The sequence below is a fragment of the Chionomys nivalis genome, chromosome 14 (genome assembly GCF_950005125.1).
Source record: "Chionomys nivalis chromosome 14, mChiNiv1.1, whole genome shotgun sequence".
Taxonomy (NCBI): Eukaryota; Metazoa; Chordata; class Mammalia; order Rodentia; family Cricetidae; genus Chionomys; species Chionomys nivalis.
The window spans coordinates 57,117,118-57,261,296 of NC_080099.1; the positions used below are offsets into that span (position 1 = coordinate 57,117,118).

Genomic DNA, 144,179 nt, shown 5'->3' on the forward strand with positions numbered 1-144,179 from the left:
AACACAATGACCGCACCCAAGGCTCAGGGATCATTGTGGAAGGGGGGGAGCAGAAAGATCGTAAGAGCCAGAGGAGCAGAGACTTTGCTGTGAGATTGTGTCTTCCAGAAATGTCAGAAGCTACATTCATGAAGTTCACCAACATGGTTGCCTAAACATGACCTGAACAAAGATGACACCAACAGACATTAACATGGAAAGGCCATGAGGCCTCAACCCTACACAAAGAGCTACAGGCAACTAAAGGACACAGAGTGGAGGAAATAGCCTCTCCCAGGGAAGAGCACACCAGTTCGTTATCCAATACCAAATGACCAGCCCTGAAAACACACATACAAGTAACATACAGACTGAGCAGATTATATTTAGAACACACACACACTGTTGTGGTTTGAAAGAAAATGGCCTCCATAGTGGTACTAATAGAAGGTATGGCCTTGTTGGAGGAAGTATGTCACTGGGGGATGGGCTTTGAGGTCTCCTATGCTCAAGATAAACCCAGCGACACAGTTCACTTCCTGTTGCCTGTGGATCAATATGTAGAACTCTTAGCTTCTTCTATAGCATGCCTGCCTGCATGCAGCAGCCATGTCTCACCATGATAATGGACTAAACCTTTGAAACTAGAAGCCACCCCAATTAAATGCCTTCCTTTATATGTGTTGCCATGGTCACGATTCTCTGCACAGCAACAGAAACCCTAAGACACAAGGGACAAAGGGAACCCATGGAAAGGCCTGGAAGCAGGAAAGAGAAGCGGAAATGATGTCATTTTACTATAATCCCCAAAATTTTAAATTTTCTAAAAGCACTGGCTTCTACGGCAGACACGCTCCAGGAGAATAAATTGAGGAAGTGCCTTTGCCATCTCCCCTGGATGCCCTCCTGGGAAGGAACACATCGTGGCACAGACTGGTCATCAAGACTCTCCAGGACCTGGGCCTCAGGAGAGGCAGGATGTATCATGGCAGAACCCACCTCCTCACGTTAACCTACTTGACCCTCACCTTCCTGCCCCAGCCTGAGACGTAGAGGACAGGAAGTCCCAAAGCCATTGCCTTTGCAGGGACTACCTTAGGCTATGAGAGGGAACTCCACAAACTGTCAAATGGCTGAGGTCTTGTTGAGTTTACCTGGCTAGGGGGCCATCCTGGGCACCTCTCTAGGGAAATTCTTAGGTCCTTTTTGCCTTGGCGAACTGTTTGGGCTCAAGGGTCCCATCCTCTGGAGTTGAGACAGTGGCTTCATGCATCCTGTTTGCCATTATTTCTTCTGAGATCCAAGTGAGCCTTAGTGGCCCTCGTGAGACAGGAAAGGGGACCTACCTCGTCCTGGGGTGTAGGGGAGCATGCTGCATTCTCAAAAGTACTCAAGCGTGTTAAAATAGCCATTAGTGTTAATGGTGGGCTATTTTAAGGACACCTTTCAATGTATATTTTCTTGTAAATAAGCAAAAAGGGCAATTTGACTTTCTAAATGACAGCTGTTGAACTCTCTGCTGCTGTTCTGCGGCCTTGAGTGAAAGAATTGTTGCTAAGAGAGCCACTGGGAGCCTTCAGTCAGCTCCAGGACCATTCTGAACACTCTGCAGACACTGTGGGGAATCTCCACAACGACAAGACTGTGTGCTCTGGCTCCAGCTGTGACCATCTTCCCTGCAGTCATTTCCACCCAGACCAGGAAAAGGAGCACTTCACCTGGTGGCCCAGCAAAAGGATTGTTGTGACTTGTAGGTACAAAAGAGACAATGTCACACTTGGTGAAAGCAGTCCTTCATCTGCATGAAGGTCTACTGGGATTGTCGCTAAAACCTCACCGTCTAAGCAGGCTGCTTACAGCTCTCGGAGACTCAGCTGGGAGACACTGTGGTGGTGGGGGTGGTGGGGGTGCTGCTGCTGCTGCTGTGTGTGTGTGTGTGTGTGCGCGCGCACGTGTGTGTGTGTGTGTGTGTGTGTGTGTGGAGCCGAGCGGAGCCCAGAAGCCTATGTCATGTCTACCTCCATCACTCTTCACCTTACTCTTTGAGACTTGGTCTGTCATTGGATGTGGGCTTCACCATTCTGCCTGGGTTGGCTGGCCATTGAGATCCAGGAGTCTGCCCTTCTCCTGTGCTGAGGTTATACACTTGCGCTACAGCACCTGGCTTTTATGTTAATGCTAGAGGTCTGAACTCAGCTAGCAATCTCCCTTCCCTGGACATGAAAACAGTGGTTCTCGACCTGGGGGCTGAATGAGATCATCAAAACCCACAGGTGTTTACATTGCAATTCATAACAGTAGCAAAATTATAGTTATAAAGTAGCAATGAAAATAATTTTATGGTTGGGGGGGTCACCACAACATGAGGAACTGTATTAAAAGGTCACAGCACTAAGGAAAGTTGAGAACCATGACCTTAAAGGCATCTTTTTTCTTTCTTTCTTTTTATTAAATAATTTTTCATTTATTTTACATACCAACCAGTCTCCCCTCCCTCTTCTCTTCCCGTTCTCTTCCCATACCTCCCATGGGAGTCAACAAAGCATGTCATACCACGTTGATGCAGGACCAAGTTCCTCCCTCTGCATCAAGGCTGGGCGAGGCATCCCTGCATGGGGAATAGGTTCCAAAAAGCCAGCTCAAGCACCATGGACAAGCCCCGATCCCACTGCTAGGGGCCCCACAGAAAGGCATCGTGAGTGGTGTTTTCCTGCCTGGCTTTGGCATTAGTCCAGCAGGCTGAACTGGTGACACCAGAGCCATTGCTGGTCCAGCCACGGAAGAGGTGGATCCAGGATGCCCAGCTGCACAACCTGTTAGGCTCTGCAGCTGGGCACATCCTCCTTCTCGAGGGCTGATGTGTGATCGGAACGCTAAGGAGCCACACACAAGATGCAAATGTGAGATGTGAGATCTCCGTCCCCTCTTTATCCAAGGAGCCCGTTCTAACCACCAGACGGGACCTCACGGTGGACAAAGGAAGTGGAGGAGGAGGAAAACAGGTCAGGTAATGAAACGTGAGCCCGTGATACCGGCCACTGCTAGCTCTGAAGCCAGAGGAACAGATAAGAGTATAGGCAACCTCCAGAGGCAGGAAATGCCCAGGGATGAGGTCCCGCCTGCAGAACACGGAGTGGCTAACACTGTACTCTCAGTCCGTGCCAGACTTCTGGCCCACATAACTGTGTATAGTATGTTTGTGCTGGGTTAACCTGATTCATTGGCCACAGACAAAGAAGAGATAACAAAGACATGATGTGCCAGGGTTCATGAAGGAAGCTCTGAAGAACACCTAACAGCCATTCTTGGATGGGTTCCAACCTCGGGAACATTACCACATTTACAAACATTCAATGCCAGGGAGATAGGGCTCCAGGCAAGATGGAACAGGTACACACCTGTCCGGCTAACCCTCAGACCTTCTAATAAAACAAACGGGAAGGCATCAAAAGGTGGTGAGGGACTGGGAAGGTACGGAACAATGCAGTGGTAAATCCTCTGGGCTTTTCTGTCTTGCTGCTTCTGCCTTGTGCATGTGTACCGGGTGCTTAAGAAGTCTGCAAGCCTGAGACGCCAGTGAGTATAACATCTCCAAGACAAGTTTAATGAAGGGACCGAGGGACAGGCAGCCTAGCAAGCTAGGCAACAGGGAATGTTAAAATAAACAAACACAAGACAGCTGAACACCATAGTATGGGGTGGGGGAGGTGAGAGAGAGCCACAGAGCTACCTCAATTTTGATTTGGACCCAGTAGAAATACAGTCCTCCTCAGGGTATCAGTGGAAGCTGAACAAGGAGACTTCTATGTCCACTGGCCAGAGTGAGGGACTCATGCTAGCCAGCAAGCTTACCGCGATGCTGTCTCCATGCACGCCTGTATTAGTCAGCTCTCTTGCCACTGTGACAAAGACGCCTTGGCAAAGGCAACTTAAGGTCATTTTGGTTGACAGTTCAAGGACGCACTCACTCCTTCCTGGAGAGGAAGGCCTGACAGCAAGAGCTGGAGGAGGAGGCTGGAAACGTCGCATCCACAGGGAGTGACACTGGGTGGGCTCAGCAGCACAGTGCCGAAGACAGAGGACAAGGCTAGTGAGGTAGAACAGAAAATACCCGAACAAGGCAGAAGACAGCAAAGCCAATTGAGCAGAGACTCGGAGTTTTAACTGTGACGGGAGCAACACTGTGCCCGTGGACTTGTGGGCTGAAAACCGTCCAAAGAAAATGGCTGAAATACCTTAAATCTGGCAAAAGAGAAAATCCTACAGAGTTTAAGAGCTGAGTGAATCTCACTCCAAATAATCTCAACAAACAAACAAAAAACAAAAATGAAAACAACAACAAAAAACAGAAACCAAAAAACTCCATCAAGTCACATCAAAATAAAACATTTGAAAAACACACAAAGAAAAATTTTCTTATTGGCAAAAAAAAAAAAATGACATCTTGTCTACAAAGGAAAATAATTCAGAGGATAACAAATTTCCCATCTGTAGCCAGAGGCCAGAGGAAATGCCCGACATTTTTCAAGTGTTAAAAGAAAGAACTGTCAATTCAGAATTCTGTGTCCAGTGAAGATATATATGCCTCAGGAATGCAGGGTGGGTAAAAGTTCGCTCAGGCTGAAGGGAAACTAAGGGAAGTTGTTGCTCATATAACTACCTAAAAGAATGGCTGTAAGAAGTTACTGGCACACAAAGAAGACAAAGAAGGAACCTTGACACTCCCTCTACTCCACACACCTGACTTCACACAGGGCACCTGCCTGTGGTCCCAGCTGTAGGCAGGGGTGAGTGAAGGTTGCTTGAGCCCAGGAGTTTAAAGCCAACCAAGGTGACATAGTAAAACCCCATTATAAAAGGCAAACTATGAATGGCCAAAGATCTGAATTTACAAATCAAATCCACAAAACCCTCCCAGGTTTTTTTAAGCGCAGGATTAAATCACTGTGATTTTGGTTTTGTCAATCGTTTCTGAACTATGACCAAACAACAACCAAACAACCCCCACTTTTTGTTAAAAGTTAAGATTCATGGTTATCATGACACCATGAAGAGTGAAAACGAGGTGGACAGATGGCTCAGCGGTTGAGGAGACCAGCCGCTCTTCCAGAGAGCCCAGGCACACGGTGGCTCATACTGTATGTAACTCCAGTTCCAGGGGTTGCAAGGCCTTTGTGGGGCATTCAAATGATGTGCAGAAACACACCCATACACATAAAATTGTGTGTGTTTGTAAGTGTGTGTATATGTGTTGTTTGTGTGTGTATATGTGTGTATGTATGTGTGTATATGTGTTTGTGTGTGTGTATATTTGTATGTGTGTATTTTTAAGAAGCCCATCACAGGAAGTGGCGCCCTGCAACACCACATTGAAATGAAATACCCAGAGCAGGCAACCCTACTGAGGGAGAAATAAGATTAATGGTTTCCTAGGACAGAAGAGGAAAGTGCAGATTAGGGTGTGAGAGCTAAAGGGATGGAGTTTCTTTTTTGCAGTAATGTCATAAAATTGAAAGAACAATTTATTGTATATGATTATGTGAATATAGGAAGAATGAAGTTGAAAACATTGTAAGAAAATGAAAACTCCAGGGCTGGAGAGACTGTTCAGTGGGGAAGAACGTGTGTTGCTCCTGCAGAGGACCCAAATCCAGGTACCAACACCCACACTGGGTGGCTCACAACCATCTGTAACTCCCACTTCAGGGACCTGATGTCCTCTTCTGGTCTTTGTGTACACTGACACTCACATACACATATGTGTATGTGTGGACATGCGTGCACAGGAGCATGCGCACGCGTGCGCGCACACACACACACACAAATAATCCTTTTTAAAAAGAAAGATGAACGTCCAATGTTACCACAAATGGAAGTCAAGAACTAGAAGAAAGGAAAAAGAGACAACATTAACAGCAGAGGAAACCACAAAACGAAACCACAATGTCAGGTTTAAACCTAACACCAATAATCAAATTCACTGTAAATGACCTAAACACAACAATGAAAAGACAAAGACTGGCTTGTTGAATTTCAAATTAACCTAATTACATGATAGAAGAAATTCGATTCTTTATATGCGGAAGGTTGAGAGTAAAAGGATGAGAAATGATAAACCAGGCAGACATTAACTGAACCAAAGGCAGGGCTGTATTACAGTCAGACTTCAGGAACAGCTGTGTGTGGACATGCAGACATTAACTGAACCAAAGGCAGGGCTGTATTACAATCAGACTTCAGGAAGAGCTGTGTGTGGACATGCAGACATTAACTGAACCAAAGGCAGGACTGTATTACAATCAGACTTCAGGAACAGCTGTGTGTGGACATGCAGACATTAACTGAACCAAAGGCAGGGCTGTATTACAGTCAGACTTCAGGAACAGCTGTGTGTGGACATGCAGACATTAACTGAACCAAAGGCAGGACTGTATTACAATCAGACTTCAGGAACAGCTGTGTGTGGACATGCAGACATTAACTGAACCAAAGGCAGGACTGTATTACAATCAGACTTCAGGAACAGCTGTGCGTGGCTAGGGAACTAAGTATGTTGACACATGACTGTAAACCCAGTACTTCGGAGCCTGACACAGGAGGATTTTCCCAAGTTCAAGGCCAGTTGGAACTGAACGGTGAATTCCCAACTGGCCTGGGGTACACAGTATGAGAATCTGTGTAAATACAAAGACTCCAGCGCAAAGAAAATTCCCAGAGACATACTGAAAGGGAAGGGTCACTGGAGCCCATGTGGTACACACAGCACATGTTCACAGACGGCATATGTTCACACACAGCGCATGTTCACAGAACACACATGTTCACACACAGCACATGTTCACACACGGCACATGTTCACACACGGCACATGTTCACACACAGCACATGTTCACAGAACACACATGTTCACAGGCGGCACATGTTCACAGAACAGCACATGTTCACAGAACACACATATTCACAGAACAGCACATGTTCACACACAGCACATGTTCACAGATCACACATGTTCACACACAGCACATGTTCACACACAGCGCATGTTCACACACAGCACATGTTCACACACAGCACATGTTCACACACAGCGCATGTTCACACACAGCGCATGTTCACACACAGCACACGTTCACACACAGCGCATGTTCACAGAACAGCACACGTTCACACACAGCGCATGTTCACACACAGCGCATGTTCACAGAACACATATGTTCACAGAACAGCACATGTTCACACATAGCACATGTTCACACACAGCACATGTTCACACACAGCGCATGTTCACACACTGCGCATGTTCACACACAGCACATGTTCACACACAGCGCATGTTCTCACACAGCGCACGTTCACACACAGCGCATGTTCACACACAGCGCAGTTCACACACAGCGCATGTTCACACACAGCACATGTTCACACACATGTTCACACACAGCACATGTTCACACACAGCACATGTTCACAGACAGACCTGGACATAGAAACAGATGCTCACATGTACGCCCAGAGACTTGCCATCCTTCCTGTGCAAGTCAAAGAAGAACAAGACTGAAAATGAACAAGGACTGAAGACCTCAGCATCACCTAACAGAGTCTACTGGCATCTCTCTAATACAGCACAGTGCATATTCTTTCCGAATATCCACAGAACATTAGCCAATATAGATCACACAAGCCTCAACAAATTGAAAGGAATTAAAACCATACAGATTTGCTCTGTAATCATATGGGTTCAAAATAGAAATCAATATGGGGGGGTGGGGCCGGGCGGTGGTGGCCACGCCTTTAATCCCAGCACTTGGGAGGCAGAGGCAGGTGGATCTCTGTGAGTTCGAGACCAGCCTGGTCTACAGAGCTAGTTCCAGGACAGGCTCCAAAACTACAGAGAAACCCTGTCTCGAAAAACCAAAAAAAAAAAAAAAGGGGGGGGTGGGGTGGGAAAATATCCAACTACTTGAAACTACGTGACACATTTCTAAATAATTCATGGACCAGAGGAAATATCAAGCACAAATGAAGAGCGACAGGAAGGCAATGAACGGAATGGCAATGAAAACAACACAGTAAAATAAGAGAGAAAAGCAAGGCCCAGAAGGGTATCCACAGCAACAAGAGCTTTGCAAGAATGAAGCTCCCACCCTGGGGAACCAGAGCAGATAAGCCCAACAGAAATCAAACAAATGAAATAATAACAACAATAAAAAATAGAAACCAATAGAACGAAAAGTAGAAGAAAATTTGTGAAACCCAAACAGATTCAATGAAGAGATTAATAATACTGACATATTTCTAGCAAGCTAACAAAGCCAGCAACATCAGAAGTGAAGCAGAAACCATTACATGCTCTGCAGAAATGAAAATGATTGCAAGGGGCTACTATACAACCCAAGAGACAAAACTACAGCAGCTTAGGTGAAGTGGACCGATTCTCCAGAAAGTACGACTACCAAACACATTGAGTGTGAAGTAGAAAATTTTAATTCCCCTGTAATTATGTAGGGAAACTGAATCTGCTGTTTAAAAATACTGTGGAGAAAGTTCCAGAGGGAGACCCTGTGGAGGCAGAGAGAGGCAGAGAGATAGAGAGCTCCAGGTTCAGAATTCTATTAAATGTCTGAAGAGTGCTAAATTATTTCTGTTCAATCTGAAAACAGAAAAGGAGGAAACAGTTCTTATTTTATGAAGTCGACATTAACCACAAAATCATAAAACAATAAACCACAGACCAAGATCCTGTGTGAGCCCCAGAAAAAACGTCAAGGGAAATCTAAAATAAAAACACTGATTTGAGTGACAATAAAATCAAACCGCGAGCATATCAGAGAAAACCAAGGCAGTCTGAGATACTTAACAAAATGCTGGTAATCCCAGTCCACATCCATAGAATTCTATACCAGGTTTAACAGGGTTATTCCAGGGACACAGGCTGATTCAGTACCTGAAAGTCAGGCAGTGCAGTTGCCAACTGCATTAGCTCCACACTGCTGCTGTGACAACCTGCCACAGAACAGCAGCTTGAAGAAGAGAGATAGCTCAGCAGCTAAGAGCCCTTCCTGCTATTTCGGTTCCCAGCACTCGTAACAGGTGGTTCCAGGGGACCCAATGGTCTTTTCTGCCTCTCCATATGCCCCAATGCATGCTGCACACATGCACATTAAACACACACAGATAAGTAAATAAGAAAATAAATTTTTAAAAAGACAAGTTGATTAGTGGGAAGTACACTTGAACGCATTGGCACAGGGAACTACTTCCTAAATATAACCCCAGTAGCACAGACACTGAGAGAAACAATTAATAAATGGGACCTCCTGAAACTGAAAGGCTTCTGTAAAGCAAAGGACACAGTCAGCAAGACAAAACGACAGCCTACAGAATGGGAAAAGATCTTCAGTAACCCCACATCAGACAGAGGTCTGATCTCCAAATATACAAAGAACCCAAGAAATTGGACACCAAAAGATCACATAATCCAACAACAACAACAACAACAAAAATGGAGTACAAACATAAACAGAGAACTCTCAACAGAGGGCTCTAAAATGGCTGAAAGACACTTAAGGAAATGTTCAACATCCTTAGTCATCGGAGAAATGCAAATCAAAACAACTCTGAGATTCCATCTTATACTTGCAAGAATGGCCAAGATCAAAAACACTGATGACAACTTATGTTGAAGAGGTTGTGGGGAAAAGGGATCAATTCTGCATTGCTGGTGGGAATGCAAGCTGGTACAACCCCTTTGGATGTCAGTGTGGCGATTTCTCAGAAAATTAGGAAACAACCTTCCTCAAGACCCAGTAATACCACTTTTGGGTATATATCCAAAGGATGCTCAATCGTGCCACAAGGACATGTGCTCAACTATGTTCATAGCAACTTTGTTTGTCATAGACAGAACCTGGAAACAAACTAAATGACCCTCGATTGAAGAATGGATAAGGAAAATGTGGCACATTTACACAATGGAGTACTACACAGCAGAAAAAAAAACAACAGCTTGAATTTTGCAGGAAAATGGAGGGAGCTAGAAAACATTTTGAGTGAGGTAACCCAGACACAGAAAGACAATTATCACATGTACTCACTCATAGGTGATTTTAAAACATAAAGCAAAGAAAGCCAGTCTACAAACCACAATCCCAGAGAATTTAGACAACAATGAGGACACTAAGAGAGACTTACATAGATCTAATCTACATGGGAAGTAGAAAGTAGAAAAAGACAAGATCCCCTGACTAAATCGGGAGCATGGGGACCTTGGGGGAGGAGTGAAGCAGGGAGGGGAGAGGCAGGGAGGTGAGCAGAGAAAAATGTAGAGCTCAATAAATATCAATTAAAAAAAAAAGACAGGTTGATTCTCTTCCAGTCATGGAGATCATCAATCTACAAAGCCCTGAGATGAATCAAGGGATCCACAGGGCTGTGTTCTCTCCTAGGGGTTGAAGAGCACAATCTGTCTTCTCACCTTCTGCTGGTGTTCTTTGGCTGCTTGCCTCCTCTCATCTGCAAGGCCACTTGAATCACGTCTCTCTGACAGATGTATACTGCCCCCTTCTACCACAGTGAAGGACATGATATACTGGAGCTGCCCAATCTGAGATAACTTTATCCAGCTCCACTCCACTGGTTCCAGGGACTAGAGCACAGCCATAGGGATGTCATTATTCCATCTGCCATGTCACACCCTTGGACTCTGCAACATTCACTGGCCTCTCTCATGCAAGGTCCCCGGTCCAAGATCCCCCTTAAGTCTCAGATCATCTGGCCCCAAGCCCCAGATCCAATCCACATTTTATCAGCTCGAAATCCTCAAATGTCATTGCTCAAATCAAATGTGGGTGGTGCTTCACGTCTAAAATGTTCTGGGGCAAGAGTATCTACCTATGCACTGATTATTATTTTGGGTTTCCCTTGAGCTTGAGGCTGAAACACAGGTGAAGTCATTTCACATCATCAGCACAGGACTCTAGTTAACTGAAGTCATTGGTACCCATGCCCTAGGTCAGAAGCTATAGCACACCTGGGGTCATCTGTTTCTCACATCTGCATTCAGTGAGAACTAAGTGCGGTGCATGTATGCTCTACCATGACGCAACAGTCTTAGTCTGCAAACGCCGGTTTATCTTCAAACTCTGCAGCTCCATGCTCCCATCTTGTCCCAAGCCCCCTCATTCACGGGTTCGGAAATTCACTCCCCTTGACTCACTCTACCACCGCCCATCCTAACAGGTCCTCCGCACAGCGGCCAGAACAGCAGCACCGCGGCGTCAGTTCACCACTTCCTAGTGCACGCAGATGAAAGTCAGAATTCTCCCCACTGCTGCTAAACGTAGTCTGGCTCCTGACTGATTCTCGTCGGGATCTCCCTGACTCCCTTACCATGCTGGCCCAAACAACCTTGCTGGGTTTCCAGCATGCTCACAGCATCTGAGAGCCAGGGCCTTTCCCCCAACTGCTCCCCATTTGGAATACCTCACCCACAGATTGTCCTGTGAGCTTTGACCAAATCTTCCCCTTCAGGTGGGCTGTTCCCTGCTCAGGAGCAGCCGCTCTGCTTGCTAAGTATCTTTATAGCTCAGTCTGTTGCTAACTTAAACAATTATTTATATGTATAGGGGTTTTACCTGGAGGCAATCTGTATAACACACGCATGCTGTGCCCACAGAGGCCAGAAGAGGGCTCTGGATCCTTAGAACTGGAGTTACCTTAAGTAGGTGCTGGGAACTCTTCTGGAAGAGCATCAAGTGCTCTTAACTACTGAGCCGCATCTCCAGCTCCGTTTCTTACCTGGTCTCTCTCCATCTCAAACCCCAGCAGCTCTATGGGACAAGGAGTTCAGCATTTTAGGAGACAGTATGCATTCAGTTAATAATGACAGCCACCTGCAAACAGCAGGAACAAATAGTTGGTTTGGTATTTTTGCCTCTCCTTTCTGTTTTGTTTCCTGCAGGGTGCACTTCCGGAACAGTCATGCCATAATGGAGATCACAGGCATCCTTGCTTTGTTCTTGATTCAAATAGTGAGGTCTCTAGTGGCTGGGGTTAAATATAATGCTGGCTGTGATCTCAAGGAAAATTAAGATGGAACAGTTCTGAAAAGGCATGTTAAGCACACGCTTTACTCATGACTTGTTGGGGATGTTTTATCAAATATTCACTGCATCCATAGCTACTTGACTTCAAGTCCTGTGCTGTCTCTGCAAGTCACACTGACTTCTCTCGTATGACAGTCCCAGTATCAGTTATGAAGAGACTGTCCCTTTCTGTCCCTGCAACCCCCAGAAAACACAGCACAATGCTGAGACTCAGGGCTGAGGACAGAATGGCAAACTTCACTCTCTTCTCTCTTCCCCCCGCACCCATCTTTCATGTGGAGGCCAGAGGGCCACCTAAGTTCTCGTCCTTTAGGTCCCATCCTTGATTTTTGATATGGTCTCTATCGGCTATGAGCTCAAGGGGTGTGTCTTCAGCGCCTTAGCACTGGGGTTACAAATGCATGTCACCACATTGGTATTTTTATCTTCTAAAACATGGTTTCTGGGGACCAAACTCAGGCCCTTATGTTTGCAAGGCAAACACCTTCTCTATCAAGCTGTTTTCTCAGCTCAAATGTGACAGGCTACTGTTGCCAGGGAGGCAAGAGGTCACCTCTGCATTAAAGCTGATCCCAGCATCAGAACAGGGTGGGGGTGAGGAAGGGCCCTACTGTCCACAGTCAGCCTTTCCCTTTACCCCCCTTGACATCAAGGATAGTGGAACTTGTCACCTGTTGGAGAGGAGGGCTACTGTGCAACCTAGTTGTGGCCTTACTGAGGTTTTAATACATCCTTGTTAATAAAGGTTTGAAAGTTTAATTTTTTTTAAAGTTAAGTCAATTTCAGAGGACCTTTTCTGCCAAATCACTTTGTGTTTAAACTATTTATGACTGCTGATATAAATGGAAGCAGCTAGCTAATAAACACGATTCATAGTTCAACCACGTTAAAATGTGAGCGTTGGAGAAATGGCTCAGTGGTTAACAAACACTTGCTGTTTCTTCCAGAGACCTAACTTTGGATCCCAGTGCCCACATCAGGCAGCTCAGACATCGGTAACCCCAGCTCCACGTGATTTGATGCACTAGTCTTCTGCATTCATGTTCACATGCCCATTTGCAGACACACACCTCCACACATAGTTAAAAACAAATCTTGAGAATGCTGACTCTTTAAAGACAGGGTCTCGCTGGGTAGCCCTGGAAACTGACTGATTTCGAACTCACAGGAACCCGAGTCTGCCTCTAGAGTGTTGGCATTAGTGCCTGTGCCAACAGGTCACACCTCCCACTCTTCCCATGCAGTTTTACAGCTGAAGAAATCTCGTGTCTAGCTTGCTATCCACATTGTTGCTGTCCTGTCTTATAAATCATCACCAATTCCAAAGTCTCCCATCGTGTTCCCTATGCACTCCTGGAGGCTGTTTACAATTTTAGGTCTTATATTTAGAACTTTTATGTATACGTATGTTCTAGGATAAAGGTCCTTGAAGACACTGTCTTTCCCCCTACTAGCTGAATGACGAATCTTAAAATGAGGTGGAGCTCCATACCTTGTTAATGTCGTGGCTGCATGTATGCCTATGTATCACATGCATGCCTGGTGCCTACAGTGTCCAGGAAAGGGTGTCAAGGTTCCCTGGAACTGGAGTTTCAGACATTTGTAAGATACCAGCTGAGCGTTGGGAATTAAACGTGGGTCCTCTTGAAGAGCAGCAAGTGATTTTAACAGCTGAGCCAACTCTCTAGCTTCCACCCCATTTTATTAAAAACAAAAAACAAACAAAAGTCTTAGCTATTCTTTCCCTTTCCACATAAACTGCAGAATATTCGTGTAAGAAATAGTTTAAAAAGATCTTTGACTTCTATGTGTGGAGATACCCCAATAGTTTAAAAAGATCTTTGACTTCTATGTGTGGAGATAACCCATATGCTCAGGTGCCCAGAAAGGTCAGAAGAGGGGATCAGATCCCTTGGAACTGCAGTTACTGTAGTTGTGAGCTGCCTGACACGGGTCCTTTGCTAAGCCAGTCCCTGCATCTATAGGAACTTTTTTTTTTTTGGTTTTTCGAGACAGGGTTTCTCTGTGGTTTTGGAGCCTGTCCTGGAACTAGCTCTTGTAGACCAGGCTGGTCTCGAATTCACAGTGATCCCCCTGCCTCTGCCTCCCGAGTGCTGGGATTAAAGGCGTGCGCCACCACCGCCCGGCTTATAGGAACTTTTTGAGGCCTAATTTCTTTAGATTTTACTGTTGTATCTTCCAGTTTGTGCACACTTCTCCATTTATTAACATCTTTTCACTAGCAGCGTGGATGATGTAGTGAAAACTCCTGCGTCTGTAGTTGGGCTAGCATGCAATACTCACAGAGGCCACAAGAGGACACTAGAACCAGAGTGACAGTTGTGTGCTGCCCTGTGGTCTTTTCAAAGAGAAGCAAGTGCTCTTAGATACTGACCCATCTCTCCAGCTACTTTTTAAACCTATGATACTGTATTTTTAATATTGGCTACTAAAGATGTAAAGTATCTTTAAAAATATTTTTAGAAAGTTATTTATGTTAGGGTGTTTTGTCCACATGTATGTATGTCTGTGTACCATGTGTGCATCTGGTGTTCAGGGAGGCCAGAAGGGGGCATCGAATTCCCTGGAACTGGAGTTATATACAACTGGTGGTTATAAGTCACTATGTGGGTGCTGGGAATCAAACCTGGGTCCTCTGAGAGTGTCTAGTGTTCTTAACTTCTGAGCCGTATAACCAGCCTAGAGTATCTTTTTATATATCACGTCATATCTTCTTTGAAAAGCGGGAAAGCATATTTAAATTTCTTACCCACCCCCAAAAAATGGCATTATCTCCTTACATTCTAGACTTTATTATACTTCAGACACAAGCTCCTTACCAGATACACACTACCCTATGTTTTGTCCCATTCTGTGAAATATGGTGTCCGTCGCCCCCTCCCCGTGGTGCTAGTCACTGACTCCAGGGTCTCACCTATACTAGGACTCCACCCCCAGCTACATAGACTTCCGATGGTGTCCTCAGAAGAACTTTTAAGTTTCTATAGAGTTCAGTTTATCTTTTCATAAACACAAGACCGAAAACCCCAGCACTTTTGCTGGAGATTCAGTTTTTGTTTTTTTTTTGTTTTTTGGTTTCTCGAGACAGGGTTTCTCTGTAGCTTTGGAGCTTGTCCTGGAACTCACTCTGTAGACCAGGCTGGCCTCGAACTCTGAGAGATCCATCTCTGCCTCCTGAGTGCTGGGATTAGAGGTGTATGACACCACCGCTTGGCAGGAACTTCAGTTTTATATCAAAGAAACTATTGCCTAATTGTTTTCTTTTGGGCTCAGTTGGTAGATTTGCCTTCCATGCACCAAGCTCTAAATTCAACCCCGAGTACTGCATAAGCTTGGTATGATGATGCACACCTGTAATCCCAGCACATGGAAGTGGAGGCAGGAGGATCAGACTTTTAAGGTCACCATCCTCTTCCAAAGAGCAAATTCATGAAAAGCCTTAGCTTCTTTGGGTCCTGTCTCAAAAGATTTCTATAGACAGGGTTTCACTGTAGTGCTGTAGCTTTGGAGTCTGTCCTGGAACTAGCTCTTGTAGACCAGGCTGGCCTCGAACTCACAGAGATCCACCTGTCTCTGCCTCCTAAGTGCTGGGATTAAAGGCGTGCGCCACCACCGCCCGGCTCATGGTTTTGTTGTTTTTAATGATATAAGATTACTTCTTGCTTAGTTGTCTACAAACCAGAAATCACAGAAACAGGATTCCATTAAATTATCTTGGGTACTCTTGAAAATCAACTGATTACACTATAGGTTTTCAGGACTGTCTATTCTGTTCAGTTAATCTTTTAGTACTCTGCATCTGATGATTTCACCTAACAATTTTAGGATGCACTTGTCGATTTCTAAAACATAAGAAAAAAATGCCACTTGGGATACTTTAGTAGGGTCTGCACTGAATCTGTAGGTCAATTTGGAATTTCTGTGGTTACGGTTTCTGATTTGGTCTTATAGTCTGCCAAGAGTGGCCAAAAGTCCAGTCACTAAGTCACTGCTGAGAATCCTGAACGGTGGAAAGTCAGATTCAGGTGTGTGTCAAGCAAGACACAATGAAAAAAAATGAAGATTCCTCAGCAAAGAAATTAACTACAGATCCCAGGGAGCCTAGAGGCAACAAGAGTCAGCTAGAAGGATCTGGGGACTACTGAAGAGGTCAGAGCCTGTGAGATTGTGAGATTACACCCTCATTAAGGACAGAGCACTCTGGGAATGGTAGTACATACCTTCTACCAAAACCCCTAGGAACCCTGTATGAGGTCCTGTCCCCAAACAAACAAGTTGGGCACACACCTTTAATCCCAGAACTCAGGAGGCAGAAAATCTCTGTGAGTTTGAGGTCAGCCTAGTCTACAGAGCCTGTTCCAGGACAGCCAGGGTTACACAAAGAAATCCTGTCACAAAAAAGAAGAAACAAACAAATTAAACACACACACACACACACACTAAATGAAAACCAAACAAAACACTACCACTTCAGTTGCAAAAGGAAAATCTTAATTCCTGAATTAACTGCTTGCTTTTTTGCTAAGAAAATCCATGCAGCCCTGTGGGGTCTGCTGCTATCATCTGTTCATCCTGTTCTAGTACCACACTTATTGACAAAAACCTTAGAGCAAATCAGGACGAGAAATGCAAAGCCTCCAATTCTATTTTTCCTTTTGAACATTATCTTTGTTATTCTGTATTTACTGCATTTCCACAGACACACCCACCCACCCACCCACACCGATTCCTACAGAAAGTGTTACACACTTTTACCCTATGACTCTACAGACCAACTGCAGGAAACTGACATCTTAGCGTATGAAACCCTCAAGCGAGTACAGTCTATTCAGTGTGCGGCTGCTCTCCAGTTATCTCCGCAGGCTGCTGTAGTTTACAGGTGCGAGGTAGATAACTTTCTTAGACATTCGACTTCATGTATAATTTTATTTTTATTTTATGTGCATTGGTGCTTTGCCTGCATGCATATCTGTGAGGGTGTCAGATCTTGGAGTTACAGACAGTTGTGAGCTGCCTTGTGGGTTCTGGGGAACTGAACCTGGGTCCTCCAGGAGAGCAAGTCAGTGCTCTTAACTGCTGAGTCATTTCTTCAGCCCCTGACATCTGACCTCTCTAATGGTACTGAAAGTACATAACTGAAACTCAGAACTACCTTAATGTATACACACACATAAAGCCTTGCATATCAGCCTCATACTCTGAATGAACAATTTTTAGAAATTTACTAAGCAAAATGCTCTTTAAAAAAAAAAAAAGTCAAGAGGATGGGAGACTTGCAAACGGATTTAATGTCCTAAAGGAGTAAAGCACTCTTCTTCTATACACCTGCTCTAGCCAGCACTCCAGAAACCCTGGCTTCTAGATGCCTTTCTTGTTTAAAGAATATGTCAGTCCTGGAATTCAACGCACTTTGGTGAGGGAAGCACCAAGTCGGCACAGAGAACAAGGACAGAGAAGACATGGCCTACATGACTGACAGTCGACAGCCTTGCCTAGCAGGGCAGTAAGTAAAACAGCACTTACCAAGGTACCAGTTAGAACTAAGAAACATTCAAACAGACTGTGACTGATGTGGGTGGAAAGATTTGTGAGACTCAAATTATCCCGGCCAGGTTTGGTGGTTCATGCTTTAACCCCAGTACTCGGATAGAGGCTGAGGCAGTAGGACTGCTTGTGAGTTTAAGACTGTCTGGGCTACAGGGTGTGGCCTTGTCTTACAGAAACAAAACATATCTTTATTTGTCATACTTCTAAATATGTCACTGCCAAAAATAAGTCCATCCTTATCCTTTAATTTCTTTTTCATTCCTTTTCTTCTCAGTTTGATTCAACAGAGATGAGCATCTGCCTAATCCACCAACAGCTGGGATGAAAGGGTCCATTTTACCTTCAAGTAAAATCAACGGAAGGCACAACTACTCAGGAATATTTTATATTTCAAAGTATTTAGGAATATTTTAATTAGAAAAATAAAGGCAATGAGATTATCTATCAGGTTCTAAAAGTACCCATGAATTAAGTCACTCACACCCCCACTTAAAAAGTGAGACAAAATTTAAAATCACAATGCTGTTAAACTTTTACAATAAGGAGTAAGGCCATGCTATGCTAGGGTACAAAAATCTGTAATTCTGAGCATGAAAATAATTTATTAAACATCTGACTTTTCAAACATTGGGCCCACTGGAAATAGAATTAACATAGCTCACAGAGGAGAAAAACTATTCCAGCCAACACCTGCTTCATTTCAGACTTCCTGGGGAATCTCTGCATCCTGGAGGACAGCTTTACCCCAAGCATCCGTATGTTCGATGCTGAGCAAATGAATGATGAGAAACTGGGCAAATGTCACTGGTGATGCGACTTCCAGGACCATTCTTAAGCATAAGAAATAGGACTTCCTGCAGCGAGTCTTTGATAATCAAAGCACAGAACCCCCTTAACTATCCCCTGACAAACAGGAAGCAGAGTGTATGCATATTCTGGCCAGTGGGATGCCATAGGAAAATGTCACAAGGAGATTTCTGTGAGACCAAACGTGAACTTTAATTAACATCAACTTTTAATAGGTGATTGTGTCACTAAAAACCAGAGAAAAGAAAATCAGTTAACGAAATGGAGTTAGGGAGAAATGCAGGACTGTAATACGGACTCAGCTGCACTTCCTTGGCTAACTCATTAAAAAATGCCAATTAAATATTTTCAGTCAATTTTTATTTTTTTTTAAAAAAGCAGCAAATCAACATCACAACTCAAGCTTAATCTAAATGTGCACCTGACAGGGAAGCACATCTTTGTGTGGAGTGGAAAAGGTTTTCAAAAAAGCCCCATCAGATCCATGATCTCCACATACCCAAATAAACAACCACTCTTTGTAAGTTGTGCGAAGTGACTCACAGGAATTGAGGAGTTGCTGCTGTGGAGACAAATCTGGAGTCAGTAGCAGGAGTCTGGGGGTCAAGTTAAAAAGTTGAAAATGTGGTAAGAAACTGTGTGGAGGTTGGGGGACAGGATAAGAGATAGTCTGTAAGCCAGTTGACCCAAGAGCAACTGATATCTCTAACGTTTCAATTGAGACCAGGCATGTTAAATCTCCATTTTTTTTTAAAGAAGGCAATTAAAACTTACAATTCCAACAGCCCACAAACCAAATAAAAATATTGTAAAAAGGAATCAAAACTATGTCCAGAGCTCCACCCCCATCTCATTTTCAGCACCCCAAGGAAAATAAAAGCATCCATATGACTATCACAGATGAAAACAAAATAAATGTCACTGGAATCATTTTTCCCCACTGAGGTATAAAATCTATATAGAAATCTGATACTATAACAAATTGTACTTCTCATAATTCTGTTTTAATTTCCTTTAAACCCTGTTTGATATAATTTTTATTGTTGTAAAAATGTTTTCATGATTCTGAACCTGGTTCCAGTTCTTTTCCACTTACTTTTCTATCAATATTTAATATTTCAGCTACTGGTTCTAATCAGGAGATCTCTTCAGGAGGCACATTCAGCAGACACGGCTGACGTGCACGACCGCTGTGGAAGGTGCGTCTATCCAGAGAGCACACTCTGCGCCTGTCTGGGATCGGAAGGCCACTGGCCACTGTTCTTGATGAAGACTCTTCAGTCTTGTAAACATCAGTGTGCGCAGTCTCACTATTTTGCAGTCTTGCGTCCTGGGATAGGAAGGCTGATTCACAGCAAGTGAAAAGCTAGAGGAGTCTGAGTTTTAATGGCTGATAAACCTTACATCCCACAGAAGAGGAAAACACTTCTCCTTTTTTGCTACTTAAGAATGTGGCAGAAACGTATGCTGAGGTAGCCCAGTCAATCCTTATTTTTTTTCTTTCATTTTTCTTTTTGTTGTTGTTGCTGTAAATTTGGTCTCAGAATATTTCTGGAAGGGTGACATTTCGAAGAAGCCACTGCTGGGACCGGCTTCCAGTGCAGTCTCTAATGCTGGGCACCTGGCTGTCCTCTTCCGTGGCTTTATCCAGGCACTGGTTACTGTTCACATGCTGCAGGGTTAATTTCTGAAAGCAGCAGGGGAAACACACACCTTAACTAGAAAGTGGAGGAAAAAAATAACATCCCAGTCCCCTTTGGAGAACTGTACCATACCAACCAGGCTGGCCTAGAACTCCAAGAGATCCATCCACCTGCCTCTGCCTCCTAAGTGCTGGGATTAAAGTTGTGCGCCACTGCCAGACACACACACACACACACACACACACACACACACACACACACACACTTTAGCTTCCTTAAAGCAAAAAGAAAAATCCAGGCCAGGTTAAGTGACTGCTAACATTCCCCCTAACATATTTCCAAACAACTACTTCAATTATTCTTTTATTTCTCTGTGACAAGGCTGGTTAATTCTGTGACTCTAAACTCTAAGATTTTAGAAACTTGGGTCCTTCTAAAGATTCAAAATATAAGAATGCTGGTGTGGCTGAGACACACTACAATTAATCATAAGCCTAGAAATCAACTCCAGAAATCATCCTTGTGGTGGAGAAAGGGATTGTGACATACAAGAGCACAGAAACCTAGAGAAGACTGGTTCATAGTCTAGACAACCTGGGTTTTCTCACTTGAAGATAAATATCACAATACAAGACACATTTTGAGAAGATTCTGGAAGGCAATAACAACAAGTAACTATGTGGAGCCTCACATGCAAAGGACAGCCAGAGAGGGACACAGCTGTACACCTTGGTGCTTATGTTTTAGGTCTGAGACTTTCATGCTAATTTTTAGGGTCATTTCTAAAAGGCAAGACAAATTAGAGTGAATTCATAGTCATAGTCCAGAATGAATGTGTTCCAGAACAATGAATTACTGGTGTGGGGTGCATGCTGAGTGATACCCTAGTGGGTCATATAGCTAACAATGCTAATGAACACACATTTATCGGATTCTTTACTCCTGTCTTGACTTTAATGTGAATCTTTTCTCTGCAAGACCTTACTTATAATTTTTATATTTTGTCAGGTGGTGGTGGCGCATACCTTTAATCCCAGCACTTGGGAGGCAAAGGCTGTCTGATCTCTGTGAGTTTGAGGCCAGTTTGGTCTACAGTGTTAGTTCCAGGGCAGCCTGGGCTACACAGAGAAACCCTGTCTCAAAAAACAAAACAATTTTAAATTTTACTTTATGTGTATGAGTGTTTTTTTGCCTGTGTGCATGTCCATATACCATGTGTGTGCCTGATGCCTTCGGAGGTCAGAAGAGGGAGTCAGATCCCCTAGAAATGGAGTTATAGACAGTTGAGAATCAGTATGTGGGTGTTGGGAAATTGAACCTGGGTATTCTGTTAGAGCAGCCAGTGCTCTTAACCACTGAGCCAACACTCCAGCATCTGGAACATCTCATTTTCATGATGCCTCTTTTAACACTTGTGTTAATTTAGAATATAACAGAAACTAATGACTGCATCCGTCTACCCTTACTTCTAGTTCTCCATCACTCTGTGCCGTGTCCAGTGAGAACTGGCAAATAGCTGTGTACTGTAGATGTTACCATCACACTGACCCGAGGTTCAGTATGATTTACTTAATTCTCACAGATGCACGAGAACTGAACCTCGAGGACAGCGAGTGCAGCTGCGGCTGTGATGGTGCTAGCACTTCTCATGCAGGTGCAGTGTGGCACAGTCTAGCAGCCAGTGCTCAGGCTCTACACGCATGCACCCGTTCAGTTCCAGCTGAGACAAAACCAATGCAGGATTAAGGACATGTTCAGCATTTCACAACTCCCTAGAAGGTGGCAACTGTCCTCAGGCTCAAGGTCAAGATTACTAAACGCAGAAAAAACCAAATACAACAAAAACGGTGACTGGGCAATTAGTTTTTCCAAGACAGGGTTTCTCTGTGTAGCCAGGGCTGTTCTGGAACTCACTCTGTAGACCAGGCCGGCTGCTTCTACCTCCTTCCTGAGTGCTGGGATTAAAGGCGTCAACCATTACCACCCAGTTCCTTCCCAATTTCTAAAAACACCTCTCTTCACCCCCTTTTCTGAGACAAAGCCTTGCTATAGGCAGCCCAGGCTGGCCTCAAATAACTCACAGTCTACCTCCATGTCCGCTGAGTGCTGTGATCCCAGGCATGCGCCACCACATCCAGTTTTCTAGAACCTGTAAATGCTCCATGCTGGGTACTCAAGTGCTCAGCATCCAGACTGAACTGGTATTACCAGGAGGCAAGCCCCACAGGAGACCCAACACTGGGAAGAACCTTGCTCTAGACAAGGCTCGGGCTGATAGAGATGCAGAGCTCCAAGGCTCCAGTACCGCACTTTGTCATCAGAGGACTCAGCAGACACCTAGGTAACACCGGCAAGTCTCCAGAGAGAACATAATTCAGGCACTGGGCAGGCAAGTGACACATTTTTAACTGCAACCCTTGAAGCAGAGGATAAAAGCTTTCATTACTTATTGCAAAGGCTACCTACATAATAGAAAAAATATTCATCTACTTCCTGCGTCCAATCTCTAAATGTAAATGGGTCTCGATCTCCATCGTATTTCAGAGGAGACAGCACAAGGAGTAGAAGGGAAGGAGCTTATTGTCATACTATACATTTTATAAAGTACATAATGTAAACAAGATTTAAACATGCATGAACGTGCAAATTTAATCAAATATAGTAGGGTATTGAACAAAGTATCTTGGATAAAGAACTAAGAATCCGGGGTCTGAGATCTAACTTAGACCATCTACGCACTGTGATACCAGGAACAATTAATTTTTACCCATGGAACAGTGTCCTGGATTTTAGTTCTTGGGTTCGTATGGGCTGCTCTCCCCCTCCAGAGCGCCCTCTGGAGTTCACTCAGGCTACTGGGCTAGCCAGGCAGCTTGCCTTTCCCTTTCCTTTTCACAGTTACTAATTCAGAAATACTCCCTAGTAAACACCTCAATAGTTAGTTTTATCCTGGAATCTGAGAGAAACCAGCCTAAGGCATAATTAATTTGATCTCTGGGAAACAAACTTTGCACAGTGATGTGAGGTTTAAACTTTGTAAATACTTGAAGCCCTCTCTATTCTCCTGCACCTCTATCGACACTCCCTTTGCAAATGCTCACTGAGGCAGGACTAGGCAACAGCTATTCCCAATCTTTGGGTCTTGGGCATCTCACATGCAGACACAAGGACACCAAGCACTTACTTTCCCTGCCTTCCTTATGGTTCACTATGGGACAAATCTACAAATCCCAAGAAATAAGCACAGCTTGTCAAGAGCGTTCCAGGAAAAACTTATTTTCCTGAAAAGAAGAGTAACATATCTGAGAGTAAAGCAGCCCATGGTCTTTTCTTTCAGAGCTGAGATTATAGTTAGCTTAAATATCAGAGTACGCCTAATCTACACCAGAAACCATATACGTAGAGACTTGTGTAAAAAAACATTATCTACTCAATGGAGCTACTTAAGTAGTTCAGTACTGCATAGTTAACATACTGTCATATCCCACCAAACTGAAAATAAGGAGCTTTTTCATTTTAAAAGCTGTTAGTTGTCACACTGGCTATGTTCCTGGCACCTGCTACAAGGAAATAGATACTGCACATTCTTTAAGGCAAGAGACAGTCACACTCACGATGGCAGCAGCACACATCCAGAAACAAACAGAGAATGTTTGGAATATCTAATGGCTGTAATGACTGTATCAGTTACTATGAACCACACTAGTTATAAATCTGCCCTTCCGCTGTAGCTTCTGTATCTACAGGCAACTGGGGAACTCACCACTGGGTCGTACTCCCAGAGCTGGTTGCCTTTTAGGTGGTGGCATTTGAGCATGGTAACTGGGCCATTAAGTTTGGAAACATCCAAACACAGGTCATCGGTTCTAATTTCTTTGTTGGCAGTATAAGAGAAAACCTGAAAAGTAAACATAAACTTATGCAAGTAGCTTTAACAGTAAAAAGAAATTAGTCTGCATTTCAGATACCCTCATTTCTACATTTGTAGCCACGAGACAATGAAGACATCAGGAATCAGTTTCAACAGAGGGATAATGAGCGTATAGATAAAAACCGTAACTCCAGAGGGATAATGAGCATATAGATAAAAACCGTAACTCCAAGTTTAAACTTTGCCTGAACCACTCTCAAAAGAATCTGCAACTACTTCAAGACACAGGATTCGTGTACATTGTCACAGTAACGGAGAATGAAAAACTGAGAAAGCTACACCAATTTTACACAGAGGAAAGTAAAAATCCGCATTGTTCTCTGAGTGTATTATTAAGGGCAGTCTTTTTTTTTCCTAAAAAGGACAAAATAAATTTTGTGCTCAGTAGTGTTAATTCAGTGGTTAAAGAGACCTTATAAAAATCTTCTATTAAAAAATTATTAGACGCCGGGCGGTGGTGGCGCACGCCTTTAATTCCAGCACTTGGGAGGCAGAGGCAGGCGGATCTCTGTGAGTTCGAGACCAGCCTGGTCTACAAGAGCTAGTTCCAGGACAGGCTCCAAAGCCACAGAGAAACCCTGTCTCGAAAAACCAAAGAAAAAAAAAAAACAAAAAAAACCTTGCCGGGCGGTGGTGGCGCACTCGGGAGGCAGAGGCAGGCGGATCTCTGTGAGTTCGAGACCAGCCTGGTCTACAAGAGCTAGTTCCAGGACAGGCTCCAAAACCACAGAGAAACCCTGTCTCGAAAAATCAAAAAAAAAAAAAAAAAAAATATTAGAGGAGGCAGGCAGATATCTGCGTTCAAGGCCATCCTAGTCTATACTGAAAGCTACTCAAGGTTACACACAGTGAGAGTTATCTAAAAATAATATAGTATCAATCATTAGATTGAAAGTATTTTTTACCTAATACTTTTATTATTTTTTAAATATATAAAAATGTTTCCTGAATAATGTTATAGGAGTAAAAGAACAAAGTAAACCAAAATCAAAAGCTGTTTTCAAAGTTTAGTAAGGATACTCACCTGATTGCCTCCCATACCGTGACAATTGAAAATTCCAACCTTTTCGTTCTCTTTTCTAGCCATGTTATCTAGACACTGATTTGTTTCCACATTTCGTATCTGTGGGACGTGAAGGCATCAGGAGTTAGGATATAGCTTAACTAAAGGAGAGGTACATACAGATAACACCAAAAGCCAACCCTTTATTGTTTCTTTTTGTTGTTGGTTTTTTGAGACAGGGTTTCTCTGTGTAATTGCCCTAGCTGTCCTGGAATTCACTCTGCAGACCAGGTACCTCCACCTCAGAGATCTGCCTGCCTCTTTCAGAGTGCTGGGATTAAAGGTGTGCACGCCTTTAAATGGTGGCATATGTCTTTAAACACAGCACTTGAGAGGTAAAAGCAAGAAGGTCTCTGTGAGTTGGAGGCGCCTGGTTTGCAAAGTGAATTCCAGGACAACCAGCTAGGGCTGTTACAGGAGAAACCCTGTCTTGGGGAAAGAAACAAAAAACAAAAAAACTGTGTATCACCACACCTAGCATCTTTTATTATTTCTTTAGTGGTACTTATGGGTGCAATCAACAGCTGTCTAAGTGGACTTAGGGCCCACACAATAGGAAGGGATTCATATTTGGTACGGTAAAATCCTAATCACTCACACATAACTAATGAAGTCATGGATCTTAGAGGAGAACCTATGACTGCGATTTTTCTAAACCAGTATAATTCTAGTTGCATTCTAAATATTTATCCAGGTAGCTCTCAGCCCTCATTAAAGAAGCTTCTTTTTGAAGCAGATAGAGACTATCACAGAAAGCCACAACTGGTCAAAATACTGAGAACAGACCGGAATGCTCAGCCTCAGTTGATAGAACACAACCTCTACAACAAAGGCTTAGGGAACATCATAAAGGAACAGGAAAACTATAATAGCCAAGGACCAGGGTTTCTGCTTCAAGACAGTGTCTTCTATATGACAGGGAAGTTGCACCAATGAAATCTCAACAATATGGTCACCTAAACATGGCTTGCATAGTAACACCACCAGTTGGCATGCCAATGAGGTGTTTACATAAGAGGATAGGGGAAATCTCATAAAGTCCCACCTATAGATGAAAAACTATAGGCAATTAATGGCTGTTACGAGAGGGAGAATCAGTTTTTGCCAGGGACAAGCCCGAGAGGTTATTCAATCCCAGTCAGTCAGTCCTAGACAAATGTATATGAGGGCAACACTAGACTCAAGTACGGTATATGTGTATATGTGTGCATGTATGTATGTATGTATACAACAAGAGTTAAAGAGGAAGAGGTTTCTAATTTGAAAGGGAAATTGGGGGGGTGACACAGAAGGAGCTGGGGATAGAGGGGTGGAAATGATCCAAATAAAGTACTTATTTATACATCAAGGGTTCTTTAATTTTAAATTAAAACTTTTATTTGTTCTCATTTCTCTCATTCTTTCACTGTTCCTTTAGGAATTACATTCAGTTCAAAATAATTCTATTTTCAGTAATAACTTAAAAGCAATTTTACAACTCTTCAAGGACACAAGGTGTCCCTTTTGACAATCCAATCCCCCTGATGACTCCTCAGGAAACTAAAGATACATTTTCTGGCCAAAAGAGCTTTGGAAGCTGGCTTGTGTGGAAGCAGCCATGCGATGGTACGGATTTCACTTTCCATTAAACATTAATCCACTCCAAAAAGCAGTTTAACCGTGTCATCAGAAGAGGGACACCTGAATGTCTGTAAGGCACTTAGACTGCTGCTTTACATGAAGTGGATGCCAAGGCAATGTGAGAACCAGCATAACTGCCTGAATCAATGTCTGCTCTGCCTTAACACCAGCTATCCCAGAAAGGTTAGGGTCCGAATCTGTGGTTGTTTACAATAGTCAATGGATTAACAAGTATTAGCTATTATGAGAAAACATAACGTTATTTTGGTTTCAAATCCTATAGTACAAGTTCTGGAAGGCAGACTTGGTTAAGACATCTTAATAATCATGCCCCAGAAATGAGACTTTTCACCTGGAGGTGCCTGGTCTGCAAAGACCTGGCACAAAAGGACCACAGGCTATGTTTCTGAGGCAATGGCAAAAATACCAGATGGTAAAGCCTATGCCACGTGGGAAGTCAGCAGATAAGAAGAAAGAGGTCAACTTGCCTTGGCAACCATGTTCCACGGCTTGGATATGTATCACCCTTTAATTTGTTGGAACTCAAGCCCAGCTAACAATGCTTAGGCATTGTCTAAAATTGGGTCAGTTCAAAAAAGGAAAAGAAGAGAAGAAAGGAAGAAAGAAAAAGAAACCACCTTTCACTCCCAAAAGGAGTGGCTGCTCCACGTCCTTCAGAGGCATGTTACTTAACCTAGATTTTACTCACTCAAGGAGAGAATGCGCAGGAAGGGAGGGGGTGATGGATTTACTCACTCACCAGCATCAGCTCCCTTCCGGGACCTCTGGACTCAAACACTGTCTAGGCTTCTGTTTGCCCTCTTTCCCAAGCCTCTATAACCAGCAGCCCCTGCCTTACTCTCAACCAATAATCTGTATTCACCTGAAGTCATTATTTAAGAGGACTTCTCAAGCATCCACACAAACTACCACTCACATCTGACTTGTACTTGACTCCACCTCTCCTTTCTATTCTGTCTCAAGGGATGAACTGCCTGTGCCCAATCCTTTACTCCCCTCCGTGCTGGATCCCATCTCCTAACCATTTAAACTCACGATGCCTACCCTGGGTCTTTTTATATAACATAAAATTTACCACCATAGCCAGTTTCAAAGAGTCAGTTCAGAACTGCTAAGTCCATTCACACTGCTATGAAAAAGGTCTCTAGATCCTTCCCAGTTTACAAACCTGAACCACTTCAGCCACTAAACAAACCATTTTTCCTACCTCTATCAGTCTGTGGTAACTACTGCTTTCTTTTTCCATGCACACAGCCACTATAGGTTCTTCCCAGAAGCGAAACTACATTATTTTTGTCATCATTCTATTTCACTTAAGCAAAACGTCTTTAAAGTTCATTTATGAGGAAATGCATATATGTCAGGATGTCTATCCTTTTGAAGAACTGTATGTACATACAACTTTCTGCTTATCATTCCATTCATCTGTCTGGGACATCTAAGTTGCCTCTGCCACTTAGGTTGGGTCAACAGAGCTGCCATGAGCATGCATTTCACAAGAGGGAACCATATCCCTTGGGACTGGAGTTACAGATGGTTGTAAGCCACCATGTGGGTGCTAGGAACCAAACCTAGTCTCCCTGAAAGGGCTTAAAACCATTGAACCAAATTCTGTTCAAAACTTCACATCTTTTAGCATCACTCTTGATTTTATAAATGATTAAGGTCCTCAATCCCATTCTTATTCAAATTTCCTTATAAGTGGGTATAACATGATTCCAAGGGAACCCAAGCATTCTTAATAAAGCCTCGAAGAATCCTGGCATGACCAAGGTCCCAGGCTGCACCAAACCCCCAAAAACTGACTGTGAAAAAATCAGTACACACTTTATTTTCATAAATGGAAAACAATCTCCCCTTCCCCATGTTATCCTCTAGCCATCATCTACTTCTCTGCATTATTTACAGCAAAATGCCTCGCCTTCGAAGACTGGTGCACATTAAGGCTCTACACTTCTATTCTCCATGGGCACTCTCGCATACTGAGAGTACTAACAGAATCTCCCTAATCCTCCATACTCAGGTTATGCTTTCTCCATAGCAGTCACATAGTTAAGCACCTACTTTTTGAGACAAACCTTTCACTTAAGTCTCTGAAACATCATTCTCCTGGTTCTCCTTCTACTCTACTTTTTAGTTTTTAGACAGGGGCTCATCATGCAGCTCTGGAACTCACTACATAGACTAGACTGGCCTCAAGCATGCAATCCTGCCTCCGTGCTCCCAAGTATTAGGATTAATGTCCATGATTTCCAAACTGTACCAGCTGCTTATGGCTGTGTTCTCTTCTCATTTGATCCTCTAAATGGTCTGTGTGCGTGTACAACAAACGATATAAGCACATGTGTGCATCAAGAGTGGAAAGATCACACCTACCGTGGTGACAACTTCAACTGTCCATCTTCACTCTGAAATGGAGGCTTTCTTTCTTCCTTGCTATTTCTCACTACATAAACCAGGCCAACTGACCCAGGAACTTTCAGGGATTCTCCTGTCTCTGCCTCTCACCACACTCATGCTCAGCTTTACATGGGTTCTGAGGATCTGAACTCAGTTCATGTCTGTGAGGCAAGCGCTTTACCCACTGGGCCATCTTCCCAGCTTACCCTCATGGTTTTGTCCTCATCTTTTATTACCTACCTACTTGTTTTTTCTAGACAAGTGACCTCCCTACTTTTTCTGGGACATGCCAAGTCCATACTCATCTTAGCAACCTTTGTACTCATTCTCCCATTGCTCTGAAACATTAACCTAAGCAACGTTATGGCTTAGTTATTCTTTCTTCAGGATTTTGCTCACAAATTACCTTAAGGGTGCCTTCCTCAACTACCTATGTAAAATAGAACAATTTTCATGCTCACCAGGTATCCTTGTTCTCATCTGTTCTTGCCACTGCTATCTGACACACTGTATATTTTTAATTTTTTTTCAAATAGACTATAAGATAAACAAAAACAAAATTTTGTGCCATGTTGCATTGTGGGCATTCAAATAGTTGTTGAATGAATAAAAAACAGTGAAGAAACTCCAACCTCTTACAGAGCTGGGGTTACATACCCTGAGTGTCAGGGAGGATACGGCTGTGGTCTTCCTAACAAATAAACTCACATCAGCTAATGCTTACAAAAGGAAATCTTTCACAATTCAACTTCTATTACAAATCAGGTTTCTCCCTCTATTTGGCTTTATAATTTTTTCTATAAGCTAGATTTAAAATAAAGTCCTAGATTTTCCACTACTACAGTGGAGGAATGGTGGTATAAAGGCAAGAACAGGCAGCAGAGACATATTTCTTTTTTTTTTTTTTTCTTTTTTTTGAGTGGAGAAACTGGACAGCTTTATTGATGAGGGTCAGGTATGTGGGCGGGACAAGACCCGTGCCCAGGCTTTATGTTTCTCCTCTGGCCTAGTGGGTGCAAACTTCTCCTGGAATTTCTTCCACATGCTCTTATCCATCTCCTGAAACTCTTCCAGGGTGTCTGTGGACAGGATCAGCTTGTATTCTTCCACGGACAGGCCACTGAAGCTGGTTTCTCTGGGGCGAGGGTACTTGTGTTTATAGTAGTTTGAATGCAGTCATGCTAAGCTTTCATACATCTGATCACAGGCCTCAGGTTCTGCCACCTGGGTGTTCTCTCCCTCCCGAAAGGCCTGTGCTACCCGCTGCCACAGGTAAGTGCCCAAGTCCCGGCCCCATTTGGTCTCGTCCACTGGCCATTTCTCACAGAGCTTAAGGAAATGACGGTAGCGGAGAGCGGCCATCTTGGGCCCCCCAGCATAGACATATTTCAACCCAATGGAAACTGAACTTTTTGGGAGGATGTGATGGTTTGGAAAAAAAAAAATGGCCCCCAAGGGAGTAGTACTATTAGGAGGAGTGGCCTTGTTGGAGAAGTATGTCACTGTGAGAATAAGCTATGAGGTCTCATATATGTTCAAGATCCCGCCCGGTGTCTCAGACCACTTCCTGTTGCCCATGAGTCAAAATGTAAGAACTTTTAGCTCATTCTCTAGCACCATGTCTGCCTGCATGTTGCCTTGCTTCCCGCCATGATGATAATGGACTGAACCTCTGAACTGTAAGTGAGCCACCACAATTAATGTTTTCCTTTGTAAGTGTTGCTGTGGTTATGTTGTCTCTTTACAGCAACAGAAACACTAATTAAGACAGAGGAGAAGAGGGGAAAGTGTAGTATTTACACTAACAAGTAAAAGGAGTAAGGAAGTTGTTGGAGGAAGCTGTTTGTTTGTTTCCGGCTGCCCAGACTTGAAATAATCACAAAATTACAAAAATAATTATTTGCAATACTAGTTGGCCAATAGCTTAAGCATATTTCTAGCTAGCTCTTACATCCTAAACTAACCCATCTCCATTAATCTGTGTATCACTAGGTAGGCAAGTTTCCGGTGGGCTCTGGCAGAGGTGTCTGTTTCCTGTGGTGGCTACATGGCTTCTCCCTGACTTCGCCTACTCCCTCTATATATTTATCTCTTTCAGTCTGACTTTACTCTGTTAAGCCACTGGTCAAAGTAACTTCTTTATTAACCAATGGCAATAAAAAATACTCACAGTATACAGCAGGAAGTAAAACAAGTTAAATTTTTACCAACTGAGGAAAATGCTTCAATAAAGGCTCAAGCAATCAAAGACTAGTTGGAACAATAGGTAAGGATAAGGAATACACTAATGATTGCTCTTAAGTGCATACCTCAGTGGCCAGAGAATAACTGTCCAGTTTGTGAGCCATCTGGTCTCTAGGACAACTGCTCAGCCCAAGCACCACAGTATAAAAGTATAAAAGGTGATAACGAAACACATGCAAGGAAACAGACTAGATTTACCTTGGCACCTCAAAGAACCTTCCCTTTGTCCTCTTTGAAATCTTTCTGTAAACCCAATGACTACAGGATCTCAAAAAGGTTGCCACGGGGCCTATGCCATGTAAGGTGTTCTAACTTCCAAGACTGTCTACCAGCCTCCATGGAAGGAGTTTTAGAGGGAGAGGGAAGGGAAAAGGACTGACTGTACTGTGAAGGGAGAGTTCCTGTGTCCTGGAAAAGACACAGAAAGGTAGGCAACAAAGAAGGGCAAATAACCAAAAAACATTTGATGGTAAGTCCTATAAACATAATGCTATCAAAGGAGGATCTTTTTTTTTTTTAAATATTTATTTATTATGTATACAATATTCTGTCTGTGTGTATGTCTGAAGGCCAGAAGAGGGCGCCAGACCTCTTTACAGATGGTTGTGAGCCACCATGTGGTTGCTGGGAATTGAACTCAGGACCTTTGGAAGAACAGGCAATGCTCTTAACCTCTGAGCCATCTCTCCAGCCCCAAAGGAGGATCTTGAACACAGTAATTCCCACTTACAATTGACAATAAAAACTCTTTTGCGTCACAGTCCAGTAAAAACAAATTCTTTTAATATATTTAATACACTTATTCCTAGATTATTATTATAAGAGGCTAAATTAATGATAAATTTATACTAGGCTGTTGAAAATTACTGCCTTGAACTAACAAATAGGACCTTGGGAAGTTAGAAGATTACAAGAAAAAGATACCTTACCAGGCGGTAGTGGTTCACACCTTTAATCCCAGTACTTGGGAGGCAGAGGCAGGCGGATCTCTATGAGTTCGAGGCCAGCCTGGTCTACAAGAGCTAGTTGCAGGACAGGCTCTAAAGCTACAGAGACACCCTGTCTCGAAACAAAACAAAACAAAAACAAAAACAAAAAAAAAGAAGAAACCTCAAATTTTATGGTTTAATAGGCTGTGGTGTTCGACTCTAATGAAGGAATAGTCCAAAGCTTTTGCTTTAACACTCGGGATGGGGGAGTCGGAAAAAACGGTACAGTACTTGTTAAGTTCTAATTCAGTGATGCACACACGAATCTCTAGGGTGGCCATGGAAACAAAGACATGATAACCACTTAAGAAGAAATCAAAAGACGAGAGTAAATCTGAATAAAAAGAAATGGCCCATTTGAGGAAACAGAGTTACTAAAACTACATGGAGATGGCTGGTTTTCTTCCAAGAGAAGGAATAACTCAGGCTCCAGAAGAACTTTCACTTAGAGGCTGAACTTTTAAACAAAGGATGTAAAAAGACCAGACATCCAGTCTAAGAAACCTGATTTTTTTGCGGGGTGGGAGTGGGGTGGGAAGAGGACAGGGGTGTGGGTAGACATGGTTTCTCTATTATATAGCTCAAACTTAAAGAGATCCACCTGCCTCTGCCTCCCAGTGCTCAGATTAAAGGCATGTGTCACCATGCCCAGCTCTTATCTGAATTCTTAAAGACAGAACAGAAGTTTGGCTAGGAGTCAAAACTGATAGCTAACTGGCATTCAACAAACAGGACACAAGAATGTTTTACTGTCAAAGTCATCATAACAGAAGCCAAGATCTTTCTCATACTAGAGTCCTTAGTATGGACAGGCACTGAGATAAAAAGTACAACTAATCTGCAAATTTGTCTTATCTATAAGTATCAATAAGCCAATCATTTCAAGAAAAATCATGCTGAATTCTAAGAGAAACAACTTAAGAGAATCATCAGAAACAAATATGCTTTTCAGCATTTCCCCCCACTTCCCTGTCTAAACTATGAAAACTTAAAATTCCCAAAGGAAAATAAACATCCACTTACATACAGAACTGTTTCAACCTTCCTTGTCAAGTTAGCTTCACTCTGAAATTTCTCAGGCTTTGATTTGGACTAACCCACGGTTATTTGCTTTAGAAGTACAGGTTTCAAGGAAATGGCTTAACTTGTTGTTATTATAAGTCCACTGAAGACACTGCTACATTGTAACAAGAGTCTTCTTGGTAATAATGGTTCAGATGGTTCTTAGTTTTCCTGTGGGTACTGGGACCCAAACCCCAGTTTTCTCCAAGAACAAGTAAGCTGAGCAATCTCTCCAGCCCTAAGCACCTTTATTTTAATAAAACATAATGTGATAAAGATGTAGTAAGATTTTGCTGAGGAAGTGGCTCAATGATCAAGCATTTGCTTATCATGTGAAAGTTCTCAGGGTTACTTCCTAGTACTAGGGGTGGGGAAGCCAAAAATTTAATAAGATTTCATATTATGAGGCAGACTCCATTAACAAGAACTTATCCATACTTGAGTCTAAATACTTTATAATATCAAAGATAATTTAAGAACCTTAGATGTTAGAAGTTTTAACTTTTAAATAACTATACAGAATAAATATATTATATACACACACACACACACACACACACACACACACACACACACACACATTTGTTTTTACCTCTCCCAATGAGAAATAGTGACGTGGAATTTGAGAATCAGGGTAAATATTTTCTAGGTACCAAGAGAAAGGTTTGCATTGTAGTTTATGTCTCAGACCAAGTCTTGATGATATATCTCCATAATCTACCTTTGTAACACCTGTTGAAGGAAATGATTGATTTGTTAGAGTTCTATCTGGTAGCACACGTCTACCTACATGCGCATTCTCACAAAGCAGCTGAATGGGAAGCAGGATTATCAGGTGATGGATGACACTACAGCTGATGCGATACGAACCACCTCCCAAAGGAGAAAACAGGACAAGGCATTAACGGGTGTTTTGATTTTATTCAAAGGAAACAAATTCATGTGAAAATGTAACAAATAAAAATATTAAACAACAGTTAGTCACACAGAGATCAGGAAACTTAAATGTATATTAAGGTAAAAATAAAAAAAATTGCCAGACAGTGGTGTGCATGCCTTTAATCCCAGCACTGGCCTCACAGTTCTCTGTGAGTTCAAGGTCAGCCTGTCCTACAAGAGCTAGTTCCAGGACAGGCTCCAAAGCTACAGAGAAACTGTGTCTCAAGAAACCGAAAAAACTATCTGGTACAAGTATTAAATAGTACAACTACACCCAATCAGCTTTCTCTCACGTAATTTGCTGAACTGTGCTCATACCCACTTGAGTCTTGAAGTATTGTAACTGAACAACCAAGGCAGAATAGTAATAATTTCAGAGAGGCATATCTCTGGGAAGAAACAGACATACAAAAGCCCGATTAACAGAGCGGAATTCTTAGAAAGTCTCTCGAGGAATGCTGTAGCCTCTGCATTGGCTATGTGAGGAGAGATGGCTTCATTAAAGTCTTATACAGCAGCACTAAAGGTCTGCTTATGGAGAATGCTAATAACCTGCTTCTGAGGTGGTATTGTTTTATGGACAGGGGATGTGGCTCAGTTAGGAGTACTTATTTAGCACACATGGAAGTCTGGGTTTAGTCCCCCAGCATCACAAAAAACATGTATGGTTATGCAGGCAGGCACACTTGGGAGATGGAGGCAGAAAGATCAGAAGTTTGAGGATATGCTCAGCTACACAGTGAGTCTGAGGCTAGCTCGGGATACACGAGCCCGTCTCTACATACATATATAAATCCATAAATAAGTACTAGCATTTTTAATGTTGGATAAAAATGCCAAATGTTGAGAAAGTGCTTTGTCAGCTAGGAAAATGGCTGAAATTTAATAAGATGAAATCTCAGAAATGTCAAATGCTATAGTTAGGTGAAAAGAAAATTCTTTCTCTGATCCCCCCCCACCATACACACACATGGGGGAAAGGTACACTTTGTATATATCATGCAAAGTATACTAACCTGGAGAAATTATATAGAAAAAATTCTTGAATTCATCCATCCATACTTCTGCAAGCCGTCTATTATTTTTATTGATAATCTGCCCTGTCCCTCCTGGAAACGTGTAAGGTGTAGCTTTCCGAAACACATGACCGACATGGGAACAAGTCACAATTTCCAAAGTTCCTCCACATTGCCAAATCTGAAAACAGCAGGATGAAGCTTAGTACCTACTTACCAAAGCTGCTGTAGCATTCATGTGGTATTTTTTTTTCAATTGAACAGGGGGGTTGACTTTTATTTATAGCCTCGAATGGAAAATCTGTAGTTACTGATAAATTCTTTCCAATATGTCTATAAACTACCAAATCTGAACAAAAGAGTAAAGTGGATTGTGTTGGACATACAGTTTAAAATTCAAAACACAAGCCTGGCTGTGGTGACCTACACCTTTAATCCCAGAATTCAGGAGGTAGAGGCAATGGACCTCCATGAGTTAAGGCCAGCCCGATCTACACTGTGAGTTCCGGGCTAGTGAGTGCTACATAGTGAGACTGGGTCTCAAAAATAATCAACAAAACTCAGGACTCAGAGATCCTGCTCTGGTGTACAGACAATACTTCCCCGGGACCAAACATTTTTCAAAATTTTGGTCAAAATCATATAAAATACAAACTAGAAAGGCTATGATGAACTACGCAGGAAGAGTGAGAGACACAAGAGCAACTCCAAATGCGGTGACTCACAGCATCATTAACTCACCCCGCTCAGCCTCCCTTGTCAACAAGGACACACCACTTCAGGAAATGTTCAGTGTCACTTTGTTTGTTTTGTGTATTTAACATGTTTGATGTGGCTCATGATTTAACACACACCACACACACTCATGATCAGGGAGTATTCAGTCAAGTTTGTTTCTATTTCTGTCTCTCCAAACTTGAGCCACTACTGACACATCACACAGAACGGACAACAACCATGATTCTTCAACAAGACAGAGATAGTATGTTCTGATCTATTTGTTCAATCAATGAAACACATGGCCCAAAAGAAAAATTAAGTATAGGTTTATATTCTTAATTCAATGCAATTGTTTCAAATATAGTTTTGTACCATAAAGGAAAATCTCATATTTGCAATTGAAACTCACATTTTGAAACACTTTTGGCTTTGTTAAACAGTATGTCTACCTTCAGGTTTTCCCAAGTTTATTCAGTGTTAGCGTTAGAGCTCAGTGAGATTTCCCGGAAGCTCAGGTCTCATCTTTTACACTTAGGAAAAGAGAGTCTAGGGGCACACTCAGTACGTCTCTACTGATTGCTATGTGTCAGAAGCTGTTTGGCAGCTTGTGTTACCACCTAAAACATGCTGATTTAGTGGACACACAATGAAAGGTCAACTAGACTGATGAAGAGTCATTTCAGAACTGCTTTGTCTTTTTCTTCCTTTTTGTGATGTATATGCGTGGTTGTGTGTGTGGTGGCCAGAGGGTAACATCAGGTATCTATCTAAATCACTTTCCTTATTTTGAGACAGGACTTCTCACTGAAACCAGAGCTCACTGATGTAGCTATGGACTCTACAGTCTCTCTGTCCCCAGTACTAGGATTACAGTATGCATTGTCATGCCCTGCCTTAAAAATAAAAACAGGGCTGGAGAGATGGCTCAGTGGTTAAGAGCATTGCCTGCTCTTCCAAAGGTCCTGAGTTCAATTCCCGGCAACCACATGGTGGCTCACAACCATCTGTAATGAGGTCTGGTGCTCTCTTCTGGCCTGCAGACATACACACAGTCAGAATATTATATACATAATAAATAAATATTTAAAAAATAAATAAATAAATAAATAAATAAATAAATAAATAAATAAAAACATTGGCGCACGTCCTTAATCCCTTGGGAGGCAGAGGCAGGCGGATCTCTGTGAGTTCGAGGCCAGCCTGGTCTACAAGAGCTAGCTCCAGGACAGGCTCCAAAGCTACAGAGAAACCCTGTCTCGAAAAACCAAAAAAAAAAAAAAAAAAAAAAAAAAAACACACATAAAACTTAAGCATTTAATTGATGTGGTAAATATGTCAGAGGACAACTTGTAGAAGTCAGTTCTTTCCTTCTACCATGTTGGTCCTAGAGACTGACTCAGACTGAAGGAAGCGTGTCTTTACTCACTGAGTCATCTCAGCAGATCCATGCCTAGCTTTTTTTGGCAGTAGCTAGGAATCAAACTCAGACCTCCATGCATATGTGGCAAACACCTTACTGAGTCATCTCCCTGTCACCTTTTACTGAAAAACATAAAACTAATAAGGTAAACAGATTTAATAAGAGAACAATTTCAATTAGGTAAGAAGGAAATAACATAATGTGAAATTATGTTTTACAGGTAGGTACCAAAGCAGCCCATTTAAATTACAAATTGTTTCTATTTAGTTGCTGAAGTTTGAATTACTTCCTTAAAAGTACAGAAATTTAACAGTTAGGCTAGTAAAGCTAACCGTGTTATTTGTTGAAATTGTTTTTAATAAATCATCCATAGTGCCATCAAACTCTTCATAGGCTGAAGGTTCTAGAGTTAGATTAGACTCACTAAATTTTATTTCTTATATAGACAACAAGAATAATGAACACATATTTGTGGTTAAGTAAAAGATTTTATATTTTTTGTCAAAGGGAACTTACCCTAAAGGAAATTTCTAGGTTTTCTCCTCCCCAAATATCCATTCCAGCATCATATGTTCCAATTTCCTGAAAGTAATCTCTGTCTATTGAAAAAAGGCCTCCGGCCATTGTAGGTGTTCTGAAATTCAATCATAATACTATGCCATTAATTTTAGTAATTTAAAGTTAATAATCAGTGTTTGTTTTTAGAAGTACTATAGTTCTACAGCTGTTTATAACTACAGAATAATGCTTACTCTTACCCTCTTCAGAATGTTTACACCCTCGGGGACTGCTGTGGCAGACACGATCTGCACCTTGCTCACGCTCTGTTTAATCCTAAATATGTTTCCTGTCCGTAGCACTCTACCTGATCCTTGGTACTGACTGATTTTCTATCTTAGACTCCTTAAATTGAATGTGTTTCTCATAACCTTCTCCATTTGACCAGGTATTTGATTCCAAAGTCCTAGCAACTATAAAGGTAGTTGATAATTTTATTCAACTAGACTCAGGTTAGGGTTAAAATGCCAAGTTCTAAAGGGTGGCAAATACTGCAGAAATGGCAGGTGGAAAGATTAAAGTTAGGACAGGATGAAAACAAAGACAGCCTTTCCTAGGTCTAGAGAAAGCGTAAAGGAGGTGATGCAGTACAGAGAACACACTTCTAAAGGGACCCTAACCGCCTGTGGGAGGTTTTCTGCAGAAGCCAAGTTCAGGCATGCGCAGGGCGGGGTGGAAGAGAAGCATGTAAAAAGCAGAGAAATGGTCATGAGGGAGGGTAGCAGGGGTTCCAGTTAATCACTGAATTCCATGAAGGGTCAGTATGAAGGGGTAAAAAACTCAATCTACCAAGAGAAAATAATTAAGTTCTTGGATCCAATATCCCACAAGGTTCCCAAGTTCAGAAGTCACTGACATGTGCTCTAGGATTCCCTAGGACAGCAGCATTGTCTGTTCAGTGAAAGCTGTAATTCCCAAGGTTCTCAAATATCTAAGAGCTCTTGATTTAACACTGAACTGAACTGAGGGCCTCTTTGAATGGGTACAGATCTCAGACTGGCTCTGGAAAAGAATGTATTAAGTGAAAAAATAAAAATCTCTTCAACTTCTCCAGAATTGGATTTGAATTCATGGGAAAATAGACCAGAGATGCTTAAAATAGGGGAAAATGGAGTTCAAGTGCTACAGAAGTGGCAGGTGGGTGCAACTGGGATAAATACTAGGATGGTTTAGGAGCTCAAAGTCTGTTTCATGCCCTTACCAGATGATTCTTATGCCTTCCTGTCACCCGTGATCAAGTACAGTAAAAAGAAAAACAAATACACATAAATGAAAATCCCTTTATACACTGCTAATTCTAGTTATTTTAAAAAATTGTGTGAAACAAGCTTTTCTAACCTTACTGTCAGTAACTACCACCCAGACGTACATATTAGTAACAATGGTACAGTGTGAGCCACAATTCTGAGATGGCACTTTAACATAATGGCATGGTAACTGAGGAGCAGCTTGACTTAAGCAGCCTGAACTTAGAAATTTGTAATGTTTTCATACAGGAAAGAAGGAACATAGGTATGACATCATTTTTCTTGTAGACTGGAGTTCACAGAATGACAGAAAATCTAACTTTATTAACTGGAGGAGAAAATCCCCTTTAAAAATAGATATATGTAAAACAGTTCTTGACTACACACAAGGTATACGACTGCTAGGTGTTTCTCAAAGTACACTTTAACCCAACCGATGAAATGTCACAACTCTCTGGAACACACTACAAAGGAAACGTCTGACAAATCACCTGACAGGGAGAGTCCGGTCACCTTTCCTTCTGTCCATTTCTCTTTGGGGGACAGGATACCAACGAAAATTGAGCTTCCAGTTGAATCCACCATAGGTCATGTCAGAGCCTGCCATGTACTCGAAAGTATCATCGCTGATCACATCAATGATAGGACATACCACTGTTCTCCTGATGTCATAAAAGGAGATTTTAAATCTTTCAAATGTTCCTAACTATAATGACCATACAACAAAACAATTGCAAACTATTTTTCCTGCTACAACCTACACCAAACCAGTATCATAATCATTTGCTGGCGGAGAACGTGGTCCTTTTGCATTTCTTCTTTTACACAAATGATTTTTCTATTTGCCACATGGAAAATATTATACTAATGACTATACATTTAATCACTTTTAGACAAAATTTTCCTTTATAAACAACTCCGTCACTTCTGTTCTTCAGTTTTTGCTAGTGAGAAATTGAGTATTTTTATGTATGTAATATACAGCATTCAGGGAAAATGCCTAGCACAGATGTTACTTAAGTCAGCATTCATTACTGTTTTCTAGTCCTGATAGATACATATTCCTCACTGTAATGCTATCAACTTTGAAGCTGATTTCTTTTTTTTTCTTTTTTTTTTGGTTTTTCGAGACAGGGTCTCTCTGTAGCTTTGGAGCCTGTCACGGAACTAGCTCTTGTAGACCAGGCTGGCCTCGAACTCACAGAGATCCGCCTGCCTCTGCCTCCCGCGTGCTGGGATTAAAGGCGTGTGCCACCACCGCCCGGCTTGAAGCTGGTTTCTTACACTTTTATTAATTAAATTATACTAAATAAATAAATAATAGCTCAGGACTTTTTTAATTTACATACACACATACACACACACAAATTGTGCTTGCTTCATTGGGTTTTGGTTTTTGAGTCAAGGCCTCTCTCTGCAGTCCTGGCTGTCCAGGAACTCACTATGTAGACCAGGCTGGTCCTCAAACTCAGAGAACCTCCTGTCTCTGCTCCCAAGTGCTAGGACCAAAAATGTATATTGCCATGACCAATTGAAATTGAAATTTTTTAGTTACTAGAAGGGAATTCTTTTCTTTTGGGTTTGTATTTCTTCATATAGACTGATCACATATTCAGGTATTTTCCAGTTGGCTTAAAGGAAAAACACACACACACACATCCTAAAAACACCCAAATGACAACAGCTCTTTTGAAGGAAAATGTCCCAAATATGGTCGTTCACAGATATAGTTTATAGGATGTGATATCATATCCATTCTATTGGTATTTAAAAAAGGCAGTGGTGATGCACGCCTTTAATCCCAGCACTCGGAAGGCAAAGGCAGGTGGAACTCTGTGAGTTTGAGACCAGCCTGGTCTACAGAATGAGTGCCAGGACAAGCTACAGAGAAACCCTGTCTCAAAAAACCAAAAAAGAAAAAAGAAAAAAAAGAAGAAGATGAAAAAAAGACTTTCGCATGGATTGGTGAGATATGGTTTAGAGGGTAAAGGACCTTGAACGTAATCACCTGAGTTCAGTTCCCATGATCTACACTGTAGAAGAACCACCTTCTGAAAGTTGTCCCTTGACCTCTACAAGAGTACCGTGGCTTTTTTTTCTCTGTCTCCTCCACTCCCCACCCTGGGGCCAGCAAGTTGGCTCAGTATCTAAAGGTGCCTGCTTCCAAGCCTAACAACATGAGTTTGATTACCAGGACTCACGTGGAGACAGAGAAAAATCAACCCCTGCAAGTTGTACTTTGACCTTAAACACACAAGCGCAGACACACACACACACTTTTTAAAAATTTAAATCATAGGTCTTTACTAGTTTTTTTTATTAAAATTACTCTAGCTTCATAAAAATAAACAGTTAATTTGTTACTTTTTCTATGTTCCGCTCAAACGTTTTGGTGTGAGCACACCCCCTCTTACACACAGGACTCTGCTGTGTGTGATCCACTTCTCATTCTCACTGAGCGGAAGTTTCAGTGTCCCAGCTTTGCTCCTATCACTCTCAACTCGTACATTTATCAAGGGACAGTATCCCAGAATTCTGCACAGACACCACAAATACCAGCTGGCCTCACTGAGTGGACAGCTTTTTTGCTCTCACTTTGTGATCTTCCTTCCTTCCTTCCTTCCTTCCTTCCTTCCTTCCTTCCTTCCTTCCTTCCTTCCTTCCTTCTTTTGTGTCAACTCAATAGTAAATTTTTTTAAAATCTGTTTTTGAAGCCAGGCAGTGGTGGCGCACGCCTTTAATCCCAGCACTCCAGAGGCAGAGGCAGGCGGATCTCTGTGAGTTTGAGGCCAGCCTGGTCTACAGGAGCTAGTTCCAGCACAGGCTCCAAAGCTACAGAGAAACCCTGTTTCAAAAAAAACCAAAAGTGAAAAAAAATTAAAATAATAAAATAAATTAATTTAAAAATCTGCTTTTGTATTTATTCAGCACTTTAACATTATCTATTGGACATTATTCAGGAGATATATATAATCCACCATATAGCCCAAACTAAGGTATTTTGGTTGTTGTTTTAGTCAATTCTCTCCTATATGTCTCTGTCTCTCTCTGTCTCTCTCTCTCTCTCTCTCTCTCTCTCACACACACACACACACACACAAAATCTTCTCTATATGGGTTCAGAATCATGTTTTTAAAGTTTATGGATTTTTCTTTATGCAATCAAGTATCTCCTAAACCAGTCACCTTTTACTTATAGAAAAATATTTAGAGAGATATTCTATTGTTTTGGTTCTTCAGGGCAATAATCTCTTCCTTAAACTGTTGGGTGTCCTTTGGTTCAATGCTGGTTTGTTTTGTCTCTGACAACAGATAGCTGTAGTGACACCATTTTCTAACAGAGAATAAGTGACCTTAACCCTTCCATTCTCCACTGGACTAGTGAAAGTCTACTGTACACAATCTAAGCCTTCAAGTTGATGTGGAAAGCTTTAAGATCAAATTGCCAGGGCAAGCAGAAATTCAACTAGAAAGGTTAAACAGACTGAAGTTACATCTTTCCTGACACTTTAGAACCAAGAGAAAGTCAGACAATTCTTTGTGAAGTTTATGACATGAAAGACAAAACCATAGACGCACCGCAGTAATGCTTATTCTGTATCAATAGGATAACAAGACGATTCCAGGATACAAGGTGCCTCTCTTCAGCCTTATGCTACAAAATGATAGCTATAGTCCCTATGAAGGCATCAACAAAGATGAGATAATCTGCCTGCCCTGTGGCAGTCTTTGAAAGCAGGGACAAGTAAACTTCCCATGAGTTCATTACTGTCTACCTATTCTGGTCCTATTTTGTCAATCTAGAACACAGAGTAATTAACAATTCTACAATATATTGTCTAATTCATCTCCATTAGGACAGTTTGCAAACTGGTTAACTGCCAGAGTTTAAGACTGTGGTCTTGTTTGTATTTTGTTTGGAGCACTCTTGAAGTCATTTTAAAGGCAACTTGAGGGAATGGTACTTTTGTATTTATTTAAAACAGAATCTACAATGTTTCACACAATTTAAGATAAAAATAACTAAGAACAAATTCACAAATTCCAAAAAATTACCTGTCATGTTTGATCCTGGCTAAGAGAGGCTCCAGCCACCCTGCCGTACACTCACAGTGTGCATCTAAGAAGGTGATCACTTGGCCTTTGGACACAGCAGCTCCTTTTAATCTAGCTCTGATCAATCCAGAACGTTGTTCCATTCGAATTACATGAACTGGCACCTTGAGTTTTTTCACATAACTCTCTAGAGGTCTTTTCAAAAAGTCTGAAAATATAACAAAAGAATGAAATAAAAAAGGCATGAATTGGCATTACCCAAATTTAAAGCAATTTTGATTTTGTAGCATTCCTTCAACATATACATACTGACAGAGTTCTCCTAGTGGGGTTCCTTGCCCCATCAATGCCATTCCCTGAAGGAAGCCTTCTAATTTCATGGTGGTATGACTAGCTGCCTGTATCTTGCCATAAGAACACAAAGACAAACCTATGGCTCAAGTATCGCCTAGGGCAGGCATGTCACCACGCATTTTTATCAGGCTTCCAATTCTCTTCCTAATCATGCAGAAGAATCTGTAACAGAAGCAAAGTAGCCCAACCAGGTGTGACAGCGCTCACTTGTAATCCTAACCCTGGAAGGCAGAAGCAGGATTTTGAGTTTGAGGTCAGTGTTAGCTACACAGGGAGTTTTGAGATCCCGTTTAAAATAACAAAACACTAACACACCCAACATACACAAAACAGAAAAAGCATTTTAAGAATATTAAATTTAGGCCAGGGAGTTGTTGCACATGCCTTTAATTCTGGCACTAGTGAGACAGAGGTAGGCAGATCTGAGTTCAAGGCCATCCTGGTCTACAGACAGTTCAAGGACTGCCAAGGTGACACAGAGAAACCCTGTCTCGAAAAATAAAACAAAACAAACAAAAGAATATTAAATCTAGATCACAACAGAGAGAAGAAACAGTTTGTGACCACTATTATAGTTTTATAAACTGTGAGATTTCTTCCAAGGCAGAAACAAAGTATCTTATTGATCACACAGTCTCTGACTATACACTCAGCAGGAATAAGAAAGTGAAAAACTCCTAAGAGATAGGAAATGAGAGATCCATGTCAGACAAGTAACAGTGATGGGACCGTGTCTTTCTAACCAGTAGGAGTGAAAGATGTGTATAAACTATCTAGGGAAGGGAATATTGATTTACAGAATCTTAGAATTTCTTCTAAGACTTCAGCAATTGATGATGAAAGATTAAGGGGCTACTTAAATACTGAAAGCAAGACTCCATGAGCTTCCTGTAAGATGGGGTGAGAGGACAAATGGGAAGAAAGTGATTCTATTTGGTAGAATCAGATTGAGGCATTAGTAATGTCATCAGAAACTCAAACCCTTCAAAAAGACAGGGCTATATCTGATTCCTAATCTCGTTTTCTGTTAACTCATTTCCTAATATTTGTGCTAGAAATAGTATTTCAAAATAATACTATGATTTTATGAACTAAATCAAAAGGTGAGAAGAATATAACCAGATTCTAAGGAAAAAGGTTTGGACAATGCAATCTGAGAAAAACATTTTTATACTAGCAGTGAGCGGGTTTGTGAAAACTCTGCACCTTAAATGTGTTTATCTTCACAGTGGCCTGCAAGGTTATGCTGTCACGCAGACTTTAGCAATGAATATCTACACTCTCAGAATATTACATGAATTTGATCAATGTGACAGTTTGTTCTAGCCCAGGCTTGCCTAACATCAAATCCATCATTTTACGCTGGACAGAGCACTATATGAATACTGACTGGCTAAGCACACTGGGGATACCTGTAATCCCAGTACTAGGGGGATGGAACAGAGGAATGAGGGTCTCAAGTTTGAGGTCAGACTGGCCTAGGCTTTGTAGCAACACCCTGTCTCAAAAACACCAATCCAACAAGCAAACAGAATCCAACAGAAGGGCCTCTAAAGAGAATACAGGAGTGTGGAGCACTTAATCTGTACAAATATGGATCAGCATTAGTCTATGTGTCTAGAGCTGAATAGAATCATCTGTGGTGGGGTACAAGATATGCTCTATTAGCTTAAACTAATCAAAGTTTAATTTGGCTGTTCTGGAACTTGCTTTGTAGACTAGGGAGGCCTTGAACACACAGAGGTCTGCATGCCTCTGCCTCCTGAGAGTTGAGATTAATTAATACACCCTTTCATTGGTAACAAAAAAAAATTTAATATGTGATTCTGTAGCACTGTAACAAATTTCCTTGGCACTTCTGACATCTTTGTAACTTTCATACAATGGACACTAGGAAATCTGTGTTTTCAGTTCATACAGTTTTAAGCATCGAGTCCTGAGGAGGTAGTGGTGATTAGAAGCCTTCCTCCTTAAATACCCTGCTGACTGCTGTCCTATAAATATCCACAACCATCACTCCACCACACAGTATGAAGTTGTCAGAGATTTGCCACTTGCTGGTACTGCTGAAATTTTTCTTGTGCATTTGTAGATTCGCCTTAATTGTTTATAATTTCTGACTTCGAAGGTTTTTGAGGAAAGGTAGATTTAGTTCATATTTTGTGTCCCCAGTAGCAATATTCTAAGCACTCACAAAATTTATTATGGTGCTATAGCTCTTACTATTTAGTGAGTGCTCTAAGAAGATTCAACAGAAAAAACACATTCCCATCCGTACAATGAGGGAAAAACTAAGTTACAATAAGACTGGTGAGGGGGCTCAGTTGGCTAAAGTGTACTTGTCTGACAACCTGAGTTTGAGTCCTGGGACCCATGCTGTGGGATTATGTTCTTGTACACTGTAAAGATTTGTCACTCATATTGGCTTAATAAAATGCTGACTGGTCATCAGCCAGGCAGGAAGTACAGATGGGGTGACCCAACCATACTAGAATTCTGAGAAGAGGAAAAGCAGGGATGCAGTTGCAAGGCAGATGCAGAGGAAGCAAGATGAGAATGCCTTACTGAGAAAAGGTGCCACAAGGTTAAACATAGATAAGGATTATAGGTGAATTTAAGGTGAATTTAATTTAAGAGCTAGTTAGTAATAAGCCTGAGCAATATACCAAATAGTTTATAATTAATATAAGCCTCTGAGTGTTTCTTTGGAACTGACAGCTGCAAGACAGATGGGACAGAGACTTCCGTCTACAGACCCATGTGACAGAAGGAAAGAACAGACTCCAAAAAGTTGTTCTCTGACATCTACCTGTATACCTTGGTGTGTAGGCAATGTCTCTCTGTCTCTCTTTCACATGCAGCAATACTTACACACAATAAATAAAAAAAAAAAAAACCCACTATTGAGTCATTGTTCACTTTACTAAATGTAAATTCCTTGCCTCTTACTAATGTGATTGCACACAGGCTACTTGGGGAGGGGGGAAGAGAAATAAAATTATTTTGCCTGAGGGGGAAAAACTCCTTATAAATAAATAACATGCATGAGTCACTGGAAAGTGCTGCTGCAGAATGGTATTTCAGCTCATGAAAGAGAGCATATACGGCAGTAGACCATAAGTGACATCACAGTCATTTTAATTTGTGTTAAATATACTGTGATTTCTACAATGACAAAAATTATCTGATGATGCATTTCTCAGAACTAAAATATCATTAAGCAGGGCTTATTGTATATAATAGTTCTAAAATTAATTTTCTAAAAGAATTGGCTTCTAACTGAAAATTACCAACATATGATTTATCTCTATTGTCAGCCCTTATTCTTTTTTTCTAAGATGTTTCTGAAACCCTTCATTTTATCATTTTCTTTAGTATTGTTACGTGTATATGTGATGTGGATGTGAGTGCAGGTGCACAGACACCACAGTAGCCATGTGAGGTCAAGGTACAACTTCTGAGAGTCAGTCCTCTTCTTCTATTGTTGGTTCCTGGGACTGAACTCAAGCACCTGTACCTCCTGAGCCATCTGACCTGGCTTGTCAACAGCTATTCTTTAAGTGTGGTCTACTTAGTTATAATAGCTCTTCTTCACTTTAATGTTAATTATATTATATACTACATATATAAATGTCTTCTGGCATATTAAGAAGATAAAATAAGGACACCTGAGAACTATCTTATTTTCCACTTATACTTGTATAAGCTGGCAAAATAAACTAAACTATTAACAAAAAACTATTAACACAAACTATTCCCAATAATTAATGTATGCTATAACTAAATATAACTAGTTTAAAATAGACACAATATAGACACAACTAGCAGACAGAGTAACATTTGACTGTAATCATCTCATCAGATGCAATGAAAGAACAGGTAAAAAAGCTGGTTGCATTCAAAGAGGTGAAAATGATGGGCTATGAGGCTTTAAAGTTCATTAAGAAAGGTATGGAGGCTCAAGAGATGGTTCAGGGCACTCGCTGCTCCTCCACAGGATCCAAGTTTAGTTTCTAAACCCCACACTGGGAGACTCAGAAGCACCTGTAACTCCAGCTCCAGAGGATCTTCATGCTCTCTTCAGACCGGCATGGACACCTATACCCATGTGCACAAGTCCACATACAGATACAAGAAAGGAATGAAGAAAAGTAAAAACCTATTTCCTGGAGCTCTCTCCAAATCTCTCCCATGTAAACAGGAATTCTGGCAGCACATGATACTAGTTAGCGCTGTGTCACAGATGGACTGTGCTGAAAAACAAAGCACTGGGAAACACTGGATTTCTGACTTAACTTAGTGCCGCCTTTTCTATAGCATTCTGCAGTATGAAATCTCCAAGAAGGGTTCAGAATAAACAGTGTACCTTTTCCTGCGTGCTTCATGAGACAGATGAGGATATTCTCTATCTGTGGAAAAACCCTGACATTCTCAGAAGGGTATCTGAGCAAGAGACGTGACAGAGATTTGTGAGAAAAGAGTCAGACTACACATAACACTTTAATTGTGCTTAATCACGTTCTGTACCTAATTACAGATCATTCCTAAAACTTAGAAAGTAAGGAAACAGGAAGAATTCAGAGAACTCCAGTCTGGACCGCATTTTCTGCAAAGGTTCTTCTTGCCACTCAGAACTAAATTTCTCCATTTGCGATCTGCAGTTTTCCACAGAGGAAAATTCTAATAAGGTGTGGGTTTCTTCCTATTCTACATCAACTTTACATCTTAAAGCATTATTTCTTTTTCTGATAAGATTAAGATGTAGCACAATTAAACACTAAAGTAATACTCTTTAAGTTTTACAATGGAATACCTTTCACTATATGAATGAGTTTAAATGCTAAGGATTTTTAGATAAATTGGAAGTTTACATATAACTATTAAGTTAAAATGAAAGCAAAGGTTTGCAGACTGTTAGTGATCAAAGGTCCAATATCACTGGATTAAAATGTAAACTTTACCTCTTTCACTGGCATCATCTACAAGAACAATCTCTTCTATCATGTGTCTTGGTGAGCGATTAATGACACTATGGACTGTTCGAAGAAGTGTGCTCCATGCCTCATTGTGGAAAACAATCACCACGCTTGTTGTAGGAAGGTTATCTGGATACACCTTTGTTTTACACCTAGAGACAAAGCAAAGGCCTTTATAAAAGTGACTTGAAGACTCTACAGTAAATGAATCTATACTAGATAAGCTGACAGAACAATAAAAAGTTTGTGCTAATGGTAAGACTCTTAGTTGGTTTCTATTTAAGTTTTGACTAATGTTGCATGTGTAATAATACTGATATAAAGAGAGTTAAAAAAATTATTTTAAAGATATTGCCTATGTTCTTAAAATAAGCTCTCCCGATTAGGTTTGGGGGGTTGATCTACTTTATTTATTATTATTGTTGTTGTTGTTGTTGTTGTTATGAGACTGGGACTCACGATGTAGTTATGACCTGCCTGGAATTCACAGAGATCTGCCTGCCTCTGCTTCCCAAGTACTGGGATTTAAAAGCATGCACCACACCTGGCTGGGTTAATTACTTTTAATGGAGAATGAATTAAGGCTATATTATTAATCTCAAACTGTACTTCAAGAACCAACTGGCTTTAGTTTTATTTTATTTGTATGGGTGTTTTGCCTGTGTGCATATCTGTGCGCCACGTGTACACCTAGTACCCACAGAAGCCACTGGATCACCTGAAACTGACGTTGCCAATGGTTTGTGAGCAGTCATGTGGGTGCTAGGAATGAAAGCCAGGTTCTCTGGAAGAGCAGCCAGAGCTCCCAACTGCTGAGCCAGCTTTCAAGTTTATTTCATTGCTGTATATTCTATGAACATATATTTCTAGTCAACAGCAATCGACATCAGTACTTCTGAATCTGCACTATTAGTTGCAGTGGTGGGAAGCACAGAGAGGAAAGCAGTGGTGACTCTACCCATGTTCTGGGAACCAGAGGACCTCTGGTCTACTCACTGCGGCACTACTGTGTTGCTTACACAAAACTGCTTGAAAGCTGTGCTAGTAAAGAGGAACAGTGAAAGTAAGAGAACAATCGCTCCCCTCCAGTCCGTGTTGTCCCTTAGACAAACAAGAGATCAAGTTTCTTCAGGTTCTTTTCTGTTCAATGCTAAAACAATGTTAGAGTGGAATGTCAGCCTAACTCTCAGGGCACTGGTCTGCAAAGGTCCTGCTAATTAACTTTGAATTAGGGTCCTGAAATTAGAGGAGTTTTACAGATGAGGAAACTACGGTTACAGAAATGAAGACGCTTGGTCAAACTAACAGCTAGTAAATTACACACACATCAAATCAGACATTTATGACAAATCTCACCCCTCATTATCCACATATGCCAAACAGTGTAGTAGTATATGAAAGAAGCCAGAAAAGAGGATTCTGAGGTCAAGGTAAAAATATATATCACATATACTCCAACACTCTTCTCCATGTCTCTCTAAATGAAATGTACTTTTCATGCATTGTTTATAACCTAAATTTGGTCAATTACTAGCTTTTACCACTAACAAAGAACGCACCATAAAAGCCTGGCTATGTAGCAAGCAGTGCTTGGTACTGTTACAAGACTCTTCTGTAGGTACTCAGAGTAGGATCAACTGAGATTAACCTTACAAGCAGCAGCAGCACAGCCATGGAGACCAGGAATTCCTAAGTACACCTGAGACAGGTCATTTAGTCAAGGTCTGATTTGACAACTATTTAAGTATGATGTTTACACAAACGGCTACATCATTAGCACTCAACAAAGGGTACCATTATTACTTCTTAAACATTAAGAGTGAACTACACACTTGGGAGGCAGAGGCAGGCGGATCTCTGTGAGTTCGAGACCAGCCTGGTCTACAAGAGCTAATTCCAGGACAGGCTCCAAAACCACAGAGAAACCCTGTCTCAAAAAACCAAAAAAAAAAAAAAAAAAAAAAAAGAGTGAACTACATAGGATGGATTTGGCCTCTGACTAACCTGGGATTTGTTTTAGGGCTCCTTTCCTAATATCACATATTATAAAAATTATTCACTGATTCTACTTCTACTTAACTATTTTTAACACTGGGCCAATGCCATCCTTTCTTCCAGTCTTTCCGGAAAAATGATCCTGGCAGCTCATAAAACAGTGAAACTGGCAAGCAGATACAGGATGATCCAAACCTGTTAAGTTATACTCTAGAAACAAGGGGTTTGGATTTAAAAGTGTGGTGAGCAAGTCACATGCTAGGGACACTATCTTTCCATTTAGGGAGCTGCTCTGGACAGCAGATCCTGCTCAGCTCTAGTGTGAGGATGAATCAATGACAGTCTGTATTTGTGACTTGACATTTCACTGTAAATCCTCTTTGAAAGTCTCAAGAATCCCCAGTGGACATAGAGCTCACTTTTGGATCTGAAGGGCCCTTTGGATCCTAAGTGCTGGGAAATATCACAGCAGTGGATAAATCCTCACAATCATCCTTGTTAACCTCCTTGTTTTACAGATAAGGATTCTGGGATACAGAGACTCTGGGAATCACAAGGTAGTAAATGGCAGAGCCAGACTGGGACTATGTCACTATCAAGGTTATAAACAAGTTGGTCCAGAAGACCAAACTGGAGTTAATGATGAAGCAGCTCTGAGAAATAAAGTAAAATATGAATGCTCAGATCAAAACCATAGTACATGTATGAACAAACATGCAAATCAGTAAAAGTAAATCCACACCTTGACCATTAAAGCTTACTCAGAGGCTACACTAAATACATAAAAACAAAATGTACAGCTCCAACACAATAGCTGGAAACTGAAATTTGTATCAGCTCAAACTGTGCCCATTAGCAAAACAGAAAAGGAAGAAACAAAATGAAAAAAAAATTAAACAAAAAGCTGGAGTAAGAAAAATGTAATGAAAAGTTAGCTCAATCAACTTTGCCTTAGTTGTACATCTGTGCTTAGGTTGTTCTATGTGGTTCATAAAAGCCCAGCCAGGTTGGGGAGTCTCGTTTTAAATGACCTACAATCCTCATGTGGGCTCTCCCCACACTCCAGCAACATTACACCTTCCCAGACAACTCCTTCAAACTCTCTCACATCTCAAATTTAAAACTACTCTTGCCCTCCTCACTCACACCTTTGTTTCCAATTTCACAGAAGAAATAAAAGCTACCCAAAGTGATTCCATAATGGTACCAATATACACACATAATCTTGTAAGTATCAGGGCTACAAAATCATGCTTTTCCCTCTAGAGGGCTTGCATGATCTTGTCTATCAACTTTCTCACCTACAGCTGCCCAAAGCCTTTGCTTTTAACACCCTTTCAAAAATTCCCCTCTTAACTGGGTCATTTCCATTAACGCACAAATACTACTTTACACTATCCTCTCTTTCTGTCTCCTCTCACCTCATTACAACGCCTTATTGCAGATTACTGCTGTAAAGTGCTGCACATCCCACTCATTCCCAAATTGATTGTATTATAAAATATAGCAAACACAGAGCACACAACATAAATTTGTTGGGCTCAATTCCAAGAACAACAACAACAAAAGAAACAAAATACACCCAAAAAATGTGAGCTGAATGACTTAGTAGAGAGCAAACAACTGTGTAACTAACTATCACTAAATGAGAACGAAACATTGCCGTATCCTTACTGTTGCTATTATCATCTAATTTGTCCCTAAAGCAAAAACTAGTGTCATTCTGAAGGACTTTTGCTTGGGCTGTTTTGATTTTCACACAAATATATATATTTTCCATTTACTATGTTGACAAGATTCATCCTTAGAATGACATGCAGTTTTTGTTCATTTCTACTACTAAAGTCTCCTATTTTATTTATTATTGTTGTTGTTTGAGACAAGGTCTCACCTGACTGACCTGGAACTCACTATGTAGATGACACTGGCCTTAACTTAACAGAAATTCTCTGCCTCTGCTTTCCAAGTGCTGTGGTTAAAAGAAAGGACCACCAGGGTGCTTTACTACTTTACTAATACAAGGTCAGACATTTTAACTTTTGTGGTTTTTTTTTATATTTATTTATTTATTATGTATACAATATTCTGTCTGGTGTATGCTTGAAGGCCAGAAGAGGGCACCAGACCCTATTACAGATGGTTGTGAGCCACCATGTGGTTGCTGGGAATTGAACTCAGGACCTTTGGAAGAGCAGGCAATGCTCTTAACCTCTGAGCCATCTCTCCAGCCCACATTTTAACTTTTGGAACCAATACAGACTTACTGCTATAAACATTTTGTCTTTGCTTCCTGCTGCATGCATATATACATTTTTAACATACTTCGGCATGAAACTGCTGGGTCATGAAGGATGTAAATGCTGATTTTTAGCATGTACCTGTTATGGACTATTCCTTTACATTGTGTGAAGATGTGTCATTGTGACTGGTTTCATTAAAAAGCTAAACAGCCAATAGCTAGGCAGGAGGTAGGTATAGGAGGGACTTCTGGACAGAGAGAGCTCTGGGAAGAAGAAAGGCAGAGTGGCCAACCAGGATGAGCATAATGGAGATGTGACAACGAGCATGCAGAAGAACATAGATTAAAAAGGTATGGGTTAAGTTATAAGAGCTACTTAGAAACAAGCCTAAGCTAAAGTTCAAAAAGAAAAGTCTGTCTACAAATGGGCCAACACGGGGGCTCAAATCTACAAACACAGGGCCTAAGAAAGGAAAAAACAAAATTCTGGATAAGGAGTCGGATGTAGCTTCCTAATCCTGCAATCTCAGGCAGGTCAGTGCTCTGTGGCATACGGAGGCATGGTGACCAACTGCTGCTGTGGGCTAGAGTCTTCCACCAGTGGCAGCTGATCTAACAGTTTAAGACTTGTCTCCCACAATCAGAGAAGGCTAGAGATGGTCAGTAAAGACAGATTCAGATGAAAAAATACCTAAACAGGTTATAGTGTGCTTCAAATATGTGTGTAGGCTTAAGAGAAGAAAATGGGTATAGACAGTCATAAAAAAAGAGTTTATAAATAATAAAGTCTTTAAGGGAGAATAAAATAATGTAAAAAGGGTAAGTCACATGAAGATGGAAAACATGCAGATATCCTGCATGGTACTGTGTTAATTTTGAATTTTTTGGAGGCTAATGAACAGAGAACAACAGCTGCTAAGAGACACTGGATTATGGAAGGGACTGCTGAATAAAACGAGTCATTTATTTCATTTAGGATAGTCTTAACTTTAAAATGGAAATCAGAAAATATACTGCTTTGGGGAAGAGGTTATGCTTTTGTTTCCAAAGAAAATGAAAAGCTGTGGATTCCTTCAAAGTTGATAGAGATCAGATTTGATTGGGGGGAAACCCCTCAAAATCCAGGCTACAGACATAAAGGCATAAACCTAAAAAAAACTACAGACAACTGATATATGTTTTACCTGCTCAAACATAAACAAAAAATCATCTTTAGCTGACTTGTGCACACATTCCATACTTGTGTTAATACAGATATGTATGTTACTTTTGACAGTTTATTATGTGTTTTCAGAGCAAGGAGACCAGACTCCAATGAAAATGTGTGGCCCAGGTGATCTAGTCTCTCAGAGTGCCTCAATTGTAGTTTCCTGAGAGTTCTACATTCAAAACAGCTTTAAGGCTGGGGACTGAGATGGTCCAGCTTTACAGACTATTCTAGTCAGTACTACAGAAAAGTCTTATATTTTCCCACTGCACAGAAACTGGCCAACAAATGTCATGGATAGTTTTCCCAGGACTTGACCATTATCTCAATTTTCTCAAGGTCCCCTAAAGATGCTGTTGCCCACAGACAACAGGAATCAGTCTAGAGAATATGAGGCTGACATTCCCAAGAGGTGGAGTAGGTAGGTTTCCGTTGTTTGGTGGGTTATGAATATTTTTCATCATTTGGCAGGTTGGTTGCAAGTTGTTATTGGTAATGGTCAGGAAAAAAACTAAACAAGGAATATTAGAGTCTGGGATCTCATTCTGAAAAGAAAAAGGGGGGATATAAAAATGATCAGATAAAAGGGAAGCTATTGAATCTCTCATTTTTCTTTTTCATTCTCTTTTATTTTCTCTTACACAGGGTTCTCTGTGTAGCCTTGGTTGTCCTGGAACTCACAGAGATCCACTTGCCTCTGCCTCCTGAGTTTACTGTGCACCTCCTGGGATTAAATGTGTACTACCACTGCCTACCTCAAATCCCTCATTTTCTACTGGGTTATTTTTCTTATCAATATACAGAAACTACATTCCTGGATTTGAGCACTTTACTAGTTATGAATGTCACAAATAATCTTTTTAGCAATAGCTTATTTTTCTTCTACTCTCTTATTTAATGAATATAGTCTTTAAGAAAGTTGATTGCACGCCTTTAATCCCAGCACTTGGGAGGCAGAGGCAGGTGAATCTCTGTGAGTTTGAGACCAGCCTGGTCTACAAGAGCTAGTTCCAGGACAGGCTCCAAAGCCACAGAGAAACCCTGTCTCGAAAAACCAAAAAAAAAAAAAAAAAAAAAAAAGAAAGTTGATTGTAGAGCATTTGACCTAGCATGATCTGTTTAAGAAATCTTTCCCAATTTTAAAGATATATTCTATCTTTAAAGATATATTTATGGCTCTGCCTTCTTATTTATATTTGTAATACACAGAATACAGATTGCTTTCTATGCTGGAAATAAAGGTTTCTCTTTTGTCTGTAATTACACGAGATTCATGCAATGGCATTTGCTGCTTAAAGGATCATCCTTTCAGGGCTACTCAGTGACTTCCTAGTCATCAGTTAAGTGTTCATGTAAGGATGAGATGTAAGATAAATTACCTGTTTTGTTTTACTGATCTGTCTTATTTTTTATAAGAACATAACAATATCTTGATTACTATAGTTTTTAAAGAAATTTTGATAAGTCAACAACAATATCTAGTTCTTCCAGCTCTGTATTTTCAGTGACAAAATCAATCAATCAAATTATAAACACACACACATGCACAAGATTATGGTTATGACTAGAACTACACTAAATTATCAAACAAAAGAATCAAAATCTTCATAATACTGATTATGAACAGAGTATTTTCTTCATTTATTTAGGCATTTAATTTCTCTCAATAGTACACTTGATAAGTTCTAGTAATTCTAAAAAGATAATCTAAAAATATCTTCTAGCTTGAAAAGAACTAACACATGTTAAAAAACCTTTTCCTTAGAAATAGTGTGCTAGGCATGGTAGCACATGTGTTTAGTCCCAGCACTTGGAAGGCAGAGGCAGACGGATCTATGTGAGTCTGAGGCCAGCCTAGTCTACAGAGTGAGTTCCATGACAGCCAGGGCTATTCAGAGAAACCCTGTCTCAAAAAACAAAACAAAATGAAAGAAATACTGACCTACAAACCATCAACCTTACTAAACACTTATGGATTATAATGTTCTATCTATAATCCATTGGGGGTGGAAGGTTGAAAATAAGGTTGTGATAGGGCTTATATATCCCAAGGCTTTCCTCAAACTCACAATCCTCCTGCCTCAGCCTCCAAGTTTTTACCACACCCAGCTTAAATAAAATCTTTTAGTATCTTTCAAATTCTTATTGTCTCGCCTGGCCAAGATATCCAGTATAACACGGAGCAGAAGTAGCAATGATGAGCACTGTTGTAGCGCGCCAAGGCGCTCTGCGCACCACGGCGCTGTCAGCTGTCATGTTCCGCTGTCAGCTGTCATGTTCCCATGTAGCGCGCCACGGCGCTCTGTGCGCCAGGCGCTTTGCACACCTCGGAGCTGTCAGCTGTCATGTTCACAGGGTCTGGCACTAAGCCCGTTGCCGCCATTTGCTAGTGTCCCTAGTAGCAAACAACTTCTGCGCACGCTCGCTACCGGCCCAAGAGTGGTTTGAATCCACCTATCAATTGCTCACACGTCTTGCTCACGCAATTGCATCAGTGTGGGCCGAGCCAATCAAGCAATGACACATCATAGGCGGACCAGGCGCTGTATATATTCCCCGCGCGGTCGGGCTCGGGGGTCTTTTCGCCTCCATCTTATCTTCAGTCTTCTGCGCTCCAATAAAGTACGTTCCAAGAAGAATCCTGTTGTGGTCGTCTTCTCTGCTGGCAGAGTTGCGCGCCGCACACTGTGCATGCTTCTGACCTTCCAGAGTCTCTTTTCAACACGGTCCTTGCGTTAAGGGACTTTCGTGCTGTGCTGTTTAGATGCCCTACACATCAGATTAAGAAAATTCCTTTCAGCCGGGCGGTGGTGGCGCACGCCTTTAATCCCAGCACTCGGGAGGCAGAGGCAGGCGGATCTCTGTGAGTTTGAGACCAGCTTGGTCTACAAGAGCTAGTTCTAGGACAGGCTCCAAAACCACAGAGAAACCCTGTCTCGAAAAACCAAAAAAAAAAAATTCCTTTTAAAGTTCCTAAGGCATATCTTGACAGCAACAAATTTTATCAAATATTTTCTTTGTATTTCATGAAATAACCATATCAACATATCCTTTTCCTGTTACTATAGCAAATTTCAGCAACTTTAGCTTTCTGTATGGAATATACCAACTTGGTATAAAACTGAACATATACAATCTACATATTGCTAGATTCACTTCACTTTTCATTTGTAAGTCCATATCTATGCTGTCAGTGAGATTATGCTAACACTCCTTGTTTATTACACCTTTATCTCATTTCCACCACTGATTTCATGATGCACACTGACTGGTACGGTCCTTCTTTTTCTAATAAGGACTGGCTATGCTTTCCTTAGATGTATATACAGTGACAGGCTGTGTGTGAATGGAAGTTTGTTATTATTTATGTATGTCTGTGTAAAAGGCCTTAAATAGTTTATTGATTTAATAATTATACTTTACAGTTTCTGCTTTTCTCTGGTATCAGTTATATTTTTGTAGGAACTAACAATGTGATTAAAATTTTTTGTGTTTTATTTTTGTTTTGGGATCTTTGTACATATCCCCAGAATTCACTATGTAGACCAGACTGGCCTTGCACCCAAAGATATGCCTGCCTCTACCTACCAAGTGCTGGGATTAAAGGCATTAAAGGTCTTGATCTAAATTTTTAAATATGCTTATATAATACCTACTTATAAGATGTACACGACATCTACGTTCTTAAAGATTTTTATTTTGAGATTTATTTTTGTAATTTTGAAGTGTGTGTGTGTGCGCGTGCGCGCGTGTGCACAGGTGCTCTCAAAGGCCAGAAGAAGGAATGAGATCCCCTGAAGTTGAAATTATAAGTGGTTGTGGACGTTACGTATTAGATCCCTGGTTGCTGGATTCCTCCACTATTGATGCAATAAGCCAAATCAGACCAAATAAATAAATCAAGATTTAACAAACAAGGTAATGCAAAGCAGAACACTTCCAGGTGGCCCTCAGGAAGGCAAAGAAAAGAACAGGAAGGAAGACACACACAGCAGACCTATGGGCCAGGTCTTAAATAGCCAGTAGGCATGGTCTTGAGAAGCCCTGGGAAGGGGCTAACTCTTGGTGGGCTTTCTGAGGGGAGGGGCTGCTATTTGGCCAGCTTTCTTAGTGGGCAGGGTCTGGGGGGAGAGAAAGAGGGAGGCAGGGCTTCCACCTAATCATCCCAAACTCTTTGGATATATGGGCGCCAGGATCTTAGGTGACACTTCCACCAGAACAATGAGCTGCTCACTGTAGGTGCATGGAGTCAAATTTGGGTCTTCTGAAGAGCAGTACACTCTCTTAACTCCTGAGCCACATCTCTCCAGCTCCTTTTTAAAGAATTTTTATGCATGCAATTTGGTACTGCTGTCTACAGGCACAGTATTGTGCAGCAGAGGTCTAGAATTTCTTCTCTTCCAAAATGGAGAAGATATATCTTCTATGGTTACAAGGGGTAAAACAAAAGTTGTCTCTGGAGGTGGAAGTAATTGGAAAGGAAAATAAAGAGAATTTTCAGGGGTTATGTCTTCGTTTGGATGATGTTACACAGCTTCATACTTACACATAAAAATTCAGTAAGCTATACGTGTAGGACTTATAAACTTCACTGCTTCAAGTTTCATGCACCTAAAATCTTTTTGTAAAAGGTTGAACATATGTCTATTTTTATGAATGCTTAGACTCCCCTACTAATCTGTTGAGAGAAGTAATCATTTTCCTAGTTCCTGAGTCAGTAGAGCAGTAGCATACTGAAATGTTACTTTATTAGCACTGAACTTAGAGTTCAAGTATAATTAAACAGTAACTGACAGAAAAGTAAGCGCTAAGCATATCTTAGGAATGTAGACAAACCTTGCACTGAAATATGATTAGGACCACACTATGTACTCACCCCTCTAACCTCACATCTGGTAAAGATCTGTTGAGTGCAATCATCTCACTTGCCATTAAATTAAACTGATTGATTTTAAACATCTCTTTCATCTTTTCTTGATCCTCTTTAGGAATGACGACTGGTTTCCCCATTTCTCCGGGACCTTCATGAGGCTTCTGCACTGGCTCTAGAACTAATAAGAAATATGCTTAACTGATACCAATTTCATAACAATTACCTCATGCTTTTGTTAACAACATCCAAGTTAAAAACTGTGCTAAACAAGCAGAGTCTCTTCTGGAGTCTCCAGTCTGTTCACGCCTCCAAGGTGCTGGCAGTTTTCCCACTTTGAGGAAATGACACAGACCACTCAGCTTTAGAATGCTAAATAGTTTTGCAGAGGGTCAACTTAAAATTTTCTTTCTTTGAAACCATCATGAACACCTCCAACTAGTCCTTACTATCCTTGTCTCTCTTCTAGTCCATTCCCTTCTAGACACAACCACCTATTCATTCGAAGTCCCAATCTTGTTAGATGACTTAACACTTGTCTGAAATTCTTTGAGGGCATAGCACTGCTGCAGATGAGCCAAAATCCTCATCATGACACAGGATCCTCTTTCAGCCTAACAAATGCCAAGACTTCAGGCACTAGGCTCAGCCTGTGGGTCACAACCCTTTTGGGGGTGGGGTCATCAAATGACCTTTTTACAGTGGTCATTTAAGATCATTGGAAAACAAAGATATTATGATTCACAACAGTAGCAAAATTACAGTTATGAAGCAGCAACAAAAGTAGTTGTATAGTTGGGCGTCACCGCAACATGAGGAACTGTGTAAAGCGTCACAGCATTAGGAAGGCTGAGAACTACTGCCCGAGATAGTAAGATAGGTTTGCATCATAGCATTAGATCTTCAGTACAATTCTGATTTTGAGATTCCCTCTATTGTTTGGTAACATAATTTGTAGAAAATTAACATTTAATATTAAATAAAAAACCTAAACTGAACAACTGCTAAAAGAACCAACCACAACATTGTTAGAAATATAATTAAAACATAGGAACTTAGGGATTACAATTAACCTCAAAATTTAAATCTATATATAAACTTATTTTTACATAAAATTTTATATTTTATAAAAAATTTTAACTTTCACAGATCTAAATATATAGCTATAAAATTTAAATATAAACATAAAATATAGAACTTTATTATTCATCAGTAAAAATGAGCGCTATACTTAAGCAAACAGTTGTAAAAAGGCTACTCTACTCACCATCCCCAGCAGGAAGTCCTCTCTCCTTTTTCTGATCACATTTGTTGCACTCACTGAAGTACAGCAGCAGAAACATATCCAAAAGTACCCAAACCAAGGAGGTGGCTAGAACCACCTTGCAATATGCAAATTTTCTCATGGCACTTTAAGTCAAATGTAAAATTTTAAAATATATATATATAAATATACAAATATCATGAAAACTATTCCAATCTGGTTTCATCAGAAATCATGGTCATACCCTATAAAGAAAAAAAAAAGGCTGTCTTAAATTCAAGGAAATAGATCATGATTAATTTAACATTAAATATTAAGAGATATGAATTAATTTCATTAACAAGAAATTCTATTATTATATAGTAACTCTTACAGAGCAGTATCCAATTGAAAAATGAGCAAAGGATATAAAATGCCTTTATAAAAGAGAACTCTAAATAGCTAATAACTATGTAAAAATGTGTTTATTCCCCTGTAACTAGATATGTAAATTTAAACAACAGTAAGCTACTATTTCAAGTCTTCTCAAACAAGCATCTTTTTTTTTAAATATTTATTTATTTATTATGTATACAATATTCTGTCTGTGTGTATGCCTGCAGGCCAGAAGAGGGCACCAGACCCCATTACAGATGGTTGTGAGCCACCATGTGGTTGCTGGGAATTGAACTCAGAACCTTTGGAAGAGCAGGCAATGCTCTTAACCTCTGAGCCATCTCTCCAGCCCCTCAAACAAGGGTCTTAACTCCCTTTCTGTTCAACTGCTCTACTGAATTCTAAGGCAAAAGCCGAACTATTAACACCAGATCCTCAATAACTGACTATCCAGTTTTCCCTACAGTCTGTACTGCACAGTTTTTCAGTCTAATTCCTGTCCTCCTTTTTCTACCAAATGCTATGTAGAAACTTCAATCACACTCACCAGAAAACATTGTCAGAACACACTGCAGGGAGAGAAGGAATTCTAAGACCTAAGACCAAGTCTTAACTCTGACGATGCCAGTTTTTTAGTTCCTATCTCCCACTCTTCTCCATTCCATGACACTCTTCTATCACTGAGAACTCATTCACAATCCGGAATAATTTGGGATACTCTAACTAAAACTGTTTCCACACCAAGTGAATGTTTCTCTTGAAGAGCTCAGGAGCAGTCTGAGAAGAGTGCCACTGAGTAGCTAATACAAAGGCTCAAAGGCAAAGGCCTGGGTCTTGTCACTGCTGACAGGAGAGAAATACACCATATGTGTTCCATCAAGTAAGCAGAGGAAACACCTTGTACATGTGTTCCATGCTGAAAAGGGTATAAGCAGATGCCCTAAGAAGCAGGCAGATGGGCGATGTAGCAGTTTCACACAAGGGTGGCCAGCAGAGATGGATTATCTGAACAATTCAGAACAGGTGAGTTCATCTATGAACTACGTAGATAGTTCTTTACAAGGTTCTTAGACAAAAGCCAGAAAATTACCTGAAGAAGTACTAAATGATACTTGTAAGCAAAAAGAATTATTATTTATTTCTGTTTTCGTCACCAGGGACTTTGATCTCTAACATGTTTTCATCAGAACAACATTCTCTTAGACTGCAAGGTGGGAAGTAACAAGGGTACTACTGATTTTTTCTGCCTCAAAATCATGCCTATTCAATGCGACATTTGATTGTGTTACATGCAGTGAGTAGTTACTAATGACTACAGGAAAACATGAAAGAATTACAGAACACAGTATCGCAGCACAATGGCTCTCACAAAAGCTAGGCATGCTCATTTATATTTGAGCGATTTCACAGGGAAGACAGACTACCTGGCAAAGAACCTGACTGCTAATACAGGGGATTTAAAATACAAGCAAACAGGATCTCATGTAGATCAAGAGAACCTAAAACTCCTAGGTAGCCAAGGATGGCCTTACATTTCTGTTCTTCCTACCGCTAACAGTGCTAGGATTATAGGTATGCACCACAGTTAATAGGTTTATATGGAGCTAGGAATCAAACATAGGATCTCATGTATCCAAGGCAAGCCTTTTATCAAGTGAGCTACGTCCCCAGACCCATTCTTTAAACTCTAATGAGCATTTCTCTAATATATATTACTGTCAGTTCATTTATATCTAAAAATGATGTCTTTTCACAGTTAGACAACTAAGGAAAAAGAAAAACATGTCTACAAAACAACCTGTGTGCCAATTTCTTTTTAGTATCTTGAAGTATCCTTTATATAAAATACTTAGGATAAGAACTGCTCCAGATTTAAGTTTTTCAGATTTTGCAATATTTGCACAGACTTAATTTGTTTAGCTCCACAATCCAAAATCTGAAATATTCCAAAATCTAAAATCTTTTAAGTGTTCATCTGCATTCAATGTTCCAGATTTGAGAACATTTTAGATTTCTAACTAAGGATGTGCATACAAGTTATACATTTATACAGTGAAACACTACTCAGAATTTAAAAATCACTATGGTGATAACTAAAGTACTACTGTGACCACTCTGAGTTACTGTCTCAAGTTTAGATGTCAGGAGAACAATCATAACCTAGAATACTGCTGAAATCCTTAACAGAGCTTACTGGCTCATGTGTTTATCTGGGGCATGAAATGTTGAGTATTTTTGTTTCTAGTTCATAGTTTACTTTTAGTAAAAGAATATCTTTTATCATTCAAATTTCCCAAGTCTTAAGAAATACTTATACCTGGAAATCATTACTAATAATGAAAGTTTTTATGTCAAAGATTTTACCTTTCCTATTTAAGTAAGGGGCTAATGCATTGTCTCCCAAAACGATAAATTGTCTCCACTTACTTAAACAACAGGCCATGCTTTCCTAAAAGAATGCAATACTCACCGTATTGTAAATCAAGTTTGTGAGACTCTATGTTTGGCTCCATTGACCAGTCTGTCTCTTCATATCTAAAAAAGCTATCTAAATTATAATAACTAGCTTATTCTTGGCATATAGTAAAACAAGTCTTCTCAACTATAACTATTAAAAACATATTACACTTTTACTACGTGTGTGTATGTGGGAGGATGATGGAGATCAAAGGACAATCGCCTGGAGTCAGTTCTCTATTATGTGGAAGGGTTCTACGTTCAGAACATAAAGTAAGTTATCTTTGAGGACCTAGGCTAGAGAGTTAAACTCAGGTTGTCAGGCTTAGAAGCAACTACCTTAACCCACTAAGCCACCTTGATTGGTCACCTTTTTCACTATTCCTTTGGTTTTGGTTTGGTTTTTCAAGATAGGGTTTCTCTGTGTTACAACTCTAGCTGTCCTGGAACTTGCTTTGTAGACTAGGCTGGCCTCAAACTCAGAGATTCACCTGACTCTGCCTCCTGAGTGCTTGTCTTATTGTTGTCTGCAGCACTATCTTTTGATGATAAATCTTAGCCAAGTTTCCTAACAAATCAGTAGTAGACAAGCACCAGCACTCAGAGACAGATGCAGGCATATTTCTGAGTTTGAGGCCAGGTTGGTCTACAGACTGTGCTCCAGGACAAGTCAGGGCTACACAGAAAACCCTATCTAAAAAATTATATTAAATTAACTTAAAAAAATGAAAACAAAAAACAAATCATTAACAACTGAGACCTTCAAAACATGTGACATTAAAATTTGGTTTGTCACAGTTCCTACTTCTTCAAATGAATAAATCAATGTATAGGGATGAAGTTAATAAAGCAGGCCTAAAATTGTTATCCTTAGAAAAGCGTAGCAAGGTTGGCCCTTACCTCAAATCAGGGAATTTGAGTTATAAACAGTTCTCTACAGTGATATAAAACTTCCTCTAAATAAGAAGTGTGCCCTACTGTGCCTTAACTGTACAATCTGGTTTACGTTAAACATCCCCTTCTTCCTTCTGTGATTTTGAAATTTTGGTATGTGCTAGATATAAGGTATCTTTACATGCCCAACCCAGTAAAAAACCTAGGGCATGAGCCGTCTCTCCCTTCTCTCTTCTCCTCCTCTCTCCCTCTCTCTTTCTCTCTTTTTGCCCCTCTCTCTGTTCTCCTTCTTCCTCTTCCCTTCGATAACCCACTTAATAAATATCCAACCTCACTCTGAGTGGCGTGCCTATCTGTCCATCTCGTCGCAGCCACTTGGGGATCTGCAGCATATTTATTTAATCCATTACAAATATTTCATGTGTTGTCACGACTGTTGGAGAAACTAATCACACCCTGCTGTGCCTCAGGGAAAGAATGCTTACAAGCTTACTCCTGGTTTCCTCCAGATTTCAAATGTGTCCTTTTGCTGCGATGTATCTCTGTTGCTAGTATTCCTATACTGAAGCCATTTGAGTCCTCCAGGCCAATTAGAAGATCTGGGAGCAGTCTAAGGAGCCCCATATTAAAACAAAAGGAAATGCTTACTAAACCAAATGTTTAAACTCAAGTTTCAGTTCTAACACTTACTTGTTATGTGGTCTTAGCAGGGTCAGTTTACTTTATTTGTGACAAACAAAACCTGCACAGCCTCTTCTTATATAGTTCCACTGCAATAATACACACTCAGTAAATAAATGGTATTTCTAAAGGTGCTTTCTTAGAGGAAACCATCAGGATTCTTTTACATATACATGGATGCAATGAAAATGAACATCTGAAATGCTGCAAAGAGAAGGTCACAGACAAACTGCTCCAGTATCTTCACACTGGTACTGTGAATTAGTTCTCAGTCACTAGAGAAGATTAGGGGTAAGTTCAGTTCTACCTAAAGACTTCTTTTCTGAACCTGGTCCTCACTTAGTCTTCAAACTGATTTGCTAATGAGAAATAACTATACATGTACTAGTATAGCAGTGCTGGGACTACAAACTGCTATTTCTCAATACTTTCTTATTAAAGTAAGAACTTAGTACAAAACCCTTCTACGGCTAAGCATGTTGGCACATGCCTTTAACACCAGCTTGAAGGTGAGGGAGGAGCAGATGCAAATAGAGCTCTGTGAGTTTGAGGCTAGCCAGGGCTACAGAGGGAAATTCTGTCTAAAACAAAAACAAACAAGCCGGGCCGTGGTGGCACAAGCCTTTAATCCCAGCACTCAGGGAGGTAGAGGCAGGCGAATATCTCTGTGAGTTTGAGGCCAGCCTGGTCTACAGAGTGAGTTCTAGGGCAGCCAGGACTGTTTCAAAGAAAAACCACAACAAGCAAACAAAAAAACAGTAGCAGCAGCAACAAAAATCTTCCAATGCACGTATATAAGACATAAAATTCAACACATATTTTAAAATCCATGGAGAAGTGCAACCTTGAAGTCACTGATTTGCAGTTTTATCAACTTACCCCAAAGAGGCTTTTCAAATGAATTCATATCACAAATCCACATGTTTCACATCATCTGTTGAAAAATAAATTTCCTAAAATCAGTAAATTTCAAAGTAACTCTTTCCTGTTCCCTTTCCTCCACTATCCTATACACCTGACTTAGGCTAGCCACCCACTTGAATACAAGGGTCATTAATTATTCAGCTACTTCTCTGAGTAAAGTACCTGGAGCATAGCCACTCCAGTTAATGTCTAATATATGTATATATATATATATATATATATATATATATATACACACACACACACACACACACACATATACATATATACATGTGTATAGTGTATGTATGTGTATGTATGTACGTGTGTGTATATATATATAGTATGTTACTGAGAACTAACAGCAAATTCAATGGAAATAGAACAAATTATCTTTTCTTCTCTTAGAAAACTATGATGGCATCAACTTTTAAAATGAGAAGGCCAAAGACAGGTAGAGAGCATCTGCAGTGGATACTGTTTACTCCTTATTTCATACCCAAAATTTTCACCATATTAGACTCCAGTGGAATTCTAATGATAATTCTCTACTAGGCCACCTATTCCTGATTGGACCATGCCAACCACAGCCACTCTATTTACCTTGCCAAAGCACAAGACTAAAGCATGATCAATGGGACCTGTAGGGAAATCTGTCAGAAAGTACTGGGGAAAAAAGATGACAAAGGAGAAATATTTCTTTCTACCTCTAGATACTCTGAATCAACACATACTTCAAGTCCTGAAGCTATCTTGAAGCCATAAGGAAAAGACTTTATGGTGCTGAGAATGGCAAACTGAATCTGTGGAAAGCATTTGGACATGGTATCATGAAGCCAGACCAACCTAGAAATCTCCTTCCTTCATATGAACCTCCTTGTGAGATGATAAAACTCTCACTGTGCTCCTACATCAAAAATCCCCTAATAACACCTTTCAAGCTACAATCATTGATTCAGATCAGAATACATCCTGTGAAGAAAAAATGAAAGTGTAAATAGAGGATCTGTCTAGCAGCAGAATTTCAACATAAATTTAATGACTACAAACTAGAATCTGGTGTAACATTCCCATCTTAGAAATGATATTATAGTCATGTATCATTTAACAAGGGTGTGTTCTGAGAAACTTGTCATGATGTAGTTTCATTACTGTCTGAGCACAAAACTGTTACTTACATAAACCCAGCAGCAAAGCCTACTACAAATCTAGGTTCTAAGGTGTATGTATCATGGGATATTTGGTCCACCTTTGTGTGAAACCCTGTGCATGGCTTCAGCTAATCAACTGAAAATCGCATATTCCCAGTATGTTAAACTGTCAATTATATACAAGACACAGTTAACAGAGAAAAATAAAACATGAAAAAGTTCAGTCTCAGGTATAGTGTGATTGTGTTCTTCCCAAAGACTGTATGTTACAAGCAGGGATAAATGAGGCAATGGGAATAGGGACTCCCATGATGGTATTAGTGTCTTTTATTAAAGAAAGGAGAGAGAGATGTCAACAGAAATACACATTTACTTTTTTGATTTTGTTTTTTTGAGATGGGGTCTCACTATGTAGCCTTAGTTGGCCTGGAATTCACTATACAGACCAGGCTGGCCTCAAACTCACAGATTCACCTGCCTGCCTTGCATACTTGTGTCCCTCCACCATGTTATAACATAGCAAGAAAGTCCTCACCAGATGCTGATTCCTTTGATACTGAACTTCCTAGTCTTCAAAACTAAGACAATACATTGCTTTTATTTATGATTCATTTTTTTCAATAGTTCTGTGGTAGGAACATAAAATGGGTTAACAGATCCTGCCCTAACAAATCTTATCTTCAGACATGGTAGGATGGTGGAGCATGTCACAATTTACAAATTGATTTTACATCTTTGCAAAATGTTTCAAAAGTATGAGAAGATGCTGGGTGGTGGCGGAGCACGCCTTTAATCCCAGCACTCGAAGTTAGAGGCAGGTGGATCCCTTTGAGTTTGAGGCCAACGTGGTCTACAAAGGAGTTCCAGGGAAGCCAGAGCTGTTACACAGAGAAACTCTGTTTTGAAAAACCAAAAACAGAAAGAAAGAAAAAAAAAAAGTATGAGTAGATACAGATTATAAGGAAGGGAATAAAAGGAAGAAAAAACTGGTGAGGAGAAATATCAATTTGTTTTATGAAACAGAAAAGGCAAAAGTATATGATAGGAAAAAAGTAAAGATATATTTGCATAAACTGAGCTTAAAAAGAAGCAGGTAAATGTATAAATGTCTGTCAACAGAAAACAGATTTAGGAGCTCATAGTTCAAAGATATATGGCAAACAGGAATTCTTGGCTACATTCTAAGGCAACTAAAAAGTAATACCCAGGGTAACATCTATCACTTTTATCACTTCAATACAAATGCCTAAACATTAGGAAAGAGTGTATGTTAGATTTCCCCTAGCCAAAAACCTAGACACTAAAAAACAGCACTGAACATTATCATTCTGGGGAGCAGTTTCTGGGACATAAAGAATCCAACAGGAACTTCCCCGGATCAGAAGCTAACACTATTTTCTAGTCTTGGAATTCTCAAAGTTTAGAAGGGTTTCTTCTGTATTTTTGCCAAACTACCAATCTTACTCCATAATTATGCCTTATTTCCCTCCAATTATCTGCTCTCCTCTGTGCAAGTGGTCTTTACATTCTGGTGTGGCTTCATATCAGTGAAATGGCTTCTTGATGAAATCACTACTCTAATGTCCTACCAACATCACCAATCAATCTCTTTTTCAGCCACAATGTACTTGATGTTTCAACTATCTTTAATTATGTTTAGAACAGTCAGGGTAAAAACTAAAAAAGAATTCTCTTGGTTTGCAGTCTTTCTTTAGACTTCTTTACTACCCACCCCGACTCCTTTGTCTCTGCTGAGGAGACATCCTCAGAGCACAATTAAAACAAATGTTATCACGATTAAGATAATAAAAAGAAAAAGCATGGCCATTAAAAGATAAGGTGTGACATTTAATGAAATGCCATGTACTTGGCATGTGGCCTTCATGAGACAAAAATCAGAAGCATAAAGACCCCACAAGGTCCTTTCAGTAAAAGTATAGAAATGTGTAGGCACCAAAGTGCAAGCTATGCTACACTAATTTGCCCAGGAAGAGTTACGATCTTCAGATGAAACAAGAACAATGATCTGAAAATACCTTGACTTCAAAATTTGGATCTAAGGTTATGATGTTTTGGAAATGTTCTTCTTTTGTTTTCACAGAGGATGAGACCCTGTGGATTGCTTCTATCCCAATATGGTATGATGGACCACACCCTCCTGAAAGGTTGCTGTGAACACCTTCAAAAAATTACTTCACTCAACTGCCGACTGAGATGAACCTGGCACACAGGTTACACCATAAAAGACCTGATTAACAGTGCCCCTATACAAAAGGAAGAAGTTTGGAGAGAAAAAACTGTGCCCATGTTCCCAAATATTGCTTATAAATGTTCTTTTACATTTAAAGGGGGAGAGGATATAGATATGAATAATTTGGTATAAATCTTGGTTTATTGATATAAATTTAAAGTCAATCTTGTTATATGTATATGTATTTCTGATATTAAAGTACAATGACCAGCACTGCAAGATACCCCTGAAGATGCCAAAAGTGGCTCTCACATCTAGGTTGTAACCAACAGCTGTCCAATAGGGCTTAAGGCCTGTTCAATGGGAGAGAAATCATGCCTGGAAACATGCCCGAGGCTAGTGAGGATTTAGAAGAGAACCTTAAACTGTTATTTTACTAAACCAACATAACTCCTAACTGCATTCTAAATACCCACCCTGATACCCTCAGGTAGGTGTAGCTCTCACACACACACCAATCAAAGAAACTCCTCTTTGCAACAGACCACTTCAGAAACTACAACCTGTCAAAACAGAGTACAATCGATCATGGGTGTCCAGCCCCAGCTGATACATTTACAACACAATTCCTGCACCTATGGCTTGGGGAACATGGCAGAAGGAATATTCTAAGAATCAGAGGGCCAGCATGTGAGACTGTGTCTCCTAGAATGAAAGGGAGGCTACATTAACAATATTTCAACAACACAGCGATCTAAACAGGACCTGAACACTAACAGTATCATGAGACATGTTAAGACAGAAGGAGAAAATCTTATGAGGCCCCACTCCCAAGACAACACTGATTGCTAAGAGGGGAAATTAGTCATCCAGAAGGATGAGGCTGCTAATTGATACAATATCAAGTGGTCGGCCCTGAAATCATACACATGCAAGCAACACTAAATAGACTCTGTAGGTTATATTTCTATATTTGTGTGTTTGAACATGTATATAATGCATATTATGTATCCATGTATATGTTGTGTGAATATATGTGCATGTATATGTATGTGCATATATATACACATGTGTATATGTGTATGTGTGTGGCGGGGGGGGAAGAGAGAGAACAAAAAAGCAGCTATGGATTTGAGAGGCAGTAAGAGGGAACCAAGTGAGGTGCTGGAGAGAAGAAAGAAGGGAAGAGGGATGTCCTAGTTGAATTTGGTTAATCTGACACAAGCAAGGGTCATCTGAAAAAAAAAAAAAAGAAAAAGCCTCCAGGATCCAGACTGCCTGCAGGCAAGTCTCTGTAGGACACTGTTTTGATTAATGAGTGAAGTGGATGGCCCTGATGATGGCACCCTTAGGCAGGTGGTCCTAATGGTATAAATGCAGGCTGAGCAAGTCAGGAAGATCAAGCCAGAAAGCAGTGTTCCTCCATTGCTTTGCTTCCTTCAATTCCTGCCTCTAGGTTCCTGCCCAAACTTCCCTCATAATGAAATATGACTTGCAAATTGTTAAACTGAAATAAGCCTTTTGCCCCCAAAGTTGTTTATGGTTATAGTATCTTATCACAGCAATAAAAACCCCAACTAAGGGGCTGGAGAGATGGCTCAGAGGTTAAGAGCATTGCCTGCTCTTCCAAAGGTCCTGAGTTCAATTCCCAGCACCCACATGGTGGCTTACAACCATCTGTAATGGGGTCTGGTGTCTTCTTCTGGCCTGCAGGCATACACATAGACAGAATATTGTATACATAATAAATAAATATTTAAAAAAAACCCAACTAAGACAGAAGGAAATAATATAAATTTTAATTAAAATAAAAAACTGTTAAGAAAAATGGGGTAAAATTTCTAATATTTGAATCTGAAATCTTCAGTTTTGTCTTTCACAATTAAATCTTCAATGCAAGTAGAATTTTAATATGTATATACACATACACACACACACACACACACACACACACACACACAAGACATGGTAGTGTTATTATGCCTGTATTATCTGTCCAAGGTTGACCTAGACTAAAGAACCTGCCTCAACAAAAAAGAAAAAAAGGAAACCATTTTTTCATGTAGATAAACAGTATAAATACTATTTAAAGATTATTCCATTCATATATAATGTAAGACTAAATCTTTCATATATCAGGAGTTAAGTAAATTCTGTTTTATACTTTCATCTCCTCCTTTGCTTTCTGTTTACCTGTGCCAAATACTGTAGTATCCCAATTATAAAGGTTTTAAACCCTCCCCCACTTTGTTTTTTCTGGCAATACTAGGGAGCAGAACCAAACTCAGAGCTTCACATATATTAAAACAGAATTGATACTGAGCTACATATCCAGGTCTTATACTAAGTCTTAAAATCTCATACAGTAAGCACTTAACTTCTAAAATATTTTGGCCAATCTTGACTTTTTGCTTCCAAATATATTTTAAATTAACTTGTTGGTTCTACAAGGATAAACAAATCATTTTCTAAAATATTCATTTTTCTAAAACTACAATTTATACATTAATGATGGTTTAATTGGCACTTTCACAATAAATTAGTCTTTTTCCTCCTCTATGATTATATTCCAAAAATATCTTTAGAATGACTATGATGTCTTTTGGTTTACTTATATAACTTTTCTTAAAATTTTGCCCTGCCTGCCTGCTATCATTTGGATCTTAAATATTGTCATAATGACCCACACTGCAAATCTTGATCACAAGAGTCAGTTTTGCTAATAGGAAGTGGTGGAACCTTTTAAGAAGGGGGTCTAGTTGGAGGCAGTAGTCATAGAGGGAGGGTGCCTTTCAAGGGGTACTGGGACTAAGGTCCCTTCCTATGTCTCTTTTTATTTCCCAGCTGTATCACACATTTCCAGCTCTGCTTCCACATGCCCCAGTAAAGACAATCAACTCTGGGTGGACTGAGACCTCTGAAATCATGAATCAACATAAGTCTCTGCTCTCTTAAAGCCAGCTTACCTTACTTATTACAGCATGAAAAGCTGACATAACACAATCCAAAGACACACATTCCTTCTTAAATAATTAGGAAGATTTTTTCACTATTCTGATATTAACTATATTTTTATTGTATGTTGCTATTTAGAGTAACAAAACTGACTTTACTGTAGTTAATTTTATATAAAAGAAGTTAATAAACTATTACAAATCTGAAAAACTTCTGTGTAGATTCTTGAATTTTCCATGGAAGTATTCCTATTGACTCTAAAAGATGATGGCTTGGTTATTTCTTTCAGCCTGGTGACTTCTCTTGCCCAGGGTCTTCAGGAGAGATGTAATGCAATGCTGGAGATGAAGGACAGTTATGGCTGCTAGGCTGCTGACATCTAAGAGAATACTATGAATGTCTTGCTATCAAGTATGATAATTGCTGGAGGCCTTTCATAGAGGTCTGTGGTGGCTTCAGTGAAACGGCTCTCATAGACTCATGTATTTGAAAATTGGTTCCCAGTTAGTGGGACTGTTTGCGAAGGATTAAGAGGTGTGGCCTTGCTGGAGGAGGTGTGTCACCAGGGGTGGGCTTTGAGGTTTCAAATGCCCATGCCATTAGTTCTCTCTGCCTCTGTCCAACTTGCAGATAAGGATGCAAATTCTCAGTTACTGCATCAGCACCATATCTGCCAGCTGCTATGCTCCCAATAAACTCTTTCTTCTGTAAGTTGCATTGGTCTTGGTGCTTTGTCACACAGTAGAAAAGTAATTAAGATAATTATCTTTTATCATATCAAAAAATATTCTTTCTACTCTAAGTTGAATAGTTTTTTTTTTCTTAACCATAAAAGATTTAATAAATTAACTTTCTGTATCTTAAAGCTAAGTGGCAGAGCACTGCCTAGTATAAGGTTCTGGGCTCAATCTAGGTACCAAAAGCAAGGGAAACACATTTAAACTGCTTGTATGGATAATTACATTAGTAGTAGACTTTTAAAATGTAAAACCAAATTTGTCTACTAAATTTTTTTTCCTTACACCTTACTGAATGCAGGTAATCTAACTAATTTTGACAGCCTGGTGTTATGGAGGCATTTTCTCAATTGATGTTCCCTCATCTCTGATGACTATTCCCTGTGTTAAGTTGACATAAAACTAGCCAGTATAAAGACCAAATGCTTCCTTATAACTGGGGCTCACTCCTAGTTTCAGAGGGCTAGTCTATTATCACCACGGCGGAGACAATAGCAGCAGTCAAGCAGGTACAGTGCTGGTGCAGTAGGTGAGAGACAGACAGCAGAGAGCCCCCCAGTGACACACCTCCTTCCCAACAATTCTACTAACTGGAAATCAGACATTCAAACACATGAGTCTATAGGGACCATTCTTTCAAACCACCACACACATACACATAAATACATCTTTTTAAAAATATATATTTATGGGCCATGGCAGCACACACTTTTAATCCCAGCACTCAATTAGGGGCAGTCTGATCTACAGAGAAACCCTGCCTCAAGAAAAAAGTACATTATTTTTAAATTTTTATTTTATGTGTTATATCTGAACAGCATATCTATAACTTTGGAGTATTTGATTATATTTTTCATTGCTCTGCTGATTAAATCGCCGACTTCAAGGTTTTTTTTAAAACTTTTTAGATTGTGAGTTCGTGTTTCTACTTTCTAAGTCCATACCTAAGTCTATATTTCTGCATTCTTGAAGAAAGGGTCTATCTTGAGCATGCCTGTAATCCTAGTAGGTGTGGGAAGAGACAGAAGATCAAGTGTTCAATGTTTAGCCTTGGCTATAAGGGAGTTCAAGGCCAGACTGTGACACTGTTGAGGAAAAAGGAAGAGAGGTGAAGTCTTAGGAAAACAGAATAAGGAAATGAGAGAGAAAAAATAAAAGGGGAAAAGGAATGAGCAAGGGGTTTGCTTTACTGGTTCATAGTCCTAACAACCTGAGACCACTTTCCACTAAAATTTTGGTTTGGTTCTTTTGTACCATTCACATAATTCTATGAACTCCGACTCCAAATCCAGTTGGAGTGGACTTATAGCAATAATTTCTCAATTTCTCTCCATGTCACCTTCCCAGTGAACAGAAGACAAGACAAACAACCTGTTTTGGTTTGAGTCTGAAATGTCCCCCACTAGCTCCTGTGCTTGAACACGTGGTCTCCAGCTTTAGCGTGTGGAACCTGAGATCTTGCGGCCTATCTAGCACAAGTGGGAATCTGGGACAGGTCCCGAAAGTTGTATCTGCTTCTAGTGCCTGTCCAAGTACTCAGCTTTCTGGTCACTCATCATTAAAAAAACTAAGTCGCATGATCTTTCTTTCATAGTTGCCATGCCTTCCCCACTGTAACAGATTGAACTGTGAGCCAAGCAATCCTCCCTCAAGTTCCTTCTGTCAGTAGTGTGGATACAGGAACAAGAAAAGTAACAAACATTCCTTTCCCCACCCTTCACTTCTAATCCCTGTGCCCTAGAACAGGTTTGCATCTCTTCCTAGTTTATTCATTGATCCTTAAAGTAATTCCAGCTATACACAAAGGCTCCTGTATCTTCTCACCTTGCTCAGTCCTTGGACTGTTCAGCCCTCCATGGGTACTCTGTAAACGTTTCTCTAGCCCTACAGAACATCAGCAGAGGAGCAAGGGAGACAGACAGGCTTATTTCTCTGAGGTCATGGTTTCCCCTCCAACACTCTTTGCATGTCAGCTCAACAATGAACTTTTAAAAAGTATCTCAAATACCCCAATTTTTTTAAAATTTGGATTTATTTTTATATATGTGAATATTTTTCCTGAATGTATGTCAGAATACCATCAGATTCCCTGGGACTAGAGTTACAAAAGTTGTAAGCTGCCATGTGGGTGCTGACAATGAAGCTCAGGTCCTCTGGGAAGGCGACCAGTGCGATTAACCCCTGTGTCATCTCTCTAGTCCAGTATTTTTAATGTTTTATAATATATGTCTTCGTCCAAAATTTTTTTTTTAATTTCACATTTGCCACACTGCCAAAACCAAAAACATCTCTAAGCTTTGAATAGCTAGCTCACCTAGTATCCCCAAAAGAAATTACCAACACTACTTAAAGCCAAAGGAAACTGGTTCATTTAATAAGTGTGTGCCAAATACACTTCTAGGGACTTAACACACATCCGTAAACTAAAGAAATATCAATATGTTTGAAGTGCTGACACTGCATAAAAGTAGAACAACACAATCAATAAGCACAGTCAAATTATACTATAGAAGGTAATAAGAATAGGAAGAAATTAAAAGTCAAGTGGTCAAACAAGAAAAAGATCTCAAGTATTTGTGTTGAGGCTGTAGTCACAATGGTAGAAAGTCTGAATACTATGTGTGAGCCTCTGGGTTCAATCCCTAGGAGTATATGTGTGCGCGCACATACACACAGCTGATACTGTGGGGACCTATGATCCTAAACACAGCAGCTACTATTAAAACACTTCCCTCTAACATATTACTAAATTTTTAAATAAAACACAAGATTGTAAGAACTATAACTAATTTCCTCTTGGTGTGAGATAGAGGGGGGTGGCCCACAGAGATGCTAAAACTGCCTGACTCCATCCACTTCAAAGAAACCAGGGCACACCTAAATATGCTACTCAAAAAGTTAAGATGCTTCCTATTCAAAAATTTAAAGTAAATGAAATTTTAAAATAATAATAAAATATATAACAGGATCAAAGTTCTTAATATTTACTGAAACAATGGTTAAATGAACAGAGATACATTTCGTACTTCTTAAGTTAGTTAGATTTTAATTAGGCCACTATTAGTCAGTTGCTTTGAAGGGTAACCCTCATCTTGGAAGGCAACCTGTCCAATTTTCTCATTATGTCTTTTATGAGGATGTGCTTATTAACTCTTTAAAAATCAGGCTTCCTTTTTCTCTGTATAGCAATAAAATATAAAGCTATTAAATTAAACCTTAAAAGCAGGGAGGGGAACTCCAGGGACTGGAGAGAGCTCAGCAGTTAAGAGCGCTGACTGCTTTTCCTGAGAACTTAGGTTTGATTCTCAGTGCCCACATGGTGCTGCCATCTTCCACACCATGAGAATTCCCTGTTCCAATAGTTTGGTTTCCCTCACTTCCTCACTTTTATAAACTCTCAGATGTGCACAGAGTAAGCTGCCTTCTAAACACCTGTGAAGGGGCTGGAGAGGGGCTCTGAGGGTAAAGTTGGAGAGGACTGGGTTTCAGTCCCCAGCACTAAACATCAGGCTGCTCACAACTGCAAGAAACTCCAGCTCCAGAGGATCTGAGGCATCTGGCCTCTGCTGGCCTCTCCCACATGTGTGCACATATCCCTGTCCCATAATTAAAAATAAATCTTTTTTAAAGCTGGGCATGGTACCACACATCTTTAATTACAGCACCCAGGAGAAAGAGGCAGGAAGATTTTTGAGTTCAAGGCCGGTATGGTCTACTTAGCAAGTTCCAAGTTCCGTATCAGCCAAGGTTACACAGTTAAGACTCTAAATCGAGAGAGAGAGAGAGAGAGAGAGAGAGAGAGAGAGAGAAAATGTTTGCTATTTAATTTACAAGTAATTCTATAAGCTTGTTGAAAATTACAGTAAAATTTCTTACTGATATACAAAAGTAGAAAAGTAAACTTCAGAAATAAAATTAACCTGCTTGGTAATAGGGTCAAATTTTTTTCCTGTGAAAACAAACCAATAATCACTTACTTAAAAGGAAATAACTGACAAAACATTAATATTAATATTCCAAAGTTATGGTACAATAAAAACCATGAAATTAAACAGTAAATTAAAGCATGGTACAGGGGACAAAATTCCAACAGTATGCTTGAATGTCTCCCTGACCCTCATATTCCTACCCTGGAAGTTGTCAACTGTAACAAGGACAGGCTGCTTGTTCATCCTGGCCACCTGGCTAATTTAGCCCTGAAATAACCACACAGAAACTGTACTAATTAAAACACTGCTCTAGCTTCTTATTGGCTAACTCTTACATTAATTTAACCCATTTCTATTAATCTGCACATTGCCACGTGGCAGTGGCTTACTGGAAAAGATTCAACATGTCTATCTCTGGTGGCTCCATGGTGTCTCTCTCTATTCCGCCTCTCTTCCTCCCAGCATTCAGCTCTGTCTTCCCTGCCTACCTAAGTTCTGCCCTATCAACTAGGTTAATTTATTCATTAACCAATGAAAGCAACACACAAACAAAAGGACCTCCTACACCAGTCAACTACAATTTAGGCAAGTAATGAAGACAAAGGAACGACTCCTTCTCCTCCACTCCCCAGGACATTTGCAAAAATACAGGACGGACAGTTTCCTTATAGGACCAGTCTCATTTCAGTCTCATGAAACTGCAGTCCAAAGTTGAGAATAAAAAAGTGACAGCTAAGAAAGAGCATTCCACAAATAATGTCCTAAGCTAGCATGTCAGCAAGTAACTGTGCAGTTATTTCACTGTGTGTGAAAGGTTTCTCTGAAGGAGTGTACTGAGGAGATGGGGGGGAAGGAACCAAACACACGAAGGCTTAGATGAAGGTCTTTGAACTGCCCAGCTCTTGGCTCACATCTAACCACTCCTGGTACCCAAATAGCTCATACTTTCTTTTTTTTTTCTCTATCTTCGCTGTTGTGGAGTATTTGTTTAACTATGTAAAGGTGTGTTGCATTTGTTTAATTGTGTAAAGATGTGCTGCTGTTTTATTTTGCCTGCCTAAGATACCTGTTTGGTCTAATAAAGAGCTGAACTGCTAATAGCCAAGGAGGAGGTGTAGGTGGGAATTCTGAGCAGGGTAAGTAGAAGGAGGAATTTAGACTGGGGAGGGGAATGCCAGGGGCCAGACAGACATGGGAGGAGGGAGGGAGGGAGGGAGGGAGGGAGGGAGGGAGGGAGGGAGGGAGGGAGGGAGGGAGGGAGGGAGGAGAAAGGAAGGAAGGAGGGAGGGAGGAAGGATGGAAGTTAGGGAGGGAGGAAGGATGGAAGGAGGAAGGAAGGAAGGAGGAAGGAAGGAAGGGGAAATGCCTTGAGGCAAAGCACAGGTGAATAGAAACAAGTTAAATTAAATTAAAAGAGCTAGTGGGGACAAGCCTAAGCTAAGGCCAAGAACTCATAATTAATAATAAGTCTCCATGTCTTTATTTGGGAGCTGGCTGACAGTCAAAAGAAAAAGCCAACTACATATTTATTTGTTATTTCCTCCATCTGAAAGAACCTCTGTGCCAGGCAGTGGTGGCACACACCTTTAATTCTAGCACTCAGGAAGCGGAGGGCAGGCAGGAGAAACCCTGTCTCGAAGGAAAAAAAAAGTAGAAGTAGAAGAAAAAGATGACGATGACAACAACCTCTGCTTATAATGTAGCTTTAGTGCTACAGCGGCTGACATGCTGCTGGGACTCACCCTACTCTCTGCCTCTCCACAGCAACTTCATTTCATCAATGCTAACATGCAGTGGTAATTTCTATGTGTCAACTTTACCCTTTTGACTGAATTCCTGGAAGGCGTTTTTGACTTTGAAGTGCAGACCACAGTGACTGGCTTAAAGCATTAAGTGTTTAATCACTATCAGACAAATGACTAAGGTAAAAGAATTAAAGTTTTCTTACCTCTAATCTTTGACAGGTTAGACTAAGTCTTAGTCATCTACCACCAGTGATCTAACCCTGAACTTACACATTAGAGTCCATAAATGACTGTCAGATTACCTGTCATTTTCATCTGTAAAATACTGTGTACTTTTTCAAAGTCACCTAGTAAACACAAGTATAACCAAGAATACTCCAGTACTGTGTCTACGTCAAGCAGTGGAAATAATAGGTATGCACATCAAGAGTCTGAGTTCCCCGGGTCGGTATTTAAAGGAAGAAGAATTTTTACTAATGACAGCCAAGAATTAAAAGTTGTATTTAGCATTCCAGCAGGCAACTGCACACAGTAAGTACAATGGTAAAAGGAAACCATATTCCTTAACCACTGGCTCTTATTTCCAACAAAGTACACTATCTCTATGTACAGCAGTTCTGTAGACAGAAGCTGCTTTACCCCATTTTCACTAGCTAACAATAGTTTGTTTATTCATACCACTGCTACAAAGGCCTTTTGCTGCTCTTCATTCTGAGAATCTCTAAACAGACAGCTCTCAAGTACGCATATAAATTCTGACCTCTCAGAACTTACAAGAAAATAAGAAACAAGCCACCATATTTATCAGCAGGGCAGGCAGTAACTATGGAAAAACTGTTTATTTAGATGTTAGATACTAGACCCAAAGTCTTTCTCTACTAATGAACTATACCCTTAACCCCATGACAAAAACAAACATCAAAATTTTGTTAGAGAACTGGGAAATATTGTAGTATAAATTTCTCTAGAATTACTTATTTCACCCACTTGTCAATTTTTTACTCATACTTTTCTAGATATTTTGTTAAGTTGTTTATCCACTGTATCCACCTGAGCCTATAATGTTGAAAGACAGGGTCCAATTTGCAATACTGTCTACAAATTAACACAACTAATAAAACAAAATTGAGTATGCCAAAGTAACTATTAAGAGGGTCAACATTCACATTTTAAAGTGATAAAACTATGAATAATACTTAATCATCTAGCTGCTTCAATGTATTTCTATCAGTAGTCACAACTAGTGTTACCTAAGTTTAAAGTGATTTAGCAGAAGAAAAAAAAAACTACTTACTGCCAAAATTAACTTAACTAAAAAAAAAAAAAAATAGAAAAACCCCTATTAACAGGAATGTATGCAGCAGGTGTTCAACAGCATACATGCTAGCTGGCTATTCTCCCATGTGTCCTACAGACAACAGGGTATGTGTCACACACACAGACACCATCCTCTGACACCATGAGAGATACCATCACCACTGCTACAAGGGCCTTTTGCTGATCTTCATTCTGTGAATTTCGGTGAAGTAAACAGACAGTTCTCACGTATGCATGGCCAATAAATTCTGACCTCTCAGAATTTGCAAGGAAATAAGACAGAAACCAGCACATTTATCAGCAGGGCAGGCAGTAATTATGGAAAAAAATTGTTTATTTAGACATTAGATACTGGACCCAAAGTCTTTCTCTACTACTGAACTATGTATATACTCCTAATCCCATGACAAAAACAAACATCAAAAATTTGTTAGAGAACTAAGAAATATCTTAGTATAAATTTCTCTAGAATTACTTATTTCACCCACTTGTCATTTCTACACTCACTATGGGAAACTAATAGCAATTACAGGGGACTCCAGAAAACTGGCTGGCTAGACTAGTCTTAACGGTGAGCTCTGGGTTCAACTGAGAGACACTGCCTCACTGAAGATGTAAAACTCCATATTTTCAGGTACACATATGCACTCACACTCAGGTGCAAGCAAAACACACATATGCAGGTAATTATGCTCTCAGGATGCCTACATACTGAAAGGTGGCAAAACATCTAAAGGCATATTTTAATGTGTAAGTCTACTATACAGTAATAATCATCAACATCTAGCTATGCATAATACTACACATCTCTTCTATAAAAGGAGGTTCCTGTACTAAATGAATTCTAAAATTTCCTTCTGGGACAAACTTTATAGACCCATAAAATATACAGCCACGTAGGTAGGGTTCCACCTTAGAAGGAATTTTGCATTTGGTTTAACAATCTGTTGTTATCGTCTTGAAACTTAACAGTTTTTTTTTAATAAAGGGACTCATTTTTTATGTCCTTCTAAACTCAGATTATACGGCTAGTCCTTTTCATTGACATTCAAACACTGTGACTCCATAAATTTGTATACTTACAAGGTTCTAGACACAATGATAATTTTAAAAACCAGCAAAACTAAAAGGACCTGGTTTCCATTAGTTTCAGAATAATGACTTTCAAGAATATAGTTAAATCCCTTTACCTTCCTAGATCCACAAATTACTCTCCCTTTCACAATAACCAACTGACCACACCAAGTCTTTTCCTTGGGGCAACTTTCAGACTGTTAACCTGTGCAGAACTATACCTTCCCTCCCTCTCACCCCAAGATTTGAGATTAAATTATGAATATTTAAAACGTAGGGCATCACACTTGAAAAACAAAAACTGACCTCTGAGTCAAGTACAGCATTAGAAGCTTGTAATCCTGACCTTGTAGGCTGAGGCAGGAGGATCACAAATTCAAGGCCCTCCTTACTAAAGAGCAACACCCTGACTCAGTTTTTTTCTTCTGGCTTCTCTAGCAAATGAAATCCTCTCCTGCTCTCAGTAAGCACAGTCAAGTTCACTCTTTATGCTCAGTCACCAACTTTGAGCATAAGGTACATGACAATTTTCCATTTACCCCATTGTCTTTCCCAGATACAGGCCCTTCAGCTACACACATCTATTACTTACTTGCTTCTAACTCTGTATGCTTCATTGGATCACATGATCAACAAAGACAGAAAGCATCTGCTTTGTTCGCTCTGCATTCATAGTACTTGGCCCACAGGAGAAAATAAAAATGTGTTCAATCTTTTCATTCTTGTGGGTCCCAAATGCAAGTATTCCCTTAGATTTATGCCTGAGCCCTCTCAACCTCTCCCTATTTTCATTTCTAGGTTAAAGATTCTATCTTAAAACTCCAAACTTAACCTTTCCCAACAAGGTCCAGTCCTTCAACAATGGCACCTGCAGTAAAGTCCACCTGGAGTCATTCTCTGGCACTCAGAACTGGACATGTCTTGAGATATTCCCTGAGGGATGGGTAATTCAATGACACAGTGTTTGCCTAGTAAGCACTCTGGGTTCAATTTTCAGCACTGAAGAGAAAAAAGAAAACTCAAATACATTAATTGCTCTAGTTATAACCCTCTTTTTCCTTCATAATGTTAATAATGGTATCCTTTTAGGGGTCAAGTGTCAAAATGTTCTTTCATCCATTGATAATGCCTGATTACTTTTCTAAAAATGCATCTGAATATTCCTGCTGCCATGTGGGGCCTCTTTTCTTATCTATGGTCTTTTGAAATAACAATTACGTATTTATCTCCATGTATACTCAATATGAATTCCAACCATATCATTAAATGTTTTAGTCAATCTCTTCAGCGCTCTTCACGCTTCCCAACATCCATACACTTTCTACTTGGTATTTCAAAGGCCCTCTCAAAGTCAGTGTAGCAGCACAAACCTGTCATCCCAGCACTTGGGAGATGGAGACAGGAAGACCAGGAGTTCAAAGTCAGATGTGTATACAGCAAGACCATGACCAACATGGAAGACCACATGAGTCTCTGTCTGAAACCTCTCCCTGGCCTTCAAAGTCCCTCTCAACGTTGCCCAGGCTACCTTAGCAAGGCAATCTAGTTTGACAGCCAAATCTATAAACCTGGAGCAAGACTGACATGTTAAAAGATGACAAGGGGATTGGAGAGCTGCCTTAGAGGTTAAAAGCACTGGCTGTTCTTCTAGAGGACCAGGACTTAATTCCCAGCACCCACATGGTAGCTCATAACCACTTGTAACTCCAGTTCTAGGGAATCAGATACCCTCTTCAGGCGTTAGCAGGTACCAGGCATGCAAATGGTACACAGACATACACGTAGACAAAACACCCAAACACATTAAATAATTTATAAAAAAATGACAAGGAAAATCAACTCCACCACTTAACCTATCCACATCCTTTAACCTTATAAAGACCAAACAAGTTCACATAAGTAGATTACTTAAAACAGTGCTTGGCACACAACCAATACTATCTACTGTGTTTTACAGTCACATTTTCAATTATCAATAACCTGCACTCCAACCTGCTGAAACTGACTTACTGTTGCACCCGTTCCCCTCAGCCTTTCCCTTCTGAAGTCACAGTTCACCACAGGGTAAGAATCAGCTGATAAGTTTGCCAGTTTTGCAAACCTGTTGCGGGCCTGCTGCCTGGTTCACAGAGCCATCCTCTTCCTGCAGCATCGCATGGTGTAGGAGGATGCAAGCTCTCTGGGGCTCCTTCCATAGGGTGGGTGGAAGGTCACCTGCAGTGTATGAATATGCGAATTTGTATATGAGTTTTAGCAAGAGCTAAACTCTTGCCTGGGAAGAGAAACTTTCCTTTATTAATGTTCTGAGACCCCTTTGGCTTTAAAGTCTTACTAGCACTGAGTAACAAAAGTTGGATTTTGTCTTTTCATCCTTTGAAAAATAAAATTATCTGTTTTTGTGTGAAAAAAAAAAAAAAATAAAAGCACTTTCAGTCAAAAGCTTCTTTTCTTTCCATCTCATGCCCTGAAATGTCCCAAAGTTTATTCCTCAAAGAATTTCCAGCCCCGTTCAAAGATTCTCTGCCTACAACTGGCCCACTCACTCTTCCGTCCACTTTCTCATTCCCAACTTACAGATGAAAGAACATCTTGCCACACTATCTCTATCGCCAGTGGCAATGCTGTTTTAGGGTTTTTTGTTTGGTTGGTAGGTTGGCTGGTTTTGCTTTCTTGAGACAGGGTCTCTCTGTGTAGCCCTGGCTATCCTGTAACTCATTCTGTAGAGCAAGCTGGCCTTGAACACACAGAAATCAACCTGCCTCTGCTTCACTAGTGTTGGAATTAAAGTTGTACACCACCACCACCTTGCTATTTTAGTTTTCTTATGCTTCTATTGTATTCTCTTTGCATAAAAATATTAAAAATACTTAAAAGTTCTTCCCCTCTAATACAGAGTGTGGACTTTAATCTCCAAAGTAGTCAGCCTCGCTATGAGAAGGGCAGCCTTTCTACCCTCTTAGGGCATCTGCTATGCACAGGAATAGGTAACACCAGTATTTGCTAATAACTCACAGATTCCTAGGAATTGTAAAATGAGAGCTTTAATACTCCCCAAAATTGCCAGGTATAGTGGCATATGTCTTTAACCAGTACCTGTGAGGCAGAGGCAGGCAGATCTCTGAGTTCAAGGCTAGCCTGATCTATATAGCAAGTTTCAAGACAGCTAAAGCTACACAGTGAGACCCTATCTCAAAAAAAAAAAAAGGAAATCAAACAAAAAATCTTCCAAAAACTGCTTCCCACTCTTCAATTTGAACAATAAATTACCAAGTACATTATATAATTCCAAAAACAACTAGGAACTTAAGTGTGCACGTGGTGCCACCAATCAGTGCGAACCATTCCCTTCTGTAAAGGAAAGTGGGAAAAACAAGCAAACAGAAAACCGAAAACAAATGGTAACTGCTAAAGACACAAAAATCTAGCAAGAACTGGACCTAAAGAATAGTCTTCAAATCATTTCTCAGATTTCCAGTAAGGTCTTATCCAGTGCCTGCTAGTGTTTGGACCCAAGGACAGAAAACAACTTAGGGAAGAAGGGTTTGTTTCAGATGTAGCTTCAGAAGGCTGCAATCTAGCACAACAGAGTTAGTATAGTAGAAGTCAAAGTAGCGGAAGCATGCGGCAGAGGCTCCCAGCAGGTTTCCCAGAAAGCAGAAAGATCAAGCAGAACTAGAAGTAGGTGTAATTTCCAAAGGCCCTCCTCTACTGATCTGCTTCTACAGCTTTTGGAGAATGCTCTAGAGCCTTCAAAACAGCACAATCTGAGAGCCCAGCATTCAAAGCATGAACCTGTGGAGGTTACTTCAGGCTCAATCCTTAACCCTGTGCCTAGAGAGCTTTACAAACCCCCAGTGTGTCCTCAACAAGTCAAAGATGACAATGACTTATAAATTATTCTTATAAAAAGGTAATTATTGAGTAATTTTTAAAGGTTACTGTATTTCTTTCTTTCTTTGAGGATGAGTATGTGTGGAGGTCAGGTGACAAATTATGGTAGTCAGGTCTCTCTTCCCATCATAGGGGTCTTAGGGATCAAACTCAGGACACCTAGATAGAAGACAAGTGCCTCAACCCTGTGAGCCATCCCTCCAAGCCAATTATTTTATAATTTCTAAGAACTTAGAAGAATTAAAAAAAAAATCAAAGAAAACCAGATCCCCTTAAGTCAGAGCTGTCCTGTCAACTCTCGTTACTTTTGTTCTATATACCTTAGAAATATTACAGATGTTCCTATAAAAATTGAAGGAAAACATCAGGAGGAAAGTTAAATTGGATATCTAATCACTGGCTTAATGTTTTAAAAGGAAGTGGGTCTGTAAAACAGCTCAGGAGGTAAAGGTACCTACCTCCAAGTCTGATGACCTGAGTTCAATCCATTTATTCCAAGGACCCACATGGTAGAAGAAGAGAACCAACTCCGGAAAGTTGTCCTCAAACCTCCACATGTGCGCTGTGGGCTTGTATGCAAACACATTGGCACAATTTTAAAAGTAACTAAATTCTGTTTTCAAAAGAAGCAACTAGTAGTACCATGCAATTGTAGTCAAAATATAGTCCCTAGACAACAACCTGGTATCCAGTCCATAAGAAGGCTTGGAGTAAGCACTCAGAAACCAATATACAAGACGAAAAACTTTTAAGATAGAAATTTTATATGGCAACTTTCTTTTTCTTGCAATTCATATTTTTATGCACTAAAAATTACTTTATGTTAGACAGGAATGTCTAATACTAACTCTCCAGGGATATATTTTCTAACAGTAAAATAGATATATAAAGATGGGGGATAGCACACATAAACATGAGAAGCCTAGGTTCTGTTGTTATTTGTTCATCTGGTAAGCTCGGGGAAGATCACTTTAAAGAACTAGAAAGAGGTGGCAGGCAGGCCATCAGCTTAAGTACAAGAACAGTGGCACAAATAAGAAGTCTCTGTGATTTGTTTACCCCTTGTACCCCAGATCTGAAGCAGATGATGCCAATAACCTGGAAATGCAAACAGGCAGAAACAAAGTCCCAACTGAAGCCCGCTTGGGTTATTCGGAGGACTAGGAAAGAGACAGTCCAGCAAGACAGTGGTTTTAAGAAGAAATTCACCAAACACCTAGAAGAACTGAGGTAAGAAGGCTTTGCATTCATAAGCTGTAACCAGACCCTAAATCCTCCTCACCAAGGCAGCACTCCAGAGCTCAAGGTCGGCAGTTGTGATAAAATATTCTCACAAAACAACTTAAAGACCAGTCTAGTGTGGTGGGAACACATGGCAACAGAGAGAAAAGGCATGGTGTCAAGAAGCAGAAGGCAAGCTGGTCACAATGCACCCACACTCAAGATGCAGCCTATGAATAGGAAGCAGAACCAGGCTATAAAGTCTCAAGGTCCACCCCAGTGACCCTTTCTCCATTGAGACTCCATTTCCTAAAAGTTCACAACTTTCCCAAACTGTGTTGCTAGCTATGGCCCAAATGATCAAACAATTCACACTCGAACCACAACAGGAGCCAGAGCTCTCATCCACATTAGCTTAACAAGGCACCAGTCCTTCCATACCACCTCACCTTCCCGGTGAGCCTGTACTTCTGATTTCTCTTTTTGGCTTGTTTTTTGTTTTTGTTTTTCGAGACAGGGTATAGGGTTTTTCTATGTATCAGACCTAGCCGTCCTGCAACTTACTTGTAGACCAGGCTGGCCTTGAGTTAACAGAGATCCACTTGCCTCTGTCTAGTGAATGCTGGGATTAAAAGTTTGTGTCACCACCATGTCGGGCCTTCTGAATCCTCTTAGTGACAACAAGGTAGTAACTAATGTTCCTCCTTCATTTCCTCTGCTGAAGTGACACCCCCTCCAAACTCCAGTGAAAACAGAAAGCTTAAAAAAGAACTAGCATATCAGAGAACATGAAAATATCCAGATTTTAATCACACACACACACTAGTCCAAGAAATGTAGAGTTCAAACTAAAAGAACACCAATAGTACTAAAATTATCAATTTTACAATAGCTTGACAGAAATGCTTCAACAATTACAATGACTCTCTAAACAAGTTAAAAAAAAAAAAAACCCTAAGCAAATAAGTAGCAGATGAAGACCCAAATGGAAATTTAAAAAGCTGAAAAATATAAAAAGTAGGTGGGTGCCTTCAGGGACAGAGGAAATACACAGGAAGCCAGAGTAGCACAAAGTATCCAACCAGAGCAGCAGAAAGATTGAAGAACAACTGGCAAATCACAGACACTCTTAAACAAGAGCTACTGCTCAAGCTGTCAGTCTGACAAGGAAGGGGAACAGAAAAATTAGGCTAAAAATGTACTCAAAAAATAATGGTGAAAACTCCCTAAATTTGACAACAGAATATGGCTAAAGATTTGGAATGCTAAGTGCATCCCCAAACAGGATAAACACAAAGAAATCCATATCAAAAGGTACAAGCATCAGAAAACATAAAAACAAAAGAAAAAGCTCTAAGAAGAATGAAAGACAAGAAAGCCACAGAGGAAATGTGACTTAAATGAGCAAATTTCTTACCTGGAACCACAAGGCCCAGATGGGAAAGCGAGTGTTTTTGATGGACTGGAAGAGAAAGTTAAAGGGAACTGATAATCTCACATAAAGGAAAAGAAAGGACTTTTTCACAGACCTATCTTAAAACAATGACAGAAGTTCTGAGTCAAGCAAGGGTGGTGCTCACCAATAACCCCAATACCAGGACCGGAGGCCAGAGGATGGTCATGATCAGCTTGGTCTTCATAGTGAGTTCTAGGCCAGCCTGAGCTACAGAGTGAGACTGGGTCTCCTTGCTCCTGCCTATCCTATCCCACTCTACCCCTGAAAAGTGCTTAAAAATCAAAAGAAAAAAAAAGAATTATACCCTAAAACAGTATAGAGCAAGATGAGAAAAAAGTTTAAATGTTCCTGAAATCCACAAGTCTGAAAAAGAAAAACCAGAAAGCAAAAGTCAACTGGCAGGTGTATACCCTAATATAGCAATAATTACGTTACATATAAATGGCCTAAATACATAAATGAAAAGGGAGCCTAGCTGAATAGATTGTAAAACATGATGTAACTATATACCGTTTACAGAAAGTCACTTCAAATATTCAAAGTGACTAAGACAAACATATTAAAAACAATAAGGCAAGTTGGGCATGATGATATATGCCTATAATCCAGACACTTGAGTGGTAGAGGCAGAAGGATCAGGAACTCAAGGCTACCCTTCACTACTAGAGACCAGCCTGGCTACCTGGGCTGTAGTTTACAAGATGACAGCAGTGGGAATAACTGGATAAGGGTACAAGGGACTTTCTTCAGCTGTCCTTAGAGCTACATGTGGGCCTACAGTAACCACACAACAAAAGTCAATTTAATGGGGAAGTCGTGGCGCACGTCTTTAATCCCAGCACTCAGGAGGAAGAGGCCGTTCTGTGAGTTCAAGGCCAGCCTGATCTATATATAGAGTGAGTTTCAGGACAGCCAGGGCTACAAAGAGAAAATCTCTCTTTTAAAAAGTTTAATTTAGGGGGCTGGAGAAATGGTTTTTCAATTAAGAACACTGGCTGCTCTTCCAGAGGATCTAGGTTTGATTCCTAGCACCCACATGGCATCTCAAAACCATTTGTAACTCCAGGCCCATGGAATCAATACCTTCTGGCTTCTGTGAGCACCAGGCACCCAAGTAGAACAAAGACTTGCATGCAGGTAAAACACCCATACACATAAAATAATAAACTAAAATTTGAAAATTCAATGAAAAAGCCACCAGTGCACTGTTCTAAAGTGTTCTAAATGTGAACACTGCAGAGCTCAGTTAGGCCTTTATCAGTCAATCATCCTGGACAGAGAATACAGACACAAATATCAAATGCGATGCCTACCCTCAAACACACTTAAGAAGAACTCACAGCATAAAACAACAGTGAAGGTCTTCATAAAGGGCAGACAATGTGATCCAATCTCTGAAGGAGCAAGCAGCACTTTCACAAGCAGGGATGGAAACGGTAATCTTGGAAGAAAGAAAATCATATAAAAGTACAAAGCCAGAACTAAACATGATGCCTTTGGAGAAAGACACATGTGGGTGTTGTCACATAACAAAGATGGATAAGCCAATCTGGGAGTAAGTGGGGAGGATACCCAGAAACCAAAGACAATTCAACTGCCACTCTAGCAACCTAGCCAACCAAAAGCAGAGACTCCCCCTCCTTCTCCGCATCCCTTATCCCACCCAGGCGCTCCACCATCCTCTACAGCACTAGCTGCAAGCTATGGTCATTAAGTCTAGACTCCACTGTATCATTTAATGCTGCCCTGTTCTCTTGTCACCTTCAATCTACTTTGGGCCTGTCACACACTAATCACCCAATACATGCTAAGTGAATAAATGAGCATGCTGTAAGTGTCCACTCTTGGTGTATCCCTTTCCTCTATTTTACCAAAGTATAAGAAGGGCATGTAGTACATAAATGAGTATAGAAACAGTGTTATTACCTCTGTTGTGTTATTTTTCATAAAATGAGAGCCTACTCCCAAGACTAGATGATTTTATCTGGTCTGTGGAAGTTATCCATAAACAAACAGCAAAAGCCTAGGTGCAGTGGGCCATACCTCTAGTCCCTGTACTCCTGGGCTGAGTCAGAGAGACAGTAACTGCCCAAGCAACAAACCTGTCTCAAGGAAACAAACACAGCAAAAAAGAAAAAGCCAGCATTCCTCCAGGCCAAACTTATGAAAAACAAGACAGGTTTCAGAAAGATGTCGCATACCAAAGACTAGGCGACATGCTGCTTAAATATAATGTAGTATCTTGGATTAGATTTTGGAGCAAAGGAGCATATTAATGGAAAATTAATGCTAAATCCAAATTTAGCTTTTTAAAAAAGGGCTAGAGAGATGGCTCAGCAGTTAGGAGAACTGGTTTCTCTTTCGAAGGACTTGAGTTCAATTTCCAGCACCAAATGGTAACTCCAGTCCCAAGGGATCTAATGCCTTCTTCTGGTCTCTACTGGCACTGCATGCACAAGGTGCACAGACATACATACAAGCAAAACAGCAATACACATAAACACAAATAAATCTTTAAAACGCACACACACAATAGGTACTAACATATTATTAAAATTAGAATTTATTAATATAATTTCATGTTACTAAAGAGAGACAGACAGACCTATTGGCCATATAAACCCTGTACTTGGTAGGCTAAAGCAAGAGTATCACCAAGTTAGAGGTCAATGAGATACACCATTTCAACAAGGGGGCTGCATAGTGAGAACTTGTAGCAAAATACATACACACACACACACACAAACACATACACATGCGTGCAGGAACCCATGTGACACACACCAGGCCTGTTGTTGGCTCAAGTTTATAATCCCTTCCTTTGGAGAGGTGAGGCTGAAGACTTCTGTGAGCTGAGGCTAGCCTAGGTCACAGCGAGAGACCCTGTCTCAACACAGAAACAGAATCAAGAGAGTAGGAAGGGAAGGTCAGTAAACCATGCCAGGAGCAAAACTCCATCCAGGTGGCTAGAATTCCCAGAAGAGAGCCTACAAACACCTTCATTATAACTCTGCCTCATGGTCTCACCAGGAGCCACTGACAACCAGTCTTACCCACTCGGGCGGCTCATTCATTTACTCAGCGCACAGTTACTTGGTGTCTACAACTTATCAAGGGCTGTAAAGTCTACAGGAACACATGGCTAGGGGAGAAAGCTACAACAATCTCTGCTTTCGATAAGTTTATAAAACTCCACTGAGGAAGACACTTAACATTTGCACAAATGATGAGCGCTCCCAAAAGCCGTACAGTCTGCTGCTTAAAACAAATGGAGCCAGAGAGAGAACTTGATGGTACAGAGCACTGTCTGCTCTTCCAGACAACGCAGGCTCCTTTCCCAGCACCCACATGGCAGTTCACAAGTATCTGTAACTCCAATTCCAAGGGATCTGAACCCCTCTTCTGGACATACACGCAGGCAAAACACCCATACGTATAGTAACGAAATAAAACAGGTACCAAACAAACCAAGAAACATTCTCTAATATCGTTGACTTTTCAATAAAGGCGTCTCAAGTTTCAAACCACACACAACCAGGAATTCTGTTAAAACAGATACTAATTCGGTCGACGTGGAAGGGTGTCTGAAGTATTTCTTTGAGACTCTCCAGGTAATGAAGATATTTCTAGTTCACGAACCACATTTGAAAGAATTACCAAGGCTGAGGTACCACGGGAAAATCTTCAAACTGTCCTGTAAAATGCAAGCTCCCGAACTCTGTCTCTCATTTACCACAGTATTCCCAAGACCTAACACTCAATCAATAAATATTTACCAGGTAAGTAAATGGATGGACGGTCAAGACTAGCACTATTCAATTGCTGCACACTTGGCTCATGAATCCTTGAGAAGTGGCTACTGAGTGAGGCGCTGAACTTTTTAAATTTAGGTAACCACATGTGGTCAATGGCTACCCCCAAAGGACGACCCTGGGCCAGGCACAGACCCGAAGGAAAGGGCACTTAAGCACAAAGTCCCCTAGGTCTGACTCTCAACTCTGCAGCGTGTGACCTGGAAACTTTAACTTCTTGGGGCCTCATCTCCATCTATGAAAACTAGCACAAGATCTCCTACTTTCTGGAGTTCTTGGTAAGATTAGAAAGATACGTACTACTTACTATTAAACACAAAGTGCGGTTTAGGTGACATTATCTGTCCTCCAGAAACAATTCAAGATCACGAAGACTATTCTGACTTTTGCCCACACGGACCAGAAATGCCAAGCGAGGTTGGTTTCAGTGGCTTTGAAATAAAGCCAAGGTCATAAATTTGGTGGGGGGCCGGAGGGGGTCCTCTCGGCAAGGCTGACTAGGTGAGAGGCAGTGACGAGGCAAGTCATCCCGATTCCTGGCCGGTCTCTCACGGCATTGTGCTGCGGGTGAGTGGCCTCTCTCCTTCATTCATTCCCACTGCCCGGAGCCCGCTACTTCCCGGGCACAGACCTCGGCCCCGGCCTGCGCGCCCTCCCCCGTCGTTCCGGACCCGCCGGGGTCAGCCCGGCACCGCGGCAGCAAGTCCCACTCGGCCGAAGCCAGGAGCCATGTTTAGCCCTACCTCTGTCAATAAAACTAAACTTCCGTCTTCCGAAGAAAAACGGTTTCTAACTCAATGTCAAACTAGGACGTCAACTCGCAGCTCTGCGCGGTCGCCCGGCAGAGGGAGACGCCGCGCGCCGGGCAACCCGGGACTCCCCGCCGCCGGACTCCGCTTCCCGGCCGGCCGCGCGGCCACAAAGGGCCGAGGACGCGGGCGCGCCGGAGCCTCCGCCTCGCCCCGTTCCCGCGCCACCGGCCGGCTTGCCGCGCACTCACTCACCTCGGCCCGCGCGGCGGCGGGCGCTCCTCAGGCCGGCGCGGGCGGTGGCGGCGCGCTCCCGCGGGCCGCAGCGCGGGCGCTCCTCTCGGGCCGCCGTCCGCCGCGCCGCCTCCACGGCCTCTGCCGGCGGCGCCCCCGCGAGCGGGCGGGCCCGGCCCGAGCTCCGCCTCCGCCGCGCCCGCCCCCCAGCCTCGGCGCCGGGCCTCGCGGGCTCGGCGCGCTAGTTCCCGCCGAGCCTCATGCAGCCGCGGCCGGCGCTCGCCCCGGCGTCTCTGTCAGCGCGGGGCGCGCGCGCCAGGCCGCCCGGGCGCAGTCCTCGCGGGCCGCTGCGGCTGCGCGGGGGAGGCGGGGGCCGCGCTCACCGGATGCCCGACCCCTCCCCCGCGGCAGGCGCCCCTCGGCCGCCGCCGGCTGCGCCCCTGGCCCCGGCCGCGGTTGGTTCCGGCGTGTCGCCGCGGCCATCGCTTCCTGTCCCGCCCGCCCCGAGGCGCGGAATCGGGGTGTCGCGGCCGGGGCCTCGGGCAGAGAGGTGGCCCCACCTGTGTCCGGACAAAGACGGCGGCGGCAAGTAGAGCTCGGGGAGCCAGCCGGTCGCGGGCGGCAGAAATCGAAGGCGCCTGTCGCTGCGTTCAGGCCCGGGGCGCCGCACGAGGCCACGCCTGATGCGGAGCCACCTGTGGCGGGATGAGTGGTTCGGGAGAGCCCGGCGCCGGCCACCGAATGCACGACCGAGGGTGGGCGGTGAGGGGAGGCCACCGGCCCGCACCGCCGGAAGAGGCCGCCGGACCTCGGGGGACCAGAAAAAAAAAATACGCCCCCCGCCTCCGCCGCAGAATAGGGGACTGCTTGCTCATGCCTTCCACCCCTTCCACCCCTCTCCCTGGTGAAGCCGACCTCACTACTCATTCTCAGAACCAAGCTTGGCCTCCCTGCACCGTGCAAGACAAGAGTCCTGGGCCCAGACATCACCCCGGTGCAACCCACCAACCTCCCGCCTTTGCGTTTTCCCAATAGCTCATTGAGAGGCTTGTATCTTACTACTTGCCAACCACGAGCAGGAACCACGCGATAAGACCTCCATAGATGTTAGTGGCCCCATTTTAATCTTTTAAATCTATATTGTCAATCGATTGGGAATGGAACCTTGTGAGGAGCCTTGAGTTAGGGTTCCAGCTCGTCAAAAAAGGACATTCAAAATTATCCCTACGGTTTTACTACCTTGTTTTACTAATCTCCTTATTTCAAGTACTATATTGAAAAGCAAATCCACCTCCCAAGTGCTGGAATTACAAACTGGGCTACAGTGCCTGCATGACCTAAAAGGTGCCATTTTAAAAAGTACTAATGTGATATTTTGAAACCAAGTCAGTCATTGGCCTGGTAATGGTCCACCCGGGAACTATAGTTTGAATAAAATGTGACCTTTAAAAGGAAAATAATGTCCAAAAGAAGAGAAAGATGCACTTAGCTTGGAAGAAAATATTTTTGCAACCAGTATACTCATATAGGATTTGTATTCAGATTATTTCAAAGAACTTCTCGAACTCAATAAAGAAGGCTAATAATCAATTTACAAGTGAATGAAAAAATACACATTTTATCAAAGGAAATATGTAGATGATTATAAGTAATGTTCAGCATCATTAGTCACTTAGGGATATGCAAATTAAAACCATAATAGAAAAACTCTTCACACCCACTACAATGGCTGCAATTAAAAAGGTAGAAACCCAGACAAGAATGGTTACTGAGGAGGTGGACAAATTACAACCTTCATTTATTATGGGACTGTAAAACTGGCCACTTCGGAAAAGTGTGCTGGGTTCTTAGAAAGTTAACACAGGGCCCTGCAATCTCACAGATATTTCCCTCAGAAAATTGAAGAGGTTCTAACTTGTTCACAAATATTCATGTTGCTATTTATAATAGCCAAAAGAGAGAACAATACAGATGTCCAAGAATTTCTGAAAGGATCAATAAAAATGTATATGCAAAGGAACAAAGTACTCGTTAAAAAAATACATCCTACACTTAGGTACTTCAAAAACAGTAAGCCAGAACTGGCCGTAATGGTTCATTTCTGTAACACCAGCACTGGGGTGTACAGGGCAGGAGGAGTGAGAGTTTAGACCCCCACGTCACATGACTAGTCTGAGAGCAGCCAAAGGAGCCTTGGTGTCACAATGATAGTAATAAGGTAAGTGGAAGAGACTGATGCAAAAGAGCACATACATGATTGAACTTCAATAAAATACCCTGAAAAATCACACGGATAATGATTGGCAGTTGCTTAAGGCTGGGGGTAGGAATACAGGGACTGACCACAGACTAGAACAGAGTAAGATAATGACTGCAGCTGAACCAAAAATAATTGAAAGTGCATTTGAGATTAGTGGATGGTGATATGTCCACCTGCCTCACTGAAACAAGTTTTAAAACATTTCTTGTGTTCCACTAAGAAGCCTAAAATAACAATACCTTTTGCATCTCTTTAGGAAATAATTTGCAGTTAAATAAGTACCTAAAACAAATAGAAAATGGCATGCGGTTTGCATTGTATGAAGTAATAAAATGCTCTTTCCTCCACAGGCTGTCTAGCCAAGTACATTTACCCCCATCACCTCGGTTCCCACCTACCACTAGTCACTCAAAAACGTGTTTTGTCTTCATCCATTAAACAGGGTAGAAAGGGGGCATGTTTACGCTGTAGGTCCCCGAGTGGCGGCAGTGGGCCATGGGGCACAAGACCATGGCAGGCCACAAAGGAAGCCGGGTCCCAGGTAGGGAGCTGTGTAGTGAGTGAGAGACAGAGACCTATTAGTCACATCATGCAGAGAAAGTGGGTATTTACTTAGTGGATTATGGAAGGGAAAGGTGGTAAGGAGAAAAGGGGGAAGAGCAGAAAGAGACAGAGAGAAAGAGAAACAGAGAGAGAGGAGGGGGAAGGGGAGAAGTGAGGAGAAGGGAGAGAGGCAGAAGCTGCCTTTCAGGGGAGAGGTGGAAATGAAGGAACTCAGGCTGGAAGTGGAAGGAAGGAAATCTACTTGTCTCTTAAAGGGACAGGATGGACCATTACATTCCTATCTCATTTATAATAAAAAGGCAGGAGGTTAGGCACAACAGGTTAAAGGAATTGGGATGGCAGATTCTCAAGACTGCTTCCTGCTTATTTGTGGGTGTCGTCTTTGGGGGAGAACCTAAGAAAGCTGGGTGCTGGTCACATCCTGGCATAGCTGGTCTCTTTGCTCTTGTCTGGTGTTTGTGGTATAGAAATATCTGGTTTCTTTTACACCTGTTTAAGGTATTGGCAGAACAGAGGACAAAGTTAAGTTTAGGGGAAAAAAAATTTAGGACCAGGGGATCAAGAGGGGTGTATCTGACCTGTTTAAAGTGGATCCTTCAATTCGGCTCCTTGGAACTCACAAGAATTTTTTGGGTTTGTGAAAGCATAAGTTTTAGCATATTTATATCAGAATGACTGTGACAGATATTTTTGCATAATAAAAAATATCTTTAAGACTATGAATGGCAGCATGAGAGAAATTTGAGGTGTACTTGTCTTCACACCTTTATAATTTGCAGGTACACACCTTAATAATTTGTGTTTTGCTGAAATTTGGTGAGGTTGTCCTCATAGAATCTCTCAGCTGTCAAACTGCATCAGAGATCTTTAAAAAGGATAAAATTTTACTTGAGTTATTGATTTAAAAACAACAGAGAACTTAATTGGTTGGCACCTAGAACTACTCCTCAGGATGCTCTATAGTCTCTGAGGGTCGTATTTTTCTTTTGCTGTTTGGCGCAAGGCCTGTCAGGCCCCAGAAGATCCTGTAGGCAAAGAAATCTGTAGGAAGACAAGCCTATCTTGACCTGAGCAGCTAGGCTGTCGATTCCAGCAATTCTGTCCACTGTCTAGAGATCTTCAGTTTACATGAAAGGCAATTTTTCCCAGTGGTCAGCACTTGGCAGTTGAAGCAAATTGCGGATGGACGTTGTTCTGTGCCCATTTGTCTTCTGTCTTCCTTGGAGGAAATAGAGTGCTGCTGCTAGGGTTGGTTACATATATAATATTTTTTGCAAGAGACTTAAAAGTACATACCAGTGTAAAACATGAGACTTATTGTTTTTATAGTCTGGAATGAGATACAATGAACAGACAATTATAACATATAACATTAAACATAGGTGTATCATAAGTGTATTTAAGTTATACGTAATGGTCTGTCATGTCCCTTTAAGAGACAAGCCCCGTCCACCCACTCCCCTCTGGTCCACTGAGATAAGCAGATCTTCCTTCTGCTTTGAGCCTGCAAGTCTCTCCCGAAGAGGTAGCTGCTGCCTGCCCCTTGGCTCCTCTCCTCCCCACCTCTCCTCCTCCTCCTCCTCCTCCTCCTCCTCCTCCTCCTCCTCCTCCTCCTCCTCCTCCTCCTCCTCCTCCTTCTCTCTCTCTCTTTCTGTTTCTCTTCTCTCCCTGCCTCTCTCTCCTCACTCCCCTTTCTCCCCCCTCCCCTTTCCCCTTCCCTTCCATAACCCACCACGTAAGTATCCAACCTCCCTCTGCATGGTGTGCCTATCTGTCTCTGTCTCTCACCCACTGCACAGCTCCCTGCCTCATGGTCCATGGCCCCTCGTGGTATGGCACCATTTTATTTTTACCATAACAGGAAGAAATTAGGGTCAAGATTTGTCAGGAAGGAGTAGGTGAAAGAGCACAGATCAGGTTATTTGAAATAACAGATGAGGGAATCCAAAGTAAGGAACAATCCACACATTTTCTGGCGTTTCTCTCTGTTGTTACTTGCCATTCACACTGTGCCCAGAACTCAGAGTTCCCCCTAATCACAACAGTGTGAGCCTTTGGGTTGGATGATGCAAGTCAGCTTTATTTTGTGTTGTTGTTGTTGTTGTTATTTGGGTTTGTGGGTTTTTTTTAATGAATTTTGTGATTCCTGCCCATTGTAAATAAGTCCTAGTCATTTGTTCCCAACTAGCTAGGAGGCAAGAAAATGGCTCCAATACCACGACTGTTTGAGGGAGAGGTGTGGGAGCGGTTGATTAATCTTGACAAGATTTAAAATCACCTGGGAGACAGATACCCCTCTGGGTGTGTCTGGAGTGTTTCCAGGGAGGACTAAGAAGAGAAGATTCACCCTCACTGTGGGCAGCCCTAGTCCATGTGCTGAGGTCCCAGACTGAATAAAGGGGAGTGAAGCATTAAGTTCATCTCTCTACTTTCTAACTGTGGATGCAGAGTGACCAGCTGCCTCCCCTCCTGCAGCCACACCTTCTCCACCAGGACAGTCTTTACTGTCAAACTGTAGACCAAAATAAGCCCATCTCCCCTTAAGGTCCCTCTATCAGTGTTTTATCAGAGAAACTAGGAAAGTTACAAGGTTGCCTTGCTGCTGAGTAAACTGCCTGAGAGTAATTAACCAGAGTGAAGAGAGGAAAAGGGAGAAGACACTGGGTATACAAAATTGAGAAACAAGTGCCCATAGGTGGGGAGGAATGACAAAGGAGGAATGAAAGGAACCAGCAAGCTCATCCTGTTGCTGCAAGCCTGCAAATCCAGCTATTCCAGGCTGAAGCAGGAAGGTGGCAAATTAAAGGCCAGCCTAGTGACTTATCAAGACCCAGTCTGAATAGCAGAAGGGCTTAAAGTGTGGAGCTAAGGGGACTAGCCCAAAAAGCCAAATGCCGGCCGGGCGGTGGTGGTACACGCCTTTAATCCCAGCACTTGGGAGGCAGAGGCAGGCGGATCTCTGTGAGTTCGAGACTAGCCTGGTCTACAAGAGCTAGTTCCAGGACAGGCTCCATATGCATTAAAATTGAACAAAGCAATCATTCACTATCATTTCATGGTTGGTTGGTTTGTTTTAATTTACTGATTTTACCCTTGCCAGTCAAAAACCTGGTAACCCTAAACTCCTGTAAACTGAGGATTGGGGTTGTGCTCTGCTCTTGCCCATCTCCATTACATTTGCATAACTATCAGGTGGTGTGTGTGTGTGTGTGTCTGTCTGTCTGTCTGTGTGTGCGTGTGTCTATGTGCGAGCATGCTCATGTGTCCTCAAGTGCATGCATGTTCCTGTGACTGCTCCAGAATAAGACACGGAACTGTTCAATCTCCACAAGAGCTAACTTGGGCTAGCCTTTTATTGTCTCCCTTCCTCTACCTCCAAACCCTGGCAACCACTACTCTGTTCTCCAGCTCTATAATCTTGTCATTCCAAGATGTACATAAATGAAAACAGACAGCATGTAACCTTTGGAAATGATCTTTCTGATGCCCGTGTAAACGGCTGGGTCATGTTTTTGTGCCATCGAATCTGTCCCTACCCACGATATAAAATCCTGCCTCCCCAGTTAGTCTTCTCTGACTCTGCCCCAGCAGGTAAAGGTATGGGAGCCTGGTCTCTCAGTTGAGCCTTTGGACTGGGGTAGAAGTTAGGTCACGTTTTCTTTTGGTTTTCTTGTATTGTTTGGCTGGAATAGGCAGTTATTGTCTAAGAGAAATTTTCTGTGTAGTTTCCAGGCCGTCTGGCTGGAGAAAGCAGGCATTTCTTCGATTTTTAAAAGAAATCTGCCTGCTTCTCCTGTACTGATTCAGGATATATAAGGCAAAAAGAAACTTACAGGCAATTGGTTGTTCTTCAAGTCCCAAGATCCCTTGTCAATTGCCTTCCTCTCTCTCTCTCTCTTTCTGAGTCTTCTGTTTATTTTATATGTAATATCCAGGGCTTTGGGCTATTTTATATGTAGAAAATAATTAGATATATTTGGATAATATAAACTGTGCACTGCTCTTTTTTGTGCAATATTCTTACACACACACATACACACACTTTCTATTGCTATAAGAAATATGCCCCATTCATCATTCTAATAGGAAGGAAAGGTATTTGACTAGGGACCACAGACCCAAGAATGAAGCAATGGGAAAATTGGCACAGCCAGTGAGAATAAAAAGCCAGAGAACCGGGGCTTCCACCAGGGAACTGGGGCTTCCACCAGGGAACCGGGGCTTCCACCAGGGAACCGGGGCTTCCACCAGGGAACCGGGGCCTGTATTGATGAGGCTGACACGTTTTGTCTGTCTACATGGTCAATGAAGATGAAAAAGGTCACTGGTCAAAATGAACCCTAGAAACTGAAAGTTGAGGTGAGATCGCACAGGGCATGAAGGTGTCACCACCTAGCCTGACATCAACTCCCATAAGTTGTTCTCCGACCTCCACATGCGCGCACACACAAAATAAGTGCTATAAAGTCAGGTAAGTCATCAGGATGATTCCTTTTAAAGAAAGTAATAATTGATGCAGGAGGAAAACCATACCAAAAGCATCAAGGACCCTGAGGGAGTCCATCAGGCAGATTTTTCTCTTTCTCCATCCCATATTGGGATTTAACCAAGGGCCTCGTGCAGCATGCATTCATCCAGAGAATTCAGTCTGCTTGAAACAGCCACCTAACCCAAAACCTGGAAGAACAGCAGTGTCTTCAACACACTGAAGCGGGGAGGAGGGGGACTGAGAGAAAGGTTTACACACTGGCTTTTGGGGAAAAGAGAGTTCTCTAAGTTTCATCCCGAACTGTGCGGTTCTCCTGTGGTGTTTATGAATGGTTGAGCATAGATTGAGTTGAGGTCTTGTTAGAACTTTCAGGAACATTGTGGTGGTGTTTCCCTTTCTCCTGTCAGTGAATACACTTCCATGTCACACCTAATGTGCCTTGCCCCCAATATGTCTTGTAAGCTCATCGTTATAGAAGATATATTGCTGGTTTTGTAGAGTTTAGCCTTTTCCTTGTAAAAAGGAATCTTGAATGGCTCTTAGAGAAGAGAAGAAGGGCTTTGGATATAAACAGTCAAGACCACATGAAGTGAATACTTTCAATGGTCTGTATTCAAAATAAATTTAATTTTTCCCCCTCTGACTTCAACAATTTCAAAGGGAAAGAATGAGCATGCCTGTGGTCAGACATTTTCAAATTAAGCTGTACTAATATGAATGTTGACATGTGGGAACCAGAATTTTAAAATTCTAGACTTGGATGGCATAGCTGCGTGCCTTCTCACTTTGGGACTTAGGCTAAAGTGGCTCTTTCTCAGAGCAGTGTTCCTATGACAGAGAGCCACAGTCCCAGGGTGTAATGGTAAAAATAAAATGGCACTGTTCCCCAAGTGGCTGCAGCACGCAGCAGGTCCCGAGACCATAGCGGGGACCCAGGCAGGGAGCCCCCTGATTGGCTGGTAGGCCATAAGGGCCAGTGGGTCCTAGGCAGGGAGCCACATGGCAGGTAGGAGACCGAGACAGATAGGCACGCCACAAGACCACGCTGCAGGTCTCTGGAGGCAGCTGGTCCTGGGCAGGGAGCCACATGGTGGGTGAGAGACAGAGACATGGATAGACATGCCATGCAGAGTGAGGTTGGATATTTATTTAGTGGGTTATGGAAGGGAAAGGGAAATGGGGGGAGGGGAGAAGGGCAGAGAGAGAGAGAAAAAAACAGGGGAAGGGAAGAGGTGGGGAGAAGGGAGTGAGGCAGAAGCTGCCAGAGAGACAGAGAGAGAGAGGAAGAGACTTGGGTTGCAAGCAAGAGAGAAGATCTGCCTACCTCAGCAGGTGGGGGTGGGGAGCTTGTATCTTAAAGGGACACGACAGACCATTACACAGGGAAGTGAACATTTTTATAAGCCTCTATTCAGGTCTGGCCACTGTTCCTTCCCCTCCACGTTCTATTGTTCAGCATAACACACAAGGCCAGATCTAAAGTCAGCAGAGCAAAGCCACACAATCAAAACCTTCGACCTGATATAGATTTCAGAAAGGGAGCAATGAGCTGTGACCCGCAGCACACGAACATCTCTCAATGCCTACTTATCAAAGGTAAGGAATTGAACTTGCTTGTTCTACCTTCCATGTGCCACCTCAAACTGTTGGAGTTGGGTGGTTCGTATTTCTTATGTGGGCTTACTTGATCACCCGAAATCATTTAGCACTTCAATATTAGCGTTTTTATTATTCATTATTTCATTCAGGTTTTCATTATTAAAAGTGAAGATCAACCCAGGCAGTGGTGGTTCACACTTTTAATCCCAGCACTCAGGAAGCAGAGGCAGATGGATCTCTATGAGTTTGAGACCAGCCTGGTTGATAGAATTAGTTCCAGGACAGCGCAGAGAAACCCCCTGTCTTGGGAGATAAAAAGGATATGCTGTGTATGTTGGCACGCACCTTTAATCTCAGCAGTTGGGAGGCAGAGGCAGGTGGATCTCCATGAATTCAAGGTTAACCTGCTCTACATAATGAGGTCCAGGCTTTCCAGGGCTACATAGAAAGACCCTATCTCAATAAAAAAAAAAGTGATGCTATAGGGGCTGGGGTTGTGCCTCAGTTGGTAGAATGGCTAGCATGCGTAGAGGTCCTGCATTTAATCCCCAATATTGCACAAAAGCCTGTGTAGTGATTACACCTGGATATTACTGGATTATACCTGTTATCCCAGTACTAGGAGGTAGAGACAGTGTCAAGACCAAAGGAAACTCCAATTCCCCAGACTTTGAAAGGCAGTTCAAATATCCAGAAACAAGCTCAAGGTGGACTATAGGAGGATTTTTGGCAGTTAGATAAAAGCCAGCATTCCTCAGAAACTTGTGAAGCCTGTTCTGGCTACCAAAAGGATCTATTTCCCCTACCTCTTGCAAAAGGGACATATGGGCTCTGATTACCATACACCTGTGCACCTATCAGCACATAAAGATCCAAGCTAGCCTCCAGGCTCCCTCAGTCTGAATGCACAATTTCAAAGACCCACACCAGTCTCCTGGCCCTTTCCTCCCCCCAGCTCCTCCCCTGCTTTTAACCCTGCTATTCTTAGTATGCTTTTTGCTGCCCTCACGATGCTCTCTCTCTTCTCTATTCCCCTGTCTTGCAGATAGGCCTGGCCTTGTCCAGTCTGCTGGCCATGCTCAGGCTATTTCTTTGTCTCTCTGCTCTGGACTCTTCCAAATGCCTCTGACTATTCGCCCTCTCATCTCTACAATAAAACCTTCCGTCCCATGGAGCAATGGTGTCTTGTGTTGATAAAGATGGAGGATCAGAAATTCACACTGATGTGCATTTTCCCCTTTTCTTCTTCTAACTCCTACATCATGAACAGGCCCCATACCAGGCCAAGAGCTGTCTCTCAAAGGGATAAGTGTTGTCTGCAGATGACAGCAGAGCCTTGTTCCAAAATCCCAACAATCTCTTCTGTGATTCACCTATAGGAGCCTGCCAAAGTCTCCAAACAGCATCCCTGTCTGAAACTGACACCCCAAGTACCATAGCATCTGCTGGATCATACAGTTCACGTGGTAGAGCAGCCTGCACAGCAGCCTAGACCAGTTGAAGAGCCTTATCCTGAACCAGGCCCCACACAAAGCTAGCAGTTTTCCGAGTCACTTGGTGTGTGGACCAGAGTCACGCACCCAAGTGAAAAATATGCTGTCTCCAGAATCCAAATAGGCCCTCTAAACTTCTTCTTGATGGTGGGAGGGGCCAGCAGCAATAACTTATCCTTTATTTAGAAGGAATATCTCTGCATGCCCTACCCCACACCCCTGAACTCCTAAGAATTTCACTGAGGTAGGAGGTCTTTGGGTTTCGTTAGATTTATTTCCCATGCTCTGATGTGCATACATGTTACCAACAAGTCCAAAGTAGTTGTTCCCTCTTGCTCGCTTGGTCCAATCAGTATCATGTCATTAACATAGTGAACCTGTGTGGCAATTTGTGCGCAAGACAGATGATCAAGATCACTTCGAACAAATTTCAGACACGGGGCTGAAGAGTCACTGTACACTCGAGTCAAACTGTAAAGGTGTACTGCCGGCCTTGCCCACTGAAAACATTGCTCCTGTTGGCCCAGGACACGTGCTAACGTGCTCAAGAAAGGACACCGTATCTGGCATAGCAGCTGGCATTGGAGTTACTACCTGATTTAGATTTTGTCCCTCTCCATGAGCCATCTCTCTTCTGCACTGGCCAGGCAGGGTTAAAGGGAAATGTGGTGGGACTCACCCCCTCCCCCAATCTTTCAAGTCCTCAGTGGGAGCACTAATTTCTGCAGTTCCTCCAGGAATGCAACACTGTTTTGATTCACTATTTCCCTTGGCAGAGGCAACCCTAAAGGCTTCCATTTATACTGCTGGGAGACCAGCTTTCAGCACTGGGGGAAACAGGAAAGGAGATGTGGTGTCGGCAGAGCTGCACATACACACACACACACACACACACACACACACACACACACACACACACACACACACACACACAGGAGACCTCGCTGAGGGCCAAAGCGGAATTCTTCAGTTTATTTTTCTCTCTGTTGGATGTTCTTCTGTTGTCTTACGTTTTTCCCTTATCCTTTTTACACCACCTAAGACAAAGATTTCTATATGAGAAAAGATTACCTTATAACTCCAAGTTACATATTTTCCAAAAACAGTTAAAATCTTTACATAAAAAGAAATCATAATAAGATCACAAGTTGCATGTTTTCCTTAGAAGCCCACTACTAGTTAAAAATTTTCTTTGTATTTATTTTCTTATCATAATAGTATCTTTACTCCAAAGCAATGATTCTTTCATTACTGATTAACAAAGTTTTAAGCAAGCTAAGTGTATTCCAGCCAGCTCCTTTGTACTGGGAGGCAGCTGTCTGCGGTTTCAGTGTAGCAGATTCCTGTTCTTAGTTCTACTCTGGGAAACCTTAAACGAGTGCTCAGCTAACCATCTATTTTTCTTTACACACAATAGAGTTATTTAATTTCTTTGTACAACTTTGTTTTTTTCAAGGTGCATACCAGGGCCTGTGATTAATTCTGTAAATTGCATGACCAAGGAACTCAGGCCTATCCTTGAGTGTAGGGACATAATTATTTTTCCACAGGCATAATTTGTGGGTCTATAATGCATGAGATTTCCTTGTTCTTATTTTCCAACCTCTGCAATCCTCATATCTAACAAAGGGGGAGGTAACTTCTGCCTATATTTATCTCTTATTGCAGCAATTGGCAGAATAAGTTAAATCATGTTTTTAACCATCTTTACTAACTGTCCTAGCCACCTGTATCTTTTATGCTAACTCAGGAAATCCAGTAGAATCATAGCTCTAACTAATCATCATTGCTCTTATGAAAATCATCTTCATTGGATCTGCAAGTAAATTGCCCAGTGAGGAGTGGGATTTTCCCAAGAAACAACCACACTATACTAGATACAGTGGGATCCTTCATATAGTAATCACACCATGACAAATGCAGCAGGACGGTGGCGGCAGCAAACAGACGGAAGAACAGCAGAAGCCAGGGGCATTCTGGACACATTTCTCCCAGCCTCTGCCTCTCCAGGAGGCAGCCAGAGTAGCCTCCCTCTCCTCTGAGCTGTAGTCTGTAAGCTCCATTGCTGTCTGCAGCTCCTCTGACATGGTCACCAGCACACTTAGCCCTTCCAAACATAGTAACCCTCACTCCACAGGTCAGAGCACCAGTGTGAGAATTCTGCCAACTTCTAGATATCTCTCCCAATTATACATTCTCAGTACCAATCTTTCTTAGCTAGGGTTACTGTTGCTGTGCTGAAATACCATTCCTTTGGGGAAGAAAGGTTTATACTCCCACCGCACTGTTCATCAGCAAAGGAAATCAAGACATGAACCTGGAGGCAGGAGTCAATGCAGAGACCATGAAGGGTTCCTGCTTACTGACTTGCTCCCACCGAAAAGCTCACCAAACTTTTCCCAAAGTTCCAAAGTCCTTACACAATGCTCCCTAAAACAACATGGTAGGTTTAGATACAGCAACACCCTACTCTAGGTACCAAAGTATGTGTTATGCAGGGTCCTCTAAAGGAAAAGAGCCCATAGCATATATATTATAATGGCTCACAGGCTGTGGTCCAGCTAGTCCAACAATGGAACGTCCAATGGTCCGGTAGTTGTTCAGTTCACGAGGCTGAATGTCTCAGTTTGCCTTTAACATATGTCGGAATCCCAAGGAAGTAGGCTCTGGTGCCAGTGAAGGAATGGACTTGCCAGCCAGAGTCACCAGGTAAAGACAGACAGACCTTCTACCTTCAGTGTCCTTCATCCAGGCTTCCGGCAGAAGGTGTGGTCCAGATTAAAGGTGCACCTTCCCACCTCAGAAGACTGAGTTAAAAGTGGGTCTTCCCACATCACCAGTGTGCCCAGTCACTTGGGATTTAGTTGACAACCAAGAATGACCATCACACCCTCAATAACGGAGGAGTCAAGTTGGCAGTTTCTTTACTGCCGCCCTCAAATAGTAAATGGGCCCCAGGACAGCCAGGGCTGGCACACAGAGACACCCCGTCAAGAGAGCGAGCGAGCGAGAGAGAGAGCGAGCGAGCGAGCGAGAGAGAGAACAAACAAAAGAGTAAATCTTCCAAATCCAAGCTCAAATAGTTTATCATTCATTATATTCCATGTGATTCAGGACATTGGTACATTTACCTTTTTATGTGAGCTGTGCTTTTTTACTTTTAATGGAGTTTCCTGGTTTTTTTTCTTAACAGGAAAAATCATTTTCACCATCTCATAAGTTGATAACAACTTGTTTTGCTTATTTTATTTTATTTTATTTATGTATTTATTTATTTTTGAGACACGGTCTCGCTCTGATTTCAAGCTCTGACTTGCTCCCGAAGAAAGGCTCACCAAACTTTGAACATTCAATATCTTTTCCCAAAGTTTCAAATTTCAAGGCTAGTCTCAAATTTAGGATCATTCTGCTTCCTCAGCCTCCCCAGTGCCAGGATTACAGCCGTGAGCGGCCACACAGGCTGTCAGCTTCTTGACTCCTGTGTGTTTGCTGAAGTAGGCGGTGCGTTCTTATCACATCCACGCATCTGGAAGCCTCCTCACTACTTGTTTAATTTGAACAAATTGCTTCACAGCTGCTGCCCAGCAATAGCCTGCAGGGTTCTTCTTGTTGCTGTTCTGAGCTGTAACAATTATCTTTTTTACTTTTTCTTTCCTTAGAGCATGTACACACATGGTTTTTCATTAAATATTGAGTGCGTTCTCTCTGATCCGCAGACTGATAACTTGGCTGGCCACGGAATGCTATGTCCCAAGCCACTTTCCGTTAGCCCCTTCAAGGCGCCGTTCCGTTGTGTTTCTTCGTAAAGCTGGAAAATCTGAATGCCCCTGTGATTCTCATCCCTTTGCAAATGAGTCGTTTCTGTTCCCAGGAAGCTCTTTGGTGGTTTCTCTTTAACACAGAGCGATGACATTTTATGGCAATGTTTGACACACACTCTTAACAGATGGGTGTTCTCCCATCCTAGAACATGATCGGTAGTGCTTAAGATGTGGAGAGCTTACAGAACACAGTCCCTTCTCAAAGTTTCCATCTGTAAGGATGCCTTAATAGTCTGCCAAAGGAATGGATGAGTAGTGCTTCTTAAATAATGAATTCTTAATAAGCCTGATCGAATTTGGTCATTTGTTTTGAGTCTGGAGAGATTGTGTAGTGGAGATTACTTACTTTTCCATCTTCTGGCAAAAATATTCCACAACTTTGTGAAAATGGAACCCAGACAGCCGTTTCTTGTCTCTTTTGTATAAACGTAGAGTTACTTTACTTACTTCATTATTCTCATTTTGAGTTATTTTTAAAAACATTTCAAAGTGTTTCACACCAGGCTATTTACTTAGTAAATCAGTGCAGAATTTGAGATTGGTTCTTTTCTTTCCTGCTTTTCATCTGCGATGAGAAATTTGTTGTTGCTGGTTTGACTTTGTGGGCCTGGTCTTACATTCTGTCTTAGGACCACAGGAATTACATCTGTGGGCAGTTTTGCTTTCTCCTTGTGGCTGTCCTACATGTGGCCTCAGACCAGATTTCTGCCGTCACTGTAAATAAGAACAAACAACAGAATCTTTTAAAGTTAGTGGAAATAGCTACCTTGTGATAGAAAACACATCCAGAGGGTTCCCAACTAAATAAGTCAGGGTGAACCACGCCTCCAAATGCCATGTGCATCACCCCCACATCCCTACCCGTCTCCAATGAAAGAAAACAACCAACCAAGGAATAGTCTACAGACATTGACTTATCAATTTCTTGTTTAGACATTTTTATACAAACATACAATGTGTTCTGGTTACATTTGTGCTGTACTCTCTCTTGTCCCTCTGTCTGGCCACAGTATTCTCTCTTGTCCCTCCATCTGGTCACAGTCACACTGTTACTCTCTCTCACATCCCTCTGTCTGGTCACAGTCACGCTGTACTCTCTCTTGTCCCTCTCTCTGGTCACAGTCACACTGTTACTCTCTCTCACATCCCTCTGTCTGGTCACAGTCACGCTGTACTCTCTCTTGTCCCTCCGTCTGGTCACAGTCACGCTGTACTCTCTCTTGTCCCTCTGTCTGGTCACAGTCACGCTGTACTCTCTCTTGTCCCTCTCTCTGGTCACAGTCACGCTGTACTCTCTCTTGTCCCTCCGTCTGATCACAGTCACGCTGTACTCTCTCTTGTCCCTCCGTCTGGTCACAGTCACGCTGTACTCTCTCTTGTCCCTCTGTCTGATCACAGTCACGCTGTACTCTCTCTTGTCCCTCTCTCTGGTCACAGTCACGCTGTACTCTCTCTTGTCCCTCTGTCTGGTCACAGTCACGCTGTACTCTCTCTTGTCCCTCCGTCTGGTCACAGTCACGCTGTATTCTCTCTTGTCCCTCTGTCTGGTCACAGTCACACTGTACTCTCTCTTGTCCCTCTCTCTGGTCACAGTCACGCTGTACTCTCTCTTGTCCCTCTGTGACTGTGTCTTCCTCTTCCTCCCTCTTTATTTCCATGCCTTTTTTTTTTATGACCCAGTGTTTCATTAGGCTTGCTCACAGGAATGTGGGTGAAGGTTTGATTACAGGATCACGCACACCCCACCAGTGACTATACCACTCAAGAAAACATTTCCCATTGCCATCAACCATTAACTGGTTATAAACCTCAGGGAGGCGTGTGGCCTCATGAGACCCTTTCCCTTCCTCAGTGGAATGTAAACAGGCTAGATCTGATACAGGAGAAATTATTTTTTTATGTATGGAAAAAGAACACATTTTTTTAAAGCTATGAGATCTCTTAACATCACCTTCTTTGGTCTGTAGCATAGCTTATAAATACTTAGAGATGTATGTTCAATACACCACTCTCCTGGCCATGCTCTGCCGACAGGTAGAGCGGCTTCATCTCCACCCAGTCCCAAAGACCTTCCAGAAAATTCTGTGTGAACTTTTTTTAATAGATCTTGATCTCATAGTTATGAAGCTAAGGCTTCATCTTGTGGAAGAACCAGCTTTGATAGCAGCGCTAGCCAAACAGTTGCTAGCTACCCCGCCCTCAGAAGGCTCTGCCAGGTTCAGAGGCCTCACAGGGCTTGCGTTTCTTTGAGTATCTGTTAGTAACTTGGACAGCTAAGATTGCTGACTCAGTTAGATAAAACGGAATATTAAATTTTCCCCTGAAGGATATTTCTCATTATATTTTCTCAGACAAATGATCTCCAGCAAATCCTAAAGCAGAGAGCAGTTCAATTCTGAACAGTAGATGTTTGAGAGTGTGTGTGCTGTACGCTCCGCTCCCAGCACATACAGTCACGCTTATGTGTGCACACACACACTAGATTTCTCACTACAGAGAGAGAGTTCATAACCCCAAGGCAATGTCAGAGCACTGCTTCTGATACCTGATTGGTCAGAAAAGCTCCCAGTCATGAGAAAATGAAATCACTGTTAGACTATGGTGACTGGGGGGACTGTGTGGTGACTCTGGGAACTGGGGGGACTGTGTGGTGACTCTGGGAACTGGGGGTACTCTGTGGTGACTCTGGGAACTGGGGGACTGTGTGGTGACTCTGGGGACTGGGGAGACTGTGTGGTGACTCTGGGAACTGGGGGTACTCTGTGGTGACTCTGGGAACTGGGGGACTGTGTGGTGACTCTGGGGACTGGGGAGACTGTGTGGTGACTCTGGGAACTGGGGGACTGTGTGGTGACTCTGGGAACTGGGGGACTGTGTGGTCACTCTAGGGGAACTGTGTGTTGACTCTGGGGACTGGGGGGACTGTGTGTTCCTTAAGCCCTTTTCTTTATCTGAAGATTCATTGTCCTCACTGACATCCCAACCATGTGATCATCTGTTCAGATTCTAATTTCCCAGTAGATGAGGTCACTTGTCCCCTCCCCTTAGAGACTGCTTCCTTAATCAATAGAATCTAGAGTCTTTAGTTTCACCAAGTGTCCATTTTGTTGATGCTAACACTGTGATTCTGTAATATTTCTCCAGGGCTTTCATTTTCAACTTTCCCCACTTTGCGGTTCCCTGCAAGTGGCATTCGAAGAGGTTTTTGCTCCTCCACTCTACAACAAACGTTTCCTTAACTGAATTTACTCTACTGAGAATTGTTCCTGGGGGCTGGAGAGATAACTCAGTAGATTGTGGTACACAAGCAAGTACGGAGGCCCAAGCTGAGACCCCCAGGATCCTCTGAAAAGCCAGGCAGATGTGGCAGCTGCCCATCGTTCTAGCACTCAGAATTCAGAGACAGGATCCGCAGGGCAAGCTGGCTAGTGAAACTGGCCTGCATCAGTGAGCTTCTGACGCAGTGAGCAACTGTGCCTTAGGCAACGCGCTTGAGCACAAGGGAGAAGGCTCCAGAATTAGCCCCAGATCTCAAACACTTGTGCACCATACACACATGGAAGAAGAATTGTACTTGGTCACATTTCTATTGCTCATTGTAGGGCCATTATTTTTCTTATTTTTTTTTTGCTAATAAATTTCTGGTTTTTGTCATCCATTATTTTCTTTTCACCCACACACTAGTTTAGAGATTGTATGTTCCTTGTCTGTTTATGATGAATTGCTCTTGTTTTATTTATTGTGTGTGTTTGTGTGAGGGACTACACAGCACGCGTGGAAGTCACAGGACAGTTCTGGCGAGTTGCTTCTCTCCTTCTGAGCTGTGGGGCCTGGGGATTGATCTTCGATCTTCAGGCTTAGCAGGAGGTGCCTTTCCCACCAAGCCAGCTCATGATCCTCTGCTGGGGAGTTCACAGTCTTTCCACGTGCTCTGTATTGATGTACACTTCACCATTGCTCCCCGGATCTCAGGGGTCCTCCCCGAGAGCTCACCCTGCTCTCCCGGAGCCCTTGGTGTTAGCAGTGGAAAGGTTTGATCAGCACTGTACTGTCACTGTGTGTCAGGAAAGCTTTATTTCATCTTGACTCTTGGAGGAGTTCCATGAGGATACAATCCTGGATTAACAGTTAACTTGGCACATTGAAGATATTCTTTCAGTATTTCCCTTCTCATCGCTGTTAGCTAACTTCCAAATAAATTTCTATTTTCCAGCCAGAATTTTATTTTTTTTTTTAAATTTCTGACTTTTTAATTTTTTCCCATTTTGGAATAATTACATACTTAAAGTAAGTTATAGGGCTGGAGAGCTGACTTGTGCAAGCAAATCCAGATGCCCAGCACTCATGTAAGAAAGCCATGAATTACCTCTGTTCAGGTAACGCCACTGTCTGGGAGGTGGAGCCAGGTGGATCTGGGAGCTTGCTGGTGAGCCAGGCTAGACTAAATTGTGAGCTTCAGAGTCAGTGAAGAGACCCTGTCTGAAGGAAACAAGGCACGCATGGGCCTGCTCACCCTCACACACATTTATAACACACACAACTTACAATGATATTGCAGGGAGGCCTTTTGGAGTTTCCCCAGCTTCTCCTATTGATCATACATTATTTAGCATGTACTAGTAAAGGGCACATGGCTGTTGACGTGTGCATGTACTTTTCTGTGGGTCACTGCTTCTCATGTGCGGATTCCTATAAGCACCTCTGATATCAAGACTCATATGTCTCATCGCCACAAAAATCTTCACGATGCTGGTTATAATAACATCTAAATCTCTCACTGTCCCTCACCCCTAGCAACTACTGATTTGCCTGACAAAATGTATTTTTAAGGATGTCGTATAAAAGGAATCATGCCGTATGCTATGAACTGAATTATATCACAGAATCCATATGTTAAAACCCTAATCCTCTTATTTGACTGCAATTGAAACTAAAGTCTTTATGTACTAATTAAAGTTAAATGATGAGATGTCAGAAAGGCCCCAACCTTGTTTTCCACCCCTACTCATCCCATGGGGAAGCAAGGTAAGAAGGTAGCTGCCTACAAGCCAGGAAGTACCCTAGCTGGAAATCACCTCTGCCGAACCTTGACCTGGGACTTGCAGCTTCCAGAACTGTAAGGACACAAATGTTTGTTATTGCAGCTCCTCAGTGCACGGCCTCATTTGTGGCTTCCTTAATATGCAAATGCACTGTCCTTGACCTTTGGAGAATGGCTCCCCACCACCACTACACTCAGCCTAAGATTCACGAAATCCATTCAAACTGTGAAGGGTATGTTAATAATTTAGTCCTTCTTGTTGCTTGCAAGTCTTCCAACTGACTTCTTCAAAACCTTCAGTTTAGTTTTGGTGTTCTGGAGATGGATATGGAGTGTCTAAGAAGTCTCTTTTCTTTTCCTTTAAAAATTCTTCTGGAGATTTTTTTCTGCTTCCTGAATTCAAGAACTTATGTGACTCACTGCCGGGAGATGGCTCAGTGAGCACGGGGCTTGATATGCAAGGGCCAGGAGCATAAGGACCTGGGTTTGTACCCTTGGCATCCTCTGGAAACTCAGGTATGACTATGTGCAACCAGAACCCCAGTGTTTCGGAGGTGGTGTGGTGACAGGTGCATCTGAAAGGCTTGCTAGTCAGCTAATCTCTGAAAACACAAGCTCCAAGTTCAATGACAGACCCTGTCTCAAAATCTAACCTGGAAAGCTACTGATGAGGAAGACTCCCAACATGGATCTGTGGCACCCACATAGGCACACATGAACACATACCTCTACACACACGTGTGTATACATAGAACACCACACAACACATACGGAGGAGGCATTTATTAAATTATTCTGAAAAATAATGATTATCTATCACCAGGTATGGCCTCTCTTTTCTTTCCTTCCAAAACTCTGATTACACAGGTATTTGTGTATCTCATTTGCCCTCCCTGACTCTTAATTAGTATAATTTTCCTCTCTTTGTATCATCTTTGTATTCTGCTCTGTATCCTCATATTAATATTCCAGTTCATTTATTATTTCGAACGATTTGATGCATTCACTGAAGTTTTTGTATCAGTGGTTCTCAACCTGTGGGTCGTGACCCCTTTGGGTCAAATATCAGGTATTTATATTACAATTCATAACAGTAGGAAAATTACAATTATGAAGTAGCAACAAAATAGTTTTTTGTTTTTTTGTTTTTTTTGGTTTTTCGAGACAGGGTTTCTCTGTAGCTTTTAGTGCCTGTCCTGGAACTAGCTCTTGTAGACCGGGCTGGCCTTGAACTCACAGAGATTCGCCTGCCTCTGCCTCCCGAGTGCTGGGATTAAAGGCGTGCGCCACCACCGCCCGGCAACAAAATAGTTTTTTATGACTGGTGGTCACCATGACATGAGGAACTGTGTTAAAGGGTCACACATTAGGAAGGCTGAAGACTACTGTTTCATATCAATTATTACTTTTGTAATGGTTTAATTGTGTTATAAAAGTCAACCCTTTTACAAGCCCACTGCTTCTTAATAAATTCACACATTGTGTATCCACGACCACTAGCAATGTCCAGGACGGTGTCATAAGCTCAGAAAGAAACTTGGTGCCCATTATCTGTCAGTTCCCAATCCTCTGGCCTCCCAACCCTGGGAAACTATTAATCCCATCTCTTTAAGTTTGTCTTTTTGGGCATTTCATGTAGCTAGCCTCCTCCAGAGTTTAGCCTTTTGTATCTGGCAGGATGCGCTCAAGGTTTATCCCACCAAGTCAGTATTCCACTCCCTATGATCATAGATACCGCCCATTGTACACACCACAGTTCACACGACCTTTCTGTTCACGAGCTGATAGACACGTGGGCTGCCTTTACTTTTCAGCTGTTATGAATTACGCTGCTGTGAACATTCGTGTACAAATTTTTGTGTGAACATATGTTTTCAATCCCCTTGGTTATTTTATATATAGGAGTAGGATTGTTGGATAATATGGTAACTCTATGTTTAATCATTTGGGGAGCTGCCAGGTAGTTTTCCAAGTCTGCCTCATGATTTAACATTCCCACTAGCAATGTGCGAGGGATCCAGTTTTCCTGCGTCCTTGCCAGTACCTATCGCTCCCATCGTCTGGATTACAGTCACATCCTAGTGGGTGTAGGGCGGTTGTGCCTCCTTGTGGTTTTGATTATAAATTTCCTACTGACTAATGATGCTGAGTATCTATTCATGTGGTGATTGGCTATTTGTATACTTATTTAGATAAAGCTCTAATCAAATCCTTTATCTGTTTTTAAAAGTTTCATTTTATTTTTATATTGCGGGGAAGGAGTATATTGCACGTAAGGACAGTGACCATGGAGTCCAGAAGAGGGTATTAGATTTCCTGGAGCTGGAGTTCTAGATGTTGTCAGTAGCCCAATATAGGTGCTGGGGACCAAACTTGGGTCCTCTGCAAGAGCAGAACCTACTCTTAGCTACTGAGCTGTCTTTCAAGTCCCCTTTCACTTGCTTTTAAATTGGGTTGTGTGATGGCTAATCTCTCTTGTCAGCTTGGTGGATTAACAGTCATCTTGGAGACGTATTCCTGGGCACATCTGTGAGACTGACTCCAGAGAGGACTAAGTACGGAGGGAAGATCACCCAGAATGTGGGCAAGCAGCTCCTGCAGGTTGGCATCTTAGGCTGGAAAAAGGACAAACCCAACAGAGCATCGTCATCACCTGTCTCTGTGTCCTGACTGTGCAAGGTGAGCAGCCCTGCCATGCCCCATAGTCACGCCTTCCCACTGTGATGTCCTGTGTTTCCCTGAATTCCCCCTTTCTTGGACCACAGCACCAAGAACAGTCAGTCACTGGTAGTGCAGACTGCCTACTGCAGTAACAAGATCTTCTATATGGTCTACAGACAGATCCCCTTATAAAGTTTATGTTTTGCACTAATTACCTGTTGTGTTTGTGTGACCAGGTACAACTGAAGGGAGCGAGAATTTACTTGGGCTCATGGTTTTAGGGGCCTTCCAGACTGTCACAGCGAGGGAGGGATGTTGGCTAAAGTCCTGCCATTGTGGCGATGGGAGTGTGGAGCTGCTTGTTTGTGTGCGTTCGCCGGAAGGCAGACAGCTCAGGTCACAACCAGGAGTGAGCAGCACCTTCAGAGACTGTCTCCTTGCGAGCAAACTCTTCCTGCCAGGCAGACCCCATTCCTCAGGGCTTCTCAGCCTTCTAAACAAGCACCAGAAGCTGGGAACTGGGCATTTAGAATACCCTGTGGGGACAGCTCAGACTTTAAGCTTATTTTACTTTCATTTCTATGTATTTATATTCCTTTATGTATTTGTGTCTTGTTTGGGCGTGTATTATGTGTTCACATGTATGTGAGTACACATGTGAACTGTATGTGTATTTTGTGCATGTGTGTAAGCCAGAGATCAACTTAGGGTATTGGGTGACTCATTGAACTCAGAGCTCATCAATTCAGTTCTCTAATTTGCTCTGTCTCCACTTCTTGGGCTTGTCTCTTCAATGGAAGGGATGTATGTATACCTGTTTTCCATGAGGAAGATTTGGAATGGATGAAGTTAATCGCCTGGTAATCTGTAGGGCCAGGCCTCGCCCGAATTTCCCAGATGTTTATTTCAGATTCTTTCTCTGTAGACCTTTGTCTTGGGCACTGTTTCTCAGTCAGTGGAACCCATCCTTAGGGGAGACATCATGGACTTTATAGCCTGGTGACCTCTGAGTTATCCATATGACTGAGGCCACACCAGATCCTAGGCCCTTGAGATGTAGGCCCCATCTTCATGGTAGAAGTCACATGTACTTTGCAAAAGAGTTTTGATGTGGTTCTGCTTAAGCTTTATTGTGCACATGGATTGTGATAATTGTTGCCAGGAAACTTTTTTCCAAAAATTTACTGTACTTAAATATGTCTAAATAACTGCCCTGCGACAGACTCTGGAAGTCTGAACCAGCACTGGCTGCTGAGTTATGCTGAACCAGGTTTCGTTCTTGCCTCATGTGTTTGCTCTACCAGCTGTGGCATTCGCAGGGACCCCCACAACCCACTTTTTCTGTTGTTGCTTCCGTGTTTCCCAGCATATTTAATAAAACACGGTTAAATCTAAGGTAAGATTTGTGTATATCCTTCTCTGAGTGCTCATGATTTAACTCTTATTTGTATTTTAGGCCCATTTCATTCTCTGCATAACAAGTCTATTCCAGAACTGTGTGTTGGAAAGACTATTCTCCTTACGATTGAATCATCCCTAATTAACAAATGAAGTGAGGGGTGAACTCAGCAGTAGGATGTGTGCTTAGCATGCCTAGTTCACGGTATTTAATCCTCAGCCCATGCCCACCAAAGCAGTATACACACAGAGGTTACATGTGAAATCTGTTTTATTTCATTTCTCCCTGTTTCTGCTCTTACATTACACTGTGTAGTTACTGTACCCTTGTAGTGAGATTTGAAGTGTGTGGATTATTCAACAATGTCTTCTTTTTCAAGGGTACTTCGACTATTCTGAATCCCTCCAGCTCTTTGCAAATTTTTGGGTCAGCATAGCATGGTCACTAAGATTTTGATAAGGGTTGTTTTGAATGTCTCCACCAGTTTGATGATCTTTGCCATTTTAACAACAGCCTCCCAATCCATGAACATAAGCCGTCTTTATATTTATTTGGATTTGGTTTAATTTCTTTCAAGGCTCTCTGACAGTTTCAGTGTACAAGTTTTTCCACTTCTTTTAAAACCATATTCCTAGGGCCAGGCACAGCTGCGTACATCTTTAATCCCAGCGCTTGGAGACAAAGGCAGGCAAATATTTGTGTATTTGAGGCCAGCCAGGTTTACATGGTGAGTTCCAGGACAACCAGAGCTATGAAGATAGACCCTGTCTCAACAAACAAACAAACAAACAAACATTTCTAGGATTGGGAATGAACTCAGTAGTAGAACCCTCACCTATCATGCAGGAGGCCCTGAGTTAAATACCAGCACCACAAAAGAAAGTATAGTTCTAAGAATTTAATTCATTTTGTTCTTACAAACGAATTTTGTCAAATTTTTATTTTTAGCTTATTACTGCTCATATAGAATATAATTTATTTTTATGTATGATACCACACCGTGCAGCTTTGTTATACTTACTAGATCATTATTTGTCTATTAGCTTATTGTTTCCCCTCCCCTACCATGTGTGTGGTGTGTGTGTGTGTGTGTGTGTGTGTGTGTGTGAGAGAGAGAGAGAGAGAGAGAGAGAGAGAGAGAGAGGTCTGAACCTACAGTGTAGTACTAGACAAGGGGTCTGCCACTGAGTTATGTACAACCCTCCTTTTAGCTTTTATTTTTGAAACATGGTCTCACCAAATTATCCAAGCCTTCCTTCAATTCACTCTGTAACTCAGACAAACCTTGAACCTGAGATCGTCCTGCGCCAGCCCATTGATTATCCGGGAAGTCAGATCTGCATCGCCGACGGAGTTTGAGTCAGCATGGATAATCTTTCTAGAACCTTGTTTGTTTCCTTTTGTTCTCCTAATTTGCTAGTGTACAACTGTCCTTACTTGGTTACACTGCTCTTTTGTTTCGTAAAAGTCAACTGTGACCCTCTCTTTCCTTGCCAGTCTTTGTGGTCTGAGTCTTCCCCTTCTTGCCCAACCTAGCCAAAGTTTCCTCAATTAGAAAAGAAAAGATCTCCAGACAGATCAGTAAGACTTTCAGTAGCAGCACTTAGTCCCAAAGGGTGCCTGAACTGCAGTATGTGTTTAGGTGATAGCTTCGGAGCAGGCTAGAGGAATAGTAACATTATGTAGCAAGTCTTAGCCCGTCGGGGGAGGGGATTCCTAACTTGCACCCATCAGAACCAGGGAGAGTACATGTAACTTCACTGTTACTAACAGCATTCATGGCACAGAGAAGTCTTGAACTATTTTTACATTTGAATATAAAAACAGATCTAGTTCAGGTGTGGGATCTCTTTTGGGTCCTTTTAGAATTATACACGATGCCCCCTCCACAGATAGTCGACAGTAGTTAAATTTGAAACTGTTTTAATGTGAAGTCGTGCTGAGTATTCGTAATGGCGTTCTCTATAGTCGGGTCGTGCTCCTTTTTATTTCTGTATACAGAGCAAATAAACATTTCACATCTGACAAGTGCAGCAAGCGAGGTCTGTGAATTAGCCTGCGATTGTCTGGCTCTCACTCCTGGCACCTCTTTTTCTTATGTTTTCCTTGATACTTGAGTTTCCTGAATCCTTGCTGAACTTCTCTGAGCCCTGACTTCAAGGCTTCTTCTTTCAGAAAAGATTTGGCTTACTTCTGTGGGTGCCTGGGGCTACTTGCAGTTTTCAAGCTGGGGTTTTCAAAACCTCCTGGGTAGTTGAATTCAAGCCAAAACCCATAGGTGTCATCCTGCCGAAAATTACACACGCTCAGGACTCTGTTCCACGCAGCTTTGAGTCTTTCTTTGGGGTGAGTTCACTAGCAGTCTATCACCCCATCAATGATGCACCCCTTGGGGTCCTCTACTTTCTCTCAGACATACACTTTTACACTCTGAACATCAGGAAGGCTTTCGATTTTAGCTCCTGTTTCTCACCCTTTGAAGTGCTGTCCGGTGAAGGCTCACGTTCAGCAGGGTTGAGCCGGTGCCTCAAAGTGAGAGCCAATTCCATGGCTGACTTTTGTCTCTGGATTTCCACTTCCATTCTATTTTTGCCATAGGAGCTTTCTTTACTGCCTTGCAAGCTCTTCGGTGCATTTGCAAGTGTGTGTACTTCAAATGTTGCTCAGGGCTTTGGTTGTCCTCTGGAGGAGAAGTATTTAAGTTGCGTGTTCACTTGGAGTACTTAGATGATGCTATTGCTGAAGTCATCGCTTTACCTTATTCCCTTCATGCGTGTGCGCGCGTGTGTATGTGAATGGGGCACATGTATGCTATACTTGTGGAGGCCAAAGGACAACTTTGGGGAGTCAGTTTTCTCCTTCCACCATGTGAGTTCTGGGGACCAAACTCAAGTCTTCAACCTTGGCAGCAAGCACCTTTACCCACTGTCACCTCCCCAGCCACTATCATCTCTTGTTTTATTTGAAATGCTGTAGCCCTCACTAGCCTGGAACTCACTCTGTAGACCAGGCTGGCCCTTGAACTCCCGAGATGACCCTGCCTCTGCTTCCTAAGTGCTCAGGTTAAAGGTGTGGGCCACCACTCTCACCCTCTCTTATCTTTGAACTCACAGAGATCCCCCTGCTTCTGCTTCCTGAGTGCTCAGGTTAAAGGTGAGCACCACCACTCTGACCCTCTTCTAAAACTGGTTGTTTGCCTAGTTCTGGAAATGCTACTATATTCTTTTATTTCCTAAAACTTGCTTTGAAGGCTCCAAAACCACAGAGAAACCCTGTCTCGAAAAACCAAAAAAAAAAAAAAAAAAAAAAAAAAATAAAAAAAAAATAAAACTTGCTTTGGTTTTTATTTAATGGATTATATAAGAAATGATTTCACTACGTATCCCAGGCTGGTCTCAAACTCATGCTCTCCCTGCCTCAGCCTTCCTGGTGCTGCAAAGACAGGCATGGGCCACCACACCTGGCTAGCAACCTTTGTGATTTAGGGAAAAGATAGGGTTAACAAGTCCCATTCCAACTGTCTTCTGTAGAGCAGGCTGGCCTTGAACTCACAGAGATTTCTCTGCCTCTGCCTCCCAAGTGCTGGGATCAAAGATGTACGCCTTCTATAATAGAGTTGGAAAGGACTCTTCTTTAGAAGGAAGTGCTGGGGATGTCACCACACCCACTCCTCACCCTCACCTCCTCTGGGTTTATGGCCTCTGGGTTTTTATGCTCAGTTACAAATCAGGAGTAGAGTATAACCAGAGCAGAAAGAAACAGAAAAAAAAAAAAAAAAAAAACCCAAAGTACCAGGCTGGTGTGGGACAATTCTATATTCTGTCAATTATGTTTTAAATAAATGCTGATTGGCCAGCAGCCAGGCAGGAAGTATAGGTGGGACAACCAGACAGGAAATAGAGGCAGGGCAATGAGAACAGGAGAATTCTGGGAAGGAAAAAGCCTATTCCCCCCAGTCCTGTCTAGACACCGAAGAAGCAAGATGTGACCTGCCCCACTGAATAAGGTACTAAGCCACATGGCTAACATATACTAGAATAATGGACTGATAATGGGCTATAAAAGTTATGAGTTAATAAGAAGCCTGAGCTAATGGGCCAATCAGTTTATAACTTTGTAGACCTCTGTGTGATTTCTTTGGGGCTTACCGGCTGTGGGAACTGGGCAGGACAGAAACCCCAACAAGCAGGCCCTCATGTTACACCAGGCTAAGCAACAAAAATTCAAAATGGGGTGTGGAGCAAAAGACCAGGAGCAAGTACGTAGATAAAAGAGAAGGACAAAGGGTGAGAGCCAGCAGAGGTATTTTCCTGGCCGTGGAGCCAGAATGCCACAGTGTAAGCCAACCAGAGCAGCAGCTTCATGCCTCCCTAAGCCTTGTGTGGTGGTGTGAATGGGAATGGCCCCATAGACTCATGTATGTGAATACTTGGTCCCTAGGGAGTGAACTGGAGGCGTGGCCTTGTTGGAGTAGATGTGGCCTTGTTGAAGGAAGTGTGTCTCTGTGGGGGCAGGTTTTGAGCTCTCATGTGCTCAAGCTGCACCTAGTGGTGCACACAGTGTCCTTCTGCTGCCTGCGGATCAGAATGTAGAACCCAGCTACCTCTCCAGCACCATGCCTGTCTGCTTGCTGCCATGCTTCCCGCGATGATGATAATGGACTAAACCTCTGAACTGTCAGCCAGTCCCAATTAAATGTTTTCCTTTATAGAGTTGCCGTCATGGTGTCTCTTCATAGCAATAGAAACCCTAACTAAGACAGGTTGCTATGGCGTAGACTGTGGATGAGCCATGCTTCAGCTTTTTAGAGCGGATACTGTCACTCCAATGTGAGTAGCCTGAATGCTTTAGCTTTGTCACGTTGTCTCATCTTCAGGTTGACAGCTAAAATACCCAATTCTTTTTGTTTGTTTTGTTTTTTGAGACAGGGTTTCTCTGTATAGATCAAGCGGTCCTGGAACCCACTCTGTAGACCAGGCTGGCCTTGAACTCATAGAGATCCCTCTGCCTCGGCCTCCTGAGTGTTGGGATTAAAGGCATGCACCAACACCACCAGATCCAATTATTTTCTTAACACTAACTCATTCCTGATTCTTCTTTAGATTCATTTATTTTATTTTATGTGTGTTAGGTCTCAAGACCGGGACAAATGGTTAACTAAGGAGTCTGTTTAACATATCAAAGTGAACCTGGCCAGTAGGTTTTCTCAGCCCCTACTTGTTATAGGGTAAGGCTGGCTTACCAGCCCCATACCCTAATCTTCTCCAGCCCAGGGACTGGACTGCCTATAGAATCCAGATATTTTGGTTACCTGGCATTTTTATCTACACTTTGTTCTCCTGGCTCTCCTCTTTCCCCTCCTCTCACATGGCCTGGTTCAGGGTTGTGCTCACTCTGGACTCTCCCAGATGTCCCTGTCTCTGGCTATGTTCTCCCTTTTATCGACAAATAACCCTTCTCATCCTCCATACCTAGGAGCATCATGTTCTTCCTTTTTTATTGATATTTTTCATTCATCTTGTGCCAAAACAATGGGATTGGCATATCTGAGTTCTCTTCTGAAAAACTTGGCCTCTCTGAATCAAGCTGCCGATTTGATTCTCCGAAAACATGTATGGATCATTTGTTTCTGATGGTTCCTGCCATCTATCAAATCCCAGAGTCCACCTTCTCAGCTACTTCTCCCCTCTACATGTTCTAGCCATTCCTCGCCTTCTCTATGCCATAGGAGTCTCTCTGACTCCAAGAACCTTCTGCACCCTCCCAATGTACCCGCCTGGGCCCTTGTCTCGAATCTCTCTCGGCTCTGGCCTGCTACACCCATCTGTCTCTCTGCTAAAGACACCGTCTCCCTTTTCCTGCTCCCTCATCTCTCTCTACTGGATTAGTTTCACCCTGAGCTGCCTGATTTGTCCACTATAACTATAAAAGCCACACTGGGGTGCCAGGAAACTCCTCTTGTCCAACTTGGGCTCTGGTCAAATGGGAAAGGACACCTTTTCTCTGTGATTTAAAACATTTTTCTCCTTGACTAGTTTCCCATTCCACTTGGGGACGCCCCTGATGGAAATTCCTGTGACAATGACCCTTCATCACCTCAGCTCAGCTAGCTTTCCTTCGCCTCCCCGAGGAGCTACAGTCTCAAAGTTCCTGCCCGCAGCTCCTGCCCGCAGCTCCTGCCCGCAGCTCCTGCCCGCAGCTCCTGCCCGCAGCTCCTGCCCGCAGCTCCTGCCCGCAGCTCCTGCCCGCAGCTCCTGCCCACAGCTCCTGCCCTCAGCTCCCGTTGGCGTTGGCGGTACAGAAATTCCCTGCGGCAGAGTTTCATTTTTCCACCCCTCTCTCCCCTCTGAACTACAAACAGCTTGGCCTCAGTACGGCTCAACAGCCAAAAGTTGGCACCCTTGGTTTCCAGGTTCTCACAAACCGTAACAACGGCCACTGCACGAGTAAACGGCCCGAGATCTCCTCTATCTAAATCTTCTCTGCGCCATACTCCTCTACTTCCCGCGGTTACAGTCTTTTATCTTTGCAATTTTCTGTGCTCTGCTCTCAAAAAAGTCCCTTAAGACTGTGCTATAAATTCTATCTCAGGATTTCTAAGTTCATTGGGAATGGTTTTTAAAAAAATCTACAAAATCTGTAACAAAATTTGACTTTAAACTTATGACTGAAAGCTTCTAATTAAAAATCTATACATGGATAATCTTAATTTGCTATGGCATATTGAATGTGATTCAAGTCTTATTTGAGGGGTGTGTGTGTGTGTGTAACTTAAGAGTCAACTCTTATTCAAAAAATAGATCTACTAGGAAAACAGATGTTTTAAATAGCAGCAATGTGACTTGCCTCCATCGTGGTTGATGACCCCATCAGTATAGAAGCAACCGTGTGATTGGCAGCCATATTTACATCTTTAAAGAGTATGTGCCATGTAGCTTCACCGCTACCGTAAGAGGACCACATGGTGCAAATCAACTGATAAAACTACTTAGTCCGACCTCACCCTCTGCTTACTGTTTCAGACTAAGGAGACAACAGCAGAACTCCAAAATATTTTGGACTGGTAGGGATGATTCTTGTTCGATAATAAAATTTAAGGTTATGAAGGTCTACTCAGATTAACAGAAGCTGACTTAGAGATGTGTACCTAAGTACTTAGGTCTTTGCTAACTGTTCAACACTAGGCTTTTAAAAAACTTAGATAAGTAACAACGCATGTTTGATAAATAAGGTATATTTGGTAAATAAGATTTATAAACTCCTAGGGCCTACTAGGGTTCACAGTAATATTTGTCTAGCTTCTTTGTTTTTCTCACTTTGTTAAGCTTTAGCTATTTGGATAAGCTAAGTCATACAAAAAATGTAATATTCCAAAAAAAGGAGAAAAAAGAAAAAATGTGATATTCTATATCACTATAAAAGGATCAGGAAAGTTGCAGGTCTCCCTGCGGACTGTATTTATGGTTTCTATGTATGTATGTGCATCACAAGCTTGCCTCATACCTGCAGAGGTCATAGAGGGTCCAGACTCACTGGGACTAGAGGCACAGGGGCACTGCTGTGAAGGCTGAAAGCTGAACCAGCGTCCTCTGCGAGATCCACAAGTGCTCTTTGCTGCTGCTCCATCTCTCCAGCCCCTCTCCCGGATCTTAACTAATTGGTGTGTTTGTTTTTGAAGAATAGAGTGTAACACACATTCATGAGTGTCAAAAACTTTGGTTCTGATTTTGTCTTCTTCAGTGTTTTACTGCTGTTAAAGTTTGGGTAGAAAATGCCCCACACGGCCTCATGTGCTTTAACACACTGTCTGCAGTTGGCAACTCTCTTTGGGAAGCTTGTGGAACCTTTGGGAGGTGGGGCCTACCTAGAGGAAGTGAGTTGTGGAGAGAGGTAGCCTTGTGGTTTATAGCCTGGCCACAGCTTCCGATCCAGTTTCTGCTTCCTGTTCTGGGAGTGTGTGAGGTGAGAGGTCACAGTGGCAGGTCCCCCGCCAGTACCACAGACAGAGCTGGGGATACTACGCTTTCCCCACCATGGAACGCCAGTCCTCAAGTTGTGAGCAAAAGAAGACTTTCTTGCCTTAAGTCTCTCTCTGTCAGGTATCTGTTAGCAGCGAAGAGAAAAAGAACTATCTTCCTTGGTCCTATGCCATCTGTTAACTCCATAGTTACTGTACTGTCGGTGATAAAAAAAAAAGTTTCTTTTTAAGGTGTATTTATTATGCATATGTGTGTATGTGTGTTGTGGGGAGCAGGTCATGTGAGTATGAGTATACCCCGACATACATATACACAATTTTAAAAATGAGATGAATCTTAAGAAAGAAAGAAACCAGTTGTAGAACATCCGGCATTCATAATGTTTAACACACATTTCTCTTCTTCCTTGTCCCAGCCTCCCTGGCTATGCTCTAACACGCTACCTCAAGCAGGCAGCTGAAAAGGAGACCCCAAACACAGGAGATCATACTACCTGGAGCACACAAAAGCTAGGCAGGCCAGCCCATCCCATAATGGTTAAGACCTGACATCTTTCTTGAGGCTGCAGATCTTTCTAGGTCAACACCGACCCAAGCTAACCATGCTCCCACTTTCGTATTCCTAGCACTGGGATCCCAAGGGTGTGACATTGTTCACCTTGCTTTGTCATCCCTGCTTCCTACCGACCATCTAAGATGCTCTGCCCGTACTTCTTTTTACCTCTTTATCTGAACCAGCTGGGAGGCGGGAAGGGAGAAAATGGGGAGCTTGCTTCAGTGTGAACAACTCTGGAGATTCATGCATCATTTCTGCTTTAATTTCTCTGGTCAGAGAGCGGAATCACGGGACTACATCTCTCTGACAAAGACACTTGGAAAGAACCATATTCATTTGGGGAAACGAAGGGCCTATCGTGGGCCAGCTCCTTGTGATTTCCTGGGGACTTTTTGTCTTTGACACTGTAAGTCCTCCACCTTGGGAATTCTCTAGGTCCGGAGTGAACAAAGAGAGTTGCCCCCATGAACTTGTAAATTTGAAAGAAAAAGGAAAGAGATGGGGTCTGAATCAGTATTCTTTTGCTGTGAAGAGACACCCTGGCCCCAACAACCCACAAAAGAAAGCATTTATTCGGGGCTTTCTTACAGCTTCAGAACTTTAATCCATTGTCATCATGTCAGGAGAGCACGCAGCATGCAGCCAGACTTGGTGCTGGAGAAGTAGCTGAGAGTTCTACACCTGGATTTACAGGTAGCAGGAAGAGAGCGACGCTGGGCCTGGCCAAGCCCACCCTCAGTGACACACTTCCTCCAACCAGGCCACACCTCCTAATCCTTTCAAATAGTGCCACTTCCTGGTGACTGAGCATTCGAAACTGATGGGTCTATAGAGGTCATTCTTATCAAGCCACCAAGATGGCTACTGATGTGCCTAGCTGTTTTTGCTGCTCTTCCTCACAGTAACTGCCCTTGAAAGGGAGGACTTACTTGACAGTGAGTGTTGGAGAGCCCGCCTCACCCTTCTTACCTGGAGACACCATATCTATTACTCCCATTGCTTTTGGCCCTGAAGATTTTTTTAAAAAAAATTTAAAACAATGTTTATCACACGTATTTATTTTGTGTGTGAGTGTATTTGTCTCTGTGTGGATACACATGTGCCATGAAGCACTTGTGAAATTCAGAGAAAAACCTTGTGCAGTGGATTCTCTCTATCATGTGGGTTCTGGGCTCAGACTCAGGTTGCCAGGACTGGCAGCAAGTACCTTTACCTGCTGAACTGTCTCACTAGCCCTAAGCTTCTTACTACATTTTTTTCATTAGTCATGTGTATAGGCACACACATGTAGCACACCACACAGGCGGAGGTCAAAAGACAGCTTATGGGTCTCTATTTTTTTTCCTTCTATCATGTGGGTCCCTAAGATAAAACATAGGCCATCAGTAAGTGCCTTTATCCTTGGACCTATCTTGCCAACCTGGCTGTGAACACTTGTTTAAGTTCTTTTTAGAGAGCATGACATTTAAAAGAAAAGATCTCTGAACTTCATCAAAGAGACTCTAAACTTGTTAATAAATTTGTACAGATGCTAACCATCACTAGTCATCTGTAAAATGCAAATAAAACCCACGAGGAGATCCAATTATACACTCATTAGAATGACTCAAATTTGAAAGACTGATAATATCAAATATTGGCAAGGATGTGGCCAAACTGGCGGCTTTACAGACTGCTGCAGAGTTTACAAAATGGCAGAGAGCGTTCCAAGACAGTCTGGCGTCTTAAAAACTTAAACACAACTCTATCAGATGATTTGGTCATGGAATTTGCCCAAGAAAAAGGAAAACTTGTGTTGAAAGACTTCGCTACACATTCTGTTCATAGCGACTTTATTTATACTAGCTGTAAGCCACAAACAGTTAAATACTGTCAACAATAGCATGGGAAAACAAATGGTGGCACCATCTCATACTAGGAGATCACACAGCAACATCAAAGAATAAGGCCCGGAACAGAAACATGGACGGATCTCAAAATCCTGATGGTAGGTGAAAGAATTTGGACCAAATAAACAAGAAAAAAAAATGGGAATTGTTTGGCTGGTTTGGGGATTTCAAGATTATCTCATGCGTTCCTGGTTGGCCTCAAACTGTGTAGCTGAGGTTGACCATGAACTTCTGATCCTCCTGCTCCACCTCCTGAGTACTGGGATTGCAGGTGTGTTCTACCACATTTAATTCTTATGGTTTTGAGGGTTGGACTCAGGGCTTCTCAGGGCTTCTCGCACTGAAATTGAGCATACTCTACCTTTAGAGCTGTGTGCTTTGTCTCTCCTGCCCTCTTGGAAGGAAGGTATGTAATGTGTGATCCCAGTCACATTAAATCCTAGAAACCAGAACAACCCATATAGAGAGATTGGAAAATGTATGTGGACAAGATGGAATGAGGGACGGATCACCAAAGAACATGAGGAACCTCCACAAGAGACGATGGGAATGTTCATTATCTATATTTTATCATATCTAATGTTATGATTTAAATGCCTGAAGCCTACACCTTAACGAAGACATTTCGTATGGGTGAACTGCTTTGGACAAAATGAAGGGATGTAGCTGGAAGTCAAGTCAGCCATTAGCAGGGGTGAGGTGAGAGGTGGCTAGGGGCTCCCTCATTGGACAGAGTCATAAGGATGCCCTGGGGATGACGACAATGCTTGGTGTTCTGGTCTGGATGCCAGTTACGCAGACATGTTTAGGCTTTGGAAATGAATTGAGCCGACCATTGTGTTGCTGTGATTTGGGGCATATAACTGTAATTCAGTAGAGATGGCGACATAGGAAATAGGAAGCTCCTCCCCATCTTCCTCACCTGCTTAAATTAGCGAGCTCGTCCTTGGTCCTCCTCCTCCTAGACACCCTCTACAAGGTGTGTTGTTTTGTTTTTAAACTGGTGGCAAGCAGTCATGGTAGCTCACACTATAAATGCAGTACTTAGGAGGCCAAGGCAGGAGGGATGCTACCAGTTTGAGACTGAATCCCGAGCTAACCTGAACTACACTGTCAAATCATATCTCAAAGAAACAAAAACAAAATTATCCCTTCCTCCATTCCCGCCAACCCAAACCAACAAAGAAACGCCGCTGGCTGAGCGCTGGAAGATTACATTTTCTTACAGTTGTGCTTATATCTTCTTAGAAAAATAGCATAACGTTCCCCCATAACTTTCTTATTGATTCTTTGTGAATTTCGTACCACTCATTTCCCAGTTCTTCCATATCTGCCCTCCACCCTTGTCACCTCCCCCCAAAAGAAAACAGAAAAAAAAGAGTCTTGCCCTGGAAGCTGCAGTGCGTCACGGTGTAGCAGTGTGTCACGGTGTAGCAGTGTGTCACGGTGTAGCAGTGCGTCACGGTGTAGCAGTGCGTCACGGTGTAGCAGTGTGTCACAGTGTGTCCCACAACCCTTCCTTTTGTCCAACCAGCTTTACTTGTAAATGCTCATTGCAATGAATTATTGGGCTGGTTTGACCTCTGGCTTCACCATCCATACTGGACTCTCCCTGAGATTCCTCTCAGATATCCTGGTGTTGCCCTGAGTCACAGAAATCTGTGGCTATGGATATGTAGGGCTGGCCCCTTCACGTGTTCCAGCAGTGTGTAGACAGAGTAGGTGTTAGGGTGAGCCAGCTCGAAGTCTGGGAGGTAGCTAAGTTTATCCCCCACCTAGCATTCCTGCCCTGCCCAGGCAAGGGGCAGGCCATTTCTCCCGTATTCCATATCACCGCTGAAGCCAGCTGTGGTGGGAAGTGAGAGGCTAGTTCAGCTCAGCATGGTGCTCAGACATCAACATGGTCAAACAGCAACCCAGACCAATGAGGTCCCCATGATGGTGGTGACACTGGCCACAGACATCAACACAAGACCCCTGCTGCAGAAGGGGCAGGGGCCCAAACATGGCCCTTGGTGGCAACAGGGGTCCAGATATCACCAGGGCCTTAGGGGGCAGCGCAGGCATCTCACTTCTTCATCGCCTTCGCGTCTCCAGTTTCACCTCTCTTCACAGTGCACAAACTGCCCTGCTCCTATTTCCCTCCCATCTCCCCACCACATACATGCTCATCCCCATCTCTACCACATACATGCTCATCTAGTGCCCCCCCCCCCGCCGCGCTGGCAGGGCTGTGGGCCAGGCCTCTGCAGTCTCTGACTATCGGGTAACATTTAATGACATACTTTCGGGTTTTTTGTTTTGTTTTGAGACAGAGTGTGGTGGTTTGAATAAGAATGGCTTCTATAGTTTTATACATTTGAATGCTTAGTCATCACAGAGTGGCCCCATTTGAGAAGGCAAGGAGGTGTGGCCTTGTTAGAGGAAGCCTGTCCCTGGAAGTGGGCTTTGAGGTTTCAAAAGCCCACACCAGGCCTAGCTGCTTCTTCCTCTCAGCCTGCACATCAAGATGTAGCTCTCAGCTACTGCTCCAGTGTCTGCCTGCATGATGCCATGTTTCCCACGTTGATGATGATGGACTTAACCCCTGAAAGTGTAAATTAGCTCCCAGTTAAGTGCTTTCTTTTGTAAGAACGGGTTTGGTCATGGTGTCTCTTCACAGCAACAGAACCATGACTAAGACGCAGAGTCTCGTTATGTAGCTCTGGTAGACCTGGAACTCACTATATAGACTTGGCTGGCCTCAAACTCACAGAGATCTGCCTGGCTCTGCCTCATAAGTGCTAGGATTATTTGCATGTACCACCATCCCTGGCAATGCTATATATTTTTTTCATACTCTGGAATTTTTTTTTTTTTTTTTGGTTTTTCAAGACAAGGTTTCTCTGTAGCTTTGGTGCCTGTCCCGGAACTAGCTCTTGTGGACCAGGCTGGCCTCGAACGCACAGAGATCCGCCTGCCTCTGCCTCCCAAGTAGTGGGATTAAAGGCGTGCGCCACCACCGCCCGACCCATACTCTGGAATCTTAAAAGCAGTTTGAGATTATAGACAACAGACTTCTCAAGAACAGGTATCTGATTTCAACATTAGCACAACTCTTCGCACATTTCAGATGCCTGACAGCGTCCACTCCTGCGTGCCTGCCGGCGTCCACTCCTGCGTACCTGCCGGCGTTCACTCCTGCGTGCCTGCTGGCGTTCACTCCTGCGTGCCTGCCGGCGTCCACTCATGCGTGCCTGGCAGTGCCCATTCACTTCATGAAGGCTGCTGCATGCTGTCTTGATTATCCCACTTCTGTGCCTTTTCTTTATTTTTATTTTTTATTTTTTTTGGATTTTTCGAGACAGGGTTTCACCGTGGGTTTTTGGTTCCTGTCCTGGAACTAGCTCTTGTGTTCCTACAGGGAGCAATGCTGGGAATCAAACCCACGGCCTAGCACAAGCTTGGGAAGTGTTCTACTTCTCAGCCTGGCCTGTCATCTACTTTTGAGCCTCATCACCTAGCCGTACTTTAATTAAAACTGTGAATTTGTCTAACCATTGTGCTCCAGTGAAGAAACCCAGGCCATAGGTGCTTTGCTTTCCAGCCACTCTTCCCACAGCGTTATCAGGAACTTTCCACACTGTACATATTTTTTTTTCTTTTTTCTTTCCCTCTCTTTGGAATTTTCTACCCAACATTTTAGGTAGTTCCAATTTTTTTTCACATAGTTTATTTACTATTTAACATTGAGCTGTTTTGATTGTTTTGTTTCCATCTTCCTATATATTTCTTTTTTCTTTTCTTTTCTTTTCTTTTTTTTTTTTGAGATAGAGTTTCTTTGTGTAGCCCTGACTGTCCTGCAACTCACTTTGTACACCAGTCTGTCCTTGAACTCATAAAGATCTGCCTGTCTCTGCCTCCCAACTAGTGAAATCAAAGACCTTAACTGTCTGGCCTTAGGTATACTTTTATCCTTCATACAATGTTAAAAAAAATCTTCCTGGGACCAGTGAGGTGGCTCCACGGGTAAAAGAACTTGCTGTGCAAGCCTCATGATATGAGATCAGTCTGTGGGACGCACAGTGGAAAGAGAGGTCTGGCTCCTTAAAAGTTGCTGTCTGACCTCTACGGGCATGCCATGGCACACAGACCCACATGCACACACATTACACACACATACCCACCCACCAATAATAATAATATGTTTGAAGTAAAGCTTTAAAATCTCTCCTGATAGATTACCTAGTCTCCAAACAAAACATTCTTCTGTGACTGTGGGTCTATAGAGACCAAAGGTCAGAAAAAAACGCCAGATCCTCACACTCTAACAGTCCGGCCACAACTGTTTAGAGACTGACCCATGCTTTCTGTCTTAGTTGAATTTCTGTTGCTGTGATAAAAATAAAACTTATTAATAATAATAATAATAATAATAATAATAATAATAAACACCCTGGCAAAAGCAACATGAGGGAGAAAGGGTTTATTTGATTCAGAATTCCAGGTCACATTCTATGACTGTGGCGAACTCAAGGGGACAAGAACCTAAGTGGCTGATCACACCAACAGTCAAGAGCAGAGAGAACGAACACACGCCTCACCAGCACCAGCTCAAGGAATGGTGCTGCTCTCACGGTCATGGTAGGTTTTCCCCTCCATCAACCAAACCAAGAAAAGTCCTCACAGACAGGCCCACAAGCCACCTTATCTAGACTGTCAGAATAACAATTAATCCTAAGCATCATTGGGCTGGAGACATGGCTCAGTGGCTAAGAACACTGACTGTTCTTCCAGAGGACCCAGGTTCAATCCCAGCACCCACACGGTAGCTCACAACTGTTTGTAACTATGGTTCTAGGGGACCCTACACCCTTACACAGACAAAACATCAATGCACATAAAAATAAATATTTTTTAACAACAGCTAAGCATCATGTGTCTTACACAGACATCTGGTGCCTAGCTTCTGATGACTCAGTACGGCTTACACACATGGCCAGTGTCAGCAAAAGAACTTAACACTGTGAAATCACTACTTAACAAGATGAGGGGTGCACCGGTCCCCTCAGATGCTATCCCACGTGACTTCCCCTTGACGACTCTACAAGAGCCTCCATGCCCTCTCATTGGTGCGGTCCCCTTGCTGGGAACCCAACCATTGTTTTCAAACAGTGTAAGAAATAAATTATCTCTTTGTCTGTCGAAAATCTTTCTTTTCAAAAAATTTTTTTACTATGGTGATGCTGGCCTCCCACATGCCAGCTCTCAGTGAAGGAGTCTTTTCTACTGGCAATGCTGGCCTTCCACACACCAATTCTCAGTGAAGGAGTCTTTTCATCATTAGTTAAAACCTCATTCCAAGTTGGGCATGGTAGCACACACCTTTAATCCCAGTACTTGAGAGGAAGAGGCAGGTGGATCTTTCTGAGTTCATGGTCAGCCTCATCTACAATGTGAGTTCTAGGACAACCAAGGCTACATTGAGAAATTCTGTCTCCAAAAGCTAAAACCAACCAAATAAACAAACAAAAAACCCCAAACAAACAAAACCCAAAAACAAAAAAAAAAATTCCAGCCCTTTATGTTAAAATCTAGAATGACAAATACCCCCATGTCCTCTGATAGGAAAATAAAATAAATTTCCTTCCCCAAAGTCTTTGTGTGGCATAGTAAGAAATATAAATTTGATTTCTATTTTATGGGTGTAGGGAGATAAGGCCTATGAGGTCAAGAGATGAGCCAATTTGGAGTCTGCCTGAGGGCCTATTAACAAGCGCTGTCAGAGGTCCTGATGGTGCCTAGCCAGTGAGGGGTGACCATTCGATGTCACCAGAGGGACACAGCCTGGGTGCTGGGTGGAGAGTATGTAAGGCTCTTCCCACTGATGAATAAACAACTCTACTGTTGCCTTTTACCTGACTTCCAGTGTCTACATCGTTGATGCTGCCCCTTCTCCCCCTCACCCCTGAGAGAGTTGTTAGGACCCAGAAACATATGGGATATAAGACTTCTCAGGGTTTCTAAGTTTAAAACTTGGGGATTCCCTTGTGGTAGGGATATCTTTGGTATTTGATCTCGATTTCAAGTTCTTGACACAGAGCTAAGACACAGGAGTCTGTGGTTATTGGTGTCCTCACTTGTCAGGATCTCCAGTCACCTAGGAGACAGACTCCAGGAACACCCGCGAGGGGTTTGTATCCTCTGGAGACACCTGTGAGGGCCTGCCTGCATCAGTTAGGATAACTGAGGTAGGAAGATCCACTCTAACCCTGGGGTTGGATCATGGCTGTCGAAGTCTTTGCTAAGGATATCCTGTGATCAGCAGCCTCCAGGTCTTGCTCCTGTGACCGCCCCGTGAGCCAAAACAAGCCCTTTCTCCTTCAGGTTGCTTTTGTCGGGCATTCTGTCATAGCTGCAGGAAAAGAAACCAAGACAGAATCCAAACGGCGAGAGTGTGTTTTTATATCATAATGAGATGACTGACAGCCCCTAGACAGCACCAGGAAGGAGCTGGTTGCTGGAGGAACCGATTCCAACCCCCACCCCCTACTTCCTTGGGAGAGGGTTGGAGATTGACTTTAATCACCAGTGACTAATTATTTAATCAATCACGCTTACATAATAAAACCTCCATAGGAGCATTAAATAATAGAATCAGGAAACATTTGGGATTAGTGAACAAGTTTTTGTGTAGAGAGGGTGGTGTACCCTTGTCTCCATGGAAACAGGAGTGCCCTCCCAGACCTTGCTCTGCATTCAGTCTGTATCCTTTATAATACATCTGAAAATGAAAATAAATATTCCCCTAAGTTTTGTGAGCTGTTACGGTGAATTAACATCATGAGTGGTTGTGAAAACCTTAAATTTATACCTGGTTGGTCAGAAGTATGGTTGACAACCTGGGACTGGCAATTCTTTCTGAATGGAGTCAGTGTGGTGGATTTAATAACAACGGCCCCCATAGGTCCACAAGGAGTGGCACTATTAAGACATGTGGCCTTGTGGTAGTAGGTATGGCTTTGCTGGAGGAAGTGTGTCACTGGGGGTGGGCTTTGAGGTTTAATAAGTTCAAGCCAAGCCTAGTGGCTCAGGGTCTCTTCCTGCTGCCTCAGATTCAGATGTAGAACTCTTAGGAGACTCTCCGGGACCGTGTCTGCTTGCATGCCACCATGCTTCCTGCTGTGATGACAATGTAAACCTCTGAACTGTAAGCCAGCCCCAATTAAATGCTTTCCTTTATAAGAGTTGCCGTGGTCATGGTGTCTCTTCAGAGCAACAGAATCCCCAACGAGGACAGGCAGGATTGCGAGACTGAGTCCTTATTAGTCCGTGGATCTGACATCAGCTCCAGGTGGGCAATGTCAGTCTTCAGCTGAACTACAGAGCACTAAGTTATCTTGAAAAGTGGAAAAAGTGATTTCTGTTGTGGAAAAAAAAAAACAAACCACACTGATGGAGGAAGGTCATTGGCTAATAAAGAAACTGCCTTGGCCCATCTGATAGGGCAGAATTTAGATAGGCGGAGTAAACAGAACAGAATGCTGGGAGGAAGAGGAAGTGAGCTCAGATGCAGGGCAGCTCCTCTGAGAGACTGACGCCATGCTCTCCTCTCCAGAGCAGGCGCGATGAAGCTCCGACCAAGGATGAACATAGGCTAGAATCTTCCCGGTAAGCGCACCTTGGGGTGCTACACACATGAATAGAAATGGGCCAGGCAGTGTTTAAATGAATAGAGTTTGTGTGTTGTTATTTTGGGGCATAAGCTAGCCAGGAGGGAGCTGGGCTATGGGAAGAGGCCCGCAGCTCCCTACTACACCACACCATTTCATAGACACTTCAAAATTTCCACATATATTCCTTAGGTTCTGAGTCTTCTATTTAATCATTTAAACATAGTAAACAAAATCTTGCTGGACTTGGTGAAATGTGACTTTAATCTCAGACCCTGGGAGCCAGAGACCGGAAGATCTCTGTGAATTTGAGACCAGCCTGGTCTACATAGAGAGTTCCAGGACAGCCAGGGCTATATATAGAGAGACCCTGTCTCAAACCAAACAAAGCAAACAAACAAAATTTCTGGTCCTTCTCAAGCAGTACTCTTTTAAATCAGATTGTGTGGCTGTCTGTGTGTGAGTCTGAGGTTAGAGTTCTCCAACATTATTTCATTAAGAAGGTAGCGTAGCGGACTGGAGAGATGGTTCAGTGGTTAAGAGCACCAGCTGCTCTTGCAGAGGACCCAGGTTAGGTCCCAGCACCCACACGGTGGCTCACAACCATCTGCAACTCCAATATCAGAGGTTCTGACATCCTCTGCCAGCCTCTGATGGAACTACTTGTATGTAGACAACAGACATTTATGCAGACAAAACACTTATACATTTAAAAAAAACAATATTTTTTTTTAAAAAAATGTTTTTGGCAGTACCTATATCTGTTTTAGATTCAAATCCATCTGACTTCACTTTCTCCTCTGCCACCATCTTTGGTGTGTGTGTGTGCTTGTGTATGTGCGTGTGTGTGTGTGTGCATGCACGCACATGTGTGTGTGTGTGTGTGTGTGTGTGTGTGTGGTGTATCCATGGTAGGAACTAAACTCAAGGCGTCGTGCATGCTAGGCAAGTGCTCTGTCTCTGGTACACACCTAGCCCTCTGCTCACTAGTGGTTCTTGTCACTATTTTGGCTAAGGCTTTATTTCTATCCACTTCCTCAGAATCAGAGATTGCCTAGTTTTCCTTCCTTCTGGGAAATAAATTGTTACTTCTAACAGATCGAGGAATTTTACTTCCTCTCACTTGGCATCAGAATAATATAAAATTGCTCTTTTAACCAAGAAAATGCAAATTCAGAACTATGAGTCTCCCCTTTTAAGAAGGGAATTAGAGCAGGGTAGCGGTGGAATACACCTTTAATTCCAGCACTCTGAAGGCAGATCTCTGAGTTCAAGGCCAGCCTGGTCTACAGAGCGAGTTCCAGGACAGCCAGGGTTAGGGTTAGGGAAACCCTGCCTCAAGAAACCTAAAAGAAGAGGAGAAGGAAGAGGAGGAGGCAGAAGAGAATGGGCCTTTAATGAAGGGATGTGTGGATGCAGGCTCATGAAAGTCTGTTGAATCGGGGGCAAGGCAGTGCATCCCTCTGCTCTATCTCCTGTGCTCCTCAGTTCCACGGTTGGCCTTAGATGACGGAGCTCAAAGGTCCACGCAGAGAGCACTCTGCTCTACTCTGGTTCCCTCCTTGATCTCATTCACCTCTTGCCTCTAGAGATCTGAACCCTGGCAGTTGTCACCTTTCACAAAATGAAGCACTTATTACCATGTATTCTGCTAGTCCTATGACAAATTATAGATAATGTCACACAGTTGTAATATGACAGAGTAGATGGCTGCTAGCTTTAACTTGGCTCTGAGTGTCTAGTGGTAGATCCCCTAACGTGTGCAGTAGTTGGAGAGGATGTGAGCCATATACAAATACCAAGGCACAAGTCACAAGGGGACAGAAAACTGGTCGCTGTCGTCCTTGAGACCTCTGCTCTGTTTTGTCACAGACTTACTTTCGCCAAAACTCCTTGCTACTTTACATTACATAGGTTTCTGCCAGCCCTAGCCCAAGACTCCCTGAGCAGCACACGTCCTCTATCCCACCACTGACATCCTCGCGGCACGTAACTGAATGCCTGGGAAGATGGGAGATCGGGACCCTCTAACATACAGGCCTGGGTGCAGATAGAAGGTGAAGAGGTAAGAGTGAGTCTCAACAGGCAGATCAGAGTCGAAGTGGTGTCTGGATTCTTCAGACTGTGCCACGTCTGGTTGGGAAGCCAGGGCATCCGAATCTAAGGAAAGCGGTGAGCTGAGTTTCCAGCCTTACGCAAACCCCTTCCTGCGCTCTCAAAGTCCCTGGGCTGTTCCCACGTCAGGAGGAAGTTCTTTATAAAGTTGGCGTCTGTTCCCTCCTTCAGAGACTTGCTTTCTTCTCTTGTCTTACCACTTTTTTGCTGCTGCGGTAAAACACCACAGCCAAGGCAATTTATAGAAGGAAGGGTTGATTTGGGGATTGAAGTTCCAGGGGGTGAGAGTCCATCGCCATCATGGTGGGCGCATGGCAGCTACCGCAGGCATGGGTCTAGACCAGCAGATGAGAGCCCACATCCTGATCTGGAAACATGGAGCCAGGGGAACACTGGGAAGAAAGAAGTCTTGAAATCTCAAAGCTCAGCCCCAGTGACTCACCTGACTCACCTCCATCAGCAAGGCCACACCTTCCAACCACTCCCAAAGAGTCCTACCAACTGGAACCAAGTATTCAAACATGAGCCTCTGGGGGCCATTCTCATTCAAACCACACCTTTCCATGACAAAACTGACCTTTTTCTGAGTTCTCAGATACTGGTTCATTGTATTAAATAATGATTTAATGAGGTGGGGGTGTACTGCTGTTATACCCTGTTGAATAGGAGGAAATCCTAAATTATAAGGGCCATGAATGTAGCTCAGTAGTAGAGTATTTGCCTAGCATGTGCCAGGCTCAGGCTTGATCTCCAACCCTCACAACCCTCATTCAGCCCTCAGCACACACACATGTACACACTCACACACATATACATACACACATACAACATACTCTCTCATACACATACACTCTCATACATATACACACTCTCTCTCACACACAAACACACTCATACTCACACATACACACATACTCTCTCATACACACACACACACACACACACACTCAACATAATCATTTCTTTCCTTCCTTTTTTCCCCCGAGACAAGATCTCATGTGACCCGGGCTAACCTCAGACTTATTATATAGCAGCAATAGATCTTGAACTCAAGACGCTCCTGCCTCGACTTCTCAAGAGCTACTATCACAACCATGTGCTAATATATCTCTGCTAGATGTGGTGCCCATGTTTGTAATCCCAGTACTTGGCAAACCTAAGTAGGAGGCACACCAGTTCTGGTCTAGCCTAGGCTGCATGGGAAGACTCTGTCTCAACATGAGCAAAAACTAACCCACGACATGAATTGATGCCACAGCTGGATCCTGCAGCTGGTGATCGGTTGGAATAGGAGCTTGGGATGGGCTCCAGAGTCGCTGGAGAGAAAGGGGAATTCACTTTTCCACATGACGTCTGCCGTGGGCTCCATATTGTTCTGAGTCTCTCGCAGTCTTTACCTCATTATTGGAACTGCTTCAAAGTCATAAATGGAGGATGAATCCCCTACACTTATCTCCTCCCCTGGAGCCCCACCAAATTATGGAGGAAAATATCCGAATGGTGGGCTTCTACCATAAGCACAGTGAATATTAGGTGGCAATGGATGAGAAATTGGAACATTGGGCAAAAAGATGACGAGATGGCAAATAATTTAAGAGACTGTGGTGGTTTGCTGTGTCAAGAGCAAGAAGATGGTTTCCGCAGATTCTCATCGGACTCCACCCCGATGGCCTCAAAACCCTATGGCAAGGAAGCTATGGTACTGTATCCAGGACAGGGGAACTGCCAGGTCAATTCCTTGTTTATGCAGTGCTATCTTGTGCTCCACCGTGACCCCTTCCAACATGACATGGCGGGAGGGCATTCCCGAGTGAAATTGTGTTGGAAAGACCTGCTCTGTGTGCATGTGACCAGTGGGCCTGTTGGATTGGCTGTTTTCCTCATTGTTGTGACCCAGATACCTGACAAGAAGTGACTTACAGAAGAGAGAATATCTCGTCTCAGGGTTGGAGGTGATATGGTCCACACAGCAGAGAAGGCGTGCTCCTCGGATGGAATGTGTGAACAAAACAGCACCTCTCCCCATCTGAGGAGAACAGGAAGCAGAGGGAGGGGACCTGTGTTCTCCTTTTTTATCCAACCTGAGTACTCAGTCTACATGGTAGCCCCCCCACCCCATATTCAGGGTGAATCTTCTCTCCTCAGTTAAACCTTAGAAAAGTCCTCGGAAACACACACAGAGGTGTATTTCCTAAGTGATACTAAATCCAGCCAGCTTGACAATGAACACTGCCCACCGTCCTCAGGTCCTGATGTTGACACACTGGAATTCTGAACATTTTTGAGGAAGGCGTGCTACATTTTCAGCCTGTGCTGGGTTTTGTCGGTTATGTAGTCGGCTCAGCTAGGTGGTGCATTTGTGCAATCCTAGCACTCGGGAGGCAGAGGCAGGAAGGAGCTCTTCTGTTATTAAGTTGACTCAGAGATGGAAATGCAGGTGTGGTAGCCACAGGAGGTGGGTGATATGTAGCAACAGGGCAACAGGGCAGATTAAATGGAGGTCAACAGCTGAACTATAGGCTCACCTTCCCAGGTACCTCGCCACTGTCTTTCCCCAGCACATCCCATACTAAATACCACTCCATTACAGGTTTGGTGGTTTACTGCATAATCCTAGCACTCCAGAGACTGCAGCAGGAGGATTGCCTTGAGAGTTCCAGGCCATCCTGGGCCACACATAAGTGTTAAATCTAGGACAAATGACTGAGGGGTTTATTTAACATATCAAAGTGGACCTGGCTGCCAGGTTCTTCCAGCATCCCTCAGCCCCTACCTGTCACAGGGTGTGGCTGGCATACCCTGCCCTCTACCCTGAACTTTCCAGCCCAGGGGGCTGGGCTGCCCTTCCCCCAGAGGCTCTTCCTTATGTAATCCAGGTGTGTAGTTACTTGCCCTTTTGTACCCTTGACCTCCTGGCTACTGCACCAGGTCCAACCCCTCCACCCCCGCCTTCCTTCCCCTCCCCCTCTCTCCACACAGCCCATCCCAGTCTGGTAATGTCCACTCTGAACTCTCCCAGATGTCCCTGCTAGGAACGTCTAGGTTAGGCTCTCCCTGTTATCTAGAATAAACTTTCTCCCGCACCACACCTTAGGAGCTGACATCCTCCCCTTCCTTCCTTCCTTCCTTCCTTCCTTCCTTCCTTCCTTCCTTCCTTCCTTTCTTTTTCTTTTTCATTCACAGTGTTAGATCCTTTCTTAAAAATCAAAACAAGCTAGGTGTGGTGGCTCCCACCTGTAATCTCAGTACTTGGGAGGTGAGAGAGGGAGCCCTGGATTTCAAGGCAAGTCTTGCTGCCCAGCTAAATTGAGACCCTTGCTCAAAAATCTACATTACAAAATGAACCTAGTGGAGAACAAAAAAGCCTAAAATAGAAACAAAACAAAAGGCACCCCAATTTTTATTATTAACTTTTTCCAGCTTCATTTACCTATCTGAGTGGAAGAAATTCCCAGCAATCGTGTGCTTTCCTATGCTCTTTGATTATGGTGATAAACCCTGAGCTGCCCACTTCTTGGCCTTCCTTTCATACGACCCCTCTTTCGCGTTTATTCAGAGCCTCTCCCAGAGAGCCTGAAGGGCCCATTCTAAAGGCTTCTTGTTGCTTAAACCCAAACAAACCAAAAGGTACCCGCTGACCTCAAATTCACAGTCTTTTGAGAAGATGAATTTGGACAATGACAAGGGACAGCTGAGGAGAGAGGAACCCCTCTGGGAGAGGAGGCAGATCCTTGTCCTTCCACAGAGACAGAGGACACCAAAAAGAAAACCCTGTCCAGAATAGGAACAGGTGACTGGGACAGCCAGGTCTCAGCTGGGACAATGACAAAGTCAATTGTCCAGCAGAAAGTCCCTTCAGGCAAGGTCCAGGAACAAGGAAAAACATCTTTCGCCACTTACGTAGCTAGAACAAGACATCTTATTGGAGCCTGTTGTGCATTTAAGAATAGACTTTTAGTTGGGCAATGTGGAATCCCAGCACTTGAGAAACTGAGACTGCAAAGCCTGGGTTACATAGTGAATTCAAGGCCAAACTGAGCTCCATAGTAAGACCCTGTTTCAAAAGATAAAATCTTAGAATTAATGAAAAAATAAAAACTTGATCTGGGTATGGTGGTGCAGGCCTTTAATCTCAGTATGTGAAGATGCAAGCTGGTTACCTCAGCACTTGAGGCCCTGGAAGGAGAATGGGGTGGGGGAGGGGTTCAAACTGAAGCGTGTGGGCGTGAAGTATACTTTCCTTTAGGTTCTCACTGTTTCTTTAAATTTTTCTTCAGTGAACATGTTCTACTTCCATAATTAGGAAAAATATCCTTTAAAAAATGAAAATGTTTTTATAAGATTTTTGAGCCAGAAATTTAAAAGGGGAAGAAAAAATTAGCTTAAATAGCACTCTTCCCAAATGCTTTAATATTTTTTTAATTGCCTAATTCGGGTGCTTGAAACAGAATTTTAAAATAGGCCACGTATTCAATAATTTTGAACTGGTTAATTTTGTCTTATTCTTTTACATCATTTGCAAAAAACGAGGAGAGGGAGGCTATGGATAATGGATCGACACTGAGTAGCTAAAGTATTGGAACTGCAAAGGGTCCCTGTGTGTTTTCTCAGCTGTATTCTGGTCTCAGGTTATTCGTGTGTCATGCTGTTCTGAGGCGGCTTTTCTGACTTCAACACCTGCCTCCCTTTCTTTGTCTCTCAGTAGTGGTTCCTGAGTACTCGTTGGTTTAACCTGTGACTATGGTTGGGGAAAGAATGGATCCCGGGGACTCCAAGCTGATGTCGGGCATCATGGGATCCTGCCTAGGACAAGGCATCTCATTTTATTGTCTTGTCTCTAACAAAACCACATAGCTGCCAATCAGATCCTACCAAAGGACCAGTCATAGCAGCCAATCAGATCCTACCAAAGGACCAGTCATAGCAGCCAATCAGATCCTACCAAAGGACCAGTCAGAGTTGCCAATCAGATCCTACCAAAGGACCAGTCACAGCAGCTAATCATCAGATCCTACCAAAGGACCAGTCAGAGCTGCCAATCAGATCCTATCAAAGGACCAGTCAGAGCTCTGGGAGCCACAGGGCCCAACTCTCTCAGGAAAAGTGCTCATAACCATCCCCCACTGCCAAGCTCAGGCCTACAGACTGAAGCAGGAGGATGCCCATCAGGACACTGCTGCAGGGAGCAGCCGTCGCGGAGAAAGGAGAGCTAAGACAGCCGTTTAGTTGCCGTCCTGCCGCTGCTGCCTTCGGATGCCATTCGTTCCTCTGACAGCTGCCGAGACCTCTCTGTTTCCCAGCCAGTGCACTAAGTGCTGAGGATTGAGTAGCTTTGTGGGCAGAACTGCGTGTCTCCAAATTCACGTTTTAAATTCCTCGTGTCTGGAGACAGTAAGTTAAAAGGCCATTAGCGTGGGTCCTAATTCACTGTGGTTAAAAATCAAGTACTTTTCCCTGCTGAGCCACCCCACCAGCCCCAGCTCACACCTTTCAGTGCGCAGTATTTTCATTTTCCTTCAGTTTGGAACGGTTTCAAGTTTCACTTGAGAGTTTCTTTTTGATACTATTGTTTCAAAGCAAGGCCTCATGCCGGCCAAATGGCATTCTTTGATACAATTGTTTAGCGCTGCTTTATTTAATTTATTGCTATTTTGAGGTTTTCCCACTTAGACTGCCATTGTTCATTTATAGTTCAATTTCAATGAAAGTGAAGATAAATCTTATAGGATTTAAATTCCTTTTTTAAAATGCTTATTTGATGATTCTAACAATACCTTGGTATGCACTGGGTATAATGTTTAAGTGTCAAATCCACTTGTTGCCGGGTGGTGTTTGTTAGATTGGGATTGATGGAGGGGACATGGAAACAAAAGCGAGCAGACAGGCCTCTCCAGGCAGATAGTTCTTCCGTCAGAATAAATGGGGGGCTGCAGTCTCTCCATGGAAGGGCAGACTCTGGGCATGTGGTGTGGGATGCTTGGGTACCATCCCCTCATCAATCCTGCCTCCAGTCTCCAAGTGGTAGATGCCACTTGAAGAGGTGCGGTGATCCTCTGACTAGAAGCTCCGGAAATCCAGCAGCCCACAGGTGTCACAATGATGTCAGCCTTCCTGTCCAGCTCCTTGCCTTTCACCTGAGGCTTTTAAGCCATCAATCTTTTGGTATTCAATTCCAAATTTTCGCCTATATTTTTGATTTGTTTTATCAATATATAGGATACGAGTGCTAAAATCTTCAAATATATTTCTGGATTTCTTTGCTCTTCCAGGTATGTCCATTTTCATTTTATATATTTTAAAGCTGTTGCCTTGCCGGGCGGTGGTGGCGCACGCCTTTAATCCCAGCACTTGGGAGGCAGAGGCAGGTGGATCTCTGTGAGTTCGAGACCAGCCTGGTCTACAAGAGCTAGTTCCAGGACAGTCTCCAAAACCACAGAGAAACCCTGTCTCAAAAAACCAAAAAAAAAAAAAAGCTGTTGCCTTGTGTGTATATGTATATACATATATGTATATATATATATATATGATGCATATCGACTGTGTGTGTGTGTTATACCTAATAATTTTCCTTACTCCAAGGTCCCCTTTGCTTGTCTGCTGGTTGCCACCACCTCTTTCTTTCTCTTCCCCCTTTTTTCCTCCTTTTTTTCCTCTTCCTTTGACAGTATCTTGTTATATACATGTACACGCACACACACATACACACACACACACAGATACAGCACCCTAAAACTCTCAGATCTGGAGTGCTGGGATTGCAGGTCTGCACCAAGGCCGGCTCTTTGTTTAACACTAATTCATCAGACCCAGTGTTGATGAGTGGTTGCATGATGCACCTTTCCTGACCTCTCACTCTGTGTAATTACATGTGCAGTGAGATCTGAAAATCTTGTAGACAAAACATGGTCATATCTTGCTTTAAAAAAAAAACATTCTCAATATTGTTGTCTTTTTGTTATGTGTTAGTACCATTTCTGTTTCACATATGTGAGAATTCCTATACTTCCTTTCTATGATCTGCTCTGGTTGTTGAATCTATACATTGATGCCTTTTGATAAATTCCAGAAGTTTCCATCCATTACTTTTCAAATGTTTTGGGACCACATTCTTTTTTCTCCTCCAGTTTTCTGAAGATTCAAATTTGAGATTTCACTCATTGTTCCATAGTTCCCGGTGGCACTGTTCACTCTTTAAACTCATTTTCCTTAATTGCTCATATTGCAGAATTTCTCTTCAACTCCCTGACTCCTTTCATTTTTATTCTACTATTGACATCTTCCAGTAAATTTTTATTTTTGTTATTTTATACTGAAGTTCTAAAGTTTTCATTTGATTCATACATACACACACACACACACGAACTCATGCACACACACATGCTCGTGCACAGTGAATGCACACATGCATGAGCACACACACACATACACACAATTCTCTCTCTGCCTAGACTGTCTCTTTCCAGTCATTCCCAAACCACTACTACTTATTTATCACGATCATGGTTGCTTGTTTAGCAAAGCCTCATTGCATCTTTGAAATTTTTGTCTTGTAATTCAAGATCTGACATCTTAGAGTTGAAGACTTAGGTATTAATCCCAGCACTCAAGAGGCAGAGGCAGGCAGATCTCTGTGAGTTTGAGGCCAACCTGGTCTACAAAAGCTGGTTCCAGGACAGGCTCCAAAGATACAGAGAAACCCTATCTTGAAATAATAATAATAATAATAATAATAATAATAATAATAATAATAAAGACTTAGGTCTTTTCTTCCTTTCTTTTCTTTTCTTTTCTTTTCTTTTTTTTTTTTTGAGACAGGATCTCTCTATGTAATCCTGGCAATAGACCAGGCTGGCCTTGAACTCATAGAGATTTGTCTGCCTGAATTTTTTTTTAAACTCTGCTCACCAGCCAGCTCCCAAATAAAAACACAGAGTCTTATTCTTACTTATGAATGCATGACCTTAACTTGTTTTGTTTCTTGCCAGATTTCTTTAGCTACTCTGTCTACCTTCTATTAATTCTCTCTGTATGCCAGCCCTGCCTATCCTCTCTCTCCTGCCTAGCTATTGACCAGTCAGCTCTTTATTAGACCAATGAGGTGTTTTAAACAGGCAAAGTAACACAGCTTTACAGAGTTAAACAAATGCAGCATAAAAGAATGCAACATACCTTTGCATCATTAAACAAATGTTCCACAGCATAAAAGAATGTAATCCATCTTTAATATTCCACAGCACTTGCCTTTGCCTCTCAAGGGCTGGAAGGGCGTGTACCACTATGCACTGCACTTTTTTATTCTGAAGATGTACTTATTAATTTTAGTTGTATGATTTCTTTTTGTCTACATGTATGTACATGAACCATGTATGTATAGTGCTTGAGAAGGATCCCCTGGAAGTGAAGTTACAGGTGATTGTAAGCTGCCATGTGGATGCTGAGAACTGAACCTGGGTCTCTGCTCTCTTAGCTGCTGAGTCGTCGTCTCTCCAGCCCTCCCATCCCTGAAGTTCAGTTTCCCTACTCTGGCACATCTGCCTGCATCTGGCCTCTGAAGCCAAGTGGGAAGACAGACTCAGAGAAAAGCTGCTTCAGGTTTTC

At 42.3% G+C, this 144,179-nt stretch overlaps 1 protein-coding gene and 1 pseudogene across 1 annotated transcript; both read right to left on the reverse strand.

Moving 5' to 3' along the window:
• Positions 1-18,003: 18,003 nt before the first annotated feature.
• On the reverse strand, positions 18,004-92,400 carry Galnt1 (polypeptide N-acetylgalactosaminyltransferase 1). The gene is made up of 13 exons (XM_057788829.1): positions 92,086-92,400; positions 65,579-65,633; positions 60,296-60,537; positions 59,035-59,209; positions 48,703-48,869; positions 43,388-43,595; positions 39,823-39,993; positions 38,043-38,160; positions 35,387-35,567; positions 34,024-34,163; positions 25,057-25,155; positions 23,865-23,999; positions 18,004-20,145 (listed from the first exon to the last, which is right to left on the reverse strand). The coding sequence occupies exons 3-13, from the start codon at positions 60,432-60,434 to the stop codon at positions 19,999-20,001; spliced, it is 1,680 nt and encodes a 559-aa protein (XP_057644812.1). The 5' UTR covers positions 60,435-60,537; positions 65,579-65,633; positions 92,086-92,400; the 3' UTR covers positions 18,004-19,998.
• Positions 30,062-30,502, reverse strand: LOC130886736 (ubiquinol-cytochrome-c reductase complex assembly factor 2-like; annotated as a pseudogene).
• Positions 92,401-144,179: the final 51,779 nt, after the last annotated feature.

Coding starts and splice junctions, on each gene's coding strand:
- Galnt1 (XM_057788829.1), bottom strand. CDS start 60,434: ATGAGAAAATTTGCATATTGCAAGGTGGTTCTAGCCACCTCCTTGGTT. Junction 59,210..60,295: donor AGGACTTCCTGCTGGGGATG/GTGAGTAGAGTA, acceptor ATTTCTTATTAG/TTCTAGAGCCAGTGCAGAAG. Junction 35,568..38,042: donor ACCTAGAAATTTCCTTTAGG/GTAAGTTCCCTT, acceptor TGCTGTTTTCAG/ATTTGGCAATGTGGAGGAAC.